Below are 144,179 nucleotides of genomic sequence, written 5' to 3'. Positions count from 1 at the left end.
ATTCAAATACACAGAGAGTAAGAATATAGGATAAAATACATTATTCCCTATGGATACATAAAGTCTGCCTCCAGAATTTAAAATACCACATTCTCACTTCTACCAACCTTATAAGGCAAAAGTCAACAATTTTGAGGGACAGCTCATCAGTTTTGTTATGAGGTATTTGATTATCCACGAAGTGCAGGAAACTAACAGAAGTTGGAAGGAATCTAGACTTGATCATTGACACTCTTTTTACAAATGCAATGAGACAAAAAGCAATTTTCCCTCCCAACATAGAGACTGTGCTGGGAATATGAGCGCAATTCAGTTCAGAATTTTACCTTAGCCAGCTCACCTCCAAGCACGTGGCTGGTAAGCACCTAAGGAGAAGCTACAGAGACCCTCTCAAGACCTGAAGGAACTGATTTCAAGACCATTGTCCAGGACTTTTGTCAGGTAATAGGGGTGACAGTATTGGTCAAATCGTTTTCCTTTCTGTTTCCATGTATGGTTTCTCCATCTAGTTGTTTCTGGTGTAAGAGTTTTCAGTCTGAGTTCCTGGAAGACAACACTAGGGGTCCATGGCATCTCAGCATTTGAAAGGAGCTTAATGAGTTAGAACCTGGCACCCAACACCCTCTCCTCACACTTTAAATAGAAAAGCTCCCTCTTCATAATTTTATTTATATGTTAGGCTTCCAAGTAAAAATGTGTTTCAGACGAAGGATGCTGCTCCATCACACGTTTGGAACAGCTCCTGCATTTCCCTGGGAAGACTTTCCTTTTTCCAGAGAGGGGAATCTTCTGCTACTACTTAAATTCAAAGAACCAAGTCAGAAAGTGCTTATAATTTCTGTTTTTTTTTTTTTTTTAAACTGGTTTAATTGCCCAAATATATTAAAGGGAACAAATGGCATGGCTCACCTTCCATTGTGTGTACTTGTATTAGGCTATGCCTGCATTGCCATAAAGCAATACCTGATACCTGGTAATTTATAAAGAAAAGATGATTAAGTGGTGTACAGTTCTGCAGGGTGTACAAGCGTGGCTCCAGCATCTGCTCAGCTTCCGGGGAGGTTTCAGGGAGCTTTTGTTCATGGCAGAAGGCAAAGAGGGAGCAGGCAGGTCATATCGCCAGAGCAGGAGCAAGAGAGAGTGGAAGAGGATAGCATCAAGCCATGAGAGATCCACCCCGATGACCAAAGCACCCCTCTGCAGACCCCACCTCCAACACTGGGGATTACTCTCAACATGAGATTTGGAGGGAGCATCCAAACCATGTCAATACTAATCATTCATTTTCATTTTATTACAGTTTTCATAGAATGCTATACAGAGATTCTGCTTTCATGTAAACATACTCTATGGGTTCTTCTTTCCTCTTAGAAAAAGTGCAAATGGTTAAGAAACCATATTTAAAAAGTGGAAAATCCAGAATCATTTTTACAAAAAAGAAAGCTTGAAAATTAAAATTAAGAAATAATAAAAGTCAACAAACAAAAAATCAAAGAAGTACCAGGTACAAAATCTTCCCTATTGAAAGACCAGAACAAAGACAATAAAAATACTACGTTTATGTTAAAATACTTGACTTCAGACTAAATGTGAAGTGAATATTCAGGGTAGTAGAAAATTCTGTTTTATCTGAAACCATTCTTTTATCCTTAACCATTGCTTTCTATTGTTTAAAGAGAGTGTTATTCAGGACTGTGGAGGCAGTGCAGACCCGACCTGAGAATGTATTCACTGTAACCCTGCGTTCTTGTAATGTTTCTGTGGATGCCTTTCAGAATGAAGTGGAAACAAAAACAGCAAAGTGACTCACTCCAAGATAAATGAATGTACCCAAAAACATGAACCTGTAATACCAGCCAGAATTACTGACTCAGGCTAGTCAAGAAAAACATGAAAGAAAATAGGAAAGGGTTTCTTATGATGCCAACCTAATCAAAAGCTCCAAACATGATAATAAAAGCATTTGATGAAAAAAAAAAAAAAAAAAAAAAGACAATAGCTGTTTTCCTGACTGGAATGAGATAAAGTTTGGAGGAAATTTGGATTCTGCAATTAAAGGGAGTAGCTATTTATTTAATTATGTATGCATATCAAAATCAGGTCTTTGTAGTGAATTGTAATGCTGGTACTTACCTCTCTGTGTACAAAGCATTTGTACAATAAATAGAATTACTATTTTTAAGAGTGTATCAATTAAGCTCAACTAGAATTGACTCCAGGGAATACAGAACCATTCATCCTTAAAGTTGCTTAGTTGCACGGACTCCTGAATTTAAAGAAAATATTCCTCCGTACAGTGATCTTCTGTTGGGAGGGGAGAGAATCAGTTGAAGACAAAGGAACCCAGTACACCTCAAGAGGTACGACTCTAAGGAAGGTAACTATGAAGAATTTCTTGTCCTAGCTTCTTAATTTGAGGGATTGGTTTGAGCATGAATTGAGAGAAAAGCTAAATTAGAAATTGAAGTTGCTGTTTCTAGGACAGATTTTTATAAGACTGCCAGATAAACAGTGCTACCTTAAGGCACAGGTATAGGAGAGAAGGGTTTTCCCTCTTCTATATGGATCAGGTATTACTTGCCATATCTACCTATTGGCTTGGGGACCCTGGGAGCCAACAGCACTTTTAGCTTAAACACAACCGTTCCTATGAAACCTCAAAGAAACATTGGAAAGACAGAATGTAAGAGCAGCCAGTGGGTGACACTATCCCAGAAACTACCAGAAAAAATGGAAAATCTGCAGGGACACAGGAGCCCTCTTGACATGCTCTGGTAGGTCATGTTAATAGAATTCTATGCTTTTAACAAATGTTGGTACCTTTCTGTGCAGACATTCTGTGATAACTAATTTTATGTGTAGTACCCAGAAATGTGGTTAAACCTCAGACTGTTTCTGAGAAGGTATTTTTTTTTAGATGAGATCAACATTGAAATCAGTAGACTCATTAAAGCAGTATGTCCTTTATAACGTGTGTGACTTATCTAATCAGTTGAAGGCCTTAAAAGAAAAAGACTGTAGTCCCCTGAGGAAGAAGGAATCCTTGCTCCAGACTGCCTTGGACTGGAGGTGCAGTGTTAAAACTTCCTCTGTCTTCAGACTGGCCTGCCTGCCTGGAATATTTCAGACTTGCCAGCCCCCATGATCACATGAGCCAATTCTTTAAATTAAATGTCTCTCATTCATGTGTGTGTGTGTGTGTGTGTGTGTGTGTGTGCATATGGATACATACACATTTTATTGGTTCTTTTTCCTCTGAATGACCTTGCCTAATAGAAGTTCTCCTGACACGTGTCATCTCTTTCTTCTAACAGCCTGTCAAAATATCTATTATGTATCACCACCCTCTCTTTATGGACAAGTAAATTGATGTTCAGAGAAATGAAGCAACTTGACCAAGTCACAGGTCTAATAAATGATGGAGTGGAATTCAAGCTGTAGGTCTTTCCTTCCAGGATTTGTGCTTTCCGTCTCTGCTGCGTTTGAAAAACATTTTATAGAACAAGTGTTTGTATCTCGCAAAAGTCCCTAAAATGTGTATCTTTATTTTCACATAGGCCATAAATATTCTTTATTAGATTAGTCTGTGTAAATTATTGCTATTCATTCCAGAAATTCACCAAGAGATGCCAAAATACTAAGCAAAAGCAAGTTAACAAGATAATCCAATAAGGAGATGATATTTTTCTTCTATATTAGCAACTATATTTGGGAAAATTCTGCTATGAGAATTTAATCAAAAGCTGATAACACACTGCAGAATGGGTATAATAACCTACACAGTTTTTTAGTTGAAATTATATTTTGAACCTTTATAGAATGAAACTTTTATGGAAACAAGTAATACTCTCGGGAAAAAAAATAAGCGTTTTAAACATATTATGTACTATCTCAAAATATCTGAATCTCTGTGAAAGTTAAAACTTCATTTAAATTCCATGAGTTAAAATATATTATAAATGCAAGTGACATGGTCACCTGCAGCCAGGAGAAATGTATGTATATTGGACTGCAGCCCATGTTAGAAAATTATATATTTTATATATATATAATTTTATTTACATAATATATATTATATGCATACATTATATTTCATGAGTGGAGGTAAAAACAAATGTACGTGTGTGTGTGTGTGTGTGTGTGTGTGTGTATTTCCTATTTCATGAGTGAAGGTATAAACATGAGTGTGTATGTGTGTATGTATGTGTATATATATTTCCTATTTCATGAGTGGAGGTATAATCACAAGGTTAGCCAGCACTTTACAGTTAACAAAGTCCCTTGATGGAGGCAGGTTCTCAGGAAAATTTGAGAGTGGTTGAATGATACATTCCTGCAGACATTCATTTCTCAGTTGTAATAGAAAATGAAAACCCAAGGCACAGTGGACTGTACTCCTTCCTACTTTTAACAAAAACTGCTTTGAAAGGAAACAGGTAAGTATATAAATTTAAAAGACTTTTAATGAGTTTATGCAACATACCTTTTATTTTTATCAAAATGTTATGTTTATGTAAGAAATCATAGTGATTACAAAACATGTCCTATTTCAAATTTTTCAAGATACTTAAATATTTAAAATATCTTAAATACATAATTTAGAAAGATGAAATATATATTTCAAATATATGTCTTTCATACATATATATGTATTTCTATATATGTATTTCTATATATAGAAAATATATATATTTTTATTTTTATTTCTATATATATATTTTATTAAAATATATTTTATTTGTATATATTTATATATTTTATTTATATATTTATTTATATATAGAAAGAAAATATATAAAATATTTCATATAATACATATATAGAAAGAGAGAGAGAGAAAGATAATTTTCAAAGAATCCTAGTTAATAAATATGAAGAATATGACAAAATTAGAAATATCATTTTTTAATACACAATAATAGCTGGTTTTAGCAAGGACCAACTATTAGATGTTAAAAAACATGAAAATTTTAGGATGAAAATTTTAGGAAGAAGGATGCTCACATTGCCACAAGGCAATAACTCTTCACTTATCATTTATCATATATATATATATATATATGTATATATATATATATAAACTACATAAATATAATGTGTGTGTGTCTGGGTGTGTGTGTGTGTGTGTGTGTATATATACACAAACATATATATACAAACATATATATATATATACAAACATATATATATATATACAAACATATATATACACACACATACACAGATATATACACACAAATACATACACACATATATACATATATACACATATACACATACATAAACACACACATATATAAACACACACACACACCTTTTAATGGAGTCACCTGGCAGTCACCACCATAACCAAGTCATTAAACCAGCATCACCAATAATGAAGTGACATAAAATTATGTGCCTCCTGTTATGACGCCTTAAGTACACAATATCAGCTACCTAGCACCTAGTGTTCTTACTATGTTTCACTTACTGCTAAACAGAACAATATAATGAGACATATCCAGAATGCAGGACATTTTGATGATTACTGCTCCAGATATTTCAAAAATTCAGAGTTATGGAAACCAAAATACACCAAGGCACTACACAGACAAACCAAATAACATTTTCTATTGAAGGAGAATAGAGAGATCAGAAACAAAACAAAGCAAACCAAACTGTGGTAGAACCACAAATTACAGTGTGAATAAATCTGTGTATTGAATAATATTAAATTATTACTGATTTTTGTATACATGATACATATTGTCATGATTTCTAAAGTAAACGCATAAAAGGATAGGAAAGGTACCACCTCCGTGTGTATGTGTAATATACAGACAGAAAGACAGGTATACAGATGTAGCTAGATAGATAGCTGGATAGACGTAGAGATAATGAGGATAAAAAAAGAAAATGTGGTAAAATTCATAACTGATGAATTTAACTGAAGGGTATTCATTAGTATTTATTTTACCTTTGTTTCTATAAATTTGTTCTATAAATTTACAGAGACTTTTCTGTAAATTTGAAATTTTTCAAAATTAAAATCCTGGGCATGGTGTATAGCTAGTTCCCTTTCCATTCTACAAATAAAGAATCTGAAAGCAACAAAAACAAAGAGGCGAGGTGTCCAAACTGAAGGACAGAAGGAAGAAAATCTCCTGGGAACCTTTGATGTGTTTGGTGACTTCACATACATTTTCGAGAACTGGTTGAGGAGTGTGCAAAGTATTCCCCCCAAAAACTCTCCACATTTGTGGGTGGTAAAGCTAGCACACGCTGTTTGTGAAGTCTGGTCAAGAGTTAGAGTGGAATAGCAGAAAGCAGTATCTTGTAATGCCCCATCCACCCACTGTCTGACCACTGGACCAAGTAGTGAATGGGTGGGAGTTATTAAACATACTGGGGTCAGCAGCTTTTAGAGAGCATGAAGCTAAGTCATTGATTCAGTTGGTACCACAGTGGCATATTCCGTCCCTGCCATCCTCAGTGAGGTATGAATGCTTGTGTCTGAATGGTCATAAAGAGCATCATAAGAGAACTGAGAGGGAAGACCATTAGTAACCATTACTGCATCTGGAAGAAGATGACTCCATTGAATTGCACATCTACTAAGAAAGTTCATCATTTTAGGTAAGCAAAATCTACTGAATAGAAAATAGTTGTAACCATGACAAACAGCAAAAAATCCCTTTAGATTTTGGTGGCCATCCAAGTCAGAGTCATCTATCAACACAGCTTTCAAAACGAAGAATATACTCACTCTCATAAAAGCTAGAATCAAAATATCAGAGACCACATGGAAGGGATGTTATTACTCAGAAGTACACTGGCATTTCAATTGATGTAGAAAATGGCTTACATTGTTATCAATTTAATGAGAAAATTTACAACTTTAATGGTCATTTTGGGTCCCATCCAAACACTCAGACTTCTTTATACTTTAGTTTAATGTTTTTGTTGTTTTGTTTTGTTTTTACTATTTGTGTTGTGATTTATACAAGTTGATTCACAAAGGTTATTTAATACTAGCGGAAGTTGTCTACTATAACTGAAAACTCATCCTAAGTATTCATCAGCTTAGGGCTGAAAAAACTTAGAGAAAAACCAAAGAAAAACTTAAAAGTTTTTCAAGAAAATGCTACTACACTGTCTGAAATGACTCATCCATTTTCTGTTTACTCCTCAGATCTTGTATCAGAATGCCACGGAAATATTGTATCAGCAACGCTATAGCACTGAAACCAGAAGGCTTTTTGCACTGCCGTCTCAAACACCAAACCAAGAAACTATTTCCTGATTTAACGTAATACTCAAAGAAAGTGTTGAAAATATCATATATTTCAGACTTACAGAATTTAAAGAGATTAGATTACACCACCTGGTAACCAGCCCAATTTCTTCAGTGACCTCAGACATCTACCTGAATTTCCTAGAAGTACCAATTAAATGGGGTCATTTTGTATTTTATTTTATTTAGTTGTCTTATATCACTGGAAATCATTAATAACTGCCAATATTGACAATTTTTCCAAACTGTGATTTAGAATTCTTGTCCAACTCTGAGATTATGTTCCATGGAAGTGCTTCTTTAAAATGATTCATTCTAAAAAGATAGCAGTCAATACTATCATAACTTTTTAAAATCAGATACCTCAGTCAGGTAACAATGAGCTCATAAATAACAATATTCCACTTTTAGGCTAGAGATAATATATATTTTTTGTACTGGCCTGATTTAGCTAGCAAAATCTTTAATGTCATTCTAAATATCTGTAAACACATAGATATGCATAAAATAAGATGGATTTTAGATGAATTCAATTATTAAACAAACTTGATCTACAAATACCTAAGCAGATCTAAAAACTCACACAAAATAATGAAACATAGATGAGAAAACAGGAAACAAATGTAAAAGTAGTCAGAATAACACTCTGCATCATCATACCTCTTTTATTTTTTTACCTTTTAACAAACTTTATTTTATTTTATTTTATTTTTGAGATGGAGTTTCACTCTTGTTGCCCAGGCTGGAGTGCAATGGCCTGACCTCAGCTCACTGCAACCTCTGCCTTCCAGGTTCAAGCAATTCTCTTGCCTCAGCCTCCTGAGCAGCTGGGTTTACAGGCGCCCACCACCATGCCTGGCTAAATTTTTGTATTTTTAGTAGAGACAGGTTTCACTATGTTGGCCAGACTGGTCTTGAACTCCTGACCTCAGGTGATCCACCTGCCTTGGCCTCTCAAAGTGCTGAGGTTACAGGTGTGAACTACCATGGCTGGCCCCTTTTAACACATTTCAATCAATTTATTCTATCTATATTATTACCATTTACCCTCACTTCCCTCAGTCAAACAACCAAGCAAACAAAAGCAAACAAACCACAGTGTCCATGAATTCCAGGGTCAATTCAGTTGACAGGAATCGGTCATCTTAATATAGAGAGAGTGTAGAAGGTAGAAAGTGTGGTTTTCACCAATTGGGGAAGTGGCTTCTGATGCTGCCATGTAACATCGTGGAACATAGAGAGTCCATGCATCCTGAAAGATGCCTGGTCTTTCCACTTCAGCCCCCAGAGAAGAATCAAGTTGCTCTATACCTGGGCTCAAGAATTACAATTCTTTGAATTTATACTCGATCACTTACGTATGTTTTCCCAAAGAAAGATTTCACGTCAGAATGGCCAGTGCTTAGGGACTTCCAAAGTAGGCAACACTTTTGGCCAGAATAAGCTTTTTCCTAGGACTGGCAGAGCTTGTGTTGAAAGCTAGTATCAAGCCACCCTTCTTCTTAATGTTACTCTCCTTGTGAGTTCTCCAGATGCTCTTGGAGCAGAACTCTTAGAATACTTTGTCAAGTGCCACTCTAGTCCATTCCATCACTTTCCCAACTTTGTGTTGGGATCACACTCACTTTCCTTTCTGAGGATCTCTGGGATCCCTGTGTAAATAAGTTACCTACTAACCCAGACACTCAATAAAAAACACAAAAGATCATGTGATCATCTTTTTTTTTTGAGATGGAGTCTCACTCTGTTGCCAGGCTGGAGTCCAGTGGTGCAATTTCGGCTCTGCTCACTGCAGTCTCCACCTCCCGGGTTCAAGCAATTCTCCTGCCTCAGCCTCCTAAGTAGCCGGTATTACAGGAGCATGCCACCACACTGAGCTAATTTTCTTTTGTATTTTTAGTAGAGATGTTGTTTCACTATGTTGGCCAGGATGGTCTCGAGCTCCTGAACTTGTGATCCATCCTCCTCAGCCTCCCAAAGTGCTGGGATTATAGGCATAAACCACCTACTTAGATTGCTCATGTGATTCTTTCCCCATGCACTAATAATAAAATTCCAAGGTTGTCTCTCTACATAAACTTGTAAGAGGTAGATATATAAAATATATGTAACATATAATGCACACATACACACAAGCACACACACACACACACACATATGTTTTGTTTCCATTTCCTCAGATATCCAATTATTTAAAAGTAGAGAAGTAAGAAATCAATGGTAAAGTTAACACCCAACATTATTGTCAATTATACTGTGTAGCTGCTAGAAGTTGGCTTAAAGAAGGAAGCCTTCATTTCCTAAAAAGCATAGCAAGGATGCAAATGCAATAACTGACAACTGTTGTGATCTCCGTAAAGGAATGAAACTGATGTTTAGGTGAAAAACAGCCTTCCTTTAAAATGGCAATATGCTTATACAAATCGGAAAAGATAAGTGATATAGTGGATGACATCATTAGGTATAATCTTTCAATGCATACAAAAAAGAAATTTCATGTGATACAATCTATGAGGATATGCTGAAATGATGTATGTGGAAGTTAGCATTTTGAGGCATAAATAGCATGTAATTTGTCATTCATGTCAAAGGATAGATTTTTCAAGGTCAGTAGTTCGAGACCAGCCTGGCCAACATGGTGAAACCCCACCTCTACTAAAAATACAAAAAATAAACCAGGCGTGGTGATGCATCCCTATAATCCCATCTACTTGGGAGGCTGAGGCATGAGACTGGCTTGAACTCAGGAGGCAGTAGCTGCAGAGAGCCAAGATTGCACCATTGCACTACAGCCTCAGTGAGAGAGCAAGACTCCATCTCAAAAAACAAAAATAAAAACTTAGCAATGAGAAGTATTGGGGATGTTGCCTTTCTTGCAAAACAAAAAATGTAGCCTGATATGGATATACGAATTTTAGTAGGAGGCTAAAATATGGTGGCTAGAATATAACATGGATACATGAATTCCAGTAGGATGCTAGTATGAGACTTCTGGGACAGAGATCAAGAAAAGTTTGGTAAGAGCAGTAACCAAAGTATCAACATTTTTGTTTCCATAGGGCAACACAAAGAGGATCAGACGAAACCAGAATTTCCAACGGGTTGCACTATGGTAAAGGAACCTCAACGTAGGGACCCTGAATGTTTTATAATGGGGAGTAAGTACGTTTGCACACTGTTCCACAGGGAGAAATGATTCTTCTTTTCCAAGGATGTTTGCTATGTAAACATCCTCAAAAGAAAGTCCAGAATGAAAAGAGAGTCAGTGCCTGACTTACAAGATGTGCAAAAATGCAAGAGACCAATTTTCTCCCTGTAAAGACATGCTGAGAGGATGCAAAATAAGCTAAAGAAAATTGTCACTCTAATAAAAGGAGTCAAAGGAAGATTAGTGGGGACCCCTGGAATGCATCAGTTTTGATCTGCTGTATATATAGAAGTAGCTTAGATAACTATGTTGTGTACCAGCATATCCACCACAATACTATCGTGAAAAGATGAATGCCTCTGCTAATTTATGATAAATCTTTATAATTGTCCAATATAATATTGAGAAACAGCACTTGTCTTTGCAGTTTCATATAGACCATTGATTCTTGCCTAAGTATGATTTGGCAATTTCTAAAGATATTTGGGGTTGTCACAACTGGGAGTACTATTAGCATCTGGTAAGTAAAGGACAGGATGCCCCAGATCCTACAATGCACAAGACAGCTTCCTAAAACAAATAATTATTCCACCTAAAAGCCAATGGTGTGCCAAGATGAAGAAGCCCTAATGTATACATGCCTAACTTCAGTATTGTATCTAAGTCCAAATCATCTTGGAAAACATTGTTTGAACTACACAATCATTGAGAAAGTTTTAATTCAGAAGGTGTGCATTGGTTTTAAGTAAACAAACAAAAATATATTTTACTTCTCATTTTGTTGATCATTTAAAAATCATTTCTAGAAATATTCTGTATATGGTCTGATTGCACTAATTTAAATAAAGGTTATTTTTCAATTCATAATTGGATATCCAGTTGGTAAATACACATTTTAGTGGAATGGAGAAAAGCACATCTCACTCTCCATCTTTTGGAGACAGACTCCTAGAACCATCACTTACCAGGTGCAAGACCATGGGAAATAATATAAGTTATTTGACCCTATTCTCAGTTTTCAAATGAAATAATTATAATGCAAATGTTAAGACTGGCTGCACCACATTTGGAGAGTTAATTGAAATAATGTAACAGTGGAGTGCTTTGTAAATTCTAAAGCTAAAAATATCAGCCACTGTGTTAAAAGCAATGTTTTTTTTGTTTGTTTGTTTCTTTTTTCTTTTTTTTTTTCCTTGACATCAAAAAGACTGTAATGATAAATGGCCTATTCTCCTTCTGTAGGATCATTGATTTTTGAAATCCTCAAGAATTATAATAGTAACCTTTTTATTCTTCTTCAGCGAATTTTAGTTTACCCTATTATGAAGGCCAGGTATGTGTAATTGTATAGAAGAATCTGTCAAAAATTAGAATCACATTCGATGTCACTTCTGAGCAACATGCTTCATGCAATGTCTGAGAACTGACTTGGCAAGCCTTTCAAAATGGGAACATTCAGGATCAAACCTGGATTGGAGCCTACCCAGGGAAGTAGAGTTAAATATGTAGCATTCCTCTGCTTGTGAAATAACTCTTTTCCTTTTCATTCCAGAAGAAGTAATGAATTGACTGCCTCACGGATTTGATTAATAAAATGCATCTTGCTCAAATCCAGTTTTTACAAGAGGTGATGGTAAATCCTTTTAAGGAAGGGTTTTAAAGCTACGGCTGAAATGACTTATGGGGACTAAGACGCTGAAATGTAAAACCTTACCTGAGATTTTTCTTGGGTTAGATACCCATTTTTTAGCTACAATTTTGTTGGTGTAAGTATAAGATTAGCATACACTGTTTGCAAAAGATTATACTAGCTGACCACAGAATTTCTGTGTTACTTGTACTGAATAACCATGAATATTTAAGAAGTGCCTAAGAAGAACCTGGGGTTCCATTTTCAGAATTATATTGAAAAGAATCCAATCATCTAAACTGTTTCAAGGATGGTTCTAGCCTCAGTTGTTGATTACGTTGAGTACCAGCATAAATTTACATAACAATGAAACAGAAGTGACTGTTTCTTCCAGCTGTGCCGACCTGTAAAAGTATCATGCTGATGAATTTGATTGACATTTAGTGAGGAAAGTTTCTTCCCATCATTCCACCATCAGCTACAGATGCCACCTGAATTTACAACAGCCCAATATTTCCCTTCAAATATTTGCACTTGGGGCACCATTTATGCTCATTAATAGTATTGGACAAGTTAACAAATAGAAAGATGAGGATGAAAATTACCTCACATCCTTAGACAATTGATCTAAATAGAAGATAAAAGCTCATTTAAAGCTCTTAATTTGTGAAACTGTTCAAAGAGTGTATCCATTGCTTCTGTTTGCACATTACAAAGTTGAAATACAAACAAAATGACAATATAGATAATAGAATTCACTTAAACCATTTATTCTCAAAGACAAGAACTTCCTATATATTCATAGATTACAGAACTTACTTGGACAATTCTACTCATGAACTTAGCACTTTCTTTTGAATACTTCCATAGTTCAAAAGGAAGTAAAATCTTATTTTATATAGTCTTTTCCAAATTGCTTAACCATAAACTCATAGGAATCAAATTGATTAAATGGAAACTAATTAATTCTGAATTATTCAATGTACTTCACATTTATGGAATCAAAATCTGATCTAAATAATGATTCATAAGAATCATAAACATTGATTAATAAAAATATCTCAGATAAAATTCTGTACTGTTCCTTATAGAAGTGTATTACATTAAGGAATGTCCTTTAAACATTTCCAAATAAGTCTTAAGTTTTATATTTCTGCAAGGTAATAATTTATCTTTCTCATTGAGGTTAATAGGTAAGGACAATGATTATGGCATATAAGTGTGAAAAACATATTACTTATTCATACAAAGAAAAATGAATTTTGCTTCCAAACATCTTATTTCAAATCACTTTTTAATATGCATTTCTTCATAGATACATAAATATTTAACCATTTATGCCCTATATAGGTTAAAAAGAAATTGTAATTCAATTTCATTTTATTTTTGTTTATGTAGGCCTGCAGCGTCTTCCTATAGCATAAAAGAAAACAGAAGTCAGAAGCTCTCCTTTGCTGTCCGAAGCAGGCTTGTGGCTGGCTCCATAACGGCTGTGCCATTGGAGGTGAGGCAGCTGGTGCCTGTGCCTTTGAACTTGCCTGTCCTCATATTGGCAATGTCAGCAGTGAGACCTGAGCTCAGGCCTGGTTCCCAACTTTATGCAAAGCATCAGAAAAGTCTGGATGCTGCTGGGACACTGAAATCAAAGCAATCAGAGCCCAGTCTGCGGCAGAGAGGGAAGTAATATTTACATGTAACTTATACGGTATTTCCCAAACTACTAATTCAGTAAGTACACTATTAAGTACAGGTTTTAGAGTGAAGACAGTGATGGAGACTGATACAGAGAACAGATAAACATTGGAAAATCTTAAAGGCTACGGTGAAGAATTTAGGTACATTTAATGACAGATTGGCTTCTTGGAAATACGAGATCAAATGAGAACACACCGATTATATCTTAAAATGGAAACTTCTCCATATTACAATAGGGAAATCAGCAACATGTAGTCAATCATCAGGATGTTTAGATAAATTCTAGAAACCTAACATTTATTTAGTTTTGTTGATTCTTAGACCAAATTAATTGTATAATGGTGCACACATGCACTCCAGAATTAGAGATGTCTACATTTGAATTCAGTTTATCATAAAGGAGGCTCAAGTTCTTTAACAGAAAAATGGCAATAAATATTCTTGCCTTGAAAGACAATTAGGTTTAAATGTATGGTGCATGAAAGCACCAAGTGTCACTTTCTTTCCTTTCAAATATAAGAGATATTCAGTAATACTAATATACCTGTTTACCATTTTACCCTTTCCCTAAAATATTTAAGCATGTTGTCCACTGGTAGTGAGTATGTTAAGTCTTGAGTAAGTTTGGATAAACGTATCTAGTAGCAAAAAATAAAAAGAGCTGTATGCCAATACTGTTTTATGGTCTACTCATATATTTTATGTTTGTAGTGAAGTCTTGTGAAATAGTACCTACTACTCACAGTACAGGAGCGATGCAATGAAATATCAAATTGGCTCCTCTACTTTAGGATTCCAAATCAAAACTGTACAGCAACAGTAATCAAGACAACCTTTTGAGTTTGTGCAACAAATTGTTTCCAGCCTGTTACTGAGGTTATGGCCCTTCTGGATCTGCAGGTGCTGGGCCAGTTCTTACCCTCTGAGCCTCTTACCTTCACAGTTACGGGGAGCTTCTCATGAAGGTGAGCATAAAGAGAAGCTGAGAAACGCAGAAGAAGGAAGGAGTGCATAGAAGACACGGAACCATGCTCTGTGTTTTTCCTCCCCTAGCAGAGCACTTAAAGGTAGCCTGAAGGCCAGACTGGAGCGCCACCCTCGTCAAAGAGCCCCCACTGCAGCAACCAGCATGTTCGACTGGCAGATGTGAATTAATGATTTTCCCTTTAACAAATATTCATAAATTAAGGGAAGGCTTACCTTCAAGTAAATTGCTTTATTTAATTAAAACCTAGCAAAAGTCAGTAACACTCAGAAACGGGGGATTCCTAGACTGGAAGGTGAAGCTGAAGGACGGAGAAGCATTCCAGCCATGGGTGGGGAGTTTTTCACTTTTGAGAACAGCCTTTGACCTCTGCTCTCCGGGAGCATAAAAGAGGAGCGAGAATGGGAGAGAACAGAGCTTTGAATGTTTTCACAGACAATTTTCCCCAACACACACACACTTTGTAACAGAGGCAAATGGTATGTGTTGCAAATGCTAAGACCTTAATATGGATTTGTTTCAGATTTAATACACGGCATCTTTAGGTTCTCAGTCTTTGGTCCTTAAAGTTGGACAGTAGTTACTAAGTCCTAATAGTTAAAGAAAAGAAAATGAATGGATATATTCTTTATTTTTAAGATCATTTTCCTAAATAGAAAATGAAAATCCCCTGGAGTTTCTGGAATGCCTTTTAAAAATAATTTATTATGGCACTGAGCTAGATTCTCTCATTTCTTGCAAACAGCCTAGTGATGTTTGTGTACCTTTGCACTTTTTTTTTTTTTCAACTTTTTCTGGGCCTCTAGGGCCCTCTTTAGGGTCTGAATACACAAACATATTTTGCACATGTGGGTGTTAGGAAAATGCTATTTGATGATAATGATGATGATTTCCTGAAAGTAAGGGTTGCTCATCAGAGGAATGTATGACTGTTGGAGGCTTTTGATTAGTTTTCTCTTGATCTCTTTTAAAAATAGGATGGTTTTGCTCATCTGTATGGGATGGTAAGAGGGAAGGGTAGTCTTCTTGTCTAAAGGCAGAGAAAGGATATTCTGACTTCAAAACCCCTTGTAATTTTACAATTCTAAGAAGTAGGGTCATTTATTCTGAAAAAAAGGCTCAAAGGTTTAGTGTGTAGAAGGTGGTGACCAGCTGCTCTCCTCACTGATTACAGAAAAGGAAACGTGTTTAAATTTGAACATGAGCGATTGAGGCTTTGAGGGAAGAATTTCTCAACACCAAGGCTATGTCGAAATCAAGGGCAAAAGGAGTCTGAAAATGATTCAGTCCATGTTCCCACGTAGCAGTCTCTTCAAGGTCGAAGAGAATCCTATAATGAGCAGAGGAGAGTGCCCCTACATTTTGTTTGTCTTTCTGTCTCCTTAACATTGGTCTAGTGTTAACCTAGGAAAAATTACAGCACTGTGAATTGTTCATGTGAATTCCTGAAGAGCACGGTGATTTATCTGAGCCTTCAAATGCCTGGGTTAATGCTCATTAATTTGCATTTGTTAAAAGCTACCCAAGAGTTTATGGGGTGCAGCTAGGAGCCACTAGAATAGGATTTTAATGTGCTATTACATTTCTATGACTCCGTCACTGAAGAATGACCATATATTATAAATTCTATTAATTTCATTAATTACAGATGTACACACTTAGACATTAAAGTATTATATTAAAGTCACTGCTCTCCCAATGTTTCGCATTAGGCAAAGTTAGATGAATTCAGATATTTAGAAGTGATTTTGCTTGAGATTTTTGGAAATTTTATTTTAGAAATGCCTAAAAGAAGTCAAGGAACGTATCCGGAAATGGTCCTAATATATTGGTAGAAAATGCATTACCAGTATTCTCTGTATTCTTTATCAGCCTAAACCTCAGGAATAAAGAGAGCAATTGCTTAAAACCTATTAATAATAAGCTATTATGAGGCATGAAACAACATGACAATACCAAATAATAAAAATATCTATAACGTCTATATGAAACTGATTACTTAAAAGATGCTTAACAACTTTTCCTTCATGCTTAACAACTTAAAAATATCTATTACAAAATATCAATATCAACAGAACTATATAATTTAACACTTTTCCAGTGTGGACAAACTAATGAGTTTCTATAATTAAAATATCTCTCTGTATACATTTATTATTACCATTATTAAATCCTAAGAAAGTCAAATAGTATATAAGATCACCAATAGGATCTACATCAAAATTCTTCCAGTTACGTAATAATATCACACACACACACAAAATATTGCTTGAGATACTGTATTTTTGATCACTGGAAAACAAAAACCTAAATATAATTTGAATTGACATAGATTTCAGAATATTTACATACGGCTAATTATATAGGTTTGGATGTACCCAGCTGCAAATAATAAAAAACAGTTTAACAGTGAAAAGAATGTATTCTGTCTAATCACCAGGAGTTCCTAGGTAAGGTGGTTCAAGGGTTGTCTGTTCTCACCAGGTCGCCCTAAACAGGAATCTCCCCAGGCTCAGTGGGCACGAGAACTTCCAGTTGTTGGGTACACACAGGACCTTGTCCAGTAAAAGAAAAAGAACTGCTCCTCCCTCTCTTTCTTTTGCCAAAATAAGCCTTTTCTGAGAAGCCTCCCAGCACAGCTCTCTTCACTTCCCACTCGACAGAACTAGGTTGTGTCCCCTTGCTACTCTGCTGGGATTATCAAGACTAGCTTTGGACGACTGAGACTTACTCCAGGGCTGCTGATAACGTCATCTTCCATAAACGCATGGATACCGAGGAGCCTGCCAAGAAGGAAAACGAACACTGTTGAGTAGGCAACAAATAAGGTCTCCAAAATACACATGTATCCAAAATAAACATGTTTTCTGTTTTATTTGTTAAGCCATAATGTGATACAAATGTCATCCTGTATGCATGTCCACACAGATATACCAAGAAAGAAGTGAAAACAGTAATAAAAGCTAACCAAAGAAACCAGACTAATCACAATCATTTACGTCAAGAAACAGAAACCAAATCTTCTAATTCTACTTGCTTACTGTACGGCCAGATGGAAAGTTGCTTTTAAATTATGCCAGATATTTCAAAACATCATATCAAGATGTAGTTACCATTTTTGTATGCTTTTCATATTGAAGTAAAAAAAAAAGAGTTTATTCTTAAAATAACCAAATCCTTAATATTTACACTTATTCAGTGAACTGGAAAGTAATTCTTTAATAATGGGACCATTGATGTCTTTGAATATTTTGCCTAAAGAATATGCTTATAAACTTAAATATTTCATGTATATAATTATGTGTTATTACTATAAGATTGTAATTTGATCCTGATTAAAGAACGTTTTGTTCTTAATGCAATATGCTATTTCATAATTTTTCTCCAAGTCAAAGAAAATAGATTATCTAAAATCTACATAAATTTGAAATGTGCTTATATTTTAGATGTGATGTGATTAGCATTGGTATTTGCTCTAAGTTCCATGAATGTCAACACTACTTCCACTCTTGAATCAAAATTCAAGGTGGGGTAGTTCAGGAAAGAAACACTGATAATTCTACAACCTGTTACTTTTATTTGTGATTGGGAAATAAACTCTACTTTTTCCTCCTTAAATTAATGACAATATGACAACAAAAATGATACAAGACTTATGAGAATAGAATAGTGAATATTACTGTCACATGTAGATGAGATTACCCTAGATATTAAACTATCATTTTAAAGGCAACATATATATTTTGTATTGAATTACCATTATAACTGTTGAATATCAAATAACTTTTCATAATAAAATTCCAGAATCAGGTAATATATTTCAGAGGAACCCTTAGGGAGAGTGATAATAACTGATTATTGCCTACCTTATATCAATCCCCCCATGCCCAAGAGATGAAATACAATTGGCCAAGCTAAATATGACCCCATGTTCCCACCTTTCAATCCTCTCTTAGGCATAGCCATAAACACGTGACCCAGTTTCTGCCACAAAGGTGTTGAATCTATGACTGCCAAGAGGTGTCCAGAAAGGCTTTGTGCTTTCCTGATGATGCAGAATGAATGACCCTTTATCTTACCATCTTCTTTTGAATGTAAGCAGGAAGTCTAAAGCAAAAGCAGTCATTGACTTTCAGTCCCTGAACACTTCTGTCTCTAATCTAATACCTGCAAGATTCCAGCATTAAGGAAAAAAGAAAAGACTCATCATTTGTTGAAGACTCTGTGAGTTAGACTTTCTTTCACATGTAGCTGAATGCTTTCCTAACTCACGTAGAGAGCTTTAACTAGGTGATTTTACAAACATAAAAGATATTATCCATTTATCTCATCATTCGAAAGAATACAGGCTGTTGTATTATCTAAACATCATAGATCAGTTACAATTGTTTTTCTTATACTTACATGCACACTGCCTCATGAAACAGAAAAATTAATTATTAAGAAATTGAATTTAATCACATCATCAAATTCTTTGATAAAATAATAATTTGATTTAGGATGTCTAAGATATCACTCCTTTCTTTGAGTCTTTCCTTGTTCCTCATTCATGTGTTTGCCTGAAGTCTCTATAAAATATCTGTATTAACAAATAATTATCCTCCTAGACTAGACCACACAGGTTTTGAAAATCAATCTTAATGTAAATTCCTGGAACACCAGATAGCTTGATCTATAAATGTTTTAAAAGACTTTCTTAAGTGCAGGTGTGGGTGGGGAGGTGTGGACGAAATAAGACATAAAGATTCCCAGTTGGGTCTTATACTGGTTTTCAGAGTCTTAAAATATTTGATACACACACACACACACACACACACACACACACACACACACACATATATGTGTATAATTGCATTTTAGGTTTTGGGGTACATGTGAAGAACATGCAAGATTGTTGCATAGGTACATACATGACAATGTGGTTTGCCGCCTTCCTCCCCATCACCTGTATCTGGCCTGTCTCCCCATGTTATCCCTCCCCAACTCCTCTCCCCCTGCTGCCCCTCCGCTAGTTCCCCACTACAGTCCCCAGTGTGTGATGCTCCCCTCCCTGTGTCCATGTGTTCTCATTGTTCAACACCTGCCTATGAGTGAGAGCATGTGGTGTTTGATTTTCTGTTGTGTCAGTTTGCTGAGAATGTAAACTTCCTCTAGTAGTTTGTTTTTATTTTATTTTTTTTTATTTTTGTTTTTTGAGATGGAGTCTTGCTCTGTTGCCCAGGCTGAAATGCAGTGATATAATCCTGGCTGACAGCAACCTCCACCTCCCACATTCAAGGGATCCTCGAGCCTCAGCCTTCTGAGTAGCTGGGACTACAGGCTTGCATCACCACACCTGACTCATTTTTTTTTATTTATTTTTAATAGAGATGAGTTTCACTGTGTTGGCTAGGCTGGTCTTGAAGTCCTGACCTAAAGCGACCTTGCCTTGCCTCCCAAAGTGTTAGGATGGATTATAGGCGTGAGCCACCATGTCTAGCCTTCCAGAAGTTTATTACACTCGTGTGATGTGAAATTATCAGGCACAATAAGATTAAAAACAACACAGCCTCAGTGGCAAAGGCAAAGCCAAGCTTAAGACAAGATAACATCTGTCATTACCAATTTTTTCTGACCTTTTACAAACTTGACTCATATACCACCCCTATAAACTGCAAATGGACCATGTTATAAACAATAGCTAGCGGTTTCCACTTCCGGTTAGGAATTAGAAAGCCGTAAGATAACTAAAAATGAGAACAAGGCAGATAACTTGAAAACAGCAATAACAAAACGTAGTTTATAAAAGCCATTGAAGAGCTGGGGATGCAAGAAAGCCTGACTGAACTAAAATCTAGAAAGTCATAGTCTCTTCCTGTGAGAGGAGGATCAAGTGTTTCCCTGATGCAGGTGGAGTGATGGGAAGATAAGCAGGAAGGATGTGAGAAACAAGGCCAATTTTCAACACATTTTTAAAAGCCTATGCAGTGTGATGATTCAGGTCCCTGAGGTCAAAATCAGCTCTGCACCCCCTTCCCTCTCGGTCCCAGGGGGCCTTTACTTTAGTACATAATGTAATGCACCCATGTTTGGGGGTGGGGTAGGAGATCTGAAAAATATCACCATGGAGGCCTGTGGAGCTAGCCTGAGGCTGGGAGCAGCTCAGGAGAACTGTAAGAAGACCCTCTAAGCCATAAAGCTGCTGCTGAAAGCTGGTGAGTGTAGGAGAGCAGTGAGAAACACCTCCAAGGCTCTTGGGGGTTCACGGAGTCCACTCAACCCCCAAAGGCTCAGAGCAGAGCAGCAAAGCATAGACATCTGAGTTGTGAAAAAGCTGGGGGAGCAACCAGATGACAAAGAGAATTCACTGGAAGCCCGGACTCAAGGAGTCAGCAGCTGGGTTATAAAGCACAAAGAGAAACAGAAGCTCTCCCTTGCTCAGATCTCATGCCCTGTTAAATCGAAGGGATCATAAAAAGCTACCAGACATGAAGAAGCCATATGTATTATATATATATATATATATATATATATATATATATATATATATAAAAAATAAGATGTATAAAGACAAGTATGGCATATGGCCAAGAGAAGAAAGAGAAGCAGAAGCCATTCCACATATAGATGTTGAGATGATCAGAGAGGAGTTTTATATTAAATATAGGAGATATGTCAGATAATCTAACACTATTTTTGAACCATTTCTCTGAAAAAAAAAGAAGAAGAAGAATTGCAGCAGAGAGATAAACACAACTAAAAATGCAAATGTCAATAGTAGAAAAGAATACAATATTAAAATGGAGAAATAATCTGACAGGTCTATCAGTAAACTGGGATACTGAAGGAAAGAGAGTAAACATGAAGATAGAGCAATAGAAGTCATCCACATCGAAATACATAAAGGAGGGAGGGTGAGAGAGAGGGAGAAGAAGTAGAAAAAAAAAAAAAAAAGGAAGGGAAGAAGGAAAGGAGAGCCACACCTGTAATTCCAGCACTTCTGGAGGCCGAGACGGGAGGATGACCCATGGTCACGAGTTTGAGACCAGTCTGATGAACGTGGTGAAACCCCATCTCTACTAAAAGTACAAAATTAGCTGGACATGGTGGCAGTTGTCTGCAATCCTAGCTACTCGGAAGGCTGAGGCAGGAGAATCGCTGGGACCTGGGAGGTGGAGCTTACGGTGAGCCAAGATTGCACCACTGCACTCCAGCCTGGGCAACAGAGCAAGACTCCATCTCAAAAATAAAATAAAAAAGAGAAGGAGAGTCATTTGACATCTGTGGAAAATATTAGGTCATCAAATATATTTACATTAATGGTCTTGAAAAAAGAGGACAGATAATAAGGTAGAAACAGTATTGAAGAGAGTGTGGGTGACAATTTTCTAAAATAGGTGAAATATATCAACTCACATATACAAGAAACTCAGTAAATAAATTCAAGTATAACAAGAACTAGGCAAACGATCATCAAATCAATGACAAAAACTAAACATGAGTAGAAAATCTTGAAAGAGGGTGGAGAAGAAACGAAACACACATTGTGCTCATAAGAAGATGGAAACTCACAGTCTCTGAAATGTCTTTATATTGTTAAAAAATTGCAAAAGAAAAAACTGTAAACGTGATAGTAAATATCCTGAGACAATGCCTTAAAAACATTTCTGTATATTTTTATATGTTCATCAGAGAAATCTGAGAGAATGGTCTGGAGCAAATCTGTTCTGTAAAAAATGCTAAGATAACTTTTTCAGGCTTAAGAGGAAAAATACCAGTTTGGAAGGAGGAAAAAGTCCCAGAAAGGATAAATATTTGTAAAACAGCAAAAACTTCTAATTTAAATATGTGGGTAAATGTGATTACAAAGCTTCAAGTTACATAAATTTAATGATTTAAAGAACTGAAGGAGGATTGCAGAAAAGACTGTAATTACAGTCAGACATAAAATATGCTTTTTTCAGCAATTAACATAACTTATACATAAAAAATTAATAAGGATGTGGAAGACTTGAACAACAGTATCAATATTAGTCTAACTGGCATATATAGAACATTATATTCAACAATTAAATAATACACATTATCCGTTCTATGCATATAAAACATTCACTCAGGGAGATCACCATCTCAACCATAAAACAAGTTGTGATAAATTTAAAAGGATTGAAGTCATACATAATATTTTTCTCTGACTATAATTGCATTCTATTAGAAATCACAAACAATAGAATATTATATCTATAAAAATTCCCAAATATTTGGAAGGCAAATAATTTTAAATAATCTATATGTAGAAGTGGAACTGTCAAGGGAAATTAGAAAATATTTTGAATCGAATGATAAGAAAAATAAACCATATAAAATATTGAGAGGTGAAATTTGAAGAATGCAGCTATATCAGTTGTAAGAGAAAACTTTTATCTTTAAATGCCTATGTTAGAAAATAAGCAGTCCAAAATCAGTTATCATCTATGCTTTTATCTTAAAGATAGAAAAAAGCACAAATTAAACTCAAAATAAATAAAGGAAAGAAACATGGTCTGAAGTCGAGGCAGCAATAAAGAGCCTACCACCCAAAAAAAGCCCTGGTCCAGATGGGTTCACAGCTGAATTCTACCAGACATACAAGGAGGAGCTGATACCATTCCTTCTGAAACTATTCCAGACAATCCAAAAAGAGGGAATCCTTCCCAAATCATTTTACGAGACAAACATCATCCTGATACCAAAACCCGGCAGAGACTCAACAAGAAAAGAAAATTTCAGGCCAATATCCATGATGAACATAGATGCAAAAATCTTCAATAAAATACTGGCAAACCGATTGCAACAGCATATCAAAAAGCTCATCCACCATGATCAAGTAGGATTCATCCCGGGGATGCAAGGCTGGTTCAACATACGCAAGTCCATAAACGTAATTCACCACATAAACAGAACCAAAGACAAAAACCACATGATTATCTCGATTGATGCAGAGAAGGCTTTTGACAAAATTCAACAACGCTTTATGCTAAAAACCCTCAATAAACTAGGTATTGACGGAACGTATCTCAAAACAATAAAAGCTATTTACGACAAACCAACAGCCAATATCATACTGAATGGGCAAAAACTGGAAGCATTCCCTTTGAAATCTGGCACTAGACAAGGATGCCCTCTCTCACCACTCCTATTCAATATAGTACTGGAAGTTCTAGCCAGAGCAATCAGGCAAGAAAAAGAAATAAAGGGTATCCAAATTGGAAAGGAGGAAATCAAATTGTCTCTATTTGCAGATGACATGATTGTATATCTGGAAGACCCCATCATCTCAGCCCAAAATCTCCTGAAACTGATAAACAACTTCAGCAAAGTCTCAGGATACAAAATCAACGTGCAAAAATCACAAGCATTCCTATACACCAGTAATAGACTTCAAGAGAGCCAAATCAAGAACGAACTGCCATTCACAATTGCTACAAAGAGAATAAAGTACCTAGGAATACAACTAGCAAGGAACGTAAAGGACCTCTTCAAGGAGAACTACAAGCCATTGCTCAACGAAATAAGAGAGGATACAAACAGATGGAGAAACATTCCATGTTCATGGTTAGGAAGAATCAACATCGTGAAAATGGCCATACTGCCCAAAGTAATTTACAGATTCAACGCTATTCCCATCAAGCTACCAATGACCTTCTTCACAGAACTGGAAAAAAACACCTTAAACTTCATATGGAACCAAAAGAGAGCCCGCATAGCCAAATCAATTCTAAGCAAAAAGAACAAAGCGGGAGGCATCACACTACCGGACTTCAAACTATACTACAAGGCTACAGTAATCAAAACAGCATGGTACTGGTACCAAAACAGAGATATAGACCAATGGAACAGAACAGAGGCCTCACAGGAAATACAACATACCCACAACCATCTGATCTTCGACAAACCTGACAAAAACAAGCAATGGGGAAAGGACTCCCTGTTTAATAAATGGTGTTGGGAAAATATTGATGAGAATTTATAAACTGAAAACAGACAAACAAAAAGACAATGTTATAAACCAATTTAATTCATTGAGAAACAGTAATGGGAGTCAACCACGACGTGTTATTTTCTGGGAGTGCTACTTGCTCTACAGTTGCCATTTTTCCTGGAGTGGACAGAACTCTTCCACCTCCCAGGCACCTGCTGCTTCTGGCACCCCACTCATAACTTCCTGTGATAAGAGTGTTCTTTCTCTGTTTAAAGAAGAAATAATGTTTGACTCAGCTTCATTTGGGTTTCTCTCTTTTTTGGAGAAATCCTCACTGTTGGACATTCATGTTATTTGCTGCTGGATGCTGAAAACTTCTAAAGACTAGTACTTCACAGTTGCTAGGAAAAAAGCCTGCCAATTTTGTAATATGTTTCATTCAAGAGAAAAAATTGGGAAGCCAAATGTATGATCACAGTAGTGAGCTGCATTCTTCAACATCTGTAACAAAACGAGAATATATTGAACTACATCACTGTGTTTTCTCCATAGATCCGAAATTCTAAAGAAGGGTTCTGGCTGAAACCCCGACCCTAGCCAGTCCAGGCAGTGCTCTGCCCTTTGTGTCCAAAACCTTTCTGCCCTGCTTTCATATTTGCCCTGCATTTTGACATCACTAATGCTCTCTTGCATGAAGGACTTTGCTTCTCTATATTCTCTAGTTTAACCAGATAGAAAGGTCACTCATTACACAAAGCGCCGAGGAGGATCCAAGGAATCCAAGGGAAATAGAAATTTACCCTCAGGTGATGCTAAGCACTTGATTAAAACTCTCACCAGCTCTGGTTGATGACAAATATCAAAACATGAGCAGCAGGAAGAGGTAAATATAGTTCACTATGTCATTGTTGGAAGAATTCACTAATGTGAGAGTTTGGGACTAAGACGACGCAGACTCTTTGCCTGTGTCCATGTGTTCAGCGTATTTTACTGTTTTTGAGGCTGACATTACTTTTAAAATTATCTCCAGTTTACCTACAAGTGGTGGAATTAAGACTGACCTGGGCTTAGAAAATTTGTGAGAATGTATGTGATGACTCAGTGTGCAAAATACTTCTTGGCCAAGAAAATCATTACCACATGACTGAAATTTACCCTCTGAAAGCTACGGAATACTCTGGCGACTTCTGAAGTGTCAGTCACTATTCTGGAATTCCGAAGAGTTAATGCAGATCAAACAGGGCAGCACTTGAATCTCATTATCGAGAGAAAAATCTCAATAACTGTGATTTCAGATTATGCATTTACTGATTCCAGTACAAATTGAGGTGTGTCAGGGAACACCACATCTGAAAGTATCCTCCAAACTCGTGCTTACTGAACCCAGATGTGACTGATATCACATCAATAACAAAACTGAAAATATTTTCGTATAAGAAGAGAGATTAGGGAAGTGAGGTCTTATTCATATTCAGTTTTGGTTAAGTTTGTTTTCATGTACGCTTTAATGGAATACAAAGTTGAAAATAAGACGCTCTGGACAACTACAAACATAATAGTTAAGCATTACCAAAGCATTACATGAAATGCTAAGATCAAGTTGTACAGCTACATGTATGTATTAACCACCTGTTTCTTGTTTAAAAGTTGAAAGCGTGGCGGTGTTCAGAAGTGCATAGCAAAGATCTGGGTTAAACTGACAAAAACACGGAAATTCAGAGTTAAGATTGTCATGTCATATTTAGAATACCTCTGACATAAAAATGAAATAAAATCACTAATGTTTGATGTCATATTTGTAAATAATACTGAAACGTGAAATCACTCTGTAATGTGTATGCCACTATTCTTAACCAAAATTTGTTTTCCGCTTCTTATGTATGAGATAGAATACTCTGAACAGACAATAACAACAACAACAAAAAAAAAAACACAATTTTTACAAGGCATAGTCAGCCAACCAATTGTGGAGTTGAAATGTTTGAAGTCACTCTATTGTCTAAGGCAGAATGGAGTTGAATCATAAAACACAAGGAAATCATTTCCATCAAATGATAGGACAAGAAAGGTGTCCTTGGATAGCTCAGCATGATGAATATAAACTGAACCTCAGGAAATTGATCTCTAATGCAGGTGTCTTTCATTTAATTTTTCCCAAGTTAAGGTCATTGAAGAACTATTGTATAATTCTGTTAGGGAATTAAGTTATTATCCAGTGTTTCTTCTTCACAAAAAAATCCTATTAGAGTATACTACTTGTGTATATAAATAGAACAAAGTTCATGTTATAATTATAGTACAAGTACGATAGAATGAAATGAACCTAATTATTTCCTTAAACACTTGTGAATATTGTTAACACTTGAGGGCACAATTGTCAACAGTAAAAAATTTTTCTATTCCACTTTTTTTTTTTTTTTTTTTTTTAAGATGAAGTTTCACTCTGTCACCCAGGCTGGAATACAGTGACATGATCTCAGCTCACTGCAACCTCTGCCTCCCAGGTTCAAGCAATTATCCTGCCTCAGCCTCCCAAGTAGCTGGGATTATAGGACCTGCTGGCATGCCCAGCTAATTTTTTTTTTTTTTTTTTTTTTTTTTTTTTTTTTTTTTTTGCATTTTTACTAGAGATGGAATTTCACCATGTTGGCCAAGCTGGTCTCGAACTCCTGACCTCAGGTGATCCACCTGCCTCAGCCTCCCAAAGTGCTGGGATTACAGGCGTGAGCCATCATGCCTGACTCATTCCACTCTTATTTGCAAGAAAAGACTGAAACATATATTACCAGCTGATTAAAAAACTCTCCCTAGTGAATTAGACAGAAAACTATAATAAATGTGCCCTGATATAGCAACTGCCTACTAGTGCACCTAGCACTAGTAGGTAATTGCTAGTGTATCTATTATATATAGACATCCACATATACACACACATTCAAACAAATGTATGTATGTATGTGTGTACATACATACATATGTGTATGTAATATAATATATCTTTTCCTGCTCTCCAAGACAGACTCTAAGCATTGAATGGAAGAATATGTTTTCTACTAGCGTTAGTTTTAGAAGAGGTGAAAGATTTCTGCTACTTAGAATTTTACCTCCAGGTTTGTTATTCATATTTTGAAATTTGAATCCCAATGTGTCGGTGTTAGGAGGTGGGGATCTTGGGTGCTTATCTCATGAGGGTGGAGCTCTCTCTGATGGGATCCGAGCCCTCTCCAGGAAGTCTCTGCTGTCTGCCACGTGAGCATGCAAGGAGCAGTCCGCAGCGTGCAGCCAGAAGGAAGGTCCTCGACAGCAGCTGACTGTGCTGTCATCCTGATCTCAGACTTCTAGCCTTCAGAACTGGCTGAGAAATAAATGTTTGTTTTTTGAGCCACCCAGTCTACGGTGTTCTGCTAGAGTAGTCAGAACAGACAGAACTGTCTAAGATAAAGTTTACGTTTTTGCTGTTAGTGAAAACCTTTGTGTCTTAAATACATTTTATCCTGGTAAATACCTCTTTGGGCCCCATATATTAACATCTATGCCATGTTTTTTTCAGCTTGATGGACATTACCAGTGCTCACCAAAATTTCTGGATCGTCTGTATTTCTTTTGACAAATGAGTGAATTATTCTTCCTTGTCTTCCTAAGGATAGGCTCAGGAATGGCTGTGATGCGCTTTGGCCAATAAAATGTCAGTAGAAGTGATGTGCATCATTTCCAGGAGGAAGCATTTCAGAGATAATAAGTCTTAGAAATGTATGATTGGCATACATTTGGAAAGGAAATGGCAATAACAAAATTACAAACATACACGTTTTAGTATCCAAATGCTTCTATATCTACATAGAAGCCTGAATAAATTTATCTTCTTTTTTAGAGACTAACTATTGAGACATGAATGCCGGATGAAATAATGGATGTGTGAATGGATGGATACATAGATGTCTGGGTGGATGAATGGATGGACATGTAGATGAACGAATGAATTGGTAGATGGATGGTTGGTTAGAGTGCTGACCATTTCGTTACATACAATAGATAAAACTGAATATCAAAAATGCCCCAGATTATAAAGGATATTTCTCTCCCTTTTGAACTCTAAAAACATGCTTGTTTTCATTACCACACATTTAATATTTATCATATATTAAATCAAAGACATTGTTTTTAAAGAGTAGTGGTAATTGAGTATGCATTTTTCTTCATCTATACTAAAAATTTGGACAGCAAAAACTACCTGCCTTATTTCCATGTTATACTCCCCTGCAAGAAGCTACATTGTATCACAGAAAAAGATTTTGAAGCATTAAGTAGATTGAGATTGTATTGGCACATTTCATTTCTGTGACTACAAGTAAATTATTTAACCTAAGCCTGAATTTCTTCATCTGAAAACAGAGATAGCATCTGATTTAAATATTTGTTGAATGTCGTACATATAAAGCACCTAATACATATTAGGAGATCATCAAATGCTAGATTTTTTGTTTGTTTGTTTGTTTGTTTTTAGTGTATCTTTCACTCATAAACTTCACGCAAATTGATGGCTTTAAAAAGAGTTGGACTAATACATGAATTAATAAATATATAATGAAGTTACTTAATCCATCATCTTCTGTGAGTTATTATATTATTTGAGACAAGTGTTTTAAGTTGAACAGATGGTTTTGTGTTCAATCTAGGCTGTGAGCTATAAATTTTATTTTTCTCAGTAGAGATTTCCCTGAACATTTAGTGATTATAATTTATTTTCAAGATTTAGACAAAAAATAATTTTAAAAGAATTGCAAATTTTGGCATAGACGCTAATGTCTTTTTTTAATATAGCAAAAGATATCTACATTTTAGGCAAAAGATTTAGAGGGATTAAACCTAAGAGCATTGCAACACAATGTCAATCATATTTGGTAACATCATAGAAATAGAATAATCTTTCATATTGAACCAATGAAAACATGTGCAGAAGATATTCAGTCTTACATTTAGAACTTCAAATGACTTAAAATACCCTTCTGAGAAGCATACTTTGAGAGAACGTTAGTTAGTGGGATAATGTCAAGTTGGTGGCCAACTTTTGATTTATCTGGTCCACGATTCTCTACTCTGTTTATTTAAAGTGGAATAATAACAGTTATAATATTATAAAGAATAGCTTCCACTAAACCAGCGAATTGAGAGAACAGGTTGCGAAAAGTTTAAGAGAACTTCTGGAGTTCGAATTCGTGAAACAGTGTGATGAATTACATGTGAGGGAGCAGGAATGGTTGCCAATTGCTGAAATTTCTAGCAAGAGTTATTGGGTAAAATAGTTCCTGCCTTTCCATATTGCTGTTAGATTCCTGTTGGATTACCTGGCCTCAGAAGTTTTCCCTTGAACCTTCACTATCTTTATTGCCTAATCTTACATATAGTGTAAGCGGTCAGCAGGATTTAAAGCATAGAAACTGGATCAACTGATAACCAATCTAAAAAAACATTTTTTTTTTCACAGTTCATTTTTTTTCTAAAATATTTTTAAAGCAATAATCATTGGATAGTTAAGGGGAATACTTAAGGCTAGATTTATCTTGATTTGAAACTGAGAGATGGAAAGTAACTGGGAACCACCCTCTTTCAAAAAAAAAAAAAAAAAAAAAACCTCCATAAACATAAAGATTATGAAATCACTCTCCAGCTGCCTCCTCTCCAGGATAAAACAGCAATTTATTCAGCCACTCTTTGTAGTCTCAATTATGCAACCCACGGACCATTTCCATTCTTTTCTTTTAAACTCGTTCTTATACTATCTAAACTAACTCAAACTTTTCTCATACCCATACTTTACTTCCCTATAGGTGAACAAAAGACAAGTACTTTAGATACTGAAGTTCAGCATTAATCCACCAGACTCCTGAGGTTCTGGAGCTGACATCAGTTAGCAACAGCCATCTGTGGTCAGAATTCAGTTCCACCTGTGAGTAAATCAACCATGGTTGGAATATTTATATCAGGGAGATTGCCGAATGCTACAAAAAAAGGCCTTCCCTGACCACCCATGAAAACCTGTTGTTAAACATTTAGCAACAAACTACTGCACAAGCCACAAACCTACAAGACCTCTGTGGCCACTCCTTCTATTTCAATTACCTGATGACAGATACCTACAATTAATTGATCTCAGACCTCATTAGGCTCTGTCTTGGGATTCTACATAATATAGTTCAGATATGTGTCCTATTTAAATCTCATGTTGAAATGTAATCCCCAGTGTTGGAGGTGAGATCTGGTAGGAGGTGATTGGACCATGGGGCTAGATTTCTCATGAGTGGTTTAACACCATTCCCTTGGTGCCCTCTTTGCGGTAGTGAGTGAGTTCTTACAGGATCTGATTGTTTAAAAGTGTGGCACTTTTCACTACTCTTGCTCCAGCTCCTGCCGTGTGAGACACCTGCTCATCCTTTGCCTTCTTCTTTTGAGGACTTCCCAGAAGCAGATGTTGGTGCTATGCTACCTGCACAGCCTGAAGATCCGTGAGCCAATTAAACCTCTCTTCCTACAAATTACTCAGTCTCAGGTATTGCTTTATAGTGACACAAGAACAACCTGTCACACTAAAGAAAATCTTTGCAAACTCAAGGCTCCAAGTAGCCACTGATGGGTGATTAGAATTGGCTCCCGCTTGAAAACCTATTTCAAATTTTAACACACCTACAATATTTACGAAAAGCAATAACTTGAGATCACGATCATGTAGACAGTGAGTAGAACACATGAAAGTCCTTATTCCTGATTCAAAGGACACTTCACTGTTGCCGTCTTCCCAATATCTAGTGTTTTCATTTAATGAAGAACCACCGAGTTTTCCACAGTACTTCCAGCTTAATGCAGTCAACTTGTTTGCCAATTAATTTTTAGACCATCTGACCCTCCCTTTAACAACAGCTCCAAGATAAACTCCTTCTAGTGAAATGGAAGTTCCTAAGGCTATAATTTTAGTTATTTAATGTGACACAATTTCTTTAATCTGTGTAAATTTAGTCTCAGTGGTCAAGAGAAATCTTGGGATCACATATCCTCTTGTCAACTCAAAAATGCCATGCAAGGGAGCCTGCATTTCTCTCTTCTGATTCTCTCTTCTTATTTCTGTTATTAGTAGCTTCATTCCTCCCACACCTTGAATTAATTACTGGATAAATATGTATGTTTGGACATACAAATAATATAATGTTACTACAAGAAATACTATTGCAAAAGTAAAGTGAATCCAGATAGGAAAACCGAGCTGTAAGAAACCATGAACCTCATTTTGTATTTCATCTTGATTAATGCTTTATCTGAGTATAAAATTTTTAATTCATAGGGCTCTTTCATTGTTCTTTTGTTTCTGTTTTTGCCAAAGCATTTTGAAAGTATTCTCTAATGTCTGTTTTTAAAAGTTAGGTTTCTAGAGAGGTCTAACTGTTATTTTTTGTGGGTAATACTTTTCTCATGTTTAACTTTTAAGTTTCCAATTTTTAAAATTTATTTTTATCACTAAAATATTTTAAATTGTTTTGACTATGTATTTATCATATATAATATGTTGTTTTGAAAGACATACATTATAGAATGGCTTCATCAAGCGAATTAATAGATGTATTATTTAACATATTTATCTTTTTAGTAGTAACAACATTTAAAATCTACTCAGCAACTTTCAAGAATACAAAAAATATTAACTGTAGTCACCATACTGTACAATACATCTCTTGAATTTGTTCATCCTATCAAACTGAAAGGGAGTACAGATTTTGATGCACTACAGTTTGATTACTTTGTGCCTCTGCGTGGATTTATTTTCATTTATTTTTCTTAGTACTAGACATGAACATCCAATCTGAAGGCTCGTGTTTTTCTTCAATTGTGAAAATCCTAACATTTTCCAATATTGTTTCTTCTTTATTCTTTTTATCATGAACCTCATGGTTATATGTTGGAGTCTCTAAATCTTCCCTTCATATTTCTGAATTGTTCTTTTATATGTGGTGTGTGTGTGTGTGAGTATGTGTGTGTGCATGTATGCATACATGTATACATGCAATTCCTTCGTATATGCATATTTTCTAAGCTGCATCCTGGGTGAATTTTTTCCTGGATGTCCAGTTTGGAAACTCTTCTATCCGTTACATAGTTTTGCAATCATGACTTGATTTTTCCTGAATCCACAAATTTATTTCTGTATGCATTTATTGTACAATATTTGTCATTTCTTTTGTGGATGCTGTGGTAGACAAATCCATGCTGCATTCCTCCAGGATGTGGAAATGTTAACTTTACATAACAAAGGTGATTTTCTATGTGTGACTGAATTAAGGGTTTTAAGATGAAGAGATTATCCTGGATTTATCCAGATGAGTCCTATAGAATCACAAGGGTCCTTGCAAGAGAGAAGTAGAAATGTGAGAGACAGAGCTAACCTCATGGAAGAAGCACAGGTTGCCATGATGCGCTTTGGAGATGGAGAGAGAGCCAGCAGCCAAGGAACGCAGCAGCCTCCAGAGCTGAAAAAAGGAAGAAAAACAGCCTTGCCAACACCTGGATTTTAGCCCAGTGAGGTCCACGTTGGATGTCTAAGTGGCTGCAAAGTAATAGATGCATGTTGTGTTAAGCTACTAAATTCGTGGCAATTTGCTATAGTAGCAATATGAAACATGAATGCTGTGTCTTTTTTAGAGGATACTTAACCTAGGTAGAGCCTTTTTATACTGTATTGGTTTTAGTATTTTTATTTTAACTAGAGGACACCCATCTTCTCTTTTTCTTCCCTCCTCTTGCTCTCCCGTTTCTCATTAGTGACACAGGTCTTCTAGTTTGCCTTTGCCTCCGTTCCCCTGCCCTGTGGTCTCCCGTCCTGAGCTATGACTTAGCATTGTGCCAACCTTTTCTCTGTCATTGTGGGATATGTCAAGCCCTGGAGCAGATCCAACAGGCAAGTTGGCCCAATCTTGGCTGTATGACTGTTTGCTTTTTTATTTTCTGTAAGTAAACGTTACTAAGCCTTAGTCCCACACAATGATCAGCAACACCATTTTTTCAGCATCATTTTTCAAGGTGAGAGCCCATACACTGTTTACGTTAAGCAGTAACTTTGCTGGCCAGTCACCTTGTGAGTGGCACTTAGGCCCCTCAGTGCCCCAGAGTGGCCAAGCATCCCACTGTGAGCGCCTGCTTCCAGTCCCAGGGCCTGGGATGCCTACGGCTCCAGCTCTTTTTATCATTGCCTCTTCTTCCTGATTTCTGGCTCATAAACATGCTTATTTATTTACTTTTCTATCCTTTAAGTCATCTCTTTGTATTCTGTATCTCATTTCTTTTTCCTGCAAAGGAGAGGGGATTTCAAAACATAAACTTAAAAAAAAGTCATCAAAAATAACACCTTTACACTCATTGGTTGACAATAGTTTTATTTTTAAAAGAACTCTTTGTAAGAGGTAAAAGAAAATAAGCTCTATATGGCAGCCATGCCAAACGGCTTATTTCCCTATGCCAGTGCAGACTCATGTTGAAAAGCTTCCTGAAGCACTGTGTGGAGAAAGAGTCCAAGGTTATATCTGTTCTCCCTGGAGGAGTGAGCCAACCTTGGCTAATGGTCCCTGTTGTGGCCGCTGAGGGAGAACCTGTCCCCCACTCCCATCATGTATTTGCCATGACGCAGGCCACACCCTGTCACAGCAGTTAGGTTTTCTTCATGTCGTGCAACGCAATCAACCCAGTTACATTAATTTTTAGGAGAGCGTTTATTATAAAAACATTAGTGATTCATAGGACCGACAGGAACTGGGGAAACATTTCTCTGGATGATTCAGGGTAGGTCATCTTCCCGGTACTCCCTTAAATAGCACACCTAAGAGTTACACTGACACAGGGCAGGTAAAATCTTATAAAAGTGGCATTGGTAAAAGAGTTGTTCACTGTCTCCTGCAAGACATCAAGCTTCAAGCACGTGTATGAATGCAATGAAGAGAACAGTGTTACAAAGGTAACACCTCAAACTCGCAAGAAATCCAAGATCAATCTTTTCACACCTTTTTCAGTGTTCCAAGTGGATCCTAAAGAGGATGGCCTTAATATTTTAAATTTCCTTTTCGATATTTCAAACCAATATTGACAACAAGTTGTGGGAATTTGGCACACCCCAAATTGCAAGTAGGTCCATAAATACGAAACATCTTCTGTGGTCTGGCAGTTTCAGTACACTTTACACATTTGAGAAATACATTTCTATAGGTTTGAAGGGATGTGTTTATAGCTATACACAAGCATACCTATATATCTATAGCTATATATGTAGTTCAGGTTAAAGTACATATCCAAAAAGAAATTAAAATAGTTTAGGTGATATAAAAATTACAGGTTGTTTTATTCTTATTTTGTGAACAGAATTATTTTATCTGTAAAGAAATCATGTGGACATTAGCTTCAAAGATACTATTTCAAAGAAGAAAAACAATAATAAAACTATCCTCTAACTGAAGTAAACATTGATTAAAAAACTTAGCTGAAGTTGAAAATTTACTTAATGAACGTTAAATTAGTGTAATACTATTTCACTATTTGAAATAATTTAAAGATGATTTAAAAAATATAGCAAAATGTCAATATTATTTTAATAATTCATAGCATAGCCATGGAAAAATTACAACTGTAGTTGTAAGTAAAGACTTCTAGAAGGCCAGTCAACTCATTTACTATTAAACTCTCCATCTCTTCCATGATCATAAAAATGAAAAATCCTTGCTTATGCCTTAGACTTGACTAGTGTTTACATGATGGTACATGACAAGCGCATTTGCAAATGTAATTGGTTCTGAAATGCGACTTCTACTACTTTTTTCTCCTAATATGTTCTCTTAGTATTCACTGATTTATATGATACACTGATTTAATACCTCTAATTCAGACTAGTACCCTTTCCTGTTAGTCCATCTGGTTCCACATCACAAATCTAATCTCAAGTTTGTCATCTGCTCTTACACCATATAAATGCTAGTCATAAAGAAAGCAACCTTGGTCCTCTCTTTCACACACACCCGTAGAATGTCTTTCTTCCTCTCGTTCCACAAGGCCACAAGCCCTGAAAGATCCTAATTAAAATACAAGGTTTGACTCTGTTCTCTTCAAGGATTACTGAAGCTAAGAATGTGAAAGGCATGGAGATTTATAAAAAAAAAAAAAAAAAAAAAGAAAGAAAGAAAAAAAAAATTACTCAGGCCCTAACAAAGACTTCCTTTGAGTTTCACACTGTGAACTTTTCTTTTCCGTGGCATCATGCACTTTGGGAAGAAAAAGTTACGGTAAAAAACCAGAGAGTGTGGACATGATTTGAGCTAATTTAATGTATATATTATCATATTAGTTTAATGCACGCACGTCAATGTGAACAGAATTTCGAACAAACATCTAAGCAATAATGCATGCAGAAAAGTCATCACCTAATGACTTCATAGAAATAAGCACACTATGTCTTCCCATAGCTCTGCACAATTTTTTTTTAACATTTGAGAATATATATTGTATTTTATTTTATAACTTCAACATTCATTTTAGATGTGGGGATACATGTGCAGGATTATTATGTTGATTCTGTCTTTTAAGACTATCAGCCAAGAAAACAGATGTATTTTCAAGAGTAAATGTCAAGAGTTACAGATCCAGGTCAAGCTCAATACAATAACTTCTTCATGATGTTGAATCATCAAAGACTTTCTTTTTAATGAAATATTCTTCCTTACTTCTTTTTTTCTTCCTTCCTCCCTTCTTTCCTTCTTTTCTTCTCTCTTCTTTCTTCCTTCTTTCCTTCCTTCCTTCCTTTCTTCTTTTACTGAAAATGCATGAATCTCAAAAGAAAAAAAATTGCAACTCTGTGTGGTCACCACTTTGTAGTGATTCTGCTATAAACAGACTCAAGCTGATATAGATATAAGGTCATGCTCTGGTCTTAGTGTCTTTGCTTGCTCCTTTATGTCCTTTATACTAACAAATATTTAACATCATTCACCCATAAAAGGTCTAACATGAATACAGAAAATTATTAGCTTATATTATGTACATTTTCCTAATTTTCAGTTTTAGTAACTCTCTAAATTAATACCACTCGCTTTCATTTTATTTTAAAACTCTCTTTCCACCAAGAAAACATGATTTAATTGAGGGAGAAAAGCCAAAGAATAACACTCCGGCTTTCTAAAGTTATAGCTGTGCATAAAAAAATCATTGAAATAAAGTGGAATAAACACATTTGTGTATGGAATACATGATAATGATCTCAAGAAATATCTCTGAGTATGTTTCAAAAATTTTATTACAATCTTTCTTTATAGTAATTTAGCCTTAGACTTTCATCATGACTTAGCCATTCACCAGGGCCTTCTCTTCTCATCATAACAACTATAGAGGTATTTTATGTCATTGACCATTTGATAACTTTGGATTACTTGAGGAATCTTTTAACGTTTGAGTTCATATTAATTACCCAAATTCCTTTTCACTTTATATAACCTTAAACTCAAAGGCTAAGTTTCTGTTAAAGAAATGTTTGAAACTATACTCATTCATTTTTACTGTCATGATTGCATGGACACAATCTCTTCTATCAGATCAAAAAATACTAACCTTCACTTTCTGCTCAGTTATGGCTTTGGTGAGATGACATTTGTGAGCGCTAAGGGGACAATTAGGATTTAGAGGGCAAATGACCAGCCCAAGGAGATCCAGCTAAGTGAAGATAATTTTGCCTTAGCTTTCAGGTCTCCTTGTTGTCTTCGCCAAGTTCTCACTATAAAAACATGCTGTCACTAGGGAAAATGTGATCTTTAAAATATATGACGGAAAATTTTCTTTAAGATAATTTTTGTGCAGTTTTATCTATTTTGTTGAAATTATACAAAAATGGTCAAAGGTCACATCTAAATAAAATATGTAGAACAAAATGAAAAGTAAGTTTAATATCCACATCATTGACATCATGTTGACAAAGTATGTGTTCCAGACGGCATTCAGAAATTTGTAGTGTTCATGCAGATGTGGCCTATAGTCAGACACATATTTTTCTTCTCCTTTCATGTGACTGTAAGCATGTCTTCTCATAGTCGGCCAACGAAGCCTTTTTGCTACTGTCTTTCAAACACAACATAAGTAGCTCATCAAAGCAGGAACAAGCAAATAAAAATTTGAAATTTAATTAGCCAAAATGCCAAAACTTTGCATCTACTAATACAATTTAAAAGTAGGAAATGCAGTTGGAAAATATCTCGTACACAGAAACAAAGAAGCCAGGTTTGAAGCATATGGTAAAGAATTCTCACCCTCTTCCCCAAAAACAAGGGTTCACCAAATTTTGGTGGCATTAATTAGAACTCTTCCTCAGAATCACCTTAAAATTATGACATTGAACACCAGAATGGGCCATTAGACAACAACCACACAGGTGCAGCTTTAGGACCACAGAGGAGTTCTTCAGCTCATCTAAAAAGGGAGATAAGAAAGTTCATCTAGTTTATCTAGAATGGAAAAATACATTTGGAGTAAGAATTCACCATAGTCATTTTCTACTAGCTAAGGTAATAATAGATTACCAAGTTCAAGTAACTTCAAGGCTGGTAGCTACATTGATTTGATATCTGATCTCTTTGGGGAATATTGCTTAGAAGCTGAATTCAAATAGAACAGCCATATTTCACCAAGTTCTGATTGCACTTATTATGTCTCTTTATATACTTTGAACTGTTCAATCCATAACAAGAGTCCAGTGACCCAGGAACATAACTGTATTTCCCCTGCTGAAGCACAGTTGGATATGTGTTGCTACTTGTTCCTTTTCCAAGTTCTTTTCAATACCCAAGTCATCTAGGAGTGAATATTTCCTTCATAAACAATTAAGGCTATCACAGCATCCCCTGAGGTACTTCATTTAGGGTGAGATGTTTAATGTTCTCATATAAGAACTACTATAACATCTGAATTTTTTCCAAATGGAAAGCCAATTTAGCATTCAATTCAGTCCAGACTGGTTACTCTTCCCCACAAAGCATTTAAACGATCATTTTTCACACAGATGCGCATAACCATCCCCATGCACAGTTGCCCTGTAGCAACTGAGCTTTATTTAAAGCAACAAAGTTGGCAACAGTATTATAAAGATTTGGTTATAAAGTTTTATTTGAACATTTGCCAATGGAAAAACCAAGACTTCTGAAAATAATAATATTGATTCTAACACAAGGAAGAGATCAATCCCATGCAAGATGATATAGAATAAGAACAGCAGGGGACCCAGAAAAAAGTATTGATAAAAATTTCAATGGTATAAGAACAGTATTCCCTGGCTAAGAAAATTGTCCAGTCCATTTTGGAAGAGGAACTGGAAGTCACCATCAGAAAACCACTATATGTTATATACATAGAATATATAAAAATGAACAAAATATTAAAATGGTTGCATGTCATATGACATATTATGGATTCAAAATTTCTACAGTTACTTTTATGTGATCTACATCAAATCCTTAGGAAAAAAATGCTTTTGTGTTTTATATATGAATACTCAGACTTGATGGATGTCACCTCACTATAAAAGTCAAAATTTTGTTACAAAAATTAGTCAAATTCAAATTAATGGCACCTCCTAAAATTTTTTTGAAGCATGCTTTTTTCTAAGTGGGTCTCAAAAACCTGTTTCAGATAGTCCTAATTTATATGTATATTATTACAGATGAATTATTAATAGTACCTTCTTTTACTCTCAATTTTTTTCTAATTTGGAACATAAATTAAATGGGAACCACACTTAGAGCCAAACGTTTCCATGGTGCTTTTGTTTTATACTGATGATAGAAAGGGCTAACTCTGGCTTGGAAAGTTAAAGTAGGCAAAGAATCACCTAGAGAAATTGTTAAAATACAGATTATTGGCTTACAACCCCAAAAATGATAATGTAAAAAATTGGGGAAGAGAGTATTGTAGAAAGATGGTAGAGTAGGTAGCACTAGAAATATGGATCCCTACATAGAAAAAAAAATTTCACTGGCAGAAGCTGTCTGACGTAACTATTATGGAATTCTGGAGTCTATTGAAATTAAATTCCAGGGAAATATTTATACTTGCAACTTCCAGATGGCTTAGAGTGTCAATTGTGGTTAATTTTGGTCGATTTTAGCTTTTAGCACAATAGCACATATTCATTTCCGGTCTCTCAACTCTGTGGCAGGCAGCGGTCCACTTGTTCCTGGAACAGCTACCACACAGCTTGCAGAAACTAGGCTGGGCAAAAAACACTGCCTCCCTCCCAGATATCAGAGATCCATGCTCTGATCACTGATCACTGCTTCTGATCCCAGAGGTGCCCACAAAGAAGCAGTGGCCAATGTTATTGCACCTCCTTATTTATTGTCAACCCCTCTCCCTGGCTGAGGTGGCTCCTAGGGCACATAAAGGGAGTGGTACCTCATTCTTTCTCCCTTTGTTTTTCTCTTTTTACCTTTTGGGAGCCTGGTATTGAAGATGAAGACATCCACAAGCAACTGTACACATGGGTGAAATCAGGAAGCTTGGTATTGAAGATGAAGACATTCACAAGCAATTGTACATGTGGGTGAAATTAGGAAGTCAGCATGTATACACAGTGGGATGATACGAGTTCAGAAAAATCCTGAGAAGAGAATAAGTTTACTCTTCATGCTAATACTTGGCACAGAGACAGCTACAACAATTAAAAAAAAATCAAGAGCAAAAGCAGCAGACCTCAGAAAGAAGAAGAATCTGCTTATTAGATTTAATATATTATTAGATTTAAATGCTCCCAGTTTTCAAGTGAAAATCATAAGGCATGCAAAGTACTAAATGTAAAATACTGCCAACCAACAATACTAGATTCAGCAAAATTGTTATCCAAAATGAGGGAGAAATTAAGGCATTACAGAGAAACAAAATCTGGGGGAGTTTATTACCTCGAGCTGTTCTCCATAAGAAACACTCAGGGAAATTCTTTGGGATGAAATAAAAAGACACTAGACAATAACTGAAAGCTATATAAAAATTAAATCTCAGTTTTAAAGATAGGCAATTTTAAAAGCTAGTGTTATTATAACAGGGCTGTATAACTTCATTTTGTTTTCTATATCATTTAAGACACTAAAACACTAAGACAGTTATTATGCTAAAAGCTGGTATTGTAAGTTTGGCTTGTAATTCCACAATTTGTTTTCTACATAATTTGAGAGATGAATGCATCAAAAAATTATTAGTTATGTTTTTGAACATGAAATGTATAAGACATAATTTTATAGCATAAACAGCTGAAAGAGGTGGAAACAGAGCTGTTAAAAATATTCGAGTGTATTATTAAAATTACACTGGCACAAATTCAAATAGGAATGTTACAACTTTAGTATGTTGAATATAATCACCATGGTAACAACAAAGAAAATAGAGAAGAGAAAATACAAAATATTTAATATGTAACTGAAAAATCAACTAGATGAACTAAACACAAAAGACAGAAATGTAGAAAATGAGGTATGAAAAAGCTATAAGGCATATAAGAAAACAAATAGCAAAATTGCTTGCTTATCAGCAATGACTTTAAGTGTAAATGAATTAAGCTCTCCAATCAGAAGACAGAGGTTAGCAAAACGGATTTTAAAAAAATTATGTATGGTCAGTCTACAATATACTCACTTTGGACCCAAAGACACAGATACACTGAAAAATTAAAGGATCAAAAAATATATTTCATGCAAATAATAAGCAAAGGAGAGCAAGGATGGCTATACTAATATCAGACAAAGTTGACTTAAAAAATACGAGTTACAGCGAAGGACCTTATATATTATTAAAAAGGTTTAATGTAGCAAGAAGATATCAAAATTATAAACATTTATGCATCTCATAATAGGCTGTAAAAATATATGAAGCAAAAAGTGACAGAATTGAAAACAGAAATATACAGTTCTACAATAATTGTTGTAGTTATCATTATCCCACTCTCAGTAATGAATGGAACAATGAGACAGAATATAAGTAAGGAAACAGAGGATTTGAATGGCACAATACACTGACTAGGTCTAATGGACAGATACAGAACACTCTACCTAGTTAGTGTGGCATACACATTTTCAAGTACAGATGAAACATTTTCCTGGATAGAAAATGTATTAGGTCATAAGTTAAGTCTCAAAAAATTTACATTAAAAGGTATCATACAAAATATTTTCCCGATCAAATGGGATAAAGTTAGAAATCAATAACAGAAGAAAAATGAGAACATTTACAAATTTGTGGAAATTAAACAACATATTCTTAAAGAACCAAATGCCCATCGAAGATAAACTGGGTAAGGAAAATGTGGCATACATACACCACGGAATACTGTGCAACCATAAAAAAGGATGAGTTCATGTCCTTTGCAGGGACATGGATGAAGCTGGAAACCATCATTCTCAGCAAACTAACACAAGAACAGAAAACCAAACACCACATGTTCTCACTCATAAGTGGGTGTTGAATAATAAGAATATATGAACACAGGGAGGAGAACATCATCGCACACTGGGGCCTGTCGGTGGGTAGGGGAGCTAGGGGAGGGGTAGCAGGGGGTGGGGTAGTGGGAAGGGATAACACTAGGAGAAATATCTAATGTAGTGACGGGGGAATAGTTGCAGCAAACCACCATGGAACGTGTATACCTATGTAACAAACCTGAACGTTCTGCACACGTACCCCAGAACTTAAAGGATAATTTAAAAATAAATAAATAAATATTTTTTTTAAAAAAACAATGGATCAAAGTATAAATTACATGAAGTTAGAAAATACTTAGATATAAATGAAAATGATCAAACAATATGTTAAAACTTATGGGATCACAGTGAAAGCACTGTTAGTAAGAAAATTTGGATGGATACATTGCAAAAATCAGAAAGATCTTGAATCGGTAACCTAACTTTACAACTTAAGGAACTAAAATATAAGAATAAACTGAACCTGAAACTAGCAGAATAAATGAATAATAATAAAAAAATAGAGTAGCGATAAAACGGAGAATGTAAAATACAGGAAAAGTAATTGAAACCAAAAGCTGATACTTCAAAATAGTAACAAAATTAGAAAATCTTTAGCTAGAAAGAAAGAAGAGAGAAGACCCAAGCTACCAAAATATTTCAAGAAAAGGAAAGTAGGAACATTATTTCCAACTCTATGTAAATACAATGTTCAGCAGAGAGTGTTATGAAAGTAATTAATGTCAACAAATTGAATAACTTGGATGAACTGGATAAATTCCTAGAAACACAATGCCTACTAAATTTAAACCACAAACAAATAGAAAATTATAATAGACATTTGAGAGTCAGGATATAGGTTACTAATCAAAAATATCCTGCCAAACAAAATCCTTAGCCTGATGTCTTTTATGCTGTATTCTACCAAACATTTAAAGAAGAGCTAAGACCAACTTGCAATATTTTCCAAAATATCAAAGAAGAGGGAATACTTCCTAACAGAATTACCTTGATACCAAAGGCAGACAAAGACATCACAAAAAATAGAAAATGAAAGATCAATATTTCTTATCAACATTAATAGAAAAAATCTTTTAAAAAGTACTAGCAAACTGAATTCAGCAACATATTAAAGGAATTATACACCATTTCAAAGTAGGTTTTGTGCCTGGAATACAAAGATGGTTCAACATACAAGAATCAGTCAGTGAAATATACCACATTAACAGAATGAAGAAAAAAAGACATATAATCATCTTTTATTGATGTAGTAAAAGCACCTTACAAAATTCAATAACTTTTTATAATTAAAAATACTCAGCAAACTAGGATAGAAGGAAACTACCTCATCATAATTTTTTTTAAGTGTTTTTTCCTGTAAGATCTGGAACAAGGCAAGGGAGTCTGCTTTCTCACTTCTAATTCACACAGTAGTGGAAAGCCTAGCCAGAGCAATTAGGCAAGGAAAAGAAAGAACATATATTGGAATAAAGGAAAAAGTAAATTTATTTCTGTCCATAGATTATATACTCATATATGTAGACACTCTAACGATTCCACAAAAAAATCCCACATTAAATTAATAAGCGAATTTAAAACTAATAAGTGAATGATAAATATAATTATATCAGCTGGCATAGAACAAACATGTTGACCAATAGAATAAAATATTTACATAGCCAAATGAATTTTGACAAGGGTGCCAAGATCATTCAAGGCAAAAAACACAGTGTTTTTAACAACTGATGCTGAGAAAACTGAATCTCCACATACAAGGGAATCAATTTGAACCTTATATGAACCTCCATATAAAAATTAACTTAAAATGAATCAAAGACCCAAATGTAAGGCCTAAAAATATAAAACTCTTGGAATATAACATATATAATGTGATTTATATCTACCGTGGAATATCATTCAGCCTTAAAAAGGAAGCCAGGCCTGACATGGACTACAACATGGATGAAACTTTAGGATGTTTAGTGAAATGAATCCATTACAAAAAGGTAAATTCTGTATGATTGTATTTATACAAGGTACTCACAGTGATCAAAATCACACAGACAGAAAGTAGAACTGTTTGCTAGCAGCCGAGCTGGGGGCAGGGGTGTACGAGGAGTTGTTTAATGAGTAGAATTTCAGTTTTGCAAGATGGAAAGAGCCCTGGAGACAGAGGATGGTGATGGTTACATGGTGTTATATGTGTAATTAATATCACTAAACTGTTCATTTAAAAATGAGTAAGAGAGTAAATGTTATGTGTATTGTACCACAATACAAAAGAAAAAAACAAATGGGGGGCCAGTTCTTAAAATGTATTTTTTTAAATGTTTGTTAATCTCTCTATCTGTCTCTTACACACACCACACACACACACACACACACACACACACACACACACACACACACACTATATGTCTTTGACCCATTTCTAGGCATAGGGATTATTATTCTGCTTATGGTTGGCACAATTAATCCTATCTACGCTTTCAAAGAGAAATATGAAGTTACACAGATTGTAGTTTCACATTGAATGTATCATTATTGCATGTAATCATGACCACAGTCCTTTGCAGCTAGAGCAAACCGGGGAAGAAATCACTAAGTATTCTGGATTTATTACGAAGCTGCCATACAAATGCTGGGAAGGCAGAGCTCCGGGGAGGGAAGGAAAGGAAGGAGTTGAAGGGAAGAATCAAGTGCAATGAATAGTTGCAATTACAAATTAGGTAATTAGGCATGGATGTGTCTGCTTTACTTTGCACACTCTTCTACGTATTCTGAATTCACTGCTGTCGATTTGTGTCAGTGTATCCTTATTTCTTGTTCCTTATGGTTTTAAAAAATAACGATCTTTGGCTGGGAATGAAATACTCCATGCAACACATTACATAGAGGAAACTATATCATACATAACTATAATGATAATCCTTTTTGTTTTGGTTATTGGACATTTTAGGAAGTCTAAAAGTGGAAAAATATACTCTCATGTCCTGACAAAGAAATTGATGACTCTGGAAATAATGTTATATTTTTAAACTAGAACCATTAACTGTGCCTTACAATTCTATGAAAAATGGGGAAAAAATAGGTATACTAAAATCAAACAGCTAGAGAGAAAAGTACCTGAAAAGTTAGAATTATAAAAAAAATTCTATATTTATAGGAATAGTACAAATACATCTTGAGCTTTCAGTAGCAGAACAATTCTCCCCTAAACTCTCATACACTGGTAAACTAAAAGTGTTTCCTGGCAGGTAATGATTAAAGAGTATTAGCAAGGATGACCACTACCAACAACATACTTCTTCTGTTAAGTTCAAAATAACTAAACTTTAAGGACCTTATAGAACACTGCAGTCAGTAGGACAGATTTACTATTTTCCTTACGGAGAGGCACTACAAAACACGTTTGGGGTAAGCACATTGCTCTGATGACACTAAGACCAGAACATGATGAGAATTGCCAACGAAACCACCAGCAGAATTGTGGCAGCTCAATAGTTTTCCCCTTCCCACATTCTGATTATATAATCTGCTAAGAGAATCTTTGACATCATAGTTTTTTTGAATTATGTCATAGTTTTTAAAAACTGTTTAGGTCAACTTCTCTATTGTGTGTGTGTGTGTGTGTGTGTGTGTGTGTGTGCGCGCGCACACACATTTTGGAAAGTTGAGGAGAGTCTTTTTTCTTCCAAATAATCAATATAAACACTGGTAGCAAAAAAAGAAAAAAAAAAAAAAGAGAGACAAGAATGACTAGTCTTAAAATCTGAGCTACCTGATATTTAAAGTAATGTAAGTGGAATTTAGGACATGGATTTTGTAGATGAGAACGTTTATCTGCTTTTTCTTTTTAAATTTTGCTCTAGATTCTGGGGAAATGTGTAAAGAAAACTATTGATGTGCTTATGGCTAATTGAAATATATGACTCCAATATCATTCTATGATGTAACAGTAGATTGTACTACTGTTCAAACAATAAGCCACTGATCAGGTTCAGCATTTCTCTTGCTTTGGCCAAGGAAACGACAGCAACAGTAACACGTCTCTTCCAAATAGATCTTCTGAGACTTCATAGTGTTCACCATGTTCCTACTCTCCTTCATTATCAGCAATCTTGTAAAAAGACATTCAGCCAGGCTTAGGTCTGGGGTGAAGGCGATGTAGGTGAAGCAGAAGCTGACTGGCAATGAACACGTGACACAGGAAAGACATCAACCTTTATTAAATGCCACGGAGGTTTTGAGATCATTTGATACTACCGTGAAGTTAGTATATCCTGATTAACAAAGATAATAATCAGCTTATAACATGATAAATATGTTAATGCTGTAAGCTCGTGAATCTACATCTGACATGGTACACCCAAAGAAGCATGTTTGTGATAGTCTATTTACTGGAGAAATTCAGAAGTCTCATTCTAAAATCAGACATGCTGCTATTTATTATTTCTGTACATTATATAATGAAATAATTATAAACATTTAAAAACATAATTTCCCCAAATTTAGAAGAGGAAAAAGGTAAATAAGGATGTTTTCCATTTTATGATGATCATAAAATATAATAAACCAAAGATAACTAGAGATAAGGCAGGACATTGATAAATGTCTTCTATAGGGAAAGTTTTTCTAACAGACGTTTCCTGACCATTAAAATTACTGATTATAGCCAACGATTCAATGCTAGCCACATTTACAACAAAAAGAATTAAGTGGATCAAAAGTTTCTCATAGCCAATGATTCAATGCTAGCTACATTTATAATTAAAAAAATTAAGTGGAGCAAAAGATTCTCATATTACAATTATGGATTTTATTTGGCCTTAGAGTTAACATGTACCATTCACTAAATAAATATTAAAGAAAGCATTGTTAATGATCTGTACCTAAATATATGGTCACTGACAAAAATTGATTGCTTGTATTCCCAGAAATCCTTGTAAGTGCCAAAATGTCTCTATGCTTGCTTAATACCTTAAAAAATATTTTTGTTTTGTTTTCAATTCATTGTATTATAATAGAAATTCCAAAACATTAGTCTTTGCTTTTATATAATTTTATCAGTATGTGGAGCTTTTCTTTTAGCTAGATACAGATATAAATATAGATGTAGATATAGATACATACATAGAAAAGCTATTGTGTAAGGCTTGATTCAGTGTGCATGTGGTTTACTTTGGATATTGTCCAAAAAGACATACTTTTTAGAACTACTCACAAAATCTCGTGGCATGCATCCCACAGTGGTAGAGTGGTAAAATTATAAGCATTTATATAAGAGTTTTTTTGCTTTATGTAATGCAAATTCTGGATTGGCTTACAATTTTATGGAAAACTCCATCTTGGTCAAAAGCTAGTCACAGCAAATCCACCTGATTTCCAGCACTCTACATTCAGGTCAATCTCCCCAAGGAAAATCAGCTGAAGACTCCACACTTGGCATCTCACACTCCACATCTACTTTGCCTCAGTGGCTTACATCATTGAACAGCCTTGGGGCTTAATCTTCTGTCCTTAGCCATACCTTTTCCTCTCATGAGCCTCTGACCATAACAGCATGCTTCAGCTGAACGGACTGTGACCTTCTAATTTGTCTTCTTACTCTTCTCATTAACCATTCATTGATTAACAAATGAGATCAATCATATTTTTGTGATTAAATCACTGAAATACTTGAACTTCTCTATTTGCTTTAGTCTATGTATCGATGTGTATGTGTACTTGAGAAAGATGCCAAAGAAACCACTTATTAAGCACAGATAAACACAGCAGTAACGGTGACAATTCATGGTCTTGAAATTACACTCTGCTTCTGGATTAAACTTAATACCTGAAATAGCACTGGGAATAATGTTGAAAATATCATAGTATCCCTTCAATTTTGAAGCTAACTACCCATAAATCAGTTCAAAAACTATACAAGAAAAATATCAGTATAATGAATAATCACAATATTAAATACAGCTAAGCTTCCTGTTTTCTATTCAGTATTCTATTTCTAACAAACTTTTACTAAAGTTTAATAAAAATGTTTCAATCCATTGTATTATAAAAGTTTTATTAAAGTTTAATAAAAGTTTGTTAGAAATAGAATACTGAATACTTTTATTAAAATTTAATAGAAATAAAAAACTAAAGACAATAAAGTGTAAGGCAAAGACAGTTGACTTTTAAAACTTGTCAAGGAAATGACAGCAGCCGTAACACGTCTGAGTGTTGAGAAGGAGGAAGAGGAAGAGCTTGTGGTCAACTGTGTGGTGCCAGCGAAGGTAGGAGAAGGGAGCAGGGTGTCATTGAGGTGACAAAGGTGAATACGATGTTAAATGTATGTCTTTTGTAAATTCACTTCTCTGTAAGAAATAGGGCTGCAATTCATAATGCATTCGTTGCATAAAACACGGGAGCCTGCTATGGGAAAAGAAGGGAACATATTTGCAAATTGTTCAAGGACAATGACTCCTATCAGAATGAAGTCACAGTTTTCAGGGTGTCCCCCAATGCTCTTTTAATTATTCTAATTCTCAATCACGCCTTCAGTTTTGTGTTAGAAATGTACAAGATTGCCATCCTTGTCAGACTTAAAAATTCTACTTCTTCCCATATAAGTGGTAAATATACACATGTATATTAAAATAATTAACATAAAAAGATGTATAGGAAATATAAACTTCAACATTTAGAACAGAATAGTTTACTAAAATGTGTGCTAGGTTAGAAAACAATAAATATTCCCTAAAGTTGCAGAGATTCAAGATTTATGAATCCCATATTTCAAGAGGCTGACTTTGATTTTCATGTCTGACATACATTATTTCTACTTTCAGTCATGTATATCTTTGAAATTTTCTCATTTCTCAGTTCTATCAATTACTTAGTGATCACATGTTCAATAAAAACTATCTTTAGTATATTGGTGCAGTTATTGATATTTGTTTTATTTCTATTTCAATTAAATAGGTCCACTGAAAAGACAAATGTAAGTTCAACACAGAACTGCCCTTGTTTTTACAGGTACTGGCTAATTCAAATGTGATCTTCTATATCTCTTTCTCCAAAACCCTCCTTTTTTTTCACTTTGTCATTTGGAGTCATCAATAAAAATATACTGAATGCCAAGACATGGAATAGTATCAGAATGAAAACAGTCTAAGGTTTAAATTGATTATTGTCCTATACATCCTTAACATCCAGTGGAGAATCTCAGATGTTTAAGATTACTAATCCTTTAGTAATAAGGGATTAATCACTCATTCACTCATACACATATTATAAAGGCTGCTCGATATTTGGAAAGGAGTAAGATGAGAATCACGAGTGCAAGGGAGGTGGGGAGGGTTGCTGAGTACTAATAATCACCTGAGGATGTTTTACAGCATTCTTAAGGCTCAGCCACCTCTGATTATTTGAAAAACAGCCTAATCTGCTGCTAAGTCCTTATAATCTTTGAGAAATACCACTGGGTATTCTCAGACATATGAGGTGTCCAGAAACATGCCTAAAAGTTCTGAGCACTTTCCAAAGCAACACTTTCCAGCATCTTCCAGAAGATGCTGGAAGGTGATAGTAAAACTCTGACAACCTTGAGAAATTCCCTAATAAACTAATATTTTTCCTATTCTCAAGACCTTCTGAACTAGCATATAACTTTTTTCTAATTTTTTTTCTATAAAAATTTTATTGGGAAATCGTATTTAATGTAAACCTTTCATAATTCCCTTAGACCTTATCGGTCCCCGCCAGATATTCAGAAAAACATATACCCAAAACATCATCCTGCTGTGGACCAGATGCAAGGGAGGTTTAATTTTTCTTGGGAAAAAATATGTTAGCACCCAGTCCTATAGCCAAGCATCTTATATAATTATCATGTGACCATGAGCAAGTTACTTTGCATGTAGTTTTTCCTTGTTCTGCAAAGTTGTTTCAAAAGGTTCAGTCTACTTAGGTAGTGAATCTGAAGCTCTTTCAAACACTGTAAACATAAGGCATTTTTAATGAAGAGAAATAAGATGTTTTAATTACAGACTGTGGGTACATATAAATACTTACAAAACATTTTTACAGGGCAAGAAGGTAATATTTTGGGGGTACAGAATGCATAGTAATATTTCTAGAAATAAGAACTAGTGGCCGGGCGTGGTGGCTCAAGCCTGTAATCCTAGCACTTTGGGAGGCCGAGGTGGGTGAATCACGAGGTCAAGAGATCGAGACCATCCTAGTCAACATGGTGAAACCCCGTCTCTACTAAAAATATAAAAAATTAGCTGGGCATGGTGGCGCGTGCCTGTAATCCCAGCTACTCAGGAGGCTGAGGCAGGAGAATTGCCTGAACCCAGGAGGCGGAGGTTGCGGTGAGCCGAGATCGCGCCATTGCACTCCAGCCTGGGTAACAAGAGCGAAACTCTGTCTCAAAAGAAAAAAAAAAAAAGAAAAAAAGAAATAAGAACTAGTTGGAGAATTATGTATTTTTAATGGGAAAATATAATTTCCAAAATACGAGCCATGAATTGAAAGTTAGAATTTTTCACAGCAGTGAGGGGATTCGCTCTCAACTGTTTTGAAACAAAAGTTTAACAAACCCCGAGACAGCTTTGGAATGATCATCCCTCTCTGTCTGTCACCAGCACACTTAGGTGCTTTTACAAGGGCAAAATCTTGACATAAACCATGCTAAGCAAGGGGAGGATATCCATCCTTCCTTTCTTAGAGCCAAGGGCTCTTTCAAGACCAGTGTGAAAAAACAATTGAATGTTAGGAAAGGTCAAAAGCCAGGATGAAGAGACATTCTGATTAAAAGCTTTCCCTGAAGGCAGCAAGACCTTTCCCTCTTCTCTAATGCAAACATCAAGACATTTAGCTCATGCTAGTTTTCTGGTTAATTTTTCAAGAATATGGGTTGCTAGGGATCAGAACACTGTATGGGCTTCAAAAGATTTGAAAGGCTCTGGCTGGACCCAAACACTTTAAATTGGGTCTCACTGCTAACGTAGCCTTGTTCGTTCTTTTAATTTCTGCTTTTCTTCTTTCTTCCCATTTCTTTCCGACATCCTTCACAGTTTTAAAAGGCTCATTTTTTAAGCTACATTATTTAAGACAAAGAATTCTACAAAGTCTTGTAGGAGAACTGAGTTTTTTACTTTCCAAAAGAAGCTAGTAATACAATATTTTTTAGAAATCAATGGCATTGATATATGAACCTCAAACATTTTAAAGGCTTAATTTTTATCCAAGTTACTTTAGTACAGAAAACCTCAGAAGATCAAGTTTTCTTTTTATATTTCTATTACTTCCTGGTTTCAGTCACATCTGAAATACCACAAAACAGCTTGACTTGGATTTATTTTTTAATATGACACAAAAGTTTCGAAGCTTGAACATTGATGGAAACCCAGATTTCTCATTTATATAATATGGGAAACAAAGGAGAAAAGATGTGAAAACCCAGTGTTTACAAGGACGGATTTACTTTCTACATGGATAGATCAATAAGGTTGCTGTCAGGCCCTGTCCCTAATAATATTTGCAGGACCCAGGGGTACAGTGGAGATCGACTTACTACATGTGCAAATAGTACAAGGTAAAGCCAAGGAAATGACAGCTTGGCAGTTCCTCAAAATGTTGAACATACCATTTCCGTCTGATCCAGCAATTCCATTCTTAATTATAAACCCAAAAGACTGGAAAACAGGGACTCAAGCAGACACTTGTACAGCAGTGTTCACGGCAGCATAGTCAGTAGTTAAAACATGGAAGCAACCCAAGTGCTCAGCAACTAATGAATGGAGAAGCAAACCATAGTACATACATGCAATGAATTAGTCTGCAAAAGTGAATGAAGCACTGATACACACAGAAACATGGACGAAACTTTAAAGCACTGTGCTACATGAAAGAAGCTAGACACAAAGGGAAAGCACTGCCTGCGTCCGCTATATTCGGGATCTAGAAGTGGCAAATGCAGGAAGGCAGAAAGAAAAATCATGGCTACCGAGGGCTGAGGGTGCAGGGGAGTGGGAAGTTAATGTTTAATGGGGAGAAGGTTTTTGTTTGCAATTATGAAAATGTTCTGAAAATAGTGCTGATGGTTGTGCAACGTCATGAATGAACTTAATGCTACTGAATTTCACACTTAAAAATGATGAAAATGGTATTTTTTTGTACTTTTATATATATATTTATATTGTATTTTCTGTGTATTTTACCACTTAAAATTACTTTATATAAAACAGGAAACAATCTGTTAAACAAGTAAGGTATATCTTATTCTCTTATCTTGATGCTTATATCTTTTGGTATAATTTGAATTTAGGCTTGGTGGATTTCACTGTCTCCCATCTGGAATACTGTGAAAGCCTCCTGCTCTATACTCCTTATCTATCACACCCAAACACACACACACACACACAAGCACATGCACTCCTACAGCATATTGTGAAAGCCTCCTGCTCTGTACTCATCTATCACACACACACACCCAAACACACACACACACAAACACATACACTCCTACACCATATCATGAAAACCTCCTGCTCTATACTCCTTACACACACACACACACACACACACACACACCCCTGTAGTGAATTCTCTGCTATTCCTGGCCTGGTCCTGACACTCCTTGTAGGATCGCAGTGGTCATATACATTAGCCTCATGATCTAACAGCATCCTCATCCCCTTGCTGGAGAGAAGCTCATGCTGGAGATGGTGTGGTGTGACCACAAGACATGAATCCAAGCCAGAGATCCGCTCTTGCCAATGAGCTCCACACTCTGCAAGGAAGAACCCCTGAAAGCATTGCTCAGGACAAACAGATTAATTGTGCTCATGTTCCCTTGGCCTATGGTGTTCTTGGACTTCTTGCTCCGTGCTGAGAGGTACATTGTTCACAGGAGGGTAAGAGCGGGGACCCTCTAGAGTACGGGATCCAGCATAGCCTCCTCTCTTCTTGAGGTCTAAGGGCAGAACTGGGTCCTGTGATTGATCCACAGGCTATTCATGCAACCTCACAAACCCCACTGAATAGAGAGAACTTCACCAGTTCAAAGAAAAAGATAAATGTCTAATCTAGACTTCATACAAAATAAAAGGTCTCTGAGCTCACATGCTTGTTTTGGGTTTTTCTATTTTAGGAAATAGCTGTGGTGTTAATCCATGTAGAATTAACACCAGCAGCACTCTGTGGCACATAACCTTTTGACATCCAGATTGGTTTGTTTAAACATTCCTTGTTGTTGCTGTTCAGTCATTTCTCTCAAATGCTGACAAACTTATGCACAGACAGACACTTCAAAAAACCTATTTTGGAGTCCCTGAAGTGGATTATTGACTTTCTTGGACAGCTGCCATGTATTTTTACTTTACACACCCCTTTTCTCTGCTTAACTTTATCTTCTAATAAGTAACAGACGCCATAGCAGTCTGACTTTAAAAAAAAAAATGTGATGGTGATTTAGAATACATAAAGAAGAATCACAGTTTTTTCTTCCTCTCATCAAAACAAGAAGTAAAATTTGACTGATCGTGTTTTTGATGTTTATGTCATGATCAACACCCACTTGTACCTTTCCCATCTCTTTCCAGTTTTGAAAGTGCATACCTATCAAAATTCTACCATTTCCTTGGAAGATCTACTGAACCTGCAAATAGAACTGGACAGTATTGCTTTGGTTTCCTCTTTGAATTTTGCAAGTATCTCTAGTTCTTCCTGTTGTAAATATATTTAGTTGCTCCCATATTTAGAAGATCAAGAAGACTATCCTTATGACCAGAAATTCAAACTACTCATTTTTTCTTTAGTTCTCCTGATGAAACCACATTGCCTCAACTTTTTAAAATTTGCCAATGAGATGTTTACCTTTCAGAATTAAGCTATAAATCTGATGTCTGTGGTTTCTCACTGGCTCATTTATATATCCCTACAGAAGTCATCAAATTCAATAAGCACTACGTAAGTAGTCATTGTAGGCAAAAGCTATTATTGATGCTAACAGTAGTGGGCAACTGTATCATGAAGACCAGAATATTTCCACAGCCTTAAAACATCTTCCCAGAACTGAATGTGTATAAATGGTGACTCGTGACTTCTGAGACCAGCTGAAAAAGGCATTACGGTTTCCTTCCCATCCTCTCTTTCTTGTATCTCCTATTCTAAGAAATGTCAGCTGCTAGAGAGAGGCCGGTCGAGCTGCCAGTGAGAAACGTATAATGTCTGCCAATACCATGTGCAAAAGATACCTCAGATGCTGATGCTCCAGCCCCTATGGGTGGCTGTAGCCCTAACTGGCATCATGACTGTAACCTCATGAAAGACCCCAAGCCAGGACTGTTTAGTTTAGCCATTCCCAAATGCGTGACTCATTACATCTGTAAGAGATAAGGAATATGTATTGTTTTAAGCCACTAAGTCTTGGGATAATTTGTTACACAGCACTAGTTAACTAACACAGCCACTCGTAACAAAGTCTGGATTGGAGCCTGGATTCTTCGATCTAAGATTCAGAGTAATTTGTATGATACCATAGATACTTTCTTCTTCACAAGCTCTAAACCAGTTCATTATATTGCTGAAACATGAATAATACACATGCAAAGGTAGCTTTGTAAAGTAATGGGAGGCATTTGCCATTTTGTAGATATTTCCTGTCACTGCTTCAGAGCTCACATCCCCAGCATGACATAACATTTAATGGTTAATAGGAAGAAGAGGCAGAGAAATTCTCACATGCAATGAAATCCATGAAGTATTCATGGAATAAATCATGGAAGTGTCTTCGTATATATTTTATTTATATAGTGTATAAATAAAGATTGTATCCCTCCTAAGATTTATAACCACAATAGTTGAATCAATCTAGAATAGGTAATTAATTAGAGTAGCTATAGTTAGCTACTGTATTGCTATATAATTTTTAAATTTTATATTAATCCTGTTTGTATGTTTTCTTTGTGCGTCTAAAAAAGGTGATTATGAACAGAGTAGCTATCAGGACAGAAGAATATATTTGGCACACATGAATAAATAATAGCAAGATAGAGAATTTTTTCTCTATGTCTTAAATAATTAATATACATAGCCATTTTAACAATTATAGCCATTGATTATTAAATTTTGTTGTTTTGATATATCCACACAGGTGCACATGTGCACCCTCACTCATTCATGGCTCCCATGCAGACGTCTTGATGCCTCTTCTCTCAAGTCCAAAAATGGAAGCAAAGGCAGCAAATGACTGGAACAGCTTTAACAAAACTTCAGGAAGAGAATGGTGCAAGGCTTGCAGGTTTTAAAGCTCTACCCCATGTGTTCTCATCTTGGAATAAGTCATTTCGGACCAAGGCCAGATTCTATGTGGAAATCATGTGCTTCCTAAAGCTTGGCATGAAAATGGGCCATTCTTTTAAACAGAATTTGACATTTCTGGTCAAAGGGAGGGGAAACCGAGATCACGCCATTGCACTCCAGCCTGGGTAACAAAAGTGAAACTCCGTCTCAAAAAAAAAAAAAAAAAAAAAAAGGGGAAGGGAAATACCACAGACAGGACTAGCAGTAAGCTGCCACTGTCCCACTCTTGTAATGCTGTTTCTTTCTTTTTTTTTTTTTCATCCTTATTTGAGATCAACTAAGGTGCTAATCACTTTGGTATGTATCTATGCGTGTCTCAGTCTTACTCAATGTGGTCAACAACTGACTGTTTTTCTCCGATTTTTCAGTTCCCTGCTATGCTGTGTTTCCACTCTAGCTGCAGGAATAGATCAGAGGCTGTCAGGAAGATTTTTTCTGGTGTTCAAAGAACTGCAACTGGGTTTCATTGAAAAAGGGGGGAAGAAGGTGTAAAATTGCTTAGATAAAAACTAGCCTTTAAATTGTTGACATCTATTTTTTGTTGGGTACATACACAGGTACCTTTAAAACTATAATAATTATATTTTATATTTGCTAATTGTATTTCTCTGTGAATTTTACATGACATAAGCAATTCAAATCTTGAAGATAAACATTTAAAAAATACATATGAACAGCAAAACAAAAGAATAGAAAAAATTTAAATATCACAATGTGTGGACTTTCAGTTTTACGTCCTATGTGTGAAAGCTTGGACTTCATCACTCCTTTTATTGCAAGAAAAAGCAGGACAAGGTGAAAATCAATGAATTTTGTTGGATGCGTCAGAGAACAGAAGTTACAGGATAAAGCACCACTTCATCCAGCAGATGCAGCTTGGCTCTGCTTAGTTGGAGCAGTAAGTGACTACAGCAATGTTACGGGATACCAGGGCAATATAAAAAGTCCATGGCTTTCTCATACATGAAAGACAAAGATTTGGAATTAAAACTAAATAAAACTTTTTATTTACAATGGTATCCAGTAAGTGAAATGCTTAAATAAAAATCTAACAAAATATGTGCATGATTTGTATGTTGAAAACTATAAACCATTGATGAAAAAATCAAAGATCCCAATAAATGGAGCAATATTTCATGTTCATGCATTAGAAGACATAACATTGTTGAGATGTCAATTTCTTTCAACCTGATCTATAGATTCAATGTAACCTGAAAAAAAATCATGGCAAGCTATTTTGTAGACGGAAACAAACTGTTTCTAAATTTAATACAAATGGCACAAGACCTGGAAAAACATATACAATAGTAAGAATAAGAAGAAAGTCAAAAGACTTGTCCTATCAGTATTCATGATTTACTATGAAGCTACAGTAATCAAGATAGCATGATATTAGCCTATCAATAAACACTGAGATCAGTGGAACAGAATAGAGAAGACAGATATCATTGCTATTAGTTTGTTTTTGTGCTACTGATAAAGACTGGGCAATCCACAAAGAAAAAGAGGTTCAATTGACTTATAGTGATTTCTAGGGGAGAGGAAGGGATATAGAAACTATATGTAATATAGTTTTAAAATTTTTATATAAAATATATTAATATATTACATAAAACATAAAATATATATTTTATAAAATATGTATGTATTAATATGTGTATATATATAATACATATATGGAGCATTCTGTAATCTCTGTGTTTTTTTGTTAATTAAAAACTATTCTAAAATTAAATGTTGATTTTATAAAGTCAGAATAACAATAAAAATTCAGAAAGTGGTGTAACTGTAAAATGAGACATTTATTAAGAAAATGAACAAAATAATTAGGTTTCTTAGTAAGTTTTTTCTCATTATTCTGCTCATAGATCATCATAAATATTCAGGCAGTGTATAGAAAATATTGAGGCATATAAGAAGTATCTATATTGAGCAAATAATTTTGATTTATCTGCAGCAATATATTAAGTCAAACATGGCAATTCACTTCCATGATACATATTTTGGACTTTGTTGTCCAAGTGATTCTGATATTTCTGGAGTCTGCCCTTCATATTTTCCTATTACAAAAACTAATATAATTATGTTCTGAATGGAGAATCATAGCTTCAAATAACAGAGTGGTGAGCTAGAGGAAGTGGGGGAGTGAAAAGTTCCAGTCCACGTCATGTGGTAGTTACTAAATTGCTCTGGTCTAAATTTTTGCATGTAGGGTAGGATATGGCTATCCTTATGTAATTGTATGTTTAATTGATAGAATGGAAAGAACTACTTCCCCAAGTGGCTTAATTCATAATGCAATTCCTTTGCAAGAATGCGGAGAGACCTAAGAGAGTTCTAGGTATTCAATAATAGATTTCAAAAGTTTTCCTTGCAATTAATGTTTTATTATCAGCAAAACTTGAAAGATAACCAGAGCTTACAAAAAGGCAATGACTGCAAAAATTACTGAACTTGGATTCCCTTTTAAAGAAGTGTTTTTTTTTTTTCTAGAGGCAGCTGGGTTCAAGAATAGAATTAGTGGATTCTTATTTTAGCTTATTATCTCTTTTTATTTTAATAAATGAGAAGAGGCTTTATTCTTGGCAGCCTTCAGAAAAGGAAATATTTCCCTCTCTCTTTTCAAATTGCTGTTTTAGGATTCAAAACAATAAGTGAAGACTAGTTTACACAGTTCAAACATGAGGAGTATTTCTTCTTCTTGAAAATGCCTACTTACATCAGCTCTGAATGGGCGCTTGTCCTCAAATGAGTTTCTTGATCATTGTGAAGGTCTGATCTTGTATCAAAAGAAAATAATGGTCATTTCACAAAACCTTTCAAGATGGTGATTTGGAAGAGTGTATTTGTAACAATTAAGGCAAAGTTGGCTTCCTATTTGTGAAAGAGATGAAGATCTACTCATCTCCTCCTAATTAACTGGTATGGTCATCACCCTCAAATACCTACACTTAGGGTATATGATGAACCGAACTTTTCTTCCCTTCCCTATTGCCTTGTCTGCTTCTACAACAAAGACTGTGGAGGCTACAGCCTTAATTCTCCCTCCCTTTTTACTGTTAGAAATGATTGCTTCTGGGCAGGGATATGTAGATCGAAGTCTCCCAAAGTCACTCCTCTTCCTTGACTTTCCCACCTGAGAGTGATAAAATCACTACAGGAAGTTACAAAGGGTCTGGATTCTTGATATTATTCTCCCCAAATGCTTACCCCTGAATGTTTTGCACAAGTAAATTATTAGTGTTTAAGCCACTACAGTAATATTTTCTGTTATGAGTAGTTGAACCTAGTCCTAAATGCTGTAATAAATATGGAGACAGCAAAAGCAGTTGTCCTTTAAATGGCTAACACTCTTTAGGTCCACATGAATAATAACGCCCAAGATACTACAGGAAACTGTAATTGATAATATTGAAGTGCTTGAACAGCACGCAAGCAATTTTTTGAATGCATAAATTCAGTAACTCTGAAAAAAATCTCTGTGTGAAAGGTACGATTCTCATTCCCATTTTTTATTGAGCAGACTGAATTTAAAAGATGTTTCAATGATCTGTAAATATATAGCTGTGCTTACACAGCTGCTAAGTGATGGACCTTCATTTATAACCCCATCTGATTCTGAGGCTAAATGACTACAACTTTCCTACTTCTGGCCTTCTTGTGATATGACATATTAATCCTCTTTATTATTTCATAAATTTTTATGGGAGGTTAATCACATTGTAATGTATAGACATCAAATTTGGAAGTAATAAATGGTCTAGTATGGCAGAAGATAGAATAAGACGTAGAAATACATTATGTGACAGCAAGTCATTTATTCACTCAATAAATATATTTAAAATAAATTAAAATCATTTAATATATGCCAATAACATAATATTCAATAGAAATATAATAAGTAGAATTAGACATGGTCTTGCCTTCTTGAAATTGACTGTGCAATGGTAGAGAAAAAACTGAATCACAACATTCACTGTAAGATTACAATGTTCTTTAAGTGCTAATAGGGGAGGGGTATAATTTGATCTTGCCTGGTCATGGAAAAGAGGCCCTGACAAAATAAAAATGAGATAAACTGGGATAATCACAGGTGTGAACCAGGCAGCAAAGAAGGAGATTTAAAAGAAAAACATTTAAAGTAAAATTTTAAAAAAAATACACGTCTATGATGCAGTGATGGCAAGTTGAGACACATATGAAGAGACTAAGGAAGCCTGACCCAGAAAATGAGGGGAATCCTGGTTCATTACAATACTGAAGAGAGGAAAGTAGGGTAGGTAGCAGCATTGTAAGAGAGCCATATGCCCCACACATAGGGATTGGGTCTCTATCCTGAGAGCATCAGAGAATCATAGGTTTTGGTCTTTATCCTAAGAGAGATGAAGTGTTACAAGGTTTGGATCATTATTATGAGAGCAGGGAGGAGCATAGTGTCTGGGTCTCTATCATAAAAACAGTGGAGCATAATAAAATCTAAGTCCCTATCCTAAGAGCAGTGGGACTTCATAGGACTTTGGTCTTTATCCCAAGAGCAATAGGAAATCATTAAAGATTTCTAATAGTAGAATAAACTACCGTATCATCACTCAGGCTGATATATGGACAAAATTGGATGGATAAGAAGATGCTTGAGGTAGTGAAAGCAATGAGAAAAAATATGGCTAATGGTTTAGTCTAGGTGATACGGCCCAGATGAAATGGTGATGGTGGTGTCATGGTGTGGGTGAATGTGGTTAAGTTAGAAGCAGACAGAGGTAAAAGATATTTAGAAAGTAAAATCAACAGAATTTGGTAATAGACATGTAGTGACAGGTGAAAGCAAAGGGAGAGAAAGTATCATGTATTAGTCTTACAATTCTGGTGTAAATAATTCAACAGAAGGTGAAACCATTGCCAGAAGCAGTGAACACCCCAAGGGAAGGAAAGAGGTTTGGAAAGGAAAATCATGAATTCCTTTTTGGACACAGTGAACTGAGAAGCCTTTAAGACATACAGATGAAAAATATCAAATAGGGATTTGTGATAGGGTTGGTGTCAATGGAGAGTTCTGGGTTGAAAAATAAAACAAATTTCTGAGAACTGATTTCAACATCTTACTGGTTCTCTCGTTAACCGGTGAGTTAAATAACATTTGACATATGTTTATTTTATATTTCCATGAGAATTGTGATTTACCTGTTAGAATGTTATGTGTTAATGGGTTTAGAGGTAGATTGTCTGCCAAGATGTCCAGCTCATCAACTTAGAGCCGGGTAAACCACAGGGCTAAGGAATGGATCTCATGGATTGCTTAAGTCCATGAACAATTTTTTCTTCCTCACAGAGAGAGTATCAAATGTCAGTAGATATTTAACCTTGTTCAGTCTGTTTCTTTAACTTTGTTTCCACCTAACTTTATGTATTCTTGCTCTGTAAGACACAGCTGATGATGGCTTACTTTCTACCAGAGGAAGCACTTAGGAATTTGGCTTTATGATCTGCCAATTCGATGATTTCTATGGGTCTACTGTCTGTTGAATAAAAGATGACATAATCTGGCTTCCTAATCTTATTGTCTATTTTCTTTTTTTACTTGTGAGGTCAAATCAATTAAGAAATTTATGCACATGGGAAACTGAACTTCTCTTTGAAATCTCAACCATTGAATTTTTATCTTTGTGTGTGTTCTTGACTTATGGCTGAAGTGGTAGATGTCAGAGATGTCAGGCTGTGAGCTCTAGAATACGTTTGTGGGTCTGTAATTGTGAAAAATCTTGAGATCAGTTAGTAGATATAAATGTTCCTATCTCTTTAAGGAGGCACTGTTCTAACTGGCTTCTAAATATAAATACTCTTATAAGTCTAATTTTTCCAAACTCAAAAAAATTTAGAAAAATAAACTAATACCTTAAATAGACTAGATTAAAAATATCATCTTTAACACTGTATTGTCTACTTAATGTTTGCTAAGATGATTGATATTAAGAGTTTTCACTACAAACACACAAAGATAACCATGGTTTGTGAGAGATACATTCACTAAGTTGTTCGTGGTGATCACATCACAATGTATTTGTATATCACAATAAATCTTTGGTTTGTGTAAAAGTAGTTGCTGTTTTGCATCAATCCAATATATATAATTTTACATGTTAATTATACACCAATAAAGTTGGAAAAAGTTAAAAATGTTCTTATGAAACTTTAGCTTAGAAGCATTTTTAAATTCCAAGTTTATCTAATTCCATTATTAGGCAAATTATATAAATAATTTCATTTTTTTTAGAAGTCTATATGTTTTTTCTGCTATAGCTATACTAAGACTAATTTGACCCTACAATTCATTTTATTTTGGTTGGCTTTCTCACGATGATGAGTCAAACTGCAATTTCTGAATTTATAGTGGTCTATGGATTATAAAAACTAACATTATTTCTGAACAATGCTTAAAATATGAAAAATTGCATTAAATTATTATGATGATAAGCCTTTTGTATCAATAGTAGTTATGTGTGGTAGTGTGACAGCTTAACTCAATTTCTAACTTCTTTAGGTTACTTAAGAACTTGATTAGTGTTAAATTCCCCTAAAATTGGAGAATTCAGAAAACAAAATAATTTCTAATGAATGTATAACAGTGAGTCCTTGGTTATGAAATATAAATTCAAGTCTATATATTTGTGCTTGTTACCTTTGTATGTTGTCCAGAAGGCTATCTGTTGGGCTACATCTGTATCAACGAGCATATTTATTTTTGCCATGGCAAGCAGATGTAGAGGATGGATGATGCTGCCACCAGGTGTGCTTCCTGTGACCTTTGGTAATACAGTAAATACTGTGTGATGTCAGATTTTAATTATTCCCTCATTAAGCCAGTTTTTTTTCTGTGAAATAAGCTTAATCAAATGGATGACTGAGACTCTCTTAAGGATAATAGGGTCGAGGAAACACAAGTGTGTATATTTTTGTCTTTCAAGGAAAATAGTTTTGTCTTTTTAGGAAAGTGACATATTTTTCCAGAATATGAAAGAGCACAGTAAAAAACTAAATTTAGAAATTGAATTTTATCTTTGTTAATAATACACGGATCAAAAACAAAACTAAAATGTTTTATATTTTGGCAAAATTCACTTGTTTTTTTTTTTTTTAATGTGCTTGTTCCTTTGGTTTATTGATGCGTAACTTGCCTACAATGTGAAAAGTCATTTTTTAATCTTTGTGTAATCAAAATTCTGATAATAAGTAATAGAGATTCTGTATTCTACTTGAATAATTTTCTGCGTTTACCTTAATGTATCTTTGATTACTAAAAATAAAACATTTTCTAGCTTTGGAAAGAGCAAAGAATATTTATAATTGTGTAAACTTCTAAGTTTACTCTAAAATATTTTTGACATATTTTGCTGAATTAACCAATCATTGCTTTTTAGGTATTCATGATCTTATCCTAAATAAATGCCCAAATCTCCACCAACAATTATTTAGATTTTGGTTTTCTAAGATTGTATACTAAATTAAGAAAAATAAATAAACTTTTTACATCTCTTTTGAGATTTCACAAAAATTTATTCTTTCACCTTATGAAAAGAGGGATGCTACAAATAATTATGTTTTGTTCTATGAACAGTATTTCTTAACTTACCTCGACACTATGGTGGGAGCTGCATACCAAGTGTTATTAAATTAGGAAGAATCCTCAGCCACTGCTAGATGAAATTTCAATAGAAAAATATTATTGTATTAGTCTCAGCACAGGAGAAACGCTGTCAAACTGTTACAGAATTGTTGCCTACTACACCCTGGAAGAGAATTCCACTCTTCTCCATTCTGATGTTACTGATTATTATGATAAACTGGCCACAGGCATTCAGTATTTGCAATCTATGGGTAGTTTCTCTTTACTCTGATGCTAGATACTGATGTGAGATTCAGACCACAGTTTGTCTTCAGTAAAAGAGGGCTCTGAGAGCCTTATGGAAATGTTTGAACCAGCTACTTTAACTTTGGGTACTTCCAGAATGGTCTCTTGTGTACAAGCTGCTGAGCTGATGTTACTTAACCAACCATTAGACAGTAACCATCCACTGAGTGAGGCTTTCCAGGACACTTTATGATCCAGGAAAAGAAATTCCTCTTAAAAGCAGGGTTCCTGAGAAAAAGAATTAATTACATAAGTGAGAGGAAAATGCAAGTGTTGTGGAATACCATCAATATTGTTTTCAGTTTTTAAAAGGTATATATCAAAGTGCTTTCTTCTTCTTTTGAAGAAAATCTTACCCTTAATTTCATAAACTCTGCTCTTAAAGGTGAAATTAAACATTTAAAATATGTATCAGATTCTCACTGATTCTTCAGAAGTCATAAGATTTATTAAGTCTCCTAATGTTTTATGAAACTATTATATAGATAGTTGTACAGGTTCACTAAGAGTCTGTCTTCTTTTTTACTAAGATATAATGGGCAATTTGATTGTCCATCAAGATGTTACAGGGTCATATTTGAAAATAATTCTCATTTAGTCAGGTCTGATAAGCCCACTATTAAAGAACAAGTTTAACTTTATGTGTGGAGCAAAAGCCTTAAAGCCTCCACAGGAAAAGCACCTGAGTACCTGGCTCAGAAGTTCTCAGGATCACAGGCAGTAACAAAGATCTCTTCCTGGTACATGATGTGCCTCAGCCAATTTAAAGAATTCACCTGAATGCAGGAAATGCAGGTGAAATCTGGTGGAGAAAGTTTCTTGTGGTCAGTTTCCTGATCTTAGAATATGATACGATTTGGTTCTGTGTCCCCACCCAAATCTCATCCTGAGTTGTAATCCCCATGTGTTGGGAAAGGGGCCTGGCGGGAGGTGATTGAATCATGGAGGTGGACTTCTCCCCTGCTATTCTTGTGATAGTGAGTGAGTTCTCAAGAGGTCTGGTTGTTCGAAAACCCCTTGTGAGCTTGCTAGCTCTCCCGCTTTGCTGTGATAAGATGTACTGGCTTCCCCTTCGCCTTCCATCATGATTGTAAGTTTCCTGAGACCCCAACTCATGCTTCCTGTTAAGTCTGCAGAAATGAGTCAATTAAACCTCTATTCTTCATAAATTACCAGGTCTCAGGTAGTTCTTCATAGCAGTGTGAGAACGAACTAATAGAGAATGGCAAATGATAAAGATTTTTAGAAGTCTAGTATAAGATTCTTTGTGAAAACCCCTAGTCATAAGTTTATTCTTTGGCCTTAGTAGGTGTTTAATAATTCATTGATTTAGAACTACAGAATAAACTCAAAGATGCCCATATGGTTAACTGAAATTCTTCTGCACCTATATAAACATGAGGTCAAACCTTATGGGCATCATTGGCCTGTCTGAGATTAAGAATTTTCTTTCAAGAATATTTGTATTACTAGTGGATAAACTGTCAGGAAATGGGCAAAATAAATTACTAGATGTCCTTTCAGTGAAATGTTGGAAATTATTTTAGCAGGATCTCTGGGTGGTTATCTGATTCAACAGAATTGCACATTTTGTATTATTTCTTATGTTCTTTTACAATTCTATAGATTTAGAACTTAAATTGTAAAATCAAAAAGTAGACAGTAATACACAGGTTTCCTTCCATAGGCATCCAAATAATTACTGTTATTAGAAAGTAAATTGAGGCACAATAAAAGAGTTTATTTGAGCAAGCGATTCATGAATTGGGCAGTTCCAAACTAGAGCTGGTTTAGGAGCTTTACGGCAGAAACAGAAAGGGGAGGCTTTTATAGAACAACACAGAAGTAAATCGGAGAAAACATTTGGTGAGTTTCAATTACACAGTTGCCTTATCTGATCTATTCCATCGGAAAATCCCCCGTTACAGAATCATAAGAGCATTGGCTGCCTCTGACTAAGTTCTGTTTGAATACAGGGATTTACAAGAAATAGCTCAAGCTGAGTTTTACAGTTTGCAAATCAAGCAAGGTTGAGGTCACTTATGAGGCCTGACTAGTGTGGTCTGCTCAGGGGTTCTTCAAGCCTGATCACTTTTCAGCACATTGCACAGCAATACAAATGCATCCTGTCCCCTGGAGAATGCATTTCTCTGTATGTCAAATTCACATTTGAACCGGTTGTAACACTTTGCTTCTCTCATGAATATACCTCCAAGGAGACAAAGCAGGAAGAGTTAGAACCATGGAAGAAAAACAAGCAGGTTGTGGTATTAAGCTCTCCAAAGTGAGGGGTTCTTCAAGAACGATAAAGGGTTCACTGCTTAACTACTTCTTTGTGCTCCTGAAAGGGAAAGTAGGATAAGAGAGAGAAAATAACCAAGATAACTGTTCAGGGACGTGACGGGCCAGAGGAGAATGGTGTCTGTTGTGAAGAGACCAAAGAAAATTCTGGTGACCAGTATGGGCAACTTCATTTCTGTCCCCATTCCTAGCACAGAGCCACCAAAACCCTTGGAATTTGCAGAAATGGGAGTGCCTCCTGCTGTTCATAACAAGCCCCTTTCTGCGACACCTGTATTTATGCCAATGAAATAACCTAGGGTAGGGCCCTCTACACAGCTTCAGGGTAGGGGTGCTCACCCCAAAGACCAAATGGTGATTAGGGGTTGGGAACCTTCAGTGACACCCCCCAACCTCCAGGGAAAGGAGGGTGTTAGAGATTGGGTTGTAAAACTTGTGAGCAAAAAGATTCAAGGAGTTTCCAAGCTGGCCAACACGTGGGTGTGCTGGGAGGGTGCTGTGCCAGAAAGGGCGTGGATGCTGTCAGTCATTCCCCTCCCCATGCCCAGTCCGTCCTGTGCACCTTTCCCATTTGGCTGGTCCTGGATTGTCCTTCATAATAAACCAAAACTTGGTAAGTGTAGTGTTTTCCTGAGTTCCATGAGTTGTTCTAAAACGTTGTCACAATTAAAGGGGTGGGAATGGTGGAAATCCTGCATTTCTAGTGGGCCTGGGAGGACAGCAGATAAGCTGGCACTCTTTGTGTAGCTGGCATGTGATATGGGGGCAATCTTGTGGCACTGGGCCCTGATCCCATGGGGTTTTCTCTAACCTTGGGTAGTTAGAATTGAATTGAACTGTTTTCCACCCAGATGGTGTCAGAGTATTGGTTGGTGTTCAGAAAGAAAAAAAAAAATACAAGAGCTTCTTGAAAAGTCTGGTTTTCATGAAGAAACAATGAAATGGGAGGAATGGAATCAGGATACATGTATTAACCAATGACATCTTGTGTTCTCTACCCTTTTTAAAAGACTTTTTACGGGTATTCTTTACCAGATCCTCACAAGAGTCCTGTAAGGCAGGGGAAGATGACATTCCTATTCCCGTATTAGAGCAAAGACCTGTCCCAGGAAGCCAATAGAGTTGTTCAAACCCACATAACTATTTGACAGTCGATCTGGAACATTAACCCCAATCTCCAATTGATTTGAAGGTTCCCTTTCGGCCCTACAAGTATAAGACCTGAAAGCTTTCAATTTAAATTCAAAAATCAATTTAAACTAGAGAATCAGAGAGATCCATCTCAGCAGCTAGCGCTGCACTTTGAAAGATAAATAATGGGATCTCCTTTTTATGACACTGAGATCATCACCAAGTCCATATAAAATGACTCATTAGCTCCAGCATGCACTGGGCTGAGTAGACCTCCCGGGAGGAATCTCTGCCCAAGGCCTCTGCAAGGGTCATGGACAAAGTTGTCTAAGACAGAGGAGAGGGTTGGAAGGGCAGGCAATGTGGACACACTGTCCTGTGGGAAGGACCACAGAACAAAAGAAAGCTCATGGGATTCTAGTAATTGTTTTTAAAAAATGAAAAGGACTAGAAAAGAATATATTTAGTTTCTGTTGTTCTAGTGGGAAAAACATGGATCAATTGATTCAAATCAATATAAAAATATTTTCTGACAACCACAAATGTGCATTAGAGAAATGGACTGCCTAAGAGTTATTGAGGTCTTCATCCTCAGGATGCAAGGGAAGGTGACTTTGGCTGATAAAGTGCAAGAAATAGCACAGTAGCTACTTATACATCTCTCGGAAGTTGATATTAAACTCATTCCTAACTTTGGCAGCTCTGATTTTCAGAAAAGTTATTTGGGACTTTAAGCATTGAAAAAAAAATCAAGAAGTTTGGTGAATCACTCGACTTTAAATTCAGTAAATCAAATCCAGAAATATACCTTGGGAAGTTTAAGACACAGGTACACTAAACAATTTCTATTTCTGGGTGAATGACAAAGATATTTGCTGTAGTGAGTTTGATCAAGTTTATGCTATGAAACAAGGTGGGTCAAATTATGACAGTTACCTTTCATTCTGCTTTAACAGAAGTAGTTTTGTGGTGCTTCTGTTCATACAGGTTTGGCTTTGTGAATGTGATCTGGAGTATCAGTGGGGAAGGCAGGAGAGACAGAGGCAGAGGGCTGAGGCCTGCCTGTCTTCACTAAACATACTAAAATAGAAAAATATAAAAAAAATCCTTTTGGGATAGTGGCAAAATAATGCTTTATTCAAACATTGTCAATGCAATACATTGTAAAATACTTTTAATTTTTTAAAATCACGCTTTAACAGCAAGCAATGGATTAAAATGCAAAAGAAATTAAACTAAAAGAAAAACTGCCAGGTACAGAGAAACAGGGGTTGTCCTCCACCCGAGATTGGAGATTCGAGGCCCCAGAAGCCAGGCAGGCACCATATCAGCAAGTGGGGAGAGTTATACCCACTAAGCATTGCTCTATAGACTCATCATTACCAACATGTTTTTAAACATTTTGATGTAGCTTTATTTATAGTGTTCAATTAGAAATTCGATCAGGATTTTCTTCGTAGTTCATAAACTTTGTATCCTATATATTTCTTTGATATTGTTAATAGCTCTTACAAGGTTTATTTTATAATAATGCTCAAAATTGTACACTTTTGACACTCTCGCTTAGAATATCGAGTTTTTGCAATGAAGTATACTCTCACCTTTGGTCTACTTTTCATGTTTCTAAATTTTGACAGACATAGGTCCAATAATATTTCACATTTCCCTTAAGTATAAGAAAAACAATAGCACAAATCAAAGAAAATTGGAAACGTTAAATGGTCAGTCTTTGAGTCCAGCAGTTTCTTCAGAAACAGCCTCGTTGCAGCTTCCTTAAGGTGCTGGGAGGGGAAGACCTGCACTCATTTTGAAAAGAGGAGCTAGAAATGCAAACTTGTATGTCAAACCAACTGCTTTTTAAACTGAAAGCAACTAGTTTAATTAAAACGAGAACACCTACGCTATGATACCCACACTGCTGGAAAAATTCCAAGTCTCAGCTCTCTTTAAAATGTCCCCATAGTTTTTTTCTTTTCTGTTCTTCTGTTCTTTTTTTTTTTTTTTTTTTTTTTTTCAGACAGAGTCTCTCTCTATTGGCCAGGCTGGAGTGCAGTGGCGCTATCTTGGCTCACTGCAACCTCGACCTTTCGGGTTCAAGGGATTCTCCTGTTTCAGCCTCCTGAGTAGCTGGGACTATAGGCGGGTGCCACTACGCCCAGCTAGTTTTTACTGTATTTTTAGTAGAGACATGGTTTCACCACATTGGCCAGGCTAGTCTTGAACTTCTGACCTTGTAATCCGCCCACCTCTAACCTCCCAAAGTGCTGAGATTAGAGGCATGAGCCACTGCACAGGCCAAAATGTGTCCATAGTTTTCCTAGGTTATCTTAAACTCCCAAATGTATAAATATTCTCAAAATGAATTGTTTCTCATTTCATTTTTGTATTATCTAAATACTAACCTAATGGACTTGTATAACTTGCAAATAAATACATTAAAAATTTTTAAACATTTCATTTATTTGGGAGAGTTTTACTTTAAGTGAGAGATGAATATTTATACTCATTAATTTTAATATATTCTAGTTGCATGTACAATTTAATATTAGTACTCTTTTCTGATTTCTGGTTTTTAAAAATATATACTTACACCTCTTCTCTCACAAAGTTAACACTAATAAGTAAATTATACCTTACTTCCAATGTTTAATGTAAGTTATAAAAGTAGGGTTCTTTTTTACTAAAATTGGGGGAATGAAAGTATTAAAGGAATCAAATTTGTACGCTATTGGTTAAAAATACAGCATCATAATCTTTTGAACTAAATAACACTTTAGGGAGAAGCTATTTGAACAATTTTATTTAACAGATGAATAATACATAAAGCAAAATATTGACTACTATGTCACTGGGCCACAGTAGGAATAAAATCCTGTTTTTACACTAAATTCTGATAATATTTTCCCATTTCTTTAACTTGATGTGTGGTTTTGATAGCAGTATACTGAGATATATATTTACCTTGTAGAAATATGACACGCTTTGAGATTGTGCCTATAATTCTTTTTTTCTCTACTGCTTACTAATCTCTCTCATGGAAGCAGCATTACTATGGAATGTGTGTATGCTCTGTGTGCATGTGTGTGACAGAGTATTTGTGCACATCATTTTACATGTGTAATTCTGTAAACAGATTATGCCATTTTAAAATGTTTTAGTCGTCTCTCTTCCTATAGCCAAAAAATAAAAAATAAAATAGTAACACTACAAAATTTGGAGGAGTGAAGTTCTGGACAGAAATATTCTAAAACCTAATCCTTGATCAATTTAACTGGCTTCATTCAACAATACAGCATATTTTATAAATATAGAATTATAATATTAATAAAGAAAACTTTAATAAGAATGTTTGTGATTTGTCAAAACATGTTTTACACTCTTGCATTTTGATACTTATTTCAGGAATTTTCTAAAATCATTTTTTAAAAAAGCTTAAGGGAGAAATGTACTTAATTTACAATGAGAATACTTTGTTCGTTATGAAAATAACTTACAAAATATTGCCATATATAAGAAAGTAAAAACTTCCATTCCATAATGGAATTTGATTCTCTGAGATTTTGTGATACTCAGCTTAGATCGTAAATCTGATTTGATCAACATCATAGATATCATCTGCTAATGTTACAAGAACAAATAAAAACTAGACAGACCAATGATAGGATGGTTATTAAGTACTTGTCTGACTACTGATGGCTCTGTGGAATTCCTAAATCAGCATTTTCCTGCATCCTTTCTTAGTTCAGTTGAATATGGATTCAGAGCATGGCATTAGATAAATTCTTACATCATTATGTCCCAATAATCTCAGATTTATATATGAATATACAGTATTTCAGTTTAAAATTCACAATATATCATTTTATTAAAGTAAGACAGCTTTTTCTCAAGAAAGTACAGATCAGTAGAAAAATAGATATCAAAATAATAAACTCAAATTTGTATAACAAATATACAAAATATTTAATAAAAGTGTTGATAATAAAAAAGTGAAACAACCAAATGTTTATTGCTAAAAGGTAAGTGGATCGTGGCAGAGAAATAGTATCCTTCTACTATTTTTATGTGCTGTTTTCTTGTCACCTCTCAGGGTTCATTTATTTTTAACATGTTTGTGGTCATTAAAAAACATACTTTGCTGGTCAATTGTCTAAAACTAATGTTTATCAAAGAGAATTGTGAATAATAAAATTATCTAAGAGAAAAGGCTTAACACTGCTAATTATTAAGATAGTTTCTCAGTTCACTGGCAATATTGGAAGACCAGAATTTCATGCAATTCTCAGGAATTAGATTCTCCCCTTTACCATCATTGAGTCACAGCTGAAAGCTTAGCCAAATAAAATGATATTTATGAGGAACTGTTTAGGAGATATAGAATTCACTCCATCCGAGCTGTTTCCACATGACACTTGGATACAGTCAGACCATCGGAGAGCTACATATCTGGACATCATTCAATGTCCTTCCACGTTCCTTTTTCCAAACAACATTTTGCTAAGTTGGAGTGTGTAATGATGTCATTGCTTTGTCTGGAAAGATATTTTAAGAAATAATTACAAGAAGATGTTTCTAAAGATGATATTCACTATGGCACACAGTGTTCTCCTTAGGAGAGTAGATTTGAAAATTATTTTCTGTGGTATTTATAGAAGGACTCTTTCATTTCCTATCAAATGGCTTGCTTTCTACCGAGGGACTCTGATTTTGGTCACTACATTTTCCAGTCTGCACGGCTAAATGTTTGGAGTTGAACTTGAAGCTCCTTGTTTGGAAGGGCAATGATGTCACTGACAAACTTTGTGGATTGATTTTGCTCCTGGATTCTTGTTTTTTTAAATTCATTTTCACTTGCCTAATTTTTCTACCTTTTGAAGCATATTTTATCTTACTTTGTTAACTGTAAAGCAAACTATTTTTTAGGAAAAGGCTAAATTAAAAAGCAGAAATGCATCAAAGTAAGAATATGAACGAGTACGAAAATTGTAAAGCCTAAATATGTGTGGTTTTGTTCTGCGTTTTGGAATAGTGTGCTGTTTTTCTTGTACTGTTTCCTCTGTGAGTACTTTCCAATCAATCACAACTTCAGTCACACCTAAGACTGTGTTTGTGAAGCACTGGCAATTTACCTGATTTAATTTCATCAATGGAAACAGCTAATCTTGATAATTTAGCCTCCTGATTTAACTTTATCTATGTTGATGAAATTAACTGCCACATTGCCAAATTCTTCCCTTCCTTCTTCCTTTGCTTTAGGAAATGCAAAAGAAAAGAGAATGAAAAAAGAGAGAGAGAGAGAGAAGAACAACTTAACTTTTCTCTTCAGACCACAGATGTCACTGAAGTGCTTGGCAAATAGGGTGCAGAGAATCTGAAAGTTTACCAGTGTTTTTGCTTTGGATGGTGGACATAGGCCGCCTAACTGAATTGTCACCATAATATGGCACAGTAGAAAAGCTTATCTGGGAACAAGGCTCAGAGGGTCCCATTCCCACCTCTCTCTCTCTCTCTCTCTTTCTGTGTGTGTGTGTGTGTGTGTGTGTGTGTGTGTGTGTGTGTGTTGTATGTGTGTGGTGTGTGTGTCTGTGGAGTGTGTGTGTGTTCCATTAACTGTTCATAACTATTTGCTTGGAAGTGAAGAAAATGTATAAATTCATATAACATGAACACCATTAATCCAGTTTGAAGGAAGATAAAACTCATGTTGAGGTAGGCATGTGGGGTTGTTTGAGATGGACAAGGACACAGAAAGCTGAGATGCCATGAGATGTGGCACAAATTGATTTGTCACTATTAGGAAAGTTACTGACAGTCAAATGTTGTGAAATTGACAAAAACAAACACATTTAAAAATAACTGGGCTTCTTATTTAGTGCAGGAAAAATTTTCAGGTTATCTGTTTTCATCCTGTTTAAAGTGGTTACAATTCCATAAATTGTAGATAACTGATTGCAGTGTAAATGACACCTGCCCATAGAAACACAAATGAATTCTGTCTCTGGAAATAACTACTGATTCTTGGACAGCCCCCCAACCTCCATGGAAAAGCCAGTTTTGTGTCATTTTGTAAACTTATTTCAACGTTCCTGATTTACCTATATATGTGTTTATTTTGTGTATTGAATTCTACCTTGAATTGGGTGTAGCATCATACACATTTCTTTAGTAAAGAGTTCAATAAAATACTTGACATACATTCATTTGACAGTCATATGAGTATCATAATGCCACTTTTTAAAATACAGTTATTCTTTAGCATCAATCTATTTTGTTTTCAGTAATGCTCCTCTTCATACTTCTTAAATATGTTTTAGGGACATTTAATAGCATCACAGAAGAGATTCATTTCAACCACCACTTTCTAAGTGTCTATGTTTTGTATGTAAGAGCATTTAGATGTGAGGAGTCAATGGACTTCATGGTGTGTGTGTGTGTGTTATAAAATACGTTATAAAATGCTACCTTAAAATAGGGCATACAATGCTTCAATGGGTATGTTGAATGGGTCTTTCCATCAATCCTATTTTATAATCCAGTGGCATTAAATGAAGTCATGATGATTAGTGGCACCTAAGTGCTCAAGAGAAGGCTTAAGGGAGAGGACACCTGAGCAGGAGAGCTCAAGAGAAGGCTTAAGGGAGAGGACACCTGAGCAGGAGAGCATGGCCATATGAACTCAGAACTTCAGTGAAGCAATTAATGTTTTCTTTGAAAGTGTTAGAGTGCAAAGACCAGACTTCAGAAAAGATACATCAATTGGCGTTCTGACCAAAAATGGACTTGATTTTTCTTCTTGCCAGTGGTGGCTATGGCCAATTTTCTGAATCATTATGAAGCTATAAGGTGATATCATTTCTCATAGTAGCCTTGTTTTGGTTACTAGAGATGGCCATCATTTCAAATGTTTTGATTATTGGTACATATTCTGTATTTTCTCTCTTTATATCTTTGTTCATTTTTAAAAATCAACTTTTAACTGAACATTTTGTGTTCTTCCTTGAGCAGCTCTCAAAAATCTAAGCCTTTATGGCACCAAGTATGTATGTTGTGCTCACATCTCTTGGTGATATTATTAGTGCTCTGTCATAACTGCTGGAGACAGAGCACAGCTAATTTTCATTAAAAGAGTTTGGCAATCTCAGTTGATTAGCTCCACATCTTCTTTTTAATAAATTCAGACTCTTTATTCTTCCTGTCATCAAACTTGTCAAATAACTACCCTTCATTTCTTCACTAGCATTCATGCCACAGCCTCTGCCATCTGATTTTTGTTAGCATACCACTAAAATTTTTCAAGAGGAGAAGGCTTTCATGACTTTTCAAATACAACAGACACTTTTTCTGTTCTTACATTTAAACTCTCTATCCTCAGATTCCATTGCAACAACCTTCCCTGGTCCCCTCATTACATCTTTTAAAGGTCATTGTCTCCCTCAGTTCCATCTTCATCCCACAACTCTTCTTACATTGCTGTGGCAGGCAGGGGCTTGGCATAGAATATTCGGCATAAGGTCACTGTTTTTTGTAACCAGTGAGGAATATTTAATGAAGGTACTGTCTACAAAGGGGCAGTCAGGTTTTAGGGAAATCAACTGAGGATGGCTCAAAACTGTAGAGCTAGCAACAGTTGGGAGACCTCATCAACCCTAGACCTGAAGCAGCTAAGCAGACTTTAGAAGCAGCTCTGTGAAGAGATGCACCTGCGTCAGCTGTGGCCTTTGACTGAGGATGATCCTCAATCTGTGGTCACCCCTTGACCCAGAAGAGAAGAAGCTGTGAAAGCAACGCCTGCTTTCATCTTCCTGGGCCCCTGATTTTCTCTCAATGCCTCCTCTAGATGGTGCTTACCAAAAACCTGAGGGTGGAAGAGCTCATTGGTGCAGTCCACTGGGCTCAGAATGTTCCGGTGCTCAGACTACGTGAAAGGGCAGATCTGAAGGGCAAAGAGAAGACAAGAATAGGAACAACCTGTACTTTGCTAGATGTTCTCATCCATCCTTGTGTTTTCAACAACCCACAGGATGATGACTTTGACATTCATTGCAGTACAGCAGTTTCCAAAGCTGGCAGTTTCTTATAATTTCCTGGGGAGCCTTTTTTTTTTATTGAAAACAAAAAATTCAGGTGCACATCCCCATAAATTTTAATTTAATCAATCTGCAGTTGGGCCTGAGACTTAGTCATTTTAAACAGTAAGTTCCCCCAATATGATATGCGGTCAGAATTGAGAACCAGTTTTAGATGACGTATCTGCATTATATTTCAAACTCACATATGTTATTGCCTACTGAAAATCTCCACCTACATTTCCCATATGCATTTCAAGCTATATATGTACAAAATAAACGTTTTACTTTTTCTCAAATGCATTTCCCCCGATATTGTTACATTTAAATCTTAGTCAGTGGCAGTACTATCTAGCTAGGTTCTCAAGATTAAAGCCAAGGATTCATAATGCTTTAACCATTGTTTGCTGTTCTCTGCCTCCACTGAATTCTTCCTTACTCTTTGAGCTGTATTTCCCTCTTTTGGGGGGATAAATAAATTCATACTCTGCCTTTAAAATGCATCTGTCATTTTTAAATTTTCACGACTACTCTTTTCACAACTCATAGGACATCTTCAAACTTTTATTTCAAGGTATTTTAAACAAAAGCAATACTTTTAAAAGTGTAACTAAATGTCTCACTTACCCCCCCCCCACCCCAGTGAGTTATAAAACAAATTTCAGCAGGTTAAAATCACTGGCATTATTGCCTATTGATATTAACTTTGAAATAAGAAAAATTTATAAGTTTGAATTTATAAAAATACTGAAAAGCTACTATTTTTGCCTGTTTTGTAGCATGTCATAATGCATTTCTATGTACATCTTTTGCTATATGTGAAAACACTGCTGTAATTTTGGTATATCACGCTTCTTGACTGGGAGATGAGGAAAGAGAGGTGATTGCAAAGGAGCCAGGGAATGGTCCATGGGATCCTGTCTCCCACTAAGTCCACCCCACATCCTTCACAGCGTGCATACTACCCAGTGGCCTGTGGGACTTTTAGGTGTTTCCTTTGCTTTCGCTTTCATTGTGACTATAAAAAAGAAAATAAAAATATAAATATCATTACAAAAATAATGTGTCAAGCCCATTCTGCATCTTCTCCACTCTGGTTTTCTGAAACAGGTAGGAGCGAACATGGCATCTTTCTTCTTTCCCACTGAAATGTTGGCGAATTTTCCAGACTTCCACCATAAGTCCAATATAGGATGAGAAAAACTAATATTTGAAGATTAGTTTCAAAAATGCTACACATATTGGATATATGTCGCTCAGGCTGGAGTGCAGTGATGCGATCCCCACTCACTGCAACCTCATATTGGATATATATAGCATTTTTGAAACTAATATTTTAAATATGCAAATTCCATGTATATTTATAAATATATTTATATATAATATGCTATAGATAATACATTATAATATAATTAAATATATTAACATGTAAACAGTATTAATGGAAGGTTATTCAATGGGTGTAGAGTCTCTTTTGGGATAAATGAATTCCTACTCTGCCCTTAAAATGTATCTGTCATTTTGCAAGATAAAAATGTTCTTGAGATCTGTTGCACAGCAATGTAAATATAGTGTACATGACTGAACTGTAAACTTAAAAGTGCCTAAGACAATAAATTTTATATTATGTATTTTATCATAATTAAAAATTATCTAATTAATCAATTTTGAACAAAAGACATATTAGCATACATTTTTTCAAAACATCTCTAAATCAGTTAAGTATCAAAGTCATTGCTCCAAACATTTCTGTGTTTATCTTACATATTTTATTGTGTATATTTTTATGTATTGTGATATATTATGCTTTTTATGTGTCTTTCTGAGTTCTCTCTTGTAGGACTTCACATATATTTTTTGTGTCAGCAACTATTTCTTGATTTTAGAAATCTCAACCCTTAGTGTAGTGCATGCTATGAAACTGACCCTCAGAAAATTCCTGGATTGAAGAAATCAATAAATGAATCAGGTTTAAAATATCAATCAATCAACCTTACAGACTTCTAGAAACATAGTTCCTGAAATAACTGTGTGAAGTAATGCATATGTTAATTAGCTCCATTTAGTCATTCTACAATGCATATATATTTTAAAACACCATGTTGTATAAGATAAATGCATACAGTTTTATTTATCAATTAAAAACTAATAAAGCAAGTAAATTGACAAAAAAGAAGAAGCATAGCTCTGAACTGCTGGTTAATTTGACATAGTATTATTGTGATTTCAGCCCATATAAAGGTGTTATTAATAAAAATTACTATCCACGAACCCCAGGTGGGCCTAAAAAGACTGCTCAGTAATTAACAGATGTTCCCACAATGTCCTGTTAGTTTATGAAGGTAACTGTTTCTACAATTAAATACTGAACACACACTCCAGGCATTATTCCAGGTGGTTTTACACATACTCTCTACTTGCTAATCTAATCTTTTTTTTTTTTTTTTCTTTTTGGAGATGGAGTCTTGCTCTGTCAGTCAGGCTGGAGTGCAGTGGTGCGACCTCTGCTCACTGCAACCTCCGCCTCCCGGTTCAAGCAGTTCTTCTCCCTCTGCCTCCCAAGTAGCTGGGATTGCAGGTACAGGCCACCATGCCCAGTTAATATTTTGTATTTTTTAATAGAGACGGGGTTTCGCCATGTTGGTCAGGCTGGTTTGAACTCCTGACTTTGTGATCCAACTGCCTCAGCCTCCCAGAGTGCTGGGATTACAGGCGTGAGCCACTGAGCCCTACCACTAGTCTTTATGTCAGTCCTTTGAGGTAAGCATTCTCTTCCTCGTTTTTCATTGAGGAAATTAAAGCACAGAAAAGAAACGTCATGTCCAAAGTCATACAAGCAAGTGTGTCCCCGAAATTTTCATGTAAACATAGAGAAAGTGCACAGTCACCTTGGTGAATTTTTCAAAGTAAGCCCATCAGTATAGCTAGAATTAGATCAAGAATTAAAACATCTTCATCACCTAGAAACTTCCCTTCTGCCCCAGCCTGGGTACACTAACGCCTAAAGGTAAGCACTGACTTCAATCACTGTAGAAGTTTTGCCTGTACTTGGAATTTGAATAAAAGTTCTTATAGATAGTGTAATCCTATACAGTCTGGCCTTATCCACTCAGTGAGTTTTGAATTTCATCCATGTTGCTGGGTGTAGCAATAATTTACTGATTTTCACTGCAGTCTAGAATTCCATTCTATAGACGTACAAAAATTCATCCATTCTACTGTTGATTGACATTTGGGCTTTCCCGTTTGGAGCTATTCAAAATCATGTGACCATTAACATTTTGTACACATTTATATAAACATATTTACAAATTTCTGCTGTATTAATGCCTTGGAATAAAATCATAGGGTTGTAAGGGATCTTGGAATTTAGTTCATACACTTTTTACTCAATTTCAGGGCTTTTTGATTAGTCTGTGACATATCATTAGATGTACTAAATGTTATCCATTTAGTCATTTTGCCATTCAATCATTTATTTATTGTATATATGTGTGTATGTGTTTATATATATGTATATGCATATGCATGTGTGTATATGTGTGTATGTGTATATGTATATGTATACATGCATATATGTGTACACATGTATACATATATATACACATACACACATATACACACATGAGTATGTATATACATATATTTGTGTGTGTGTGTGTGTGTGTGTGGTTGAGGACAGAAAGAGAGAAAAGATCTCTGTTGGTTGAGGAGAGAAAGAGAGAAAAGATTATTAATAACATTTGTTATGCACCAGGCACTCATATTGTGCAAGTCCTAGTGATAGGATGAAAACCAGCTGGAGCCCTTTCTTACCTTCATGGAACTTACAATCCAATAGTTTGATTCACTGCAGTTAACCTAGATGAAAAAAATTAAAACAGATTAATACTTCTAAATTTCCTATATACATTCACAGAGCCAACTGAACTAGCTTCAATAAATTGAAATGACCAAAAAAAAAAAAAAAAAAAAAAAAAAAAAGAAAGAAAAAAAAACTGATCACATTATAATTTCTTGCATTCATGTAATTTGGACTATTTAACCTATTTACTCCCTGTTACCTCACCCAAGCCTAGTCTTTATGTCAGAAAGGCTTCCCGGGATAAATAATCTCTCAAAACCAAGAATCTGGGTATTACGGATTGCCAGTGATTCAGAATTATCCTTTAACATAGTATAGAGGCTGCATGTTAACATGTGGTAGAAAGTTGAAGCTGGCCAGAAGAATCACAATGACCAGATTTGATCACAGTTCTGTCACAGCCATTGTGCACCATCTTTCACTACCCGCTATAACTTTCTGGGGCTCAGTTTCCAGTGCAAAAACGGGACTGAACCATGTGAACACTAAGGGCTTTTCAAGCTTCCGTATTTCACATTGTGGTTTATGGCTTCCAGTTCTGGCATTATTTGAATTGCGGTGCAAAAAATCTACTTTTAGGAAAACTATTACAATACCCTAATATAGCCCTTTAAGAGAACATCTGATTGGATTCATTTTACAATACACTGCATGATATTTTTAAAGTGCAATAAATTCTAGTAGTTTCCCTTAGTAGGCAAAAATCTCAACTTACCTTTTAGTTCATTTATTTAATATAGACAATGAAGGTCTAGCGAACAATTACTAGGTTTTCTTACTAATCTGTTTCATTATTTTGTCATCATTTAGTAAAAATCCCTCAACAAATGCTATAGACATTAAATAGACAAGAAAGACCAACTACAAATTTTAATATTAGTTATGGCACACACATACATACACATACACTCATAAACAGTATATCCAATTCTGTATCTTCAGCTCTCATAAAACAGGATTTTTCCTACATATTTTTGATGCCATCTTCTCTCAATTAAAAAGCATATTTCTGAAGCATTTAGTGTGAGTTGCTATTTATGCCAGTCAATAATTCACTCATCTGCAAAAAACATGTTTGTATCCTTTCTACACCCGTTAGAGATGAAAGGAAGGAATTTATGTGCTAAAATGGCTTCATGTGCCCAAATCATGCAAATTCTCTGAGCCATTTCCTAAGATTTGCAGATGTGTAAATTGCACATTTTTTTAAAAAAAAAGAGTAGGTATACAACGGTATGAATCTCAAATCAGTTTTTGTTCCACCTCATAGTTCTTCAAATGATGAGAACTGATTTATTATTGAGGCATTGTCAAACTCTGAATGGAGTCTAATCTTCCATTTTAATCTTTTATGAGGCAACTGGGTAAAAAACAATTACAAATGCAAACGATGTGTGTCAGCGTACGTATGCACACATACTTACATAATATCAGCATATATGTCACATTGATGGGGATTGGATCTGATGGCGCACCAGAGTGACTTGAAAAAAACCTCAGAATGTTGACACTGAATAGGGAAAGGACTGAATTTAATAAAATCTGAACAACATGGCAAAACTGTACAAAGTGTCTGTTACATAGAAAACACTGGAACCACTGTCTCTGAGCTTTTAGCTGTAGAATAAAGATGAGATGTTTTAAGTTGTTGGAATCTTTGTGCCTATTTTATTATATTCATTTTCATCCAGTGTTGATATGACCTCTTTACCCATTTGAGAGGAACTTGCCTTTCCAAGACACTAGAGATGCATTTAATTCTATGGAAGAAACAATATTCCGACTGATGTCCTCATGTCTTGGAAACAAACTGTTACTTTCTTTTCAGTGAGTTTGTGGTAGTCTTTTAAAATCACATTAGTGTCTCCACTAATGTGGAAATATGTATGAATATATACATTATATATAAGAAATATATTATGTATAACATATATATTATGTAAAATATAACATATATTCATATATATATATAAATGTCTTTATATATAAAGGAATTTTATTTATATATATAATTCTATCATTGTATATTCTATCATTATATAAACATCTCTATCTATCTATCTCTATGTATCATCTATCTCTCTCTCTCTCTCTCTCTCTCTCTCTCTGTCTCTCTCTCCCTATCTCTATCTATAATGCTTTGGGGTTTAAAAGCCCTGCCAATGAAAAATAATAATAGCATCATGTGTAAATACAAATATGATGCGTGTTTGTAATAAATATGAAGATGGATACAGAAAAACTCTGACTTCCCAGTGGCCACTCTAGCTGAAGCAAAAGATCGTAACTCCTTTCGCTTTTGTAAAGGAAGAATCAAAGTACGCTGGAATTTCTTTGAACCCTTTTCAGATTTTCTGAGTAGTTCTTTTATTCTTCTCTGAAATAGTCATTTACACTTTACTGCAACTTTCTGAAGCTATGAATAAAATTCGCAAAGCTGATAAGAAGCACTGCAATTCTCTCTTTGTAACATGAAACAAGATTTGGGTTGAACCTACGGCAGGCAGGACACATTGAATGGCTTGTATTCGTCTTCTCTGCTACTGTTTTCCGAAGGGTTTCCTAAGTGTTCCTAGGTGTGCCCCTGGCAGGGATCAGGAAGCAGGAGCAATAGGATGTTTTATTTTTCTTCTGGGCTTTCTCAAATATTTATTTCTGACTGAAATCCTCTCGAGCATGACATCTGTCATTCAGCCTGGTCAGTCTTCAGTCTTCAGCTTCGACGGTACTTTCCGTAGAAAGCCTTTCTTGATTCCTAAGGTCTAGAAACAGTTCCCCTCTCCTGTGATCTCATAGCACCTGGTACTTGCCTCTTCAACCTATCAACCACATTTTTTTTTTTTTTTGGCTGGATTACTGACTGACTCAAGCCAGTAATCCCAAAACTTGAGGAAGCTGTAGGGGCAAATCACTTGAAGTCAGGAGTTCGAGACCAGCCTGGCCAACATGGTGAACCCCATATCTACTAAATGTACAAAAATTAGCCGTGTGTGGTGGCACACATCTGTAATCCCAGTTACTGAAGAGGCTGAGGTGAGAGGATTGTTGTAATCTGGGAGGCAGAGGTTGCAGTGAGCTGAGATCACAGCATTGCACTCCAATCTGGGCAACACAGTGAGACTCTGCCTTAAAAAAAAAAAAAAAAAAAAAAAGGGAATGAAAAAGAAAAAGGATTAACCACATTTTCAATACCAGTTTACTTAAAATTAATGAATGGTGATTTCAGTGTGGTAGCTAAGTAAATGTGGGTCTCGAAAAAGCCAAGAAGGAAATAATGGTCATATAGTACTTTCATTTATATGTCCTTTTGATTTTCTTGGAATTTCTCATTGCCTTTCATTTCTTTCTTTTTTTCCCTTTTCCTTCCTTCTTCTCTCTTTCTTTCTGTCATCACCTTTTAACACAGTAATTTGTCACATCTCTATCTGATCAGGTATCCTGTCAGAATATTTTTAATATAATTTTTTTCAGAGGTTTTACTTCTGAGGGCATTCATCTTTTATTCCAATCTAAACATTCCTCTATTGCTATTATCATAGGACTTCTTTTTATTATTTTTCTAAGGTGTTTCTATATATTTTTCTGTATTTCCTTTCACACTTTTTCTTAATTTATTCCTCTGGCTATAACACATCCTAAAGTAATTATCTAAGAAAATATAGGTATAAAGTAAATTTTCAGGATTATTCTCATATTATAAAAATATCATAATTTGAAGCTCATACTTGATTGATGCTATGATGATAGATTGAAAATAAGTTCTCTCTAGAATTTTGGAGGCATTCTTCCATTGTCTTCTAACATCCAGTGTTTCTGGCACAATTTCTAAAAATTTTATATTGAAATATTAGACTTATAATAGTTTTTAATACAAAATATTCCTGTATATCTTTCCCCCCACTTCTCCTAAAGTTATCAGCTTATATAATGATGTTTCATTTGTTACAACTAAGAAAGTAACATTGGCACAACCATATTAACTAAAATAGACTTTATTTATATTTTAGTTGTTAACTGATGTTTTGCTTTCTATTCTAGAATCCTACATTGCATAATCTATTTCATCTTCCTCAGTCCCCTCCAAAGTGTGACAGTTCCTTAGTCTTACCTCGTTTTTCATAACTTTGGCTTTTTATTTATTTATTTTTTTAGACAGCGTCTTGCTTTGTCACCCAGGCTGGAGTGCAGTGGCACGATCTTGGCTCACTGCAACCTCCGCTAACTGGGTGCAAAAGTTTCTCCCACCTCAGCCTCCTAAGTAGCTGGGAGTACAGGCCCACATCACCATGCCTGGCTAATTTTTGTAATTTTTCAGTAGAGTTGGGGTTTCCCCATATTGGCCAGGAAAGTCTCAAACTCCTGACCTTAAATGATCCACCCATCCAGTCCTCCCAAAGTGCTGGCATTACTGACATGAGCCACTGTTTCTGGTCAGCCTTGACATGTTTGAAGAGCCTGAACAGGTATGTTGTAAGATACATCTCAGTTTTTCTTTGAATGATTTTTGCTCATGATGAAACTTGGATTATGGATTTGAGGGAAGGATGTCATAGAAGTGAAGTGACCTTCTCATCTAAGGAGAATATCCATGGATCTCGGACTCTTATCTGTTATACGTGACCAGATTTTTCTGTTGGTATTTTCTGCAGTTCCAAGTGATGTTTAAAAGCATGAATCATCCCATTTATTGAACTAGGTTTTCACTGAACCTCTTTTGATGTGCCTGTTTGTATACTGAAACTCGGAACATTTCTCATATTTTTTTTTTCATATGTCCTACTTTCCTTAATGTTTATTCTTCCTTTATCTGATTTACGCCGGCATTTATTAGACTTTTGTTTACATGGTAACGTAAGTTCTTTTCTTTTTATGAGTAAATTATTCTGGAAGATAATTTACTAAAACACTGGTTCTTATTGGCCATTCCTCGAAGTTTGAAAGTTGAAACTCATGCATTTATTTTACATTTCTGATCTCCACACATTCAAAACTAAAATACAGGCAAGTAAATTTTGGCTGCTGCTTCTACTTTTAATAATTAAGACAATTATTTTGAACTATTTTGGCCTCTGAATACTTCAAAACAGTGACTCATAATGTTCGGCATTCTTCATCTCCTCTGTCTCACAGCTGATGGGGTGGGCATACTGGTTGTAAGCCTTGGCTCTCTGTCCATGATCCTGAAGGGGTGGAAGCCAATAGTTTAGTCACTCTGACACCAGACACTGTATGAAAAGCAAGGCTGTGTTTTGTCTGGTGAATTGGTAAGATGGATTACCTTGACATTGACAAGATGGGTTTCAGTTACCAGCTGTTCCACTTGGGTCCTTCCGTAAGGCTCCCGGACACCGGCAGGAGGTCATGTTTCCTTTGTCTTCAGTAACGCTTTTCATAACCAAGTTCTAGGCCACTAGATAAAAGCTACTCTCATGATTTGTATTTCCTTATTAAAGTAGGTTATACCCAGAAAACATAAACTGGAGTCTGCCTTCCTGATTTTCCTCTATTTGTTTACTTACTCTGATTTCCCTGTTCAATATGGACTTACTTCAAAAAACATGTGTTCAACTGAAATTCTAGAGTCCCTTTTAAAAATCATTCCATCAGTTACATATGACTTGCTAAGCAAATTAAGGATGTTTGTCCTTACATGCAAATCTTAGTTCTTATATCAGGAACCAGCAACAGATTTGTACAGCTAACACTAGAGAGTTGAAGAGGCTTTTTGCTCAGGTTACACAGCATCTCTATGTCATTGCTTCTTAGTCACATCAGTATTAGTGGTGCCTTCATATGATGGAGAAAAGGTGTTAAGTTTCTTTTTTCTGGAGACACTGATTTTAACAAATCAATCACAAATGAGATTTATTAAAAACAAATGTCTACAATAATTTTTTAGATAATTCATATTTTATAGCAACTGCTGATCCAAACATTAATGACTACACATGAAGTTGTTCTATTTTTATTTTGCCCAGTAAATTTTTTTCTGGAAAAATATATGGAAAGAGAATGGTCTTCTTAGTTAAAATGGTATTTGACATAATTTCAAAGCTACGACAATTTCCTTCTATTAGAAACACTTTCTGCTGATGTAACATTTCTTTAAAACATAGTTTGTCTCATGATATGAAGATGGAAAACCTTCTGAGTATGAAGGACCAGGTACCCAAATGTCCTGAGGAAGCCTTCCTCTCTTTTTATATCTTGGAAGCCAATTACGTTGTTTACTCTGAGACGTGTTCCTACTTCTCGCTCCATAGCTCCTTTAATGACATCTCCATTCATTCAATGTCCAAATTGCACTCTTGGATACACAAGGCTCTAGGGTAGTTTGAAGAGTCCCTGAAGACCAAAACAAACAGGAAAACACCTCTGATTATGTTTGGTCACTTAGACTATGGTGAATCTATAGAATAGAATTTTTTTTTAAAAAAAACTGAAGTTTGGATGTTTTATTTATTTTAGAAATGTAAGAGATTTCTGTGTCTGTGAATGTGCAATGTTGTATGGTAGAGGAAAACATAGGCTCTGAAGTCAGATAAATCTGTAAGTGACTTCACTTCTTTTATAGACGTTGGAGGAACTTGAGGAAAAAAGGAGATTTTTTGAATCAAAGTTGCTAAAAATTTCAGATCTCTCTTCCTACATATAAATGAAAATACTTATATATGTTTAAATGTTTGTCATGAAGCTATTTATTTATTTATATTTGTATTTTTTTGAAACAGGGTCTCACTCTGTCACCCAGGCTGGAGTGCAGTGGTGTGATATCAGCTCACTGGAATCTCCACCTCCTGGGTTCAAGCGATTCTCCTGCCTTGGCATCCCTAGTTGCTGGGACAACAGGTGCGCGCCACCATGCCCAGCTAATTTTTGTATTTTTAGTAGAGACGGGTTTTCACCATGTTGGCCAGGCTGATCTCAGACTCCTGACCTCAGACAATCCTCCCACTTTGGTCTCTGCTGGGATTACAGGCGTGAATATACTTATTAACAATATATAAAATCATAGTGTCTGGCATTTAGAGGTACTCTTTATATACATATATGAATTAAAAAGAATATAAATCTCCATTCTCAATGACATAAATGATAATACAAAATGTTATTTATCCCAGAAGGTTAAGAAAAAATTAAGACCAGATTTGAAATAAAATTATCTAATAAAGAAATATGAATGGGATGTAAAATCATGTCAACTACTCACCCTCTGAATGAGCAGGCTTATGAGAAGCTAGGGCAGAATTCTTTATGCTTCTTAAACAATTACCTGCAGGAATCCAGGTACTCAGTACCTCCTCTCATCTCCTTTTGTCTATGCACCTACACTTGGTAAACAGTCTCGTTTCTCCTTTGTGTCTTCCTTTCTTCCTTTTGTTGTAATAATGACCTGTACGTACAAGAAAAAGTATTGTCAAGTAAAAGCCTTTTTAACAGATCCCAGAAAATTACAATTAAAGCATGAAATTGTAATTCCAATAGGTAATACTCAGACATGTTCTTCCCAAACATTCCTTTAACTCTTCGGTGATATTTTCTGAAGCTCTGAAAGAATTTCCCCTTTTAAAGAACTGACATATAAAATATGTGCACTCTCCCACTACAGATAAGAACCACTTTAAACTCATAATTTTTTATTGTAGGGATAGATAAGTGGATAGATGATGTCAGGCACTCAAGTGATCAGACCTATAGAGAACTAGATACAGAAATACAAAATTTTCCTGGCCTCTCCAACAGGGCTGGACTTTGTCGTGGATAGTGACTAGGCACTTTTACATAGTAAAGTCACCTGATAATAATAAACTCTGTGAAATATCACTCTGGTGAAAGTGTGAACAAATTTGAAAGGGTCATAACATTGTTCTACCTTGCTTTACTCCTCAGTACCCTTGGCTGTGTACATTTGACTAAAGAGAGAATTAGGAAATCAAAACCAGTGAAATGGTTTCCAGAACACAGAACTATCAAGCTTAAGAAAAGGATGGAGGGAACTGAAGGGAGAGGAAGTGTGATTTGGAGCATCACATTTCCACCTCAGAAAAAATAAAGAAGGAGGAGGGTGCTCCCAAGGCTCCTGAAGTAGGCCGGCTCTTCTACCTACGTCCCCATCCCCATCTCATCAAGTGAAAGGGATTTTTTCAACTGGACCAACCAGATGGTTTAACAGTGCACACCCACACCATTCAACTGCTCAAGGAAGATTCACTTAACATGTGCAGTCGTATAACACCCACTAACATTTTCAAACATTAAACCTTTAAAAAAGAGTTCTAAAGAAATAGAACCATGAAATACCATCTCTCAAATATACATACACTACTTCCTGGTGTGGTACTATATGCATATAGAACCTAGTAAACACCTCTAGGGAGATGCAAAAGGAATGAGAACAGCTACGAGGTGCCAGCAAAACTGTGAGGTAAGCCTGTTCTCTACTCAGTACTTCATTGCTCTTCGACATCGTAGGTCTGTTATGTCCATCATCCATGTTTGTCTATTTCAGTCTCCAGTTATGCTGAAAATGTTTTATGCTATTTGGCATTTCTCATCTAGCGCCTAGAACGGTGATTTGCATGCAGTAGTAGATCTATAAACATTTGCAAGTAAGAAATACAACCTGAAACCCAAGGTAAACTCCTGAACCAAACACCCAGAGTTGTGTGACTTTCTATACTGTAGTCTATGACTGGAAACTGCACTGAATGAACCGCATCCTGAACTGGGGTCCGCAAGGTGGGAAAATGAGTCCAGTGATGAAAGGAAGAAGCTGTGTAAGCCATGGAAAAACCTGGTGTGGGAAACTTTTTATGTGATGTAGATTTTTCTTTTCTTTCTTTTTTTTTTTAAGACCAGGTGGCTATCTTCTCATATATGATTAATTTCCAAACCTCCACTTTTTAAAGTATGACATAAAATCAGCACTTTAATATTTTCAATTTATTTTCTGCTCTACAAATGAAGACTGCAATGAAGAGGAAGGGGAAATCAGCTTAAAATATATATGTACACACACACACACACACACACACACACACATATATAAAATTCAGATTTAAACATTTTTCTCTTCTTTTGATCTATTTACCCAGCTTCATCTTCATATGACCTGTAACCCTGTGCTACAGGACAGTGTTCAATTGGTTCTCAAAGTCATCCAATTGATAAAGCTTTCCAGATACTCACACTTCGCCTCAAACACATCCCTTCTGCACATGCACACACACTGACACAGACACACACACACACACACACACACACACACACACACACACAGATCTTCCTTCTCTAAATGTCCCATGATCCTGGATTTATCCTTTTATCACTCTTGTTTATGATGTGCTACTGTTATTGAGTATGTCCTGTGTATCAAGCTTTCTGTTATATATTTTAAGGATGTAAAATGATTTAGTTATTTGTAAATCCTTTGTGTAATATTCTATGAGAGTGTAAAGACAAAATTTACATCTGATTTTTCAAACATGATTTTTTAAGCACATTTCAGAATGAATCTAATTAAATATTTGATAAGTGCATAAGAACGAATGAGAGTATAAATGTCTTTAAAAGATCATTTCGTCATTACATTTAATCCAGATATTCTCTTGGTAAACTTTAAGTTGCATTTATGTGGAAAGAATTACAAATTCTCCAATGGCACACATGTTACAGCATTTATCACCTTCTTTCATCTCATCACATGTTAAAAGGAGATCTTTGAGCCATAATTAAGGTAATTGTTCATGAAGCCAAGACCAAAATATTGTCATAAATGTAGTTAGAATTATCTTTTTGTTAACTGCTATATTAAGAAAAAAAAGAGACAAAATAAATGTTACATGTTTAAAATATACCACTTAATAGGTTTGGGCATATGTTCATCCCCTTAAAACTGATACTGACTCCCCCATCCCAAAGCAACCACTGATCAACTTCCTGGCCTTATCTATTAGTTTACATTTCCTAGAATTTTGTGTAAGTGGAACTATACAGTGCACCTTTTTTGTTGTTGTTTGACTTACTTCATTCAGAATGATTTTTTTTTTTTTGAGATTCATTCACATAGTTGTGTGTATCAGTGCTTCGTTTTTACTCCTTGGTAGTATTTCATTGCATGGGTATGCTACAGTTTTTATGTTCAATCATCTGTTAATGAACGTTTGGGTTGTTTCCAAATTTGTGCTGTTACAAATAAAACTGGTATGAACTTACATGTACAACTATTTTCATGGACATATGTTTTCATTTCCTGTGTGGAAATATCTAGAATGGGAATCAATAAATCCTATGTTAGGTATTTATTAAAAAGGTTAAGCAACTGTCAAACTATTTCCTAAGTAACTCTACGGCTTTATCTTCCCACTAGCAGTGTGAAAATTCCAGTTCTCTCAGGATTCTTGATTAAATTTAGCATGGACAGTATCTAGAAATTGAGCTATTCAAATAGGAGTACAGTGGTATCACATCGTGTACTTCATCTGGACTTTTTCTAATTACTAAGTACATTGAACATCTTTTATTGCACTTATTGCTACCCACATATCTTCTCTGATGAAGTGTCTGTTCATATCAGTTGCCCATCTTTTAATAGGGCTGTTTGTTATTTTTAAGTTTTGAGAATTTTTAAAAAAAAATATTTTCACTGCAAGTTCTTTATTAGACACTACACATATAAGTTGATAAATAGTTTTTCCCAATCTGTGGCTTGTCTTTTCATTCATGCTAACTTTTGAAGGGCAGTTTAATTTTGATGATTTAGATGAGTTAAAACATATTATTTTATTATTGATCTGAGCCTAATCTAAAGTCACAAAGAATTTGTTTTCTTTTTCTAGAATTTTTTGTAATTTTAGACTTAACCCTTAAATTTTATTTGAGTTACTATTTTATATAAGGCATGATATGAATTAGAGATATATTTTTTTTACATATGAATATCCAATTAGTCCAGCACCATTTATTGAAAGGCTATCCTTTCTCCACTTAATCATTTGTAAAACTTTGTCAGAAATTAATTGTCCATATGTGAATAGATGTAATTCTGGAATATCTATTCATTTCCTTGGTCTAATATTTGTAATCATATAGTAAGTCTTGAAATCTAATAATGTTAGATCTATAATTTTGTCTTTTATATTCAACATATTTTGATTATTTTAGATGCTTTGCATTTCTGTGTTTATTTTAGAGCCAGTTAACTAATTTCTAAAAAAGACAGCCTAGAATTTTAATGAGTACATATAGTAGTATTTCTTCCTTTCCAATCTTGGTAATTTTTTTTCTTCTTTCCTGATTTCACCGACTAAAAATTCCAGTAAAATATTAAATAAAAGCAGTGAGAGTTGAATCAGTTTTGTTCCTCACATTACTGAAGAAAGTTTCAATCTTTTGCTATTAAGTTTGATGTCAGCTGTAGGTATTTCCGATAACAAGTTTTTTTCAGATTGAAATTTTTTTTTTTTTTTTTTGAGAGGAAGTCTTGTTCTCTCACCTAGGCTGGAGTGCAGTGGTTGATCTCAGCTCACTACAACCTCCGCTTCTCCTGTTCAAGTGATTCTATTGCCTCAGCCTCCTGAGTAGCTGGGATTACAGTTACACGCCACTGTGCCTGGCTAATTTTTGTATTTTTAGTGGAGACAGGGTTTCACCATGTTGGTAGGCTGATCTCAAACTCCTGACCTTGTGATCTGCCTGCCTTGGCCTCTCAAAGTGCTGGGATTACAGGCATGGGCCACCGCACCCAGCCCAGATTGAGACGTTTCTATCTTAACTCTTCTAAGAATACTTATCAGAAATTCAGTTTATTAATGTGAGTAATTTCAGATTAATTTTCAAACATAAAACCAAACCTTAATTCTTAGAATAAAAATCTACTTCTTACATGGCATTATTTTTGTATATTGTTGGATTTGATTTGTTACAATTTTATTAAAACTTTTGCATTGTTGTTGATGATGAATGTTAGTCTATGCTTACTTTTCTATGAATATAATTGTCTGGTTGTGATATCAGAGTAAATTCAGGCCACAAAATGTGTTGGGAAGTGGTTCCCCCTTTCAAATTTTCTGGGATAGCTTGGATAGAGTTGGTATTTTTTTCTGTAAATATTTGGTATAAATGATCAGCAAAACCATCTGAGTCTGGAATTTGTTTTTGGAGGGGGCACACATTTTTAACTGCAGTGTAAAATACTTGAAATGATCTAGTTCGTCTTGAGTGACTATTGTGTTTTCTCAATAGGTGTGTTCATTTTTCTAAGTTGTCATATTTCTTGGCACACAGTTGTTTACCGCATTCTTTTTTTGTTGCCTAAAATCCATGAGATCTTTAGTAATGCCACTTCCATTCTTTGGAAATTTGGTGCTATTTTTTTTTTTCCAGATCATTCTGGCCACAGATTTATCAATTTTGTTGATTGACTCAAAGATCAAACTTAATTTTTTTAATTTCTCTATTGTTTGTATTTTTATTTTGTTGGTTACCATCTGATTTGTACTATTTTCTTTGTTCTATATAGTTTGTGATTAATTTGGTGACTCTTCTAGTTTCTTAAGTCAGAAGGTGAAGTCAATAATTTGGAGCCCTTTTTTTTTCTAATACAGATGTTTAGTACTATACAATCAGCTAAGTACTGATACAGTAGCATCCCACTTATTATGACATGATGCATTTCCATTTTCATTCAGTTCAAATATTTTAATATTTCCATTTTGGTTTGTTATTTGACATATGGATTGTTTTTAAATATGTTATTTAATACCCAAAGGATTCAGGAATGTCCATGTATCTTTCTGCTATTTATTTCTTATTTAATCTAACTTTTACCAGAGAACATATCTTTTTTTTTTTATTGCATTTTAGGTTTGGGGGTACATGTGAAGAACATGCAAGATTGTTGCCCAGGTACACACATGGCAGTGTGGTTTTCTGCCTTCCGTCCCCTCGCCTGTATCTGTCATTTCTCCCCATGCTATCTCTTCCCACCTCCCTACCCCCCTGTCCCTCCCCCTTTTCCCCCAACAGACCCCAATGTGTAGTGCTCCCCTCCCTGTGTCCATGTGTTCTCATTGATCAACACCCGCCTATGAGTGAGAACATGCGGTGTTTGATTTTCTGCTCTTGTGTCAGCTTGCTGAGAATGATGGTTTCCACGTTCACCCATGTCCCTACAAAGGACGTGAACTCATCGTTTTTGATGGCTGCATAATATTCCATGGTGTATATGTACCACATTTTCCCTATTCAGTCTATCATCGTTGGGCATTTGGTTTGGTTCCAGGTCTTTGCTATTGTGAACAGTGCTGCAATGAGCATTCGTGTGCATGTGTCCTTATATTAGAATGATTTATAATCCTTTGGATATATACCTAGTAATGGGATTGCTGGGTCAAATGGGATTTCTACTTTTAGGTCATTGAGGAATCACCACACTGTCTTCCACAATGGTTGAATTAATTTACATTCCCACCAACAGTGTAAAAGTGTTCCTATTTCTCCACATCCTCTCCAGCATCTGTTGTTTCCAGATTTTTTAATGATCACCATTCTAACCGGTGTGAGATATTATCTCAATGTGGTTTTGATTTGCATTTCTCTAATGACCAATGATGATGAGCATTTTTTCATATGTTTGTTGGCCTCCTGTATGTCTTCTTTTGTAAAGTATCTGTTCATATCCTTTGCCCATTTTTGAATGGGCTTGTTTGTTTTTTTTCTTGTAGATCTGTTTTAGTTCTTTGTAAATTCTGGATATCAGCCCCTTGTCAGATGGGTAGACTGCAAAAATTTTTTCCCATTCTGTTGGTTGCCGATTCACTCTACTGACTGTTTCTTTTGCCATGCAGAAGCTGTGGAGTTTGATTAGGTCCCATTTGTCTATTTTGGCTTTTGTTGCCATTGCTTTTGACGTTTTGGTCATAAGTCCTTGCCTACGCCTATGTCCTGAATGGTTTTGCCTAGATTTTCTTCTAGGGTTTTTATGTTGTTAGGTTTGATGTTTAAGTCTTTAATCCATCTGGAGTTAATTTTGGTGTAAGGTGTCAGGAAGGGGTCCTCTTTCTGCTTTCTGCACATGGCTAGCCAGTTTTCTCAACACCATTTATTAAACTTGGAATCCTTTCCCCATTGCTTGTTTTTGTCAGGTTTGTCGAAGATCAGGTGGTTGTGGGTATGTTGTATTTCCTCTGAGGCGTCTGTTCTGTTCCATTGGTCTATATCAGAGAACATATCTTATATGATATGAATCTTTTTAAATAAACTAATACTTCTTTTATTATCCATAATATGGTCTATTTTGGTAAATATCACATGTGAATTGAGAATAATATAAATTCTTATGTTGTTACAATGATTATTATATGTGTCAAGTAGATTAATTTGAATGGTATAGTTGTTCAAGTCTTCTATATTCTATTTCTTTTATCAGTTAATAAGGCTGAATGTCAAAATATCAGTACATATTTGAAGAACTCTCTAGTTCTTTTTTTGTAGTTCTATCAGTTTTTACTTAGTGTATTTCTGTTCCCTCATTGTGATAAAAAAAAAAAACATATTACATAAAATTTACCATCTTAACCATTTTCCAAGTGTACAATTAAGTAGTGTCAAGTATATTCTCATTGTGGTGAGACACACCTCTATTAAAGAGATCTCTTTTAACTTGCATTGATTCTAATGATAAATCTACTCTCTGTCATTCTTATTTTTCACTCTTTTTTTAATTTAACATGTCTCTCCTCTCTGGTTTCATTTAAGATTTTCTCTTCAGTATATTTTTAGCAAAGTGATGATAGTGTATCTTTTTTAATGTTTGAGGTTCTTGACTTCTTAGGTCCGCAGGTTTATAGTTTTTATCAAGTTTGGAAAATGCTTGACCATTATTTTTTCGACTTATTTTCCTACAACCCCATTTTTCACCTTCTTCAGGAGCTCCAGGGGTACACATATAAGACCACTTGAAGCTGGTTTATAATTTACTGATTTTTTTCACTTTTTAATTTTTTTTTTATTTTTAGTTTGAATTGTTTCTATTGCTTTATCTTCAAGTTCACTTCCTTTTTATTTTCTGCAATGGCTAATTTTCTATTAAGCCCATCCTGTCAATTTCTCATCAAAGACAGTGTTGTTTTTATCTCTAGAATTTGATTTAGATATTTTTTACACCTTCCATATCTCTCTCTAATTTGATAACACACAGAATGCTGTCATAATGATTGTTTTAGTTTCTCAGCTGCTAATTCTAACACCTTTCTTAGTTTGAGTTTAAGCTGATAGATTTTATTATTGGTTTATTATTATTTATCTGCTTTTCTGCATGCCTGGTAAAGTTTATTTTTAGATGCCACAAATTGTAAGATTTCCCTAGAGTGAGTGCTGGATATTGTGTATTACTGTAAATGTTTTTGACATTTATTCTTGAATTCATTTGTTAGTTGATAACACATTAAATACTGTAGGTCTTGCCTTTAGGATTTTTTTGGGTGAATCTGGAGCATTGCTAAATCCAGGAATTTTTTTTCTTTTTCTTTTTCTTTTTTTCTTTTTATTTTTTTGAGACAGAATCTGGCTCTTATTGCCCAAGCTGGAGTGGAATCCTGCGATCTTGGCTTACTGCAACTTCCACCTCCCAGGGTCAAGCGATTCTTCTGCCTCAGCCTCCTGAGTATCTGGGATTACAAATGCCTGCCACCACACCTGCTTAGTTTTTATATTTTTAGTAGAGCTAGGATTTCAGCATGTTGGCCAGGCTGGTCTTGGACTACAGACCTCAGGTGATCCACCCACCTCAACCTCCCAAAGTGCTGAGATGACAGGTGTGAACCACCACCAGGCCGAGCCCCAGGAGACCTTTCTTAGTTACCTATCTAGTATACAATGAATTGTGAGGTTTCCCAGTCTAGCTATTGAAAACAAGCACTATTCTTTTCTCATTGTGACTCTAGAACCTACTTTACCTCTAGTTTTTCTGAGATTATTTTTATGATTTTGATAGGTTTCTTCTGCAAATGCTGATTCATATGCAACTGAATATCAAGGAGAGCTCTGGAAAGTAACCACGGTTCTGTCTCTGGGGTTATCCTCTCCGTAGAACGTTGTTTTAAAATTTCTGGCTACATTGTTCATCCCTCCCCATCTCAATGATTTCGCTGAAAACAGCCTGTGCTCCTCCTGCACGTAATACAACCTGGAAAGTCTTACTGTTTAAACTAGGGAAATTGTAGCACTCACGTTTATTTGTGACCTCTCAAGGAACACTTCTTCTTGATGTAAAGTCTTCAAAAGTGTATTTCAAAGCATTGCTTTATATATTTTACCAATTTTCTTATGTTTTTCAAATAATAGAGTACATTTTCTTCTTTTAAATTTATCTTGTACTGATATGTTTGGAAAACCTATTTACCTTTTTTTGATATGGTTTCTCACTGTCACTGACGTTAAAGTACAGTGACATGATCATAACTCACTGTAACTACAACTCCTGGTCTCAAGCCATCCTCCCATCTCAGTTTCCTGAGTAGCTGAGGCCTGGCTAATTTTTTATAATTACTTTGTGTAGAGATAGGGTCTCACTAGGTTGCCCAGGGTGCTCTTCAACTCCTGGGCCCCAGGGATTTTTCTTGCCTTGTCCTCCCAAATTGCTGAGGTTATAGGCATGAGCTACAATGCTAAGCCCTCCAAAGCTTTCTTATATGCTTGTTGTTATTGTTTCATTCCTGATTAAATGGTCTATTATACAGTTAATACTGTGTCTGCAGCCATGATTTTTTTTTCAATTGTTTAAGTATTTCACTAATCTCTGGATTAGGTAATGAATCTGCATCCCATTTTGGATGACAAGATTTGCAACTTTGAAGGTTATTTTATTTTAAGGACAGCAGCAGAAGAATAACTGCAGGTATCTGAAATTCATTTCAGTGCTTTGCTAAGGACCCATGGGATGCAATTTGCAAATGAGAAAGCTAAAGAACAGCTTTATCTTCCAGCTCTTCATGGAAAAAAGTTGGCAACAATAAAATCATCAGTTCTTGCCAAATAAATGGACATAAAAAAGAAATCATAGATGGCTGGCAATGGTGGGGGAAAAGGTTATAAAAAATTGTCTCTTCACCACCTTCCTTTTGTCCTCTAAAATATTCACATTAGCAAAAGTATGTGAGTAACTTTGAAGACATACTGAAAATGTGTCTTTTTAATTATATTAGAAACATTTCAATATCTAGAAATTCGAAATTGTTGACAAATATTTATTTATTCACAAATTTGAAAACATCAGGAATGCCCATTCTGATTGATACACTTAGGTCATACATTTTTAAGACTACCGATTTCCAGGGATTTTTGGAAAATCACCCAATAAAACAGTATCTTTTTGCAGGGGACAAGCTTCAGTGTTTTGGCTTCTTTTTGCTTCTTTGTAATGAACTGGGAAACAAAGGTCGGAAATTAGATTCTTTTCTGTTGACAACAAGTTTCTTTTTATGAGTTAATAATTTTTTAAAGGTCAAAATTGTGTTCTTTGCTTATGTTAGAATTAAGCAGTGTGAGATTCTCTCTAAGTCCTTATGTACTTTCTCTTTTGAAGATAGTTTCACCACATGTAATTTTTCTGGGAATGAGATCCAGTGTCATTGTCTGAAAAGTACCTTGATATTTAGATATTCGTTTGTTTGGTTGAACAACAAAAGAAATCGTGTAAGATAAGTTATTATAAAAAATAAAAAGCTATTATTAACATTTCAATGAAACCAAGGAGTCTGAAAATTTTCACAGACGACTGTGATAATTAGTGGGATAACCTCACGGTTTTGCATTAGGAAATGTTATGTAGTCTTTAATTTATTGACTATAACTATTGCCTTAGTTCTAATGAGCAGTTATAAGAGTGAATAAAAAAGGAACAATTCTATATATAACAATTCTAGTCATGATTGCTTTATATAACAATTCTAGTTATTATTACTCTAATCTATTCAACAATTCTAGTTATTATTGCTTATTCTGTATAACGATTCTAGTTATTATTGCTTATGGTCTAACACGAAAATCAACAGCATAAACACAAGAAAAAAAGCCTATGTTTACAAACCAAATACATTAAAAAGACTGTCATTACGTATCGACAGTGGAAAAATGCCCAGTGGCAAATGGGAGAAAAGTTAATGAGATTTCATGAACTAAAACCACCATGACAAATGTAAATGAATAATACTAAAGTGATCCACGTTTACTTCACCAATTTTATTAGCGAGACAATAAGTAGAAAAGTAAGATCCAATTGTTGTCTTCCACAAAAAGAAAGAGCCTTGACGCTTATTCTCAACCTTATTCAAAAGAGTATTGTCGGTCAAAACCATTATGGAAGCTGCCCTTTTTCACAGTTTTCAGGCCACTGTTAAAGACTTTTCAGCAACACCTAACACAACTGGCAGGCACTTGCTTGTATAATGTTGAAGCTCTGCAAGTATAGTAAGCAAAAGCTCTGCATGTGTATTTCATTTGCCTTGCAAGTGACATCGGGAACAAACACATGGATTATCTAGGTTGGAGGGTTGGGGAGAATGACAATTTGGTCTTGATTCAAGGTTGCATTTACTTAGGTTACTACTGAACTACAATTAAAAGGAGCAAAGGATACATGCTAGATGAGCACGAAGAACAGACATCGCTTCCTAGTTCACTTCCTGCTGGAGGAGTGCCCAGAGTTCCCAGTCAATGCATCCTCCAAGGAGAAAAGAATATATTAAGTTAGGATCAGAGCTGCACACCTATTTGGCTTCTCTGTATCAGCTCTAAGTTTCCATCTGCACCATATACACAGACTCTTGACTTTCCAGTTATATACTTCATTTGTCTGTAAAGAAATACTGAATAAATCTTCACATTTTTCCGCAAGTCTAGACCAAAACAGGTGTTCTCTTTCCTATTACAAGTTGTAATTCCGCAAAGAATTTCAAATATATGAGGAGGAAGTCAGCTAGCATTCCATGCAATATTTCTGTGCAATATCTTCATAAAACTCATCACAGTTTAACTCTATGATAGTCTTTTTGCAGCATCTTGCGTTGAAATGCAGCATTGTTAAAGAAGCAAAATGCTTGTACTATGACTAAATACAACTCAGCATTTTAATTTGTTTTCATCTTATTTGCTTCAACTTGTTCATTTTCTTACTTAAACAACTAAGGTTTAGTGATTATACTTTTTTGAGGATTAAGTATCTAAACTTATATTCCAAATTTCAGGATTCATTGTATCATACAGTTATATAATGGAATGACTGTTTCAATTTATTTTGTTTTTAGTACTTAAATCTTCTATGTGTGTGTGGTAAGATGTACACATATGTGTGAACATTTGTGTGTGTGTGTGTGTGTGTGTGTGTTGAATAGAAAAGTAGTAAATATCTCTTTTTGCTAAAAATGTACTGTAAACAAATTATTCCAATTACATTTGTTTCTAGTTACTTGGCCTCTAGTTAAGTACGTTTCCCTATTTAAGAAAGATATAAATCAAATTAATTGTGATTGCTCTTATGCTCCATAAACAATTTGAGTGTTTTGGAAGCATTAGAGGCACAGCCTTAACAGGCTACTACTAAAGATTAGACGAAATAAACATTTTGCATGCAAAAAGTCCCATCAGGAGGACAAAGGAAGGAGGAAAGACTGCAAAACTCTTATTTCACACACTGCCCTTTACTGGACTGTTTTTGAGCAAGATAATTTCATGTTATCCAGATACTAATTGAGTAGAACAACGGAATTGTGCATAATGTGATATATTTTACCAAAAAAAAAATCATGCAGAGTATTTTTCATGTTTTTGCATGCAACACAACTTCCTAACTGTGGATTTTTTTTTTTTTCTGAACAGAATCTCACATTAATGAACAAGGCATCAGTCTCTATGGGGTCATAGTTGGCAAAATCAAATCTTAACCAAATCACAACCCCCAGCCACTCTTAGCTCCTGTTCCCACCTCCAGACCATGGGACTGGGGGTGACAATGTGACAAAGGAGTCATTAATTACAAACTGGCATAACGAGATTCAAAACAAATGTTGGGACAATCACATATCATTTCTCAGGAACTTGAACTGAGAGTTGCAGAGAAAATGGAGCACTCAGCAATGAAAGGAAATTGGATGTCTGCTTCCATGGTGGAGCTGCTTCTATTTCACAGGCTTCTACTAAACCTGGAGAGAAGGCACATGATTCCCTCCTTCTCATTCCTGCTTTCTGACACTGTCACCTCCATGCAAACCTAGCTGTGAATACCACACACATGTTCCTCCTGCTCCTTGTTGCTGTCATTTACCAGCTATCGGATCCCATTTGCTCTTGCTATTATTCTTAGTAATTTGAATTCTCATGTAGGTGATCCTTTCAATAGCTGGGCCTCTCAGTTCCTGGGAATCCTCTCCTTTCATAAGCGTGTTCTCACTCATCTCAGCCATGGCTCCCATAGTCACTTCCTAGTTGTGGTCATGACCAAGGATCAGGCATCCTTGTTTCCAAATGCCATCTTTCTAGTCCACTCCCTTTAGAACCCTTTCACCTACAGGAACCCGTAGCCCTTTAATAGCACCATACCTTTACTCTCTTTTTTGCCAATTCACTCTTCCGTTTATTCAGAATCATTTCCATGGCCCCCAAGCACAATTACTACCTGGTGTGCACCCCAAATGTTTATCCTCCCCTCGCTTCATTATGGTTGCTTGGAAAAAAACACATTACTGGCTGAATAGAAACACCTTTCTACCTCCTCCATATCTACATTTGTACAAGCTTTTGTGGAACTAATGATGGCTGGAGAAATAGACACATACATGTTGGCAGGTCCCACTTTTAAGTTCACGATCCCTAACCTCAAAAGGGCCCTTAATACCGCCTACATAACCCATAATACACCCATAACATATTGGCTGTTCAGTCTCCTCTTTTACATTTCTCTTTCACACCGTTTCTCTCCTCAAACTTCCAACACCTCCTCCTCCATTCTCACACTGAACTGGTTTCTTGATTTTTGATTCAGATGGAAAATAGAAGCAGTCAGAAAATTCCCACAGGCTCCCTCAGCAGACTGAATATGGATCTGTGCATTCTGCCTTCTCTCGTTTTGCTGTGGGTGGATCGGCCATGCTCCTCTCTGGGGCTCAGCCCACAAAGTGCACCAGACTCTGTGTTATTCAACCACGTATGAACATCATTCAACTAAATTTCCCATTTTCATTGGCATTAACACATTTTTCTCAAGAATAAGTCATTCCCTTCAGTGTATAAACATGCTCTTGTCTCTTTCATCTTAAAAAAAAAAAATGTTAACCCATATCCTTCTCCAGCTCATGTCCTCCCTGATTCTCAAAAAAAAAAAAAGAATGTTCCAGAAATAGTTGTTTGTAGTTCGTTCTTTCCCTCACAAGTCTTCTCTTAGATTTATTCTAATAAAATTCTTCTGTACTCTGTGATTGAATCTATTACTATGAATGCACTCAACAACCTCTGCATTTCTAAAACCTAAGGTCAAAATCAATATTCATGTCTCATTGTTTTGTGCTGTAGAAGGATTGTAGATAGAAAGCAAGTTTTTAATGGAAAATGAATGGTCTGGAGGTAGCAATGAGGAAGAAGAATAATATACCGACCCCATTTTCTTCTCTTTCCAGTACATTCTTTACTTGCTTCTCAAGACACCAGCTTTCCCTGATGGTCTTCATACTTTCTGGCTGATTCTTTTCGGCTTCCATCCCTCTTTTTGTCTTTATCCTTATAACATGGGGCCACCAAAGGCTCAGGCCTTGAGCCTCTTCTTGTTTTGCCTCACTCAGTCTCATGCTAATTCCATTCGGTCTTACAGGTTTTAATGACTTTCATAGGAACCTTCTGTTCCTACCTGTTCTCTTGACTTTTGGACTCACATGTTATCAACATTCCATTGACTCAAAGATTTATTCTCAATGCTAGCTAGTTCTTCAGTTAGATCCTCAGATTTTAAGATTTCACCTCTTCTTTCACCTCTGTAGTTTGGCATTTGAGTGTGTGTCTCATATATCATAACAGCAACGGGGTTTGATTAGATCTGTGAAATGACCTCCAGCAGATTTCTGCTAAAGAGTAACTGGTCTATTCTGTCTTGGACAAGTGACATCTAGTATATGTTTGGAATGACATTTTTAAAAAAAGGGCATTGAGAATGGGTGTGGTATTCCGGTGATACAAGCAATTTTTTTAAAACCTCTGTTGTTTTAAAAACAGAATTATGATGGTTCTATCACTTTTTTTTAATTCATGGGAGACAACACACCCTGTTACCAACTGCTTCACTACTGTTATCACCCAATTAAAATAGATACTGACAATAGCCTCTTCCCTACTGCAAAGTCACAGGTGTTGTGCACAGGCCATTCCGGGTGGACAGTCCAGGAAAGAGGAGGGAAGATGACCAGCTGAGAAGGCTCCCCACAGGCCTCTGAACTCGCCCTAGATGCCCCTCCCACGATGCTTCAAGGCCTTCAGCATTTCTCATTCACAGTCCTTCCCTTGTTCTCAGCAGCCCCACCCATTTCGGTGGCCCCTCCCCACACTCATCTCTCCCACACCTATTCTCACAGCTGCCCTGGGTCTTCTCTCTTTAGTAGATGAACTTGGCTAAACACCACCCTGGCGAGACCAAGGTGGGTAAATATGGCTACAAGAAAATATACAATTATTCTCACAAATGACCTTTGAGATTTCTGGTTGGAAATGTAGACGGGCACCCTTGGCTCTGTCCTGCAATCTTACTTTTAATTTGGTCTTTCACTCACTAACAAACAATAAATTTCTCACCTTCGTCTCTCTTCTCCAGTCGCCATCATCTTCTCTTTCTCAGACTCTCAGCTGATGGCTTAGCTTCTTACTTCACTGAGAAAATGAAAGCATTCAAGAGAAGTCCAGGGAATTGCATTCCACCAAGGCTGCCAAGCTACTTGTATCTGAACTTGTCTTCCTATCCAATACTATATGAGAAATAGCTTTCATCTTCTTGTACCTATTCAAGGTCTTTGCATTTGACATTTGCTGTAATACCTCTAATCATGATAAGACATATGTTGTAATACCTCTCATCGTAAGAACTACAACATAAACAACACCTTCCCTGATTATAAACCTGCACCTACAATTTCACAACACATTTGAGAAGAGTTGTCTATACCTGCTGTATCCACTTCAGTATGCTCTTTCATGGTGGTCACACCTGTATTTGCCTCTACTTGAAACATTTCTCCCCAAGAACAACACACAGCTCATTCTATCACTACTTCATCCAGCTCTCTGAAACACTATTTTGTAAAAGAGGAGCATCCTTAGTTGACTTTTTAATTAGAGGGTTATCCTCCCTCAGGAAAATCTCTATCTACCTACCTTGTTTTATTTTTTTCTGATAACTTACTACTTCCTAAAATCACACACACACACACACACACACACACACACACACACTCACTCACAATCACATTACATGCTGGCTATTGCCTATCTCCTCAGCAGAATAAAACCATTCTGAGGGCCAGAGACCTCATCATGATCAAGATTAGCTTCAAAAAAAAGATTAGCTTCCTAGATGTGTCCATCAGAATTGTCCCTCAATGAACATGTTAATGAATGAATCAGAAATCATGTTTACTTGTTTTATATACTGGGAGTCTACCAACAATTCCATTGCAAATAAAATGAGGATTTTTAACTTTGTCAACCAAAATTTGGAAGACTCTTAAACCACTTGGTCAATCCCATTTCCACTCTCTTTACACTAACATCCTTTGGTTTTACCAACCAGGAGATCAGTTTTTTGGCTTTAATTCTACCTAAAACTTAGCCATAGATAATCAAGTTCATCATAGGAAAAAGAAAGCTGAACTGAAAAACTGAGTGCTTCCAGGGCATGGATAATGCAGCCCCAGTAATCTGTATTTGGAAGAACTCTGGGAAGTGAAGAATTAATTGTTCGGTAATGTGGGAGAACATTCCCCATTTTCCACAAGTCATGTCTAGAGGTTATCTTCCTTGCCCTGCACTGGAGGAGTGGCGGAGGCAGGAGAGACCCAAAGCCCAGTGTTTAAAGATCAGTTGGTCTTCCAACGTGGGAATTCCGGCAAGCCATCATTTCAGACCCTGTTCCTGTAAAGTGGGATCGGTGACTTCGTGGTGAAGAGATGCCAGGGGGCCTCATGCTTGCCCTGCATGTCCCTTCCCCTCTAATGCAAGCCAGGCCGCAGACTTCCTTCTTTCTTCAAGGACGTAGCTCTACTTCCTAGGCTTTGCATTGTGCTGTGCATAGCTTCGTCTTAGGAGACGGAAGAGAAGCTCTCCTTGCTGGCCTGATGACGTGAGCAGCCATGCTGGGAACATCCCCACACGAACGCCAGTATCTCAACAGCCCAGGCTCTGAGTCACGCAGCTGCAAGCTGATTCTGCCCCAAACCTGGATGAGATAGGAAGTGGATTATTACGTAACTGAGAACACAGCCCAGCTGACACCTGATTAGCTTCTGTAAGGAATCTGGGCACTCCTGGCTCACAGAAACCATATCATGGTATGGAAAGAAATAATAGCAAGCCTGTGTTCAATTTCTTGTTAAGATTTGATAGTTGTGTTTCATTACATTGAGAGGTTAATAAACAAAAAGTATTTTTTTTCTTTCCTTACTCCCAAAACTCATAGTATCCTTTGGTCCTATAGAAGACTTTGTTTTAAACACTTCTTATCACGAAAACGAACTATTTGCCTATGCATATATGGCATGACCATCTCTCCTGCTATATGAGGACAGAGACATTATCTGCTTTTCTGCAGCTGCCTTGTACTTGCGCTCAGTAGTTTCTCCGTGGATATCTGTAGATTTGACGAAGGCAAGTCTTGAACCCCCTCAAATGCACATGGGGTAAACTCAGTAACCTCATTTCTAATTCTCTTCCCAATCCTCTATAAATCCTATGAACGAGTTTTGTTAATCATTGCCTCTATTTTTGGTCTATGAAAGTGTGCTTAGCACATGTACTGGTGCACAGGATGGAAATGATTCACTCGGAATAAAGACCACCCTGTAGATAACACACATAGGCAACACTGGGAGCTATGACTGTGCTCCTGTCCCAGAGCCTCCCATCCTGTGGTTGTCCTCAAGCAGCTCCAAACACACAGTTACAGAGTTTTGCAGAGCCTCTTACTTGATAAGGGCTTCTGGAAATACTACACGATCAAGAGCCGTCCACACACCGCTTTAAGTTTAAAGTCGGTTCCATTTCTCCACCACCAACAGGTATCATGTTTGATGACTGTGATTTGCATAAATTTGTAAGTTGTTATAGAAAATCTAATTAAACCCTGAAAACAGGGAAAGATACCAAGAGTTTATTTTATTCTTCTTAAGCAAAGTGTCCAAATAAATAAGTGAAGTGCAGAAGGCATTGCCTGTGATGGTCCTCAGTCAATAAAATGTCAGGGGAGCCTTCTCAAAGCACCTTAGTTTCTGATCTGTCTTGTTTTGTTTTTCTCCCTCTACCCTCCTGCACCAAGGGGGAGAGTGGAACATTTATGCTTATGCCTTCCTTATTCTTTGTGATACAGGAAGATTTTGGGTGGATAGGTAGGAAATTTATTTCCCCTTATTAGCAAAACTTATAACCAAGGAATGATTTGTAAAACAGAATAAAGGAATTGATTAGTGTCCTCCGCTTTTTGGAAGGCTAGCAACATACCATCTCAGAAACAGGGGGGAATGACTCTCCCACATGGTTTGAAGGAAGTTGAACTTTGGTTGGAAGACTTAGGCTAGATGAACCACTAATGATATCTGCTTTCTTGGATATTAGACTTATTGGCTCATTATATCTAAGTCTTTCCATTTTCCAGTTTATTAAAAGAATCCATTTAACCTTTCTGACAAACACAGGACTAAATCATCTGTGCTTTACACGAGAGTACCCAATGATTGCCTCCAAGTGAAGACTTCTCAACCCTGGCGTTACCATGGTAATGACTGAAACTCAGAATTGGTTCACTTCAAATCGTCCAAATGTTCCTGTTTTAAAATGTCACCACTAGTAAACCCACTTTGCTTTTAAAATGTGTGTAGTGGCAATTCAGAAAAATAGCAAACCTTTTATTTGCCTTTGATACAGTAGTCCTAAAAGAACATATATATTTACAGATATAATATGTGTGTATATATATATATATATATATATATATAAAATGACATATATATTATATATAATACAGATTTAATACATGTGCATGTATATATATATATATATATATATATATATATATATATATATGCACATATGATTTCCCAAGTTCATTTACTTTGAAGGAGAATGAGTCAATATACATTTGAAGTAAAATGAAGTTATACAGTATTTTTGCATTTATTACTTCCTGTGTCTGCTCTTTTCTGCATTTTTATGATGCTTAATTACATGCACAAAGAAAACTAAGGTAAATGATTTTAGCTTCCATTTTCTACTGCTTATGTAAACCCCTTTATTAATATTAAACACCCAGAAGAATGAGGATCATTTCGTCTTCCAATGGATACAGAAGCTATATTCCCCAGAGCTGCTGAGAATAATTTGATAAAACATCATAATGTAGAAAATATTTTAATGTATTGAAAATATGGCACAGGAAGAACTTCAGCCATATGTGTAATTCATGCAAATAAATCACGTCATTTCTGGCTGTTGAAAAACATGTTTAAAAGCCTTTTTCTCTTACTTATTGCATCTTTGGTAATAAAAAGAAAAGTAAACTCATTGACCAAAGTGTGCTAATATGCTATCAGTTTGAAAGATGAAATATTTTTGAATCACTATATATTTAAAGTGGATTATCGATGGTGAAAAGACTTTTTTTGGTTTGACAGAAATAGCCAATAATAATTTTGTACCTTAAGTGCACCTTCTTTAAAATATAAAGACTTCAAAGTTTTCATCCAAAGCAACCTGATCATTTCTTAAGAGTGAATATACCTTTGGAAGATGTGTCCTCTCTTTAGTAGCATAGCTATGGATTACAACCCCTATAAAGCAGTCTGGGGTGGGTGAAAGGGCATGGGGCAGAAATGAGTAATTTCATTTGATTTAATTCTTGAATCATACTTAAGAACCTGATGTCTTTGTTCTTAAAAAAACAACAACAACAGAAACTGTAACTCAATGTGATTTTTGTTAAGCTGCTGATGCTTTTCCACAAAGGATTATTTTGAATTCTAAAGGTGATAGAATATGAAATTATCACATGAAAATAGATGTATACAGACATTTTTGTCAGGACAAAAGAAAAATCTTCTGCTCAGTTAATGGGAGCTTATCAAAAATCCTGACAAAAGGCTTGGTTTCTCCCTTCAGTGAGCCACCCACTACTGTCCTTGTAGGAAATGGCCTGCCATGGACAATCTGGAGGTGTCTGTGAGACTGTCGCTGCTCAGCTCAGTGAGTCCAAAGAGGAGAAAACCTGTGATGGGCAGATAATTGGATGATGAAACTAAGATTTAATTTGTTCTGTCCATCTGACTAGGTGGAGTGCATATGAACTATATTGCTGTAAACTCTGAACATCTAAATTGTCCAGACTAGACCAATATAGATATTTAGTCAAAGGAAAGGTCATAAGAAATTTTTTCAGAGTTTTTACTTTGTGCAATTTAATAATTTTATATTATCTAATGTTTTAGCTTGAAAATACGAAAGTTAGACAAGCATCCAACCGATGGAAGAAGAGAAGGGAGTTTTCCTTTCAGATTGTGTCTTAACTATTAGGCTTATTAAACTTATTATGAAGCATTGTTCTAAGTGATTTAGATATTTTCACATACTTAATTCTCACAACAACTTAACAGCTGAGAAAATAGAAGAAATACACATCAATAATTAGCCCAGGGACACATCTAAGTTGCACAGACAGTATTTGAACACAGCATTCCAGCCATGGTGACAATGATTTTAACAACTCCATTATGTTTTCATTTAATGGTCACACACCGTCATTGAATTATTTAAAATTTCATTTAATTAAATAGGTCTGGCATTATTCAGATCCAAATTTAAACCATTTCAGCAAGCCATCTCAAAACATAGTAATTGGGTATTAAAAATTATCTAGGCATTCTCTACATTTATTTACATATTTGATGAGCATTGAAAATTATATATCATATTCTGCTCAATCACAGGCTAGCATCTGCCACCAGATAAATATGATGCTTGCCCATGTGGAGCTCATATTTGAATGGAGAAAACATCAACAGGTATTTCCCAGGTGGGGTGAACAATTCAAAAGAAGCAGCACAGGTTGGTGTGATCGGAGATGGCAGGTGTGTATGAAGGGGGGCCAGTGCAGGGAGGAAAGACCTTTAGCCAGGGACAGTGTTGGTGCTGTGATTTGAAGTGGGGGCAGCAATTGAACAGTCGATGGTGGGAGAATGAGACACACTCCAGGACAGGAGTGTGAGCAGAGCAAAGAGGGATCCAGACTCTCCAGGAGACAGGGCTCAGTTACTCAGGGCCTCACAATCAAGCTGAAGACTGGAGACTTCATTGAGTAGGCTATAGAAAGCCATTTAGGGCTTAAGACTCTAAGGGCCATGCCCCAAATACAGGTTTAAAAAGATTTCTCCAATTATGGTTTTAGGTGAGAAGATCGAATTTGAACATCAGTAGGGAGATTATTGCAGTCATCCAAGCTCAAGGATATTCTTATTATCCTTGAGAATAACCAATGGGGGTGTAGATTTAAGAGACACTCAGAGTCTATAGCCAACAGTGCTAAATGAGTAGCAAGTAGGAGCACAGCTGGGTGACATGGTGGAGGGAAAGAGAGGAGCCAGTAACAGCTCCCCTATTCCTGGCCTTAACATGTTACTAGGTACCTGTTTGGACTTTTACATCTCAAAACACGATGCAGCCCATACTTCTTACAGAACTGCTTCCTTTGTTTCTGCATCTGATGGAAAAAGAGAACTGTTTTCAATTTTTGTCAGAATGCCTTCATAGCATGCACAGATACAACTAAAGTAGCCTTTACATTTTTTACATTCCTGTATTTATGTTTACACTTAATATTATAGAGAGGAACCCACAAATGTGCATTGTACCAATTGTACTGTTCTGCATGCCCCGTCAGGAAAGCAACTCTAAAAGAAGTGTGGTTGTTTAGTTTCCTAGTTATCTAAATTGACTGTAAAGGGTGATATGGTTCTTCAATATTATTGAGTAGTGTTGCTGAGACTTTCTTGAATGCTACTGAATTTCTGTAATAACATCACTCAGCAACTGAGTCTATCCTATCCTAAATAGAGGTTGATACGATGAAAACACCAGTCCATCAGTCATACAGACAAAACCCAAGATGATGTTTGGATTGCTATGGAGACAAAGTTATTCCTGCAATATGAAGAATGGCCAACACTCATGGAGTACCTTCCATCTGCCAGGCACCAATGAAGAGCTTCATCTGTATTAACTCACTCAATCCTCCTAACAATAGTGCCAAAGATGGTAATATTTATATCACCACTTTGGAGATGAGCAAAGTGAAGACATAGAAATTGAGTATCTCACCCAAAGTCAAAAGCTAGATAAGTGGTGGAGACAGAATTTAGTGCATAGGCTGTCTAGTGTGTATGTCATCAGAATAATGGAAGGTCTCTTTTTATGGAGAGTTCTACTGCTTCAAAGATGGAAAGCTAAATTTCTGATTGTACGTGTGAATAAGCAAATTTTAAAACAATCACATTTATTGTACATACACTGTGTCTTTTTCCTTGGAAAGTTATGATGCTGAACATCATCTAAAATTGAACAGCTGCCACTACTGGCAGTAAGTCTACTGCCATTTGGTAGATAACCTTCTTATCACGCAGAAAAACATCAGCACAGACAAATAGGCCACAAAGAAAATGAGACCATCAGCAAAGAAGATAAAGAAGTTTGTACAAAGCACCTTTTTATAAAAGGATGGCTGTCAGGCAAAAATCAATTTTCTATGGGCAAGACCAAGAGCAAAGCAAGAGGAAAATAAACATGTTGAAAGTATTGGAGAGTCCATCATTTAAACATAAACTCTTCTGTTGAGTGGTAGTGTGCACCAAATCAGTTCCAGGGATGGCAATAAATGTTAACGCTGCATTTTGGGAGGTATGGGAGAGGAAGCTGGGGCAGAGGAACTAACGCATGATTAATGCTAGATATTTGGGATTGCCTAGAGGAAAGAAGGCTGGGGACTGCAGAAAACGACATCTTTGAACATTTAATAGATTCCTCATTCTCCGTCAGTCAGTCCTCTTAGATTTGGCAAGTGGTAGTTGTTCTGTTTTTCTTTGCGTTTAGGAGTTTTAGTGATAGCTTTTCCATTTTTAAAAATCAGGCTGGATTTAAGCTAATGGGCAATAAAACTTCAGGGTTAGAGATCCTGTTTTTATTCAGCAACTAGAAGAGGATCTGCAATGAGTGAGAATTTGAACATTGATGTTTTTATAGTGGCACAAACTGTATCGGTACGAGATGTTCTTAGAAAAGAAATATTTTAAATTGTTAACATTTGCATTTTAAATTGGAATTGAGAAATAGGCAAATGAAGGCATTGCTCAATGGTAAAATTAAATGTTACTTGTTCTAAATGCAAGATTCTAGTTAAATTAGGAGAGTGGAAAAGTGTCATTAATTATTTTTTCTTCATAGGAATGTAAAACCAACTAAAAAATAAATGAATGAGACCCAGGGATTAGCGTTACAGCAAATTCAATGATTTTTGTAATCCATGCCTCTGCTAACAATGTGCATTATTCTGTCTAGACTTTGTAGTACACTATGGTAAATAAAGACTGACAACATCAATGTATTTTATAAATACATAACTGGAATTTACATTATTTCTGACGATTAATATTTTCTCAACTACCCTAGGTAAAGCAATGTGTACTTCTTATAAAGTCAAATCTATTGATAATGCCATTTGCTAGCAGACAAAAAAATAGTAATGGCATTTATTACTCTGAATATATTCATCTTCTCAAGTAAACCTAGGAAATCTGAACTTAAATCCATAGATAATTCATTAGCTTCAGTTCATGGGTTTGTGTTCTTAGAGTATTCTCATACATATAATATCCTATGAGAGTTTTTTTTAAGATTGCTTCACAGAATGATTTCTTTTTCTGAAAGGGCTGAAGCTCATATAAAATAAACTATGACAGGTTACTTGTAAAACTATCGATTGACATGGAGCTGAAATGACTTCTTTCTAAAAAATTTCTTCTACAGATACACACATTTTTGTAATGAAACCACTAACAACAGATGGGAGTTCATTGATACTTCTGCCAACAGGCTTCCATTTTTTCAGTTTCTTAGAGCTGTGGATACAGAGAAGGCAACTAAAAATATAATTTTGGAGAACAATTAGTCACTCTCAGGAAATCTATAAATATTCTGGGAAAGCAACATGGCATACACATTCAGCTCCACAAAAAAGATGACTACATTATATTATATTATGTCATGATTTGCAATGTTATGTGATGCATACATGCTTCACATTTCTTTTTTACTTGTATATTTAGAAAATTCTAAAAAAAGAAATCATTCTTTTGGCTGCAAAATTTGCAGAGAATGTCTGAATGCACCCTCTTCCCCCCTCCTGCCACTGTGCTGCTGCCTCTCTGCATAGCTCTTTCATCACCCTGCCTAAGTGAATGAAAACTTTTGCTTGCCTCATACCTATGAAGTTCCTCCACAAGTATGCATTCCTATAAAACAAGCCAAAAAAAAAAAAAAAAAAAAAAAAAAAAAAAAAAAGAGCTACAGAAGCTGAACACGTGGAGAGTGCTTGTTTTTCTACAAGACAATCTTGATTTCTCTTAGGGATTTGGAAATATTGTCCAGCTCTGAAGTTCTTAGATGCAGTAAAATCATAAGCACACCAGTGCGTGAGTGTGGGTTTAGTCTGGAATCAATGGACCCATCTTAGATGTCATCGTTGGTCTAGATACTCACATATAGGAACTATAACATGAAATGTTGATATATAAATATCAGTAATAGGTGGTATTGTAGCACACTGCCAATATTTCTTTAAAGAATAGCAGTTTTATACAGCTCTTCTTAATATTAGTTATTTAGAAGCACAGCAGTAGAAATAACTTATATTCTGTGTTTATCTTTTCAAATCTTGCTTATATGTACTACTTTTTTTCATCATTAGGAATTAACTTTCAGGATACCCTTTCCAGAACTCATGAATGATTAAAAAATGTTTATGCTTTGAGTTTCAAATATATCCAGCTTTTAAAATTGAAAATCATAGCCTAGAATTTTGATTGAATATACATAGCAAGATAGGAGCATGAGAAGGAAATTTTTATTGATCTTTAAAACATAAACTACATGACTCTCACTATTGATTTCAGACTCACGGATTAAAACAGGGGTCCACGAGCTATACCCAGAAAGTCAAATCTGGCCCATTGCCTAGTTATATGAATAAAATGTTACTGAAACACAGCCATGCCATTGGAGCTATGTAACTAGGGGAATATCAACTCTACCCCTATGTCTGTGGTAAGTTAGTGGGTCCTTCTATAATCCCATTGTCTTGTCAAGGTTTTGCTCCAGAATGGACATGAGAATTAATGGTCAAAGAAACATAAAGATAGGTCTTCTCAGAAGCTTCTGAGAAATGTCCTGGTTCTTAAGAAAGAATCACAGGAACATGGTCTTCCTTTTTCCCAAAATCCAGTGCTGTCCAATACAGCTCCCTGAAAATATGTAAATTGTCTGTATCTGTGTAGTCCAATATGATGGCCACGAGCTACATGTGGTTGTTTGGCTTTAAAATGTGGCTAGTGCCACTGGATAAGTGTAAATAGCCAAGTATGGCCAGTAATGATAATTCCGAAGAGTATATTTCTAGATAGCATCATGCTTGGATGTAAGGTCACTGTTGCTACAAGCAGGCAGAAGAAACCAACAATCAGGATTGCACAAGGAGCAGCGGAAAACCCCGCATCCGTGATGCATCACTGAACGTCTGAACAACCAGCCCTGATGACTACTCTAACTTCAATTCCTTGTTAAGTATTTATAAAAAATTCCTTATTAGTTAGGTTTGGATTTCTGTTTCATTTACTTAAAACATCTTAACTAATATATACTAGCCCTTTATTTTATGCTGCCTACATTCTTTGCCTTTAGTCTTAATAAAATGTAAGTGATGTCATTGTGAGAGTCATGCTTAGTCTTTTTGTTTGTTTGTTTGTTTGTTTGCGACAAAGTCTCACTCTTTCACCCAGTCTGGACTGTCGTGACATGATCTCTACTCACTGTAACCTCTGTCCCTCAGGTTCAGGTGATTCTCTTGCCCCAGCTTCCCAAATAGCTGGGAATACAGGCGTGTGCCACCACGCACGGCTGATTTTTGTATTTTTAGTAGAGACAGGGTTTCGCCATGTTGGCCAGCTGGTCTTGAACTCCTGACCTCCCAAAGCACTGGGATTACAGTGTGAACCACCGTGCCTGTTCACTGTAGTCTTTGTTTTATGTGGCTCTCAATGTTTGCAATGCTGACCACTGCATGTGTTCATTAAAAAAGAGCCCAGATGCAGGGGCAGACCTTTTCCACATTTTGAGATGCAGAGATCAAAATGTGAGGAAATAGTCTACACCTGCTGCTGGGAGGGAGGCGGTAGACTGCCACAAGGGAGACTGCCTTATGACAGTCGCTAGGGCACCCAGTAACTAGAGGAGGAGGTCTGGCTTATACACAAACAAACAGAGGAGCAGGCTGAATACCAGTCCAGATGGGGAGAACCACAGCATTCCCTCGCACTTTCTCTCAGCAGTTATTCTGCAAGATAGAAATATGATCGCTGGACAGTCATTCCATCATTTAGAACAGCGACTTTCTACATACTGAGATGTAGTTTTATTCTAAATAGAAAATTATACAGCAATCAAATGTAGAAGATAGCAGAGGGAAGTCCAGCTGCTAAGGGGAAAGTGGGTGGTTGGAAGCTCAAAGCTCTTTGCTCCCCTTTCCAGCTGGCCTGACTGATCCCCTTCTAGGGACCCACGGGGACTTTCCTGCAGGCCCCAGCCTTCTACAAAGCTCAGTTTCAAAACCTCAAATTCATACGTAACTTTGCTCCTTGCTAAAACACAAATCTATTCAAAAAGGATAAATTTTGTAGCTAGTAAGCCTTTATTTATCAAATGATCTACCATTTTAATATGCAAGAAACAAAAAAAAAAGTTACATTGTAGGTTCAATATTTAGGGAAGTAAGGGCCTTGTTTGCTATTTTTCATCCCAGAAGAATCGACATCAGGCTAATTGTGAAACAGGTGCAGATGAACATAGAACTGTCAAAGGCAGTATTCCTAAAATATGCACATTTTTCTTTTTAAATACCTTAAAATTTTTTCTAGCATAGAAATAATATACATTTAATAAAATGAGGAAAGGTGGAAAGAATTGTCAGTAATAATGTTACTGCTAACAATGTTTCATTGTTGAAATATCTAAAATTTCTTTCGAATCTTACTCTGTGACTACAGCTTTCTCTGTTGTAATCATATTCAACATGTAAGATTCTTTTTCACATTTTAATTAAGAAGAAATCTTCATATGATATTAGCTGAGAAGACACTATTTTAATGAGGTTTGTGTGTGTTGTGTGGGGTGTATTTTTTAATGGTTATTTCTCAAAGAATATCATTTTTAAATCAGAAAGAAATAGGAAATACAAATAAGACAAAAATAATTAAAATAATTTTATTATCCTATCAGCAGTATATAGATTGAAATTTGAATTTTATTTAGTTGTGGTTAATTTGCATGTAAATAGCCTTGTATATAGTGGCCATTGTATCAATGAGCATAGTGTCTTTCTTGGACACAAGGTCACCTTTCTGCTATAGGTCTTCAGAAAGAGCAATGCTAAGGATGGAAAAGAGAAGCAATTGAGACAACCCAAGACCTGCGTGCAACGTTGACCTCCGCATAAACCTGCCCTTATGGCTACTCTAACTCCAGAGTCCCTGTGGTGGATTTATAAAGTTACTCATTGTTAAGATGGAATTTCAGTTGCATAGATCTGAAAACATCCTAACTAGCACAGATCTTCCCTTCATTGTATTAATTGTGCCCTATCTTTACCAAGATATTGCTCTAGCCTTATTAGCATTAAACATTATCCTTCAAAAAAATCTGCAATAGTTTTCTAACAAAAAATAATACAAACTAAACTTTCCTGCTTGTTGCTTGTTGCCTGTGACACAATACTGAAATCTTTCTTAAATTCTCAACCACTGAAGGGGTTACCCCTGATGCGCAAATGAGGAAATTATGACGCAGTATTCAGTGCAGTGTACAGCCCAACACAGTCAGATTCTAAGCTCAGAGTCCATTGTTTTTTCACACACATTTTACGACAGAACACAATTTAGGTCTGTAACCATATTTCATCTTCTCCTGGAAGCCTTCTCCTTTTATCCTGCTTAGAACTGCTACACCAGCCATTCACAGGTGTAAGACCCTTCCCCACACATCTGTCCTGTTTCCTTTCTGTGTTGCATTTCATACTATCTAACATCAAATAATATATTATATATTATTTATTTGTGCTTCTTTATTATCTCCTATAAGAATATGAGCATTACGATGGTAGAGATAGCTGTTGATTTGTTCATTGTTGTATTCCCAGTATGTATGCATAAAATGATGTGTGGAATGTACGAATAAATGATGAGTGAGATTCTAGTTTGTTTCCCTTTTATTATTAGTGACATTAAAAATTTTTCATAATGATCTGTCAGTTACATTATGTTTTTTATTTATGCCCATTTCTCCTCTGTGCCATGCATTGAATCTGGTCCCTTCACACAACACGATGCGCTATTGTAGAAGCCTGAATGTGGAGAATGGTCTTTGCTAGAGTCTTCTTTCCATGTGCAGCTCAGTGGTTTCCTGTAGTGATTTTTCTGGATATCAGTCTCATGGCTTATGATACAGCAATTGAATCTTGGGAAGTTATGCCTGTCCAGGGAGACTTAGATCACTTTTGCCAGACTGTGGTATGGTAGCTGCAAAGTCTGTTTAGGGTTTCACATATTACACAGCTGGAGTTGGCTTGGGAAACCCCTTCTAGCTAGGCCAACCTGTCTGGCACCAGGAGGTAGGCATTAGACAATTAATATTTTGAGTTTATTGATTGACATTTTATGTCTTTCCTAGTACTTTATCAGTTTATCTAACTGTCTTTCCTGTATTCACAATAAAAAAGTAATTTTTCATTATCTTTGTTGAAAAACATTTTTCTGTTTCAGTATTTATTGCATAGTTTCCTGTATAGACTTGTACCTTAGACATTTTTCTTCTTTTATAAACTGGTTGCTTTTTTCTCTAACAAATTGTTAATCCTTCATAACTCACTCAGAATTTTCACTTATTGACAAAAAAAATTTGCATTATGTTGTTCTTGACTACAGTTTCAATTATCTCAAATAAGAAATATATTCTCAGATTTCTGAGGTAATCACACAAAAATACCATTAGGTACTTGTCTAAATTCTCCAATATAAAATAAAATTGACCATATCTGTACCTTGCTCAACTTTTGCATGTGTTACAGATTTCTATTTCAGGTTTTTAAAAAATCTATGAATTAAAGAACTTTTAAATATATTTTTATTTGTGTGAATACATACAAACTCTATGTTAGGTATTAGGGAAAGATCAGTGAATGAGACCAACAGAAAATACTTGGTCTCATGGCGTCTTTTTCCTACAGCCGCTTGAACATTTATTGTGTTTGCATATGAAAACTTAAACTAAGTGCTGCTGAAAGTTGGCTAAGGCATAATAAACTCTGCAGTGAGAGTCTGCTTCTTTGTTTATGTTATCTGGTCCTAGTCTTAGCTTTGCTATTTACAAAACTAGGTGACCTCGCAGGAATTTCCTTAACTTCTCAAGTGTGCCATGTCTCAAACTTTTGCTGAAAACTAAACTCTTCATCCACCTCCTAAAACTGATCTTCTCCTCAACTCTCCTCTCCTGGTAAATGGCATCTCAAGTCTTTAAGACTCTCGGGCCAACCACCTTGAAGTTATTCTAAACACCATCCTTTCTCTTACAAAATTCATTCGACCTATTAAAAATATATATACCATCAGTTCTATTTTCAAAATAGGTCCACAATCTAATACTTCTTAAAACCTTCCTACCTTCCATCTTGTGAAAGACAACATTATTTCTCACCTAGATAATTACTATAGTCTCTTAAATCGTCCTTCTGATTCTATTTTTCTCCCTATGGCTTAATGTTCGCAAGACTTCCAGTTATTTTTCTTTTAAATAGACTTTATATTTAAGGCAGTTTTAGGTTTATAGAAAATTTTAGGAGAAAGAACAGAGAGTTCTCATAAGTCCCCCGTCTGCACATGTACAACCTCCCCTACAATCGATATCTCAGGCCAGAGTGGTCCGTTGGTTACAAACATTGACACATCATTATCATCCCAGAGTCCATAGTTTAGATTAGGGTTCACTCTTCGTGCTTGACATTCTATGGGTTTTAGCAAATGGATACTGACATGTGTCCATCCTTACAATGTAATACACAACCTGCTATCATTTTAAAGTTGGGTTGAGTCTCTATTTTGTCCCAAAGCCTTCAATGGCTCATCATCTAACTCAAAATAAAATTCTTAATCCTTCAGCGAATTTAAGACTCTGCCTGATGGGGCTTCTTGTTTTGTTTTGTTTCTCATCTGATCTCAGTCTTTGCTACAAACTCTCACTCACCCTGCTCCAGCCACGTGAACTTCTTCTGCAGCTCAGACTGACTCCCCCCTTGAGGTCATTGCACATGAGCTTCCCTTTGCCCACAGTGCTCTTCATTATGGCATCTGCTCAGTTTGTTTCCTTGGGATTCTGGCTTTTATTCAAGTTTTGCCTTAGTAGCAGGGCAGCATTCATTGGCCAGCCTTGATGCTTTGGCACCTTCATCACCATCTGAATCCTCCTTCTGCTTTCTTTTTCCTCCATGAACTAATCTCCAAACGTTATATACATGCATTTTGTTGTTGCTCATGTGTTTGTTGTCTTTCTGTCCAGATATGATATAAGTTTCATGCAAGTAGAAATCTTGCTCTTTCTTCCACCGTTTGAATAAATGAACTTGGTGTCTCATTTTTTATTTCATCTTTAAAATAGGTATAATAATATAAGCCACAATATAAGATTGTTGGGATGAGTAAATCAATTGATATCGTAAAGCAGTTAGAATTATGTCTGGTATAAAGTGATTAGACACTTGTTAGTTGTTTTTTGTTTTATTTGAGATGGAGTCTCACTCTGTTACCAGGCTGGAGTGCAGTGGCGCGACCTCAGCTCACTGCAACCTCTGTCTCCTGTGTTCAGGCAATTCTCCTGCCTCAGCCTCCTAAATAGCTGGAACTACAGATGCACACCACCACACCTAGCTGATTTTTGTATTTTTAGTAGAGACGGGATTTCACCATGTTAGCCAGGATGGTCTCAATCCCTGGACCTTGTGATCTGCTGGCCTCGGCCTCCCAAAGTGCTGGGATTACAGGCATGAGCCACCACACCTCGCCTCTATGTATATTTTAGCTGTACTAGGCCCTAAATTCTTAGCAACTGACATTTTAAAATGCATTAATATAGTGTTTAAAATGACAATTTTTGTCCAATAGAAGAACTGAATGTGACTTAATCTACTCTTATATACTATAGCAACAATGATTGCAATAATACTGTATATTGAGTAGCTACAATACAACAGAGACTTTATATGTGTATTTCTTTTAATACTTAAAACAACCTTACAAGGTGGAAATTATGAGCCCATTTTCTAGATCAGGAAACTCGATGTCAGCGGGCGTAAAGTCCTCACCTCTGTAGGTCACGTACCCAGTAAGAGGTGGATTCGGAATGCAGTCCTGTGATGCTCTGGTTTCAAAGCCTTGTCATTTTCTAATGGAAAGACTGAAGGTTATGGTGGCTGGGGCAGGGCGAGGGTTGCTGGATGGGGGGCAGGAGGGCAGGGGTTGGAACTATCAGGAGACATGACTCGCATAAGTAATTGCCTAGCAATAGTGGCATTGGCTCCAAAGCCAAGAATCTTGTGAGTCTTTAAGACAGCACCCCAATGTAGTTGTTTTTTTTTTTTTTTTGCAGGAGGCTTATCTGGAGAGCTGAGGTGTTTTCTAAGGATCTTCAAGGAAACTTTTCACTGTATCACAAGTTTTTGCAATTTCACAACTTTCACGAAAACATAATAAGTGGCAATGAACAGGTAACGTTTATTGTGTGGAAAAGTCCATAGTCTCTTGTCCAGGTAAAGTGATAGTTCTTGTTACGTGACATTTAAACTTCCGCCTTTAGAATTTCACTGGATGTTTTCAAAATATCTGATTGATGAATTGCAGGTAGTCATTTTGTTTTGTATATTTGTTTCTGTTTTTGAGGCTGTATGTGTATGTAATTTGTCCTTTGTTTTTCAAAATTTGCTCTGGATTTCTTGCAAAGAGCAATGCTCACATTGTTTGGTTTGTTGTCATTCATCTTCCTCTTCAGATGGATATTAGTGTTATCGTGGGGAAAAAGATCACAGAAGGACTTTTCTGGGTTAAAGTAGTAGGTGGGAAGTAGTGTTAAGAGGTTATTTTTAACGACAAAAATAATTATATGAATTTCTTGATTTGCATTTTAGCTTCACAGAGAAAAGAATGTCTATGTTCAAAATCAGGTTATTCCCTTTATGTTAAGAAGCTTCCAACCTTACTGTTTTTTCTCTTTTTCATAACTCACTTGAATGTGAAAATGTTTAAGGGGACCAGATTCTTTAATAAAGAAAGCCTCTCTCACCTCCAGAAAATTGACGAAGGTCATGGCTGCAGTTTTAAGCATTTTGAATGGTATATACTATATTGATTTTTACCCAGTATTAAATTTGGGTAACTTCTTAAAGAGCAAATGATAATTAGAATGATTTACTGAAAGAACAAATAAAAAGATTAGTACTGTTTCCCAAGTCCCTAGCTATGTTAAGAAAACAATTATGGAGCTATTTAATCTTTAATGTAGACAAATCCTTCTTGAGTGTAGACACACATTTTGGTATTCATTGCCAGCTGAATGAAGAAACACATTTTAACAATCTTAATTTAAAATAGTCTCTTCTCATCCTTCACTTGCTTCTTGGCATCACCAGATAATGGGTGGTTTGAAGATTCACAGAGCAATAACTACATACAGAGACTTGTAAATATCATCTTACATAATTCTTACTAATACATAAAGCAAAACTTTTCATCCCCCTTATGCAAATGAAAAAACTGAGGTCTAGAAAGCTAGAGTAAATTGCTTAAGTCACAGAGATAGAGATAGTGTCTATACACAAAATTACTTTTTCTCCTTATAGCGTGGGACTTTATGGGATTTTTTAAAAGCATCAACACAGAAAATATACCATGTATGTATGTGCAGTGAAACAAGATCAAGCAAAACAGCAGTGTATAAATTACAGGGCCATTTTGTCATCTGATTTCCAAACCTACGCTGCAGAACTTATCAGTGTCATGATTAGATGTGTAACTTTCTGCATTTTTCAATGTCTAGACATCAGGAGTAACAAATCCTGACTTGGCCAAGATTTACCGACACACATGTTTTGCTTGGCTAACACTGTATCTGAAAGTATTTAAATGAAATGAAAACATTAAACACACCCCCAAGAATACACATTAATGTCTGAATCTAGTTCTCTCCTCTTGAAAAATCTAAATATCTGATGAAATAGCGCACTGGTACCTGCATGGCAACAGTTGATGGGCACTGGGAGGACATTTTGCTCAGTGCATCCAGCCTTCTCCTTGTGCCAAGCAGAACGCAGGACAATAGCAGTCCTGGGTCACTTCTGCCCTGGTGTTACCTGGCTGAGCCCTGGGAGCATTTTTTATTTGTATCCTGCATGCTTTTTTATTAAGTTACTTTCTCTACTTCATGTTCTATGAAGACGGCCTTTCTCTATCTTTCCTGGACTTTAAAAATGCCTATCTACTAGTCCATTGTTTGGATACATCATCACTTGTTTAACCCTCCTGCTAGAGTTGGCATGGTTCCCATTTTTGCTATTGAAATGCTTTAACAACCATCCTTGTAGATACATCTTTGCCATTTATGCTTATGCTTCAGTAAGATAAATTTCCATAGGTGGAATTGCAGGGTAAAAAGGTATGCACACTGTATACTTCCATGAATTGGCCAGATTGCCCTCTGACATTTGCCCTGAATATATTACATGTAGGAGATCATCAGAGCTCCTCCTCCCCGGAGCCCTTGAGCAGGAAAAGTCACATATAAAGAGACCCTCAAATTCTGGAAACACTTCGGGGAATGTGCATATTTTAGGAAAATGAAAGAAATAAAGTACTGTAAACTTTAAAAAAATGGTTTTAAATAGTTATGTCCATGCTGAACTTCATTCAAGAGGCCAGTGTAGACACATTACAATTGTCCTTAGTTCCAATGTGAGCCAGGTAATGAAGAAGCCATAGAAAATTGTACTCCACTTTTCTTCCGTCATCATGGGTAAACACAATGATAAAGATGTGGAAAGGGAAACATTGTTGTGGGAAATTATACCAAATGGGCTTTTCAATTGTTCCTAGCTTTTAACCTATTGTTTGAGTGTATTTAGGGAAGAAAAAAGTCCCTCCCTGAGAAGGAAATATAATAAATACCATTTAAGAACTACAAAGATATAAATATAATTATGAGAAGAACGTGTTATTTCTGCCAATTACTGCTGGAACTCTAAAAAGGAAATTAAGGCTCTTTACAACCCATCAAAATCTGTTCACTTTACAAAGAATAAATTCTACTTAAACCTAACCTCAGGTGAGATTTGTACAAGATTGGTTTGATGTCCATCTCCTGCAAGAAGAAAAGATTGAGAGAATCTGAGCACCATAGTGTTTATGAATGTGTTCATTCAACAGAATGTGATAATCAATCTATTTTTTTTATATATCAACAACAATTACTTCTTTTTTACACATTCCTCTTTAATGATTCATTTTTTAAATGTGTGTATATCTCCCTCAGGTAGAATGTAAAGATTGGGCCTTATGTTCTTTAAGATTTAAATAGATTTTACTTAATTTTCAAAAAATAGATTGCTTGTCCAAGTGATCAACTCTACAAAAAAAAAATGCAATATGTTCTGTATTGTATATGAACATCTCCACAACAAGCATTGTAAGACGGAGGCATAGAAGTTTTCTATACTGAAATGGAATCAAGTATTACATATCTTCCAAATCATTAAATTCTTAATATGTCCCATTTTCACCTTTTCAGTTCTCATTTTTCTACAAGTAGTTAATCATAGTGAATGTCTTTTGTCTGCTTTACTAGAAATTTAATGAAAAAAATCAATATATCATTTTGGCCAATCCCTACTCTGCCAAGATCATATTTCATAGCCTTTTTCCCCACCATATATTTTGCAAAATGAATAAGATTTCTAAAACGATGGAAATAAACATACCACTTTAGAAACGAGAACATGTGCTATGCTTATCAAAGTAGGCTATAGATCACATTTTGCTTAAGAGACCTTGAATTTGAGATCATCCCAATATATTAAAACAATAAACATTAATCCATTCCTCCAATATTTGTTGAAGGTCTAATTTGGGCTATGCCCTTTGTAAAGTGTTGTAAATGGAAGAATCTGGCAGTTTCTTCTTTACAATCTCAGTGACATAGTTATCTAGGTAACAACAAAAAGCTCCCATAATTACTGGCTCAAATGGAACAAAACAGAAAGACCATTGATAAGCATAAAGGTCTTCACTTAGTTTAAAAGTCATCTGTTTTATATGTTCAAGCTCACAAAGAACTGGGAACTCTCTACGAACTGGAAATGACAGTGTAGCCACTGCTAAAAGCCCTCATACAATTCTCCTTTTAATGTATCTATCATCATCCCAAACTAAGACTCAAAGATGTTAACTAGGTTCTCACAATTAGTAAGAAGCTAGCCAGAATCAGATGGGGGAGAAAATGTCAGTGTACCCAGCATATGGTTTATGTTCAATAAAGTGTTGAAGAATGAATAAATAAATAAACTTTCTATAGCATGCTTTAAATAAATATATTATTTTAAAAGTGAGTTTGTTCCCTACTTTTTATTCTAGGGAGGAACAAAATACATGGGGAATAAGTTAGAATATAGCAATTTTCGCAGGATGTTGGTTGTCCAACTCTAGACAAGAGGTCTGCAAACTACAGCCTAAAGACTTGTGGGTGGTTCCGTTATAAATTTTTATAAGCAAATAGTTACCCATTCATTTACTTTTGTCTACAGTTTCTCATAAAGCCTAAATTATTGCAATCTGGCTCTTCACCCATACCCCTGCCATCAGCTGTGTTTCAGCAGCATCCATGGTAATTTTTTTTCAGTAGCACTGATTATTTGTTTTGGATAAAACGATGCAAAATAAAAGCAGTAAAAGCAGAAAATGTCAGTAGTTCCTTGTACGTGTGAGTTTCTTCATTCTAGTTGTATCATTTCCCAAACTTATATTCTTATTTCCCAAGCTTGTCTTGGGAAGTACTGTATATACATACTAACTTCCTACTCAGATCCTTAATAAGCTTTAGTCAAATTCTTATTATTATTCCAAGTAACCTACAAGCTAAGAGTCAGGTTCACTTGTTTACCCCCATTACGTTCCAGTCATCTTCAAGGATGGAACTCTTGTTCTTCTGCAGAATGCTCAACAGAGTCGTGGTTGCTGGAGTCTGAAACATACATAGAAATTATGTTCCTATTTTCTGTGTAGAAGAACTGGGAGAAATTGCCACAGGTAGTGTTGACACATACATTTAAAGATAATAATGACAAGATTTCTTGCCAGACTTGAAGATCTAGTACACTAACAAATAATGTTACTAACCAGGAATGAGAAATGAATGTGGTAATTACAAGTTTGTCTATTTTCGTGTGATGTTTTTTCACAGAGCCATAGACCTTAAGTCTTAGAATTACCTGGGGTATTTGTTAAAAGTGCTGATTTGGGGGTTTCAGCCAAAATATATTAGAATATTGTGATTGTGATGGGGATCTTCATGTTAACAAATGCCCAGGTAGTTTATATATATATATATATATATATATATATATATATATATATATATATATACATGTCTTACTATTAAATTGAAAAAGGATCAGGAAGATCAAAAATGTCCCAAGGGACAGACTCCCAAGGCCACTTGCCCATGATATTCCCATGTTCCCCAGAGTTTTTCTAAAGTCGGATATCACGGAAATGCTAAGGACAGCCGCCTTGGGATAATGGGAGTAAGGCAGTGCAAGAGGATTACAGCAACTCTAGGAAGAAACACAAAACAAAGATTTTCACCTATCATAGGCAATCTCTCCACCAAATTATAAGACATAAAAAATATTATGCAAAAAAGCCCTGGTTTTATTTCTTACTTGTCCATATAGTTTTTCTTGAATCCTGGAGTCTTCCTAGATTAACTTGTCAACTAAATTTGACTGCAATTTTAGTTTATTATTCATTATTTCATGAATATTTATATTGCATTAAATATTAAAATACTATGTTATTTTAGATTTGCTAATCCTTGTCTCCCTATTGTATTGGGCAGGGAAAAGTGTTTTGTTTGACCCACAGAGTGGGTACAGTTAAAGTTATTTTAATAAATACATGTGACATGATTGATTTACTAGTAATTTCAAATAGATGCTAACATGCATCAGGTATATAAATAAGCTTATTCACGGTGATGAGAAGAGCAACAGGCATAATAGGAGTCATGACTAAGCTATTTCATCTTTTCTGTTTTGATTTCATATAATGGTGTCAGCAACTTAGAAATAATCTGCAGGCAGAACAGCAACTTCGAGGTCATATAATATTGAGAAATACAGGGATACACAATGAAACTAAGAAGACAGAGCATGGAACGTGCTTGTTTCACTAATCAAATAGTCTTGGACAGGAATTCTTTTGCAGCCCTGAGCTAAGAGTTAATAGTTTGAACAACAACAACAAAAAGACTGGTGAGAATAAGAGAAAGTTTTTCCTGAGTGAAAAAGGTGGTAAAAATAGCACATCCCCAATGGCATAGAAGGAATCAGGTATCGTGAGTATTAAATTAGGAGAAGACAACTTGAAGTGGGTTGGTGGGTTGTTCAAGGTGGTAATACAATGCATGTGTGCTCCAAAGGTCAAGGTGGTAATGCAATGCATGTGTGCTCCAAAAGAAAGATCTACAATTAGTGATGAGGGTATATGTGCTTCAGGTAGCTAGATGGCAGAACTGTAAAGAATTGAGTAGATGTTTAAAGATGTGTAGATTCAGAAAGGAAGCAGAATATCATAAAGCTTACTTGCAAAATCAGTGGTGCTAGGTAAACTTTTAATGAATGACTAAGAAAGAGAGTTCAAAAACAAGACCAATAGGGAACTCAGAATATATGGTTTAGACATTAGATTCTCAGCCAAGGAAATGAGGGAAGGCCACATTCCTGAAGTCAAATAAAAGACTAGGCAGACATTTCCTCAGAGGGACATCTGGGACCACCAAAAGGATCAGCAATTTATGTGGATATGAGGAAAGGTGTTTCTTGCTGCCAACCTTAGCAGGCTGGTCTCCAGATGGGTGACATTCCACTTCCCTGGGGATCTCTGTGGTTGTCATAAAGCTTTTCCCAGTTTTGAGGGTTAACTTTAGGTTGACTATGTGAGAATAGAAAGTAAAAGTGGAGACTATCTCTTTAAAGCTTACTGCAGTCTATCACAAAATGTAACTTCATCAGATTTGCAATTTCATCAAACCTATCCTATGGCCATAGTAAGTGGGTAGTAATTACTTCTTCAGGAGAATATAATTATTACTCCAAACCTTCTCATAGGAGCAAAAATTAGTTCTGTCTTTGCATATCTTCTGTGCTAAATTCAGCATAGGTAGCCTGAGGAGATAAGAAATTATAAAGAAAAGCTAAAGAAAGATATATGGCTTTGATTAGACAGAAATATAGACAGAGATACAGCATATGATAGATTATATATTGACGACACATGTATATATGTTAGAGCTAAAGATATATGGGTTATATACAAAATACAGATAGATTATAAATAGTAATTGTTATGGTCTGGCTCTGTGTTCCTACCCAAATTTCATCTTGAATTGTAATTCGAATTGTAATCTCCAAGTGTTGTGGGAGGAACCTCATGGGAGGTGATTAGATCACAGAGGTGTCCCCCCATACTGTCACTGTGATAGTAGGTGAGTTCTCACAAGATCTAATGGTTTTATTAGGGGCTTTCCCCCACTTACTCTGCATTTCTCCTTCCTGCTGCCACGTGAAGAAGGACATATTTGCTTCCCCTTCTGCCTTGATTGTAAGCTTCCTGAGGCCTCCCCAGCCCTGCCAAACTGTGAGTCAATTAAATCTCTTAAAAATTACCTAGTCTCGGGTATTTCTTCATAGCAGCATGTAAACAGACTAATACAATAATCTCCACAGAACTTAAACATGGGAAGATTTCTATATTAAACATCAGAATCACCTGAAGATATCTTAAAAATATGTTTCTGGTTCCACTTAAACACACTTGATGTAAATATTTGATTGCAGATTTATAATTTTTGCAGTTATTAGGCATTGTTTTCATAGTCCCATCACTGGTTGCTGGAAACCTCAGAGTTCCTCAAATTCCAGCTTAATGGAAGAACTCAGCCTGAGAACTCTGAAGGCAGGAGGCGAGGCCATTATGAGGCATAAGAATTGCTTAGTCTGTGTCCAAAACTAACGTATTCAAATTGACATTATGGTTCAAAATCTAATCTTAATATTTGCACTGATTAGTCTGCTGTTTCTTCTACAAAACACCCACCATGTATTTCCCTGCTGTTACTGCTGGGTTGTGGCAATGGAAAGTGATCTGCAGCAGAACTGCCTGGCTAGAGTGGTCTAAAATTTGGAAAATAATTAAATGTATTTGCAGTTGATTTTTCAGATTTCTGGGATGGAGGAGGCCTATGTTCAGTGAAGACACACAAACAAGAAAACCTCTAAGGGAAAACAAGAATTTGAGCCAAATGTATCTTACCAGCTAAAGTTCTCACCTTTCTAAAGAGCGAATAGATCTGGCATGCAATTTTGTTAGCTTAGTTTTGTTCTGTTGCTTGTTTTGCTTCCAGTAAGTTGCTTCTCCATGCACCCGCCTTTTCTGGGCTCTTTCAAGGTCACAGCTTCTGAAAGCTGCCCACTCCTGACTTTCCCCGAGGCCTCGTAAATGAGTGAAGTCTCTCAGAGGTATTCCCAAAGAAGCTTTGGTTGCTGGTCAAAAAGAAATAGCCTTGCTCCTCTCATGCTCCATTCACTGAGATGTTCAGAGCAATCAGATGTATCATGAAGAGTAATGAACCTAATTTAAAGACAATAGAACAGACCAAATGTTTTATTTGCCGGAGATGCTATCCTTCAGAAACCTTGTTTTGTAGTTTGATGTTACTGCCCTAAGACTCTGCCACCATCTAGTTTAATTCTAAGCTACTCTGCTCCTTAAATCTGACAGCAAATATTCTATTTCCTTAAAATTGAATTTAATTGAATGTAGTTTTTATTAGATTATTTTCTTTGACTTTTACATCAAATTGTAGGGTAATAACTGTCAAGCTTTATTTAAAAAAGAGAAAACAAATGAAATATTTTCTTAAACTATGGAGCAGTTGATCCTTGAACAACATGAATTTGAACTGTGTGGGTCTACTCATATGCAGATTTTTTTTTTCGATAGATATATTGGAAAAATTTTAGAGATTTGCTATAATTCGAAAAAATCTCACAGATGAACTGCCACCCCTGAGACAGCAAAACCAAGCCCTTCTCTTCTTCCTGTGCTTCAGCCTACCCAAAATGAAAACCACAAGGATGAAGATCTTTATGATGATCCACTTTCACGTAATAAGTATTAAATGTATTTTCTCTTCCTTATGATTTTCTTAATATAATTTTCTTTTCTCTATTATGAGTACAGTATATAATACAAAATATGTGTTAATTGACTGTTTATATTATTGTTAAGGCTTCTAGTAAACAGTAGATTAGTAGTTAAGTTTTTGGGGCATCAAAGCTATATTCAGATTTTCAACCATGCATGAGTGGGCACTCCTAACCCCTGCATTGTTCAAGGGTCAATTGCATATATGTCAGTTTAAAGTTGAACCTTCTCCTTACACCTCCCCCTTACTTACTTCCGTATCCTTAAATGCCTGTGTAGAGTCATGAAATATCTGAATAATACAACTGTCATTTTATTGTTTACCTGTTTAACATGGTGTTTGAAACAGCACTTTTTTTACCATACTGCTTGAAGAAAGTAGCTTTTAATCAAAAAATACTTATTTGAATTTTTTAGCATTTATTTGTAGCCTGCACATCTATAGCTAAAGCTAAGCAATTGATAGATATTAGTTTAATCATTATCTTCAGAAAATCACTTCATTTTTTAATGATTTTTATTATAAATTCCCACTCATCATTCTTTGCTTTCCAGAAAAATCTGTTGAACTTGGAAAAAACTTATCCTCTCAACGAGAACATTATGTCTGCTAATGGAGATAGTCAACATTTGAATGAAAAAGTAAACAAAGTGAAATAGTGAAATAATTATTTATATAAAAAATATTATCAGTAGTAATCATACCAAATATTTTGCTTCAATATCTGCAAACAGTAAATGGACAACTAAAAAAGAATGATGACAACAGATGATTCCAGATTTCTATTTGAGTTACACTAGTAACAAAGATGTAAAATTATTTCATATTCTCCCAGATATTAGTATAATCAACAAAACAGCAGATGCCATTCTTTATGGGCACCTGCTCATGTACTGAATAAGAAAGATACAATAATTGACTTGACCCAGATGTCCATGTCAAGTCATTGAGAATCTGAAATGGTAAAATTTCTAAAGAAATATGAAAAGAATACTAGATTTTTACAAAATGTTTAAATTCATGTAAAGTAAGTTCAAGTAAGGAATAACTCTTTAAAAAGTGTGTGACTTAAAAATGTATATAAAATAATTTTAAGTGGCACGGAGTCAAAACTAACCCTGCAACCATACTTTCCTTTATAAGACACTTTTAAAACTTATGATTGTGACAATATTTCCTTATAATATATTACTCTCTGGGTGTAGTTTCATCCAAAATTATAATAAATATGGTATTCTATAGCTCTACTTTTCCAGACGTCTAGCTATCACGAATTTTCAGTCTATGAGATATGTCACAAAAATTCCTATGTGCTTTGCTGTTCTGTCAAAACTCTAAATTTGTGGTGTACTTGTTCCTAAGAAATCTAAATATACAGGCTTGATATGCTGGTCAAATAAAGCCAAGCCTTTGTCAGTCAGGTTTATTTGGAACCTGATAGTTTGCTTGGAAGGAAAGAAATAAAGTTGGCTAACAATCACAGAAAACAATTTGTTGCAAGCATGCAGGTAACTTGGAAATCAACAGGAAGACTATACAAGAAGACTTAAGAACTCAGGTCTAGACAAATGGCGCATCACTATAACAAAAATTAAGGTCACATTCAGGAACGACCAGGGTGGCGTGCAGTCGCCACAAGCCCTCGATGACCACCACTATCTCTGGACCATTAATGCTGCCAGTTCCAGGGGAATGAATTGTATAGAATCTCTGCTGGCCATCGCCCATGCAAAGACTCAAGCATGGACTTGCTTGGGTCCAGTGGCCTTACTGGAGCTGTAAAGCTCTTAGAAAGCAAGCCTTTGCTCTTTTATTATTTCTTTTTATGTTTTGTACTAAGGCCGATTTAGAAAGATAACTGAGCTGAAATCCTGGTCATCCAAAAGAAGAAAGAGCACCATTAGCTCAAGTTGTATTGTTTTGTTAAACAGAGATTTATGAAACACAATTTGTATTATTACCACCAAGGTTTAACGTGTCCATTATAGAATAAGTAGAAAATATAGATAATCAAAGAGAAACACAACAGTACTCCAAACTCATCCACCCAGAACTAATAAAATGTCAACATTTTGTTGTGTAACTCAAGATTTTTTAAAATGCCTTTTAAATAAAATCATGGTTACCTGTGTGTGTATCTACACAGACATATGTATACACGCATACACATACAAGCACAGAGTTGAGTAAGTTGTGAAGACAAAGCAATATATCTTAAGTACTTTTCACATCTTTACAATTTTTCTACATAATTTCTGTTTACATGCATGAATGTCATTATATTGCCATATCATAATTCACTTAATCTATCACCCTATTGTTGCCATGCAGGGATTTTTGCTCATTTATTTTCTTATTATAAACAAGCCTGCAATGAACATTCATATAGAAAATGTATAACTATGTTCTTAAGATAATTTTTTAGATGAATTACTAAGGAATCAAAGTAGAATATATAATTGCCTTTATTAGGAAAACAGAAGTTGCAGATTATTGAACTCTGACAGAGTTAGCATCCTGTAGTTAACAGCTGCTGATTTCTAATTGGATCCATCCAAGTTATGCTTTCATAAACTATAACTGTATGTTTACAGGACTAGAGTCTGAAGTGGCTTCCTTTCTCTGCACTGTTGAATAAAAATAAGGCTCAAGAACATGAACCACAGATGACCAATCAGGAGATATTCTGAAGGGAGTCCAGTCACTAGCAAACATATCAAAGACTAGAGAATTTTCATCACCTTCACCCTGACCCCCATCCACTCCTATTAATGTCAAAATTTTATTTATTCTTCAAAGACAACTCAAATATTGACACTCGAAAAAAGCTTGTTCTGTATCTGAAAGTGATCTCTCCTTAGGCCTTGCTTTCTCAATGTTTTTTCTGTCACCACCACCGCATCCCCAGCAAATTTTGCTTTTAAAATGTGTCACTCCACACATGTGTTCTCATTTTCAAGTGTTCCTCAACATTTTTCACCTAGTATTATTTTTTAACTGACCCAAGGGGGAAAATACTTTCGCTACAAATATATGTGCTAAATTTTAAGAATATACAATTTTTAAAAGTACAAATTAAAAGATGAGAGTCTTCTATAATCCACTTCTTACCTCAGATCAGATTCCTAAATGCCATTGTTCACCAGGATTTCTTCCCTAGCCCTCCTGTCTTCTCTCAATAAATACAAGTCTCCCCAGTCAACATTATTCATTACCAATACAGTCAAATCCCAGCAGGCAAATGATTCAGACCTCTTTCTTAATTTTAGGACACTTACTTTCAAATGTCTGTTCTATTCCTTTACCTGAAAAATCATTTCCATGTCTCTGCCTTGATTCTGAAGCCAGATCTGTCATGATCCAATTAGATCAGCTAGAACTTTTCAGTCTTGCCTTCCTCCTAGTGTAGATACCATTGAAAGTATAAAGTATCTTTGTATTGGTTCCTAATATACCCTGAGATTCATTATGACTGCACATAACTAATCCTAATCTCTGGAGACTGTCTTGATGATGAAATGCACAAATTAGCTTCTCCTTCATTGCTTGTTCACCCAGTTAAAGAAAGGATGGTGACAGCTTCCTCAAACCACACAGCTGATCATGGAGAGAGATCATTTGTCAAAAGACAGTTGATGTCCTGTTACCAGGAAAAAAACAAAAAGGACACCAGAAACAAAAGGTGTGTCCCCTACTCTGTCTTCTCCGTACCTGCAGTCATTTTCCAGGAATCCTTCATCCCCTACAGGAACACTTCAAACCATTTCCTTGTTCATCCACTGTCTTGTGAAGAATGTGCTCTCCCTCTCATATTCTCCAGTCAGATAAGATGACTGAATTGAAAGAAACAGGTATGATCTTGTCACTCTTATTTAAAACACATCAATTTATGTGTACTTAAAAATACTTGAATTCCTAAAGCATAGCTCAGTGTCCTATTATGGCTCTACCTCTAGTCATAATCTAAACTAGACTGCTCAGTGTTCCCAGAAATGGGATCCATTTTTTTTTTTGTTTCTGTGGCTTAGCATAAGCTGTTCTCTTAGCTGGACTATTTGTACTGTACAGTTTTTTCTGGCCCCTGTCTCCACTACCCCACCCCTTCCCTTAGTAGATGGAGTTACTTTTGAATCCGTATTTCCATGACACATTGCAAAAACCCCTGTCAAGGTACTAATCATGTATTTGCAGGAATTTATATTTACATTTCAGTCTCTCTTCGTTAACTGCAAGTTGCCAAGGTTGTCTTCTCAGCTTTACAAACCAGGATGTCTAAGAAAGTGCTTTGCATAAAACATAAACTCAGCAAACATTTGCTAAATTGAATTTTTGGACACTTAGCAACAGAAATATTTCAGAGTGGCTCATATTATTCTTGTTAATCCAATCAGCTTCAATCATCCAACATAGCTATGCTAAGGAGGTACAAGCTACTCCAGTGTTTCTGACATATTTTTATATGCATAGCAGTTATTTATTGGTCAAAATCACTGGGAAAATAATTTGTACTATGAGCATGCCCTATAATTTTTATAGACTATGTTCTTCTTATCCAAGTACAATTCACAATGCCATACTCAGAGATTATTGATGTTTATAGAAACATGACAATAGTGAGATTCTCTTCTCTCAAAGACTGAGTGTGATGTTCAGCTATCCATGATGGAAGGCCAAGTAGAAAACATGTCCGAGACTGTGATGTGATGATTTCTTTGTGCACAGATGATACAATTCCAAGTTGCAATGCACTCCATTAATTAAACAAGTCTGCATGCTCATAATTTAATTTGCTGAAAGAATTCACGAGAGGGATGGGAAACTGGGTTCCCTTGCTTCCCATAAATGTAATTGACATAATGAGCAGCTTTCTTCTCTTCTGAGTCACAATGCCTTACAGTAATACCTGCCTCATGTGATATCAAGTTCTCTTTGACTTGCACAGAGAAATAATTTCCTAAGTGCAATTCAACTCAATGTAGATAGATATCATCTGGCATGAGAGACTTCAGAAGTAAAGCAAATGAAAATGACTTCAATGAACTTGGTGCTTGGAATGGTAAAAACCTTAGTTCCATAATAATTCCCATGAAAATACTACATATTTCTCTCTCACTCTAAGTATTTTCAATTAAAGCTTGCAAAATTTAAAATGAAAAAGAAAACATCTTAGGTTAAAATGTGAAATATACTACATTTCATTTTGATTAGCAGATTATACAGCACTATCATATGTATTAACATACTGGATGTTTTACACATCAAGTTGTTGAAAGAAATTTTCTTATCATCCTCATAATCATCTTATTTTATAAATGATAAAACAGATGAGTTGAAGGATATAGTCATTTGACCAGGCTCATATTGTTCAAAAGCAGTAGAAGCTTGAACTGGAATATCTGTCTTCTTATTTCTAATGCTATGCTTTTTCCACAATGTAATTCTAAGATCATACAGCACTTATAATTGAGTTATGATCATACTAAATGCTCAGCAATTATATGCCCAGTGAATAGACACAATAGAATAAAATGCATAATTTTTATTATACCACTTTTAAAAAAATTTTAATTTATTCCTATTGCTGACCATTATAAGATTAAATGTCTTTATTACAAATTTCAACTTCCTCTAAGACTACAGTCACAAATCTTTGAATTTTTTTCTTAATTTTAAAATGATATTTTTAGACCTCTAAGATAAAATAACCAATCGAAGTAGAAAATCTTTTATTTTCTGAATATACTTTAGACATCTCATTCTATCAAGATTTTATGTTATTTTTTGTTTTTTTTTCTCTCCTGCTCCTTCATATTGGTTGTTTTTTCCAATTAATTATATGTAGCCTTTTCAGGTTTCCAATGCAATCTCTTTCTTTCGTTTCTGAGCTGCATTGTTCACAATCATAAAGAAAAATAACCAGGGAGCTAATAAATGTCATTTTTTACACGTTATATAAAGTATTTATAAAACACTAAGCAATGTTCAAGTATCTTTAGAATTGGCCATTTAAGACTTTAATATCTGGCACTGAGAAAAATAGTACTTTGAAAGCTTTCATTTTATACTGAAGCTATAGAAATTTCAGCACCTACTGATAGGTTGTGAACATTTACAAGTGAATGAAACAAATTAAATGACAAACTCCTACCAGTGTTTAAAACATAATATTTTAGTAGCTGCTTTATTTATTGAATAAAAATAGAAAACCAAGAAACTACTCAACGAACCTAGCTTTTATTATTCCTGTACCCAACTTGGTTATAAATTTTATTATATAGAGAAAGATATATGGTATATTTTCAATTAATTCAATGTATGTCTCAAATCTCTTAGTTTTTATGTTAGTGTCTATGAAGATAATAGTGAGTATATGTTTATATCTGTATATCTAAACATAGACCTATTATAACCTTCCTTTCAAGAAGGTTATTTGAAAATGTTAACCTTGGTGTTTTTCATTTACAATTCTCTTTTCCCTCTTCTGATCCTTCACCCACCTGAGCTAAAGTCTAGACTTAAGGAGGCTGCTATTTCAGGGATGGGATAATCTGCCAAACAAGAGTTTATTCAAGCACAGTTTGAAATAAAGGTTTCAAAAGCATGGGCTGTTGATACTTTGAAAGGATGCTCATCATAACATGTATGTTTATAACTTGTTATAAAGAAGAATGCCCATTATGGACTAAATGTTTATGTCCTTCTAAAATTCACATGGTGAAACCCTAACTCTCAATGTGATGATTATAGGGAGATGGCGCCTTCGGGAAGTAATTGGTTTCGTTGCGATCGTGAGGGTGGGGCCTCATGGTAGGATTCGTGCCTTTGTAGGAAAAAGACACCAGAGCTTTCTCACTCTTTCTGTGCCATGTAGGGTCACAGCAAGAATGTGACCATCTGCAAGCCAGGAGAAGAGTTGTTACTGGAACCTGCCCATAATGACACTCCGGTCTGGGACTTTTTAGCCTCCAGAACCATGGGAAAAAATTTTCTGGTGTTTGTTTAAGTCACCCAGCCTATGGTATTTTGTTATAGTTGACCGAAACAATGCCTAGTTAATTAAGTTTTCTTCTTCTGGGCTGAGGAGAGCTGTAAAAGGGAACAGCATGGGACCATGAGCGAGATCTGCCTTTGACTCCAGCTCTCTTCCTGTTCCCCATCTCCTTTTTCCATCACCAGAAATCACACAAAACCTAAATAAGATTATGAATGTGAAAGCAGACAATGACTTTGTCCTACTTCCCATCTGGAAATGGAAGGAAAAAAAGTAGCTTGCAGCATACTCTGAAAACCATGGTATAATGCCAAGGGCACTGTGTGTAGTGTCAGGACAGTGGGGAGCTGTGATTGCCTCACAAAAGTCTCTGGGGCTGCAAAGGACGCGTGCAAAGCAGCTACTGTTTTCCATGTCCACGGGAAGGACGTGCACTTGGACGACTGAAGGGCAGTAGACTCAGAGAGGCCACGGGGTTGGGATGAAGAAATCTGATCGCAGACAATACTGTGGGCAGCAGGCCAGATTTCATATGCAATTAAAGTAATCACAGGGGCTCCTCACAAGACCAGGCAGGGCAGTGCCAACTCTGAGGGTGCCAGTGTAGGCCAGATAATGAGGCCAGACATTCACCACCTTATATTGTTGCTCTTAATAAATCTCCAGAATTTTGCACCAATCCTAGAGAAGAAGGGGAATTAGATTGAGATAGTCCTTAATTAAGTACCTAAACGTTTTGGCAGTGAGGAAAATAATGATAAGCTTGAAATACGAAAATCCACCTATCTGTTGGGGGTGGTGACTCACACCTGTAATTTTATCACTTTGGGAGTACCCAAGGTGTGAGCACTGATTGAGCCCAGGAGTTTGAGCAACATAGTAACACCTTGTCTCTATAGAAAAATTTTAAAAATTAGCCACAAGTGACGGTACATGCCTGTAGTTCCAGATACTCAGGAGATTAAGACTGCAATCTCAAAAACAAACAAACAAACAAACAAATAAAAGAAAAGTTACATATCTAAGTTTTGCTCTGGAAATATTACAGTTGTTCTTGATATATCCATTCTAAACAATAGTATATGTACATAATTAAACTTCCTTAAGGATAGATGTCAAAGTTTAATAACAGTTCAATAATAAAGTGTAAGACAAAGAATTAAGTCTAATGAAGACTTGCCGTGTAAAATAAAATTTTGGGTGAAACTTTAACAAAGGTTTTATGCTGTATTAAAATTTAGGGAGTTTTATGATATCGGAATCATGAGAAGCCACTGTAGATTGTTAAATATGGGGAAGACATTATCATAGTGATGATTCAGGTTAATTTAGCAAAAAATGTGAACAATAGAACAATGAGATTTAGAGACAGGAATGTTACTTCAGAGGTTATAGCACTTGCCAGGCATAAGATAATAAGAAAAACAATAAGGCAGTAAAAGTAAAATATGGAAGCATTCACGAAGATTAGATTCATAGTATCTGAACTTGACTGGTGATCAGTTTCAGGGAGTGAAAGTTATGGAAAATAACTCAGATTTCAAAAGCTAGAAGTCCATGTGTATCCCTTGAAGGTACTTGTGAACTACCTTCAGTGATGTAAAAGAGGTGTTGGCGGGTGAATACTATCATGATAGTGAACATTTTTCTAGCTTAGGAGATGGGGGTACACCTAAGAGGGCAGACCAGAAGTAATGCACTGAAGAAACATCAAATAGAAGTAATAATTAAAGAGAAAGATGGAAGTGGGATTGCTGAATTAAGGAGTATAGGAAGAAAAACTCATCTGTGTGTAGGAAACAGAAAGGGAGAGAAAAATACATTAAGATGGTAAAGTAAGGAAGTGAAAGATCAGCAGAGTGTGCGGATGCCAAGCCATCCAAGAAAATCATCTCTAGCAATTGCTGCAAAGTCAAGTAGTTAATGTGACTCACTGCTAGGCTGTTGGTTCTGAGACTTATGTGGGATAATTTAGAAACTTGCTAGTGTCTTAAGATCAATTACTCACCAATGAGAGTGGCATTGAACTGTGAATGTTCCTCTTGGATTTTTCATGAAGACTGATGGTTTTATCTTGTCTTGAATTTGTTTTAATTACAGTTTGTATACATCCTGTTGCACCCTGAAATTTTTATTTTCCAAAAAATGGTTTTGCATTTTATAGAGACTAAATAAAGGTTCTGACTGAGTTGTACTTGTGGGAATTCCAAAATCTTTTTATAGGAAGTTATTTTAATCAAATAGTGTTGAGAATCAAGTTTCCAGTTGGAGAAAATAACAGAGACATGCAAATTCAGGATGTAGCTGTACAGAAACGTTAGTGGAGACAGAAAAATTGGAGTCATTTAGACATTGACCATTAAGCATCTGTATTTTTTAAAATGTTAAGACAGAAAAAAATACCTGTATGTCAACCCAAATTCTATTTAATTTAGTGAACTTTGGAGGGTAAACACATACCCAGTGTAATAGAGACTGCTCTCTGCTCATCCAAATCCAGGTTTTCTTCTTCTCCTGGACACCTAAGTTGCAGTTAGCTGTGGCCAGGACATTGGACTTGTAGTCAATAGAACATGAGCAGAAGGGATGTGTGATATTTCCAAGCCCGACATCCTAAACTGTAAATACTTTCCAGTCATAATCTTCCACGTTCTGTCCTATCAGCTGTTTGAATGGAATGCCTATTGGCATCTTAGAAGTTAAAGATGAAAGATCTCCTATCAGCCTGATTCTTCAGAGACTTTCTTGGAACAGAACCTCTACTGTGGATCTTAAACCACTCACTCTGGGAAATAGTGAGGATTAAATTCCTATTTTGTTTGAGTCATTGTATACCTTGAAGGTGATTCGTTAAGTGCTTGTGGTACCCAAAATTCATATATCCACTATTTATTTGAGCAGCATTTGGGAGCATTTGTCCCTCTCCCCTCCCCTGGACCCTCCCCTCCCCTCTCTTTCCCTCCTCTCTCCTCCCCTCCCCCATCCCCCTCTTCCCCTCCCCTCCTCCCTCTCTCTCCTCTCTTCCCCTCCTCTCTTCTTCTTCCTCCTCTTTTTCCTCTTCTGTTTCTCTTTCTTCTTTTTCCTCCTCCTCCTCTTTATTCTTCATTTTTCTTTCTCTCCTCCCCTCCTCACCCTCTCTCTTTTTTTCCATTTAATTACTATTCTTACACACATCCCTCGTCCAGGAGTTCCCATGCCAAAATAGAAAGGTAAGGGCATTGGCTATTGTTCTTACTTCGTATGGCCAGATATCATTATTCCCATACTGACTCCAGTCACCTTGCTAATTTTCAGCCCATAGACTTCTATGCACAAAGGTGTTTACACAAAACTCACATGCTTTCTAAATGTTTTATCTGGGAGATGTCCACCAGCATGTCTAGCTTCAAACATTCTTGTCATCTTTTACTGCTACTTCATCTACACATACTTCATTTGTGTAAACCGCTGTCACACGTTTAATTCTTTGTCTTGACTTAAGGTGGTAGGATGTTTTAAATGTAATTTGCTTTCTGAGCCACAGCTTCCAATTTACTTCACTACCTCACTGACTCCCCACATGAACCCTGTCTGCATTGATCTAAGTGCCACCACCATTTCCACAGCCTCCGCTCATTCTCTGAGCCTATAAGCCTTGTCTTGATACAGCATGTATCTAGCATTTGGATATCAGTATCTAGATGTTGGAGTCAATCACTTCAACCACTATTTCACCACTAACAATGCCCTCACTCCCTGCAATCTCCACCACTGTGGCTATTTTTATCTAGTAAAGAGCTATAGAACATTTACCATGGGTCTAGAGCTCAGTAGTGAGGTTGAAACTGGACTTATGAATCCAGGAGCCATCAGTACTTCATGACCTTGAAAATCATGAAACTAGAAAATGCCTTGTACTTAGAGAAAAGGGCCCAAGACCAAACCCCAAATTATTCTGCAGAAAGGGCTGGCAGAGAGAGCGAGAGAGTCCACTGAGGTATAAAGACTAATCCAGGACCAGTTAATATTACTGAAGGCAAAAAGTAGGAGTATCACTTAAAATACTTTGATTGCAAGCAACAGAACACAGATTAAGCTAACCTCAGAAAAACAAGTTGATGGGCAAAATACTTTTAAGTGCATAGAATTGAACAAAACTAAAAGAAATATTTGAATATATTGCTGATCTAAGTTACAGCAGTACATTCTTATCAGCATGTCACTACTGGAAGTAAGCAAGTTTAAATATTCTTGGATACTGTCTTCTTTCGGTTCAAAAGTTATAAACCCAAAAACTTGTTAGCCCAGGTTAAGAGTAAATATAGAGACCCACAAACCATATGTTTAAATACCATACACATAGCTAACGAATTTTCCACTGAAATATTTTCTCCTATCTGAACATACATACTTTCATATTGAGAAATATATGTATAAATACGGTTTTAACAGAAATTTGGCAAAATATGAAAAATGATTGAATCAAATCACTATTAACATGTTTAATGAATGATGGTATTAAGATACATGTAATTACAAATGATCATGTAGTTATTCATATAAAAATTTCTTTATTTCAGTAAAATTGCTAATTAAATACTTATTATCAAGCATTTCACATAATTTGATTTTTACTAACACATTATTTTTTAAAATGTAACGACTCAAATCATATCAAACCCAAAGCATATTTTCATAAAAATTGTAAATTGAAGTACCTGTAAAATTAGAAAAATCAAGGTAACTTTTTCATATTTTTAAATGCGTCATGTTTTGAAGGTGTTTGAAGTTGTTTTCAAACAACAAAAGGAAAAAATTAGATTATGATTAATTATATCATGATATGTTAAATCATTTCAAGGAATCTAAGCTTTCCTTTTAAAAACGATTTAATCATATTTTTAATGAACTTACAATTAAGAATTCAAAGAATATCTACTTACCACTATGAGAATTCATTGTCTTACCCTGGAAATATAGACTTGCATACATTCAAATTTGAGTAACAGGGATTTGCAGAAAAGTCCAAATGTTTCTCCACTGCTCCCTGCAAAGAGACACACACACTCACACACAGGCACATACCCAAATAGCATGCTAGTTACTTCATTCCTCTGAAATCGTAAATTGGAGCACAATAGCATAATGAAAAGCAAGAATGTCAGTCCCAGCACCACTGAGAAATGATAGCTCTTTCTCCACATTCTGAGGCTATGCCTATCTCTATATGGGCGGTGGGCATGACCCACACATTTTCACGGCATTTAGATGCAGTCATCTTTTCTTTTAAGAACACCTAATGGAAGATGTACCGAAGAGGTTTTATGAGGCCTGAGTAGATGTTAAGCTACAGGTCCTCCTGGGCCAGTGCTAAGCATGGCATCCAGGGTAACACTGATTATCGTGAATTCTGTAAACAACAGCTCAGGATAATACAATTCAGTCCTGGCATGTAGAGTGGTCTTAGTTGGGTGACCCTCTCATGTCAAATTGGTGTGTACAAATGAAATAAGAACAAATACAAGTCCAAAATATGAGCAGAAAGTTTTACCCAATTGGTTGGATGTGTTTTAAATAATTTAGGAATGAGCTATGGAAGATCCTTTTGAATCTGGCAACATAAAGGTTACTGGTGACTTGAACAAGATCAGTTTCACTAAAGTGGTGATGAAAACTCTGAGCGAAGTGAACTGAATTGTGAACGGAAAGCAAGGAATAGAGACAGAGGGATTTCACAAATCTCTTAAGAAATTGTGCAGTGAATGATGAGTAAAGAAAAGAGGCACTCATGTAAGAAGGATATAGCGTATCAGCACATTTTTGTAAAAGAGGAGATATTATAGTAATGTTTAATGCTGAAGGAAATAATCTAGCATAGATGGAATGATGGATGATTTAGCAGATGAGGAGGGTAATTGAAAGATCAAAGTCGTTGAACAAGGAAGATCGTATAAGCCAGAGGACAAATGGAAGGCTTGACCTCAGAATCGGAGAAAATGTGTAGACAGAGGACCATTAGGAGGATGTTGCAGAAATCCACAGAAAAGTATTCAGAGAGCTAGGATTTGGTACAGAGTTGATAAATTATCCAGATCCATATACACAAATTGTTTAAGATTCAAGAGTATTGTGATCTAAAACTTGAAAGATTAACATCACTTAGGGGATAGAAGGGATCTCAAAAAAAAAAAAAAAAAAAAATGCAAGACAAAGTCAGATGCCTCCATACTGGCCATGAACATATGACCTTCAAAGCGAGAGAAAAGAATCATGACTAGGGAGCTCTCAATAGAAATGAGAAGGCACGTTAGACTGGGTGCAATCTTCTCAAAAACACTGAGTTATAAAGAAGTGATGATGAGATGCCTAAGTAGAAGTGCCCTTGGGTAATTGAATCAGAGTTTGAGACTAGATATTGGGATCCGGGAGTAATCGGCAAATAATCATAACCTCCTCTCTTGCTTTAACTTGGTGCATTTTAAAAAAAAAAGGAAGAAGAAACCACTTTAATTTTGCATATATAATATGAATAGTTTATAGCAAAATAAAACATATTTTTTTCTAAAAATCGATGCTTACATGTTCCCTTAATTCTACATTAAGGACAATTCAACCATGTTTTGGACTTTTTAATAGAAAAACATTAATAATATAAAAATGTACACTGGAGTGTAGAATCATTAAATGTATGCATAGTAAGTTTCCTCTATTAAAAACATTTTTGTCTCTCTTAAAAGCAGTGTCTCTCTTGTTGATGCAAAGTGAGTTTTAGTAAACTAGTATAGTATAACAAGATTTAACTTTTACACCATTCTGATATATCTCAAATCTTCTGGTTTATGAAGATGATCATGACTTGCTTCCTAAATGAGCTAAAGTAATTTGTGTCACTTAAATTATCTCCTGCAACTAGGAGATAAAAATTCAAACCACATCTATTTGGTGAAGCTTAAATTATTACGTGTACTGTTGAAAGGTTCAAATTTTGGCTTTAAAAGTTTATAACAAAAGAATAAGGCAGCAAAAATAAGGGGAAGTGTCAAATAGAAAAAAAATATTCAAAGCACGTATTTGAAGAAAATATGCTGTGGAAGAAAATTGTCTAGTGGGATTGCAGTCTAAGTCTTCTGTACTGGAAAAATTAAAATCTACCACATTCAAAATTTCAAAAATTATAAACTGTGGAGGAATAAGAATATACCAAGTTTCGTATAAGTTCAACTTAAAATACACCAAAATGCTATTTTTGTTGTAACGTATTTTAAAGACTTTTTAAAAACCATTTTGAAGTAACCTGTATTTTTTACAACAGATTTATGGTGATATTCGAAAGACAGAACAGAGACCTACCCTATTCCTCAGACCCAATATCTTCTAACATTAGGATGATATGTTGATTACTAATGATGAACCAGTATTTTAACATTGTTTTTAACTAAAGTTCATATTTGGTGCAGACTTCCTAAGTTTTTATTTATTGTCCTTTTCTGTTCTGGCTTCGCATCCAGAATACCATATGACATTTTAGTTGTCATGGCTCCTTGGACTGCTCTTGCCTGTGGCAGTTTTTCTAACTCATCTCATTTTTAATGACCTTGACTGTTTTGCTGACAACTGGTCAGATACATTGTAGAATGTCCCTCAGTTAGAATTTGTCTGATGTTTTCTTTCATAATTAGACTGGGCTATCACACACATTACACCAAAGATACATGATACCAACAAACGCTGTTTGTATTGACCTTGATCATTGGGCTGAGATAGTGTTTGTCAGGTTTCTTGTCTGTACACATAACCTTTTCTTAACCACTTGCCACAGTGTACTATGGAAAGAAGTCACTACATGTAGCTAAAATCCAGGAACTGGGGAATTTTGCTCCACTTTTTGGAAATGGAGGATCTACACAAATTGTTTGAAATTCTGAATGGGATATTGGTGCCTTCTTCCCCATTTGTTTATTTTTGCCATCATTTATTTGTATCAGTATAGACACATAGACATTTATTTTTATTGGCTCATAATCTAATGCTCTTTTACTTGCTATTTACTTGCTCTGATTTTTGAGAGTTGGCTCTTCCAGTTTGCTCTTATAGCCCTTCGACATATCTTACCAATTTGGTGGCATTTTTCCTTTTGAGCCCTTCCACACATTTTGACATTTCCAGGTGCTCTGGGATTATCTCATATTTTGCTGCCTAAGTCCCAGAATCATCTATTTCACCAAGGAGGCTTGGTTCCTTTTATTAGAAAATGGTGTTAAAATCCAAGTTCTGGGAGGTAGGTGTGCTCATAGCTACAGGGGTGTCATTTCTTCCAGTTCTTTCACTGAGAGAGCAAGAAAATGTGTTTATATGCTAACCTGGGTATATACACACATCTATGAATATTTCTGTATGTAGCCATCTGAACCTATATTAAGCCAAGTAAGTTCATACTGATAGCTTCACTTCAAATCCACTACCACACAAATAATTCCAAACTCTTCAAATTGATACCAATATTTTAAAGTAAAAACAAAAAATATTCTCTTTGAAATATCTAAAAAAAAATAGAGATAATGCTTGAGCCAAAGGTTATTCCAAGTACATATGTGATTAACATTGGTGCAACATTTACTCATATACAGGTTAATACATTTGCAGTTGTGAAAAAAGCTCTGTACACAAATGAGCAATATAGATCTCCTCCAGGTGTGATGTGAAGTTTCTCACTACCTATTTATTTATAGCTTCTGAAATCTCACTGTATAAAAGACAGCTACTCTGGTGTTGCACATTCTTGATCTTTATGATCGCTCTATCAAAATAAAAACAAGCCTAGAAGGAATATCTGGATGGTTTTTTATAAAGCAAGCCAGTACCATTCAGCAGAATTATGATGCTCTGACTTCAGAAGAAGTTAATTGGTTGTTGGGCAGAGGACTATTTTTGGAGTGTGAGAAGGGTGAACAGATAGACTAAGAATAATGGTTTATAATCTCACGCAATGTTAGATCTGAGCATCCAGAAGGCAGCATGAAGTCACTAGGAAATTATTCGGGATTTTTACAAACTTGGGGAAAAAATGTAAAAGATTTCTTAGTAAGAATCTCGTAGCTTAAATGCCCTAAATTCTATCACTATAGGTGAAAGAATAATTAATTTAAACTTCACCAATGCAGAAAATTATTTTACATAAATTAAACATTGTTCAGTCATTGAGACAATTATTTGTTTCCAAAGGAAAAATATACAGCTTATCTTTGTGATATAATTATTACCCACAATTATTGATTAGTCTTTACAATGCAAATGAAGTATAACGATCTGGGCTATGTAATTCAAAGAAGAACAGTTAATATGTAAATAATCTTTATTTTATTAAAAAAAACTCATGTTAAGGCCTCCTGCAGGTTTACAGGTATTCTGGCTGTAGTAGGAGGGAAGGGGGGATGGGGTGAGGGGCAGCAATGTCTACCTGACTTTCTCATGCTAGCCAGTGGGACACATGTGTTACAGTCATCTTCACACAGAAGGGAAGAGAGAGGAAATGAAAAACAGCTAAATACGACGAATATTTCTCTCTTCCATAACTACCCATAAAAACGTTAAGGAAGTGTTAGAAATATTCAATTAAAGTTAGCTCCAGCAGGAAAAACGGAAATCTAGCTAATTAATCTATTTGTAAATTTATGAAAGGATCAATTCAGTATAGGTAATGTCTATCCACTACTTTATAATATGTATAATTTCTCCCCTCACCCCTGAGCTCCCCAACTCACCTATATTCTTTGGCTATATCTCATCTTCTGTAACTTCTCTTCAATATTTTGGTAGATATTTTCAGATACTTTTACCTCTATTAATTGGGATGCAAAACAGGAAGAGGCCAAAAAAGACCTAGATTATTTTTCATTTTTTCCTATTTGTTGTCTTGTCTATATTGCATGAAGGAAAGCATCAACATTTGTTTGTTCTGGAGTATAAGACAACTTTGTTCCTCAGGCATGACCATAAACAAAAGTCCAACAGAGTTACAGAAGGCTGGCAGACAGCAGGTAATCGAGGGTGGGATTCTGGAAGACAACACAGGCTGGAAAAATCAGATATTTTCAGCAGAGATAGGGAAGAATTTGAGGCCAGAGACAAGTAAGCTATGGCCAGTACCATAAAGCAGTTTCATTTTTAATTGTACATGTGGTCTGCAGACACGCATGTTTTCACTGCTGACACCGGAAATGTTTATTTAAAACGCAGATTTCTGGGCCATATACGGATTCACTAAATCACAATTCTTGAAATCCTCA

Source organism: Saimiri boliviensis, chromosome 16, assembly GCF_048565385.1.
Source record: "Saimiri boliviensis isolate mSaiBol1 chromosome 16, mSaiBol1.pri, whole genome shotgun sequence".
Classification (NCBI taxonomy): Eukaryota; Metazoa; Chordata; class Mammalia; order Primates; family Cebidae; genus Saimiri; species Saimiri boliviensis.
This window is presented reverse-complemented; position numbering follows the sequence as displayed.